The 107715-nt window shown below is 39.6% G+C and overlaps 1 protein-coding gene across 5 annotated transcripts; it reads left to right on the forward strand.

Moving 5' to 3' along the window:
• The first annotated feature begins 13625 nt into the window (after nt 1-13625).
• NFX1 (nuclear transcription factor, X-box binding 1) lies at nt 13626-85251 on the forward strand. Of its 5 annotated transcripts, none has more exons than XR_012623942.1 (24): nt 13626-13675; nt 21686-22735; nt 25244-25405; nt 31580-31657; nt 33861-33966; nt 40355-40426; nt 41644-41783; nt 42847-42946; nt 43081-43298; nt 44377-44474; nt 45839-45869; nt 46982-47064; nt 47956-48064; nt 53329-53448; nt 54117-54196; nt 54520-54750; nt 55028-55101; nt 58963-59064; nt 62095-62136; nt 62501-62599; nt 68739-68805; nt 72291-72325; nt 73627-73772; nt 79578-79677. XR_012623942.1 is itself a non-coding variant. In XM_074830499.1 (24 exons), exons 1-24 carry the CDS (start codon nt 13651-13653, stop codon nt 81313-81315), a joined length of 3411 nt encoding a protein of 1136 aa, XP_074686600.1. In that variant the 5' UTR covers nt 13626-13650; the 3' UTR covers nt 81316-85251. The 5 variants fall into 5 exon arrangements, 2 of the variants coding, with proteins under 2 accessions (XP_074686600.1, XP_074686609.1); XM_074830499.1 differs by lacking the exon at nt 72291-72325 and adding an exon at nt 81240-85251 and having other exon boundaries at nt 79578-79679; XR_012623943.1 differs by lacking the exons at nt 72291-72325; nt 73627-73772 and adding an exon at nt 81240-85251 and having other exon boundaries at nt 79578-79679.
• The last annotated feature ends 22464 nt before the right edge of the window (nt 85252-107715 follow it).

Consider the following 107715-nt stretch of genomic DNA (forward strand, 5'->3'; position numbering starts at 1 on the left):
TCTTTAGAAGTCTTGTCTGATTTAGGTGTCTTGTCTGACTTTGAAAACCTATTAATGTAATTACACACACATTTATCATGCAGTAAATCCTATTGAGGTCCATGAAAGTAACATTATATAACTGGGAGTACCATTTGGTTATTTTAACCAAATATACATACAACTGTCTATTACTTAAAAAATAATTTTTTAAAATCTAACTGCAAATAAAATTTTAGTCACAGGTAAAAACAAGTATTACTTGATTGACCTTGAGTAAGGTCAGCTATTCAAAATGTAAATAGTTTTCCCTTCTTGCAGATGCCTTGGTTTGACATTCCAGAACTTCAACCAGGATAACTCTGTTGCAGTCACCAATTAAGTATTCTTGTTGTCAGTTTTGACGCTTTGGGCATATGGCATTTGAAATCTCTTACTTTCTCACTGTACTAGCTTTTCCAAGTTATTACCACGGAGGAGTAGAAACTGTATTGTCCTTCTGCCTCCAAATTATCAGCAGCATGAAATGCTTATGTAAATTTTATCACTCAGCCAACACAAGGATCATCAATACAGTTACTAGACGTGTTTGGGTTTTTTTTTTTATTCCCATGACTAGTTCAGAATAGCCATGCCAGTTGCAATCTGTCAACAAGCAGTGGAAAAGTTACAGCTTAGCACAGTGATCAGACCTGATCAACAAGACAATCTGGGAAAATTTTCTTGAGTAGCATTAAGTGTTAAAATTTATTTTGGGCAGTGGGTAATGACATCCCTGCTCATGATTCATGCTTCAGTGACATATTACTGCTTCCAGGTCATCATACAGTACTGAATTTTATGACTAGAATCTTGATAAGGTGATGAAGACAATGTCATTGGGAGATATATTGGTGGTAGTTTATGACACCACCATGTATTCAGAATTTATATAGAAATTAGGAACATGGAAGCTGGAAGAAATCTCTCAAATCATTGAGTCAAGAATCTTGTGGTCACATGTAAGCCTTTACAGCAATTATCAGCTATTTAGATTTCTTATTCTGCCTATCTTTATTGGGAGCTGGTCCAGAATGTCACTCCCTGATTGTTAGAAGCCCATTTTTAATTTCCAGTTTAAATTTAATTATAGACAATTTATATATTTTTGTTCTTCTGCCAATTTTTCTGTTACCTTTAATAGTTCTCCTCACTTCTAGCTGTGTACCCCTATGCTGTATTTACAAAGAACAAAACCAAACTCTATATTGTCTTCTCTTGACCCTGTCCTGTATTGTTTTGGCCTCTGATATGCTAAACAATCTGAGCTGGTTTTGCTTTATCTCTTAGGAGAAATCTTCTATTCCCTGAATTGTGGATCACATTTTCTTAAACATAGGTGACTGGGATGTACATGAATTAAATTTCAGATGAGGAAGTTCCAGATGAGTTTTACATGTGCTTTGGATAACAGCAACTCAATTTCTTTAACTTTGCAGATAGCTCATCTCCTCTTGCAGCTGAAGATCCTGCTTGCCACCTTCTTCTGAGTTTCTGAACTTTGTGACTGGTTTGTAACTATTTGCATGTCCTGGATATTGAGCCATTACTTTTCACTGAGATGCTATCACTTCATTCTCTATAATATCCAAGTAGTTCTGTATGCTATTGCAGTTTCCCATGGACAATGCTTAGTGTCCTCAGAAGATTCTATTATCATTGACTTAATCTGATGTGAAATCCATTAACAAAAGGAAGAAATATTATTGGACTGATATATATTGGACTGATTGTTAAGGATTTATTTAAATGAAGTTCCTTGGCCTGATATCCCTCTCACCTGGTTTTGTTTTGTTTTTTTTTTTCCCTTTAATCTTACACCCCTACAGTTCTTGTACCAATATGAATATGAATTTTCCCTAGTATAACTAATAGTTTGCCTACATTAAACTCTTTCAAAGGTTTTACTGGCATCCAAATGTCTTATCTGATGTTGAACAAAAATATCAAATGAGCAATATTACTTCACGGAGGTGTGCCACTTCGACCTATCCCAGCTGTGGTGATATGCAGAGGTATTTTCTACGCAGAATTTCTATGCAGTCTTTTAGTGGAATTTCTTGTTTCAGCTGCTCTTGCCGATTTCAGATCCTTGTGGAGTTCCCCTATTGACAGTCTAATGTACAAGGTCTCTGAAGGACTTCACATCTCCAGAATGGAAACGCAGACAAATAGGATCCCACTCTTCTCACTAGAGACAACACTTCAGGATGGAAGTGCAATCTCCACTTCTTCTTGCTTCCTATTCCCAGTACCTTGGGATGCGATAATGATAAGGAAACAACTCATTTAAGACAGACTTGAAACAGCTCTTTTATTTAGACATCAGCAAGCTAGGATATTATAATTTTATTATTATAAATAATATTATAGCACCACAGAAAAAATTTAGCTTGCAAGGGACCTCTGAAGGTCTGTAATCCAACCTGCTCAAAATGGATTTAACTGCAGGCTAGATCAGGTTGCTCAAGGCCCTGTCCAGGAGATTTTTTAAAATCTCCAAGGATGTAGATCCTACCATCTCCCTGGACAACCTGCTTAACTGTTCTAAGAATGAAGAATATTTTTCTTCTCTCCAGTCAGAATTTCTGTTGTTTCAGTTTGATTCTGTTGCTTCTTGTTTAGCTGTGCATCTCAGAGAAGTGCTTGGCTCAGTTTTCTTGATAAATCCCCTTAGGTGGTTGAAGATAGCAATCAGATCTCTCATTTAGTTTTCTCTTCTCTTGGCTGAACAAACCCAGATTCTTCCTGTATATATTATGAGGCCCCTGGTAGCCCATTTCTCCAACATGTCAAGGTCAATCTGAATGTCAGGCCTGCCTTTGAGCATATCATGTGCTCCCTGCAATTTTGTGTCATGAGTAAACTTGCTCAGGGTCCTTCCATCCCCTTTTCCAGGTCACTGGTGAAGATGTTAAACAGTGTCAGCCTTAGTGTTGACCCTTAAGAAATGCTATATAATTAGGCTGCCAACCAGATGATCACTGTCAGTTAGTCATAGAGGAGTCCTTTACTTTGTCCATCTGGTATATCCAAACTTCTTTTCTTTCTTTCCCTCACTCTCTATACAGATAGGTACACACACATACACACACGCGCATTCTGCAGAATTATGAGTTTCTGTTACATAAATTGACAGCAAACGAATCTGAGACAGAATATGCTATTTTTTGCCCTTCTGAATGGCTCTATTTTCACCTGCTTTTTCAGGTTTTTCCTCTATTGTAAGACAAATCCAGCCACACCAGTTGAGCAGTACGCTCAGCATTGCAGGCTCATCTGCTGGGTTATCACTGCACAGTATTCACAATCCTGAGGATAAATACATAGGAGTTTTTTCAGATGGGTGTACTACAGGACACAAAATTTTTCTTTAGTCTCATGGACATTGTGTAGGAACCTTCGTGAGTCAACTCCTAGTTTGGGGTGAAAATGATGTGTCATATTCTTATCTCCCTTATCAGGCTTTCTCCTTTATCCTATTTCCTGAGTGCTCTGTGCACATTTCTTCAGTACTGCAATACCTCTTTTTTAGATCTTTTTTTTCTTTTCCTCTCTGATTTGTCAGATGTTGGAAAGCAGCTCTGTTGCCACAGGCTGCTCATCAATTCAGAGGTACAGTTTCTTCTGATTATGAAAATAACTCTGAGAGGGGCTCTGGTTCTTTGTTCTGTTACCATGACATCAAAGATTTTTTGTGTATCATTCCTGAAGTATCATTCTTACTGCCTCTTCTCAGTATTGGGAGAACATTCAGGTTGTAAATTAGCTGGCATGGTCTTCTGTATACTTTTACTGCGTAGAGTGAATTCTTTTACTTGTTTGCCTCTGATATTTGAATAAGTGGTAGAGGAAGGAAGAGCATACTGGTTACAAGGATCTATTTGAAATCCACCGTGTTTAAATTGTAAGATCTTTCTTTAAAAAAAAAGCTTAAATATATCATAATAAAATGGGTAACACAGCATTGGTAGAATCCTCTTCTATTATTTTCCTTGAAATTACATGAAGTAGAAAAGGTTGACTAGAAATCACAGGGATGTGACTACTCAGTGCTTACAGATCCACCGCATGTCAGCTGTACATGTGACAGATGCATGTGGAGTATGTGCCTTGTATTCTGGTTAGAAGTGTAGTTAACTGAGAAATATATGAATGGTAAGCCAAATATGTTGGATTTTGCATGGGCATTGGAGATGCTTTGTGTTTGTACTGGGCATCTCGGCGGCACATAATACTACTCATCGAGATTTTCCAGACAGAACTATGGATGCTTAAAAACTTTGTAACAAGATATAGTTTATGTTTATACAGCTAAATTCTTCCTCTTCCAAAATGGGGTGTCTGCTGCATGCAAATTAGGAGTTAGTTGCCAGGAATCCTTTAGCACAAAGGCCTTTGATCTTAATTGCCAGCATGTCCTTCTAGTATGCCATGCACATCTCCCTTTTCTTACTTCCTTATGAATGCCATTCTAAAACGATACTTACTCTATATCTGAAGACTGGTGATCTGTGCTTAGTTCCTGGTAATACAACATGCTGTCTGTGAGTGATGCATGTTCCTACATCATTTGCTGTTTTTGTTCATGCAAGACAGCTTTCACCACCTGCTTAGGCCTGGGTGGGACCTGCCTCTTTCTTCCACCTAGGACAGCAGAGCTGCTGCTTGCTGGAGGCTCTAAACAAAGATGCAAGATCTGTGGAGCCCTCTGTGGCTGGTCCAGTATCTCAACAATGTGTAAAAGGGAGAAGTTGCTGTAGGCCACCTCTTTTTGTCTGGGTAAAAGGGGTGTGTGGGCACTTCAGAACATGTCCTCCATAAGCTGTTCATCAGGAAAAGCAGCATTGGGACCTGGGACACCAGGACCAAAGGTAGGATCAGCTTGTGCTGTGCACCTCAGAAATCAGATGTGGGTACGAATTTCAACATGCGAAAAGTTGTTTCTGAAACTCCCTGCTGGAACACTGTCTTTTGTGAGCACATCACTCTGGAAAGAAAAGAAGTCACTGGAGCCTTCTTATGTCTGACTCTTACCAGTCTGTGGGAAGACTATTAGGTGTTGGCCAGCTCATGACAGACATGAACCATGTCTGGTCTGTGGTGGCCGTGTTGATAGGGCCGCACAGGCCTTTTGGCCTACCTAGACTGTAGCCAAAAATTAAATAAATAAAAAGCTCTGATTTTTCTCTCTCCATCTGCATCTATATGTTGGCAAGTTCTTCAAGTTTCCTCCAGCTCCCTTCCCTAGCTGCATTCTCCACAGACACATTCAGTGTCTTTTCTCCATTTCTGCCTCTCCAATACATGTGCAGGCAAACACTTCCTGCTGAGATTGCTGATGTCTTTCCTCTGCCAAGTCATACAGAGCACAGCTGGCTTTGGTGCTGAGTGGCTTATTGCTCCCAAGAGCTGGGCCTTCCTGAAGTGAGGCTGCAGGAGGTAGTGCTGCTCTGCAGTGTTTGAACAAAAAGAGGCACAGAGATCTTCCAGTGGAGCTGCTTGTCTATCTGTGGCTTCAGCTGTTCCATTTGCTAGAAGAGTTGACTGTTGAGAATTGAGAAATTCTGCTAGTGTAGAGCTGAGAGCACACAATGCCACTGCATGTCTGTATTGTGTCTCTGTTGCTCCTGAGGTAATGCCTGCTCTTGATCTTGCCCCTTCCCTTGTAAGAGCCTTTCCAGGAAATGGGTGAAGAGCCATCATCTTCACTCCTACCACCTTGATCAGGGCAACCTCTAGCCTCATCCTGACTTCTGTGGTTTCCCATCTCAAATGCCCCTATGGAGAAAGATTATTGGGAGAGACATGTTTCGTGGTGGTGTCTGGAGACACACAACACAGCAAAACATTGCCCATATTCTTCCTCCCTGTAGACACCAGTATTCCAAGCCTTCAACTTGCAACAGAGCTGGAGAAGGCCTGAGCTAGACTTGTTCCTTTGCAGACCATGTCCCAGGGGAACTGCCAAGAACCAGCCAAGACTTATCTTTTGTAGACCCTTTTGGATTTCTCCAGCTGAGTTATAAGCCGGGTAGAACCCTGTTGGATTTGCGTGAACAGATCTCCAACTTGAAGTAAGCATGAAGCAGCTGGTATGGCTGGATAACTTCACAGGAGGAAGCCCAAGTAAGCAGAAGTCCAACTCATGGGCTGCTAATTCAGGGTGCTATAAAGCAAAGATATGCCTGAAGGGCAAACCCTTTCCTGGTGCAAGGTCAATGTGGCAGACATGAGTAATGGGATAATAGTGTTTTCTGCCTCCTTCTTCTCACAGACATCCACAGGATCACTAAATTTATCTGGGAGCATAGAGGGGTGGGTAGTAGAGGCTGAGGTAGAAGGTACAGCCTTGGCATCTGGCAAGACAGAGCTGCAGTGGTGTAGGAGTACTGGGCTGAGGCTGTGCTGTGGTGCCTCACAAAGTGTAAAACCAGAAACATGGGAGTCTGGACCAACCTACATAGCATGCTGAAATGGGGAAGACAGCCTGGAGAAGATCCCACAGCAGACTTTTGCCTTCAGGATCCAGGTATTCTTTTCCTGCAGAGAAACACAAGAAACCAAATTGCCAGTTAATGAGAAGGTTGTGCTTCTGTAATGCAGTGGACTGGACATAAATTGCAGGGCTTCAGCAGCAAGTTGCAGAGGTGACATGTGCAGGGGGTCATGTATTGCCCTATGCCAGTCACAGCCAGTACCAGATAACTCTGATTTCAATGTAAACAACCCCACTAACCCCAAAACTTCAGAGGAGCACATGGTACCCCAGCTCACACATATTTAAGAGAGAGCAGCAGCCACTTAAGGGAGGAAAAGAGGAAAAGACACTGAGAAGAAGCAGAGGAGACAAAAGAAGAAATGGATGGAAACACATAGGAGACATTGTTGAGGACACAGCTGGAGATGCACTCCTGAAAAGAGGTGCTCTATACCTGTGGAGATGCACCCTGAAGGGGACTGTGGCCCACAGGTGAGCCATAGCAGAGGAAAGTGAGTAAGAAGCAAGGAGCAGCAGAAAGAAACCATTACACAAAGTACTCCAACCTCTTGCACTGCCCATCACCTCAACCAAAGGAATGAATTTGTGTAGGCAGTAATGTGTAGTGGGCATTAAGCACTCATTCTTCCCAGCCAGTTTTCCACAGTCAGTGTATAAATTGGACTGTCCAGTCAGCAACCACCTGACTTCCCTGCTGGAGCTGGCAATCACAGCCACAGCTGCACATCAGTGATCCCCAAAGACATCACTTCAAATCAGTGAATAAAGCTTCAGTCATTTCATTTCTTATAGAGGTGACTCAATCCATGGCCACCCTGAAAGCCAGGAGATTATGACTGCAGAGCAGCTGGTATCTATTGTCTTGGCTGTAAAGATTAGCCACGTGTGCCTAATAAATCCCTGAACGCTCACCTGCTCCCCACTGAAGGGAAATCTGGGGGCAGGAGTCACTCTGGGTACAGGGGATGTTAAAGAATCCTGCAGGACTGTGACCTATCTCTCCTTCCTGGTCAGGTTTGGGAGATTAGCTTGGAGCTGTAGGGAGCCATTGAGACTAACCCTGGCACAACCTGAGGGCCTGTCCCTGTAGTGCTCATCTCAGAGTTCAAGGAGGCTTGACCTCTCAGGCAGGAGTGGGGACTGCTTCACAGGGGAAGACAAAGCAGGACTGACCATAAAACAGGTAGGGGCAGTTATCTCACCGCTGCAGTCCTAAGGTACCCAGGGAGGGTTGGTGACAAGAACAGGCTTCATCAACAGTCCAGTGATCATCAGTTAAAGACAAGATGGTAAGTCAGATCTGTGGTCAATCTGAAATCCAGGAGATGGAACAAGCAACAGGAGACAGAAGTGGACACAAGTATACCTGTGGCATGTATGATGCAGCTCAGGCAAAGACTCAGGGACCCAGTTCTGGACTTAAATGGGACTCCTGGGCCCATGGCACAGCGCATGTGGGTGGAAGACCCAGGTGAGGCTGGTCAAGGCAAGTAAATATTGATGCACCCATGGTCTTAATTCTTGTGTATGGTGCTTTGGGATGGATACTAAGATTTTTCAAATCAGACTAGCCATTCTGTTACTAGTATCAGTACCTCACCATTAGGTTTTCTTTCAGCTTCTAACTTGTTTGGATCATTAGGGCACCCATACTTGTTAGGTCAAGTGCAGCTTAATCTTGACCTTTTACCTTCTTTCAGTGCTGCCTGGTCAGGACTGTAAATGACCTTTAATTTGACATCACCTGTCAAAGGTCTGTTTCCTCCCTCTGTGCTGCTCTAGATTTTGCAGACCTCTCTCAGATCCGTCCCCCACCTTTTTCAAAAGGTTTATCTAAGTCATTCTTTGTACAGAAGCCATTGCACGCTTATGATCCCTCCTTTTCCCTTGCCATTTTCTGAACCTATCTCTATTCCTTTGTACTCTTTTTCAGATGGAGGACCCAGATTTGTGTACAATATTTATCAATGTTTCACTGTCTTGATGTTTTCTCTCTTTTACTCTTTACTCCTTTCTTAGCAATGTTTAATAATTGATTTGCTTTTTTTCACATTACTGGGCACAGAGAGGACATTTTCATACATTTTCATACCTGTTATAACTGTTGCAACAGCTCAGAGCTCTTAATTTCAAATGTGAAGGTAGGACAATTTCTTCCCATGTGCACTACTTCACATTGAGCTTCCCTAAATTCCATCTGCCATTTTTTGCCCATACGCTCAGTATACTAAGCCTCTACTGCTTGCAGTTCTTCTCAGCCTGCCATTGCCTATACTTCCCTAAATAACATTGTACCATCAGCAGACTCTGACACTGCCGTTTCCAGATCCTTGAGAAACATGTTGCACAGATCAGGTTCCAGAACACATCCTTGTGCAACTCTATTGGTGACCTCCTTTTACTGTGGAAGCGGACTACGGACTCCTACTGTCTTATTTCCTGTCTTTCAACCAGTTATTTACCCCTGCAATTATTTATTTCTTGACAGTGTAACTTTTAAGAGCTTTTGATGAGTGACCTCTCCAAATACCTTCCAGAAATCTATGGTCAGTATTCCAGGGTCTACCTCCCTTAGCCACAATCCTGTTGATTCATAAATGTTTCACTAGGATTGTGAGGCAGTCCTTCCCTTTACAAAAGCCATCTTGACTCATCCCTATTACAGCATCTTTATGCATATGCTCACTAATTCTATCTTACAGTTTCCATTAAATTGCCTGCTACAGACATCAGGCCTGTACTTTTCTAGATTTCTTACAGCATCCTCTTAAAAAATTGATGTTACAGCTGACACATCCCTGTCTCCTGCTACCAAAGCAGTTTTATACTCGAGGTTGCACAGGCCAGTTTGTCATTCACCCTTGAATTCTCTTAGAATTGCTGGTTATATACCATCTGGTTCTGATGATTTGTTACTATTAATTTTGCCTATATGTTCCATAACCTGTATGTTCTATACTGACTCTTTCAAGACACAACCTCTGGTGAGTGTCCCGTGTGTCGTCCCCCCCCCCCCCCCCCCCATAAAGAAGAGATGACTTGGGAATCTCATCCAGCTCTGCTGTAATGAACACAGATGTAGAATTAATTTAGATTTTCTGTTATTTTCTCTGTATGCTCCTTTAAATTTCTTTTAATTTTCCTGGTGCTGCAGACTGCCTGGCAGGCTTCCAGAGCCTGAAGTGTTTGAAAAGGGATTTATTATTAGATTTTATGCCTTATGCAAGTTGTTCCTCAAACCCTTTTGGCCTGTCTCATGGTGTGGTTTACTTTTCATCTGTCACAAGTTTGGATTCTATTTTCAATTTCAGGCACAAATTTAGCTTTTGGAAGGATGCTTCTGAAAAGCTGTCCCCAGCAACAGGCTCCCTTGTCCCTGCTGCTTAACCATGGCAAGTTGCTTCTTCCCCTTATTTGCATTTGCTCTGAGCCTCCCGTATGGTATCCTTAAAGTCTCCATGTAACCCTCCAAGATGTAATTATTTTAGCTGCCCCTCCAATTTTAACAAGCTTCCTCAGTTTTAGGTAGTTTCCTTTTCTTTTTCTTTTCTTTTTTTTTTTTTTTTAAATGAAAGCACTTATCGGTGGACTTTTTTTTGGCTTGTCTATAAGGGCTTTATGTAAGGAAGGAAAGTTCAAAAGAGAGAGAACGTCACTATGCCCTGCAGTGGACTATGCCCACAGCACCTTGTAACACTTCCCTTGCCTTCTGGGGTAGTACACAGTACTGTATTAAACTTCTGCTTCTGTCTGCAGGGATTGTAACCCTAATGACATCTGGGAACACCTAGGAAACCTTCTTTAAAAATCAGGAACTCCAGGAAAACCTTTGAACAAAAGGGTATTGTGTCCATGCAGGAGACTCATGCTGAACATCTAGACTTGCAGTTGGTTGGCTGTAGTCCATTTCATCTTCCTCACCAGAATCTCAGTATCATGGCAACCTTGCTCTCTTCATGTCAAGGCATCTCCCAAGCAGTCACTGACACCACCGTGGGCTCACAGGTCCTTAAAAATGACTATACCATGATGACAGCTCAGGAGTGAATATGTTTGCATTAGCAGATTTATCTTCCTTGGCATGCTGGCACTGACAGTTATGGCTAGGGATTCCCTTCCTTCTGCTTCCCTACCTCATCTCCCCTCTCCCTTGAAGGCAAGGCTGTTTACCAGCATCCCTGCTGCATACAGGAGAGATCTGTGACTGTAAGGGCCCTGAGTACATCTCTCCCATGTCCCTTCCCACCACCCTGGGGGTTTGTTTGGATGAGCTCAGCACCAACTTTTCTAAGTAGCTGTCAGGCCTTGAGAAACCTCAGTGGGTGACTGCCCCTCATTCTTTCCCATGCTGCTTTAAAATTCACGCTCTTGTCCTTAGTGTCTGCCTGAACTACGTTGCAGCTATGCTTGTGCCTACCCTCTCTGATCCTTACCCACTGGCTTGACTTCTGGCTTGAGCTGTCTTGTCATTACAGGCTTGCCTGGCAACCTGGCCTGTTTCCTGAAATGTTGGTGAACTTGGTCTGCTCTTTTTGCTCAGGTATTTTGGAATTTGCTGACTCTCAGCTCCTAGCTCTACTTTCCATAGGGAACAGTCTGTCCCTGCTGCTTCCTGACAGTCATACTGGTCAGATGGAAAAAAGCAGCCACTGAGAAAAGAAATGAGTGATAGATGGCAAAACGATGGGGAGATAAATATCCAAGCATTACAAAGTAGAAACAAAAAATATGTTTTAAGGGAGGACATATGATATAGTGGTGAGATCCCTGCCTCTGTCCCTGCACTGAAAATGAGAAATAATGAAGAGAAGATAAAAAGACTATTTTGGCCAAACTAAAGAAGAGAATAAAATCACATGCCTGTATAGAAATGCTGGGCAATTAAGTTAGGCTATCAGGAGTGGATGGGATAGGCCCAGTGCAAATTTAAGACAAGAAAGGAAAAAAAAAGCAGAACTGTTTAGATGAGAGAAGAGGGGGAACAAAGGAAAAGCTGTATAGACCTAATCATTGGCATTTGTGTAGCAGCACATACAGGTGAAAATCCCTATAGTGCTTTCCATATGACAACTGCTTTTTTTGGTGATAGCAAAGAAGAGCGTGGATATTGAAGTGGTAGTTCTGTGGTATTCATGTAAAGCAGTGTTAAAAATTTGTAGTAGTTCTGTGTGAATGTTATGGTCACATCTCTACAGTAGTGACAGAGAAGTCTATGGGAACTGGACAGCAGCAGGAAAACCATGCATCACCTCTGAAAGAATGCCACTGCCACATACCTTTCTTTGCAACCTCAGATGGACACAATGTTCATGAACAGCAAAGCACTTGGAAGACACTCAAAATCCATGGGAAAACATGTAGCACCTTCACAAAACCGTTGCCATAATGGTTTGCAAGCTCCATTTGCAGCAGTGGCAGGAGTCTGGGGTGCATTTCAACAGCTAGTGTTTCTGCAACAAGCCTGCTGTTTCTTTGAGGGCTTTGGGGCCATCAGCTTTGCCCACAAGGAGGGGAAGAACTATGCAGCAGATGGAGCTTCTATCTAAGGATTTCACCAGGAGGGTGCAGAGGGCAGAGGCTGTGCGAAGCAGCGCTCCTGAGGCACCGTTCTTCAGAGCTGCAGTTGCTATGGAACTGCAAACTTACTCTGCAGTGTCTGAAAAGATAAGCAGCTCTGTAAGGACTCTGGAGCCACATTGCAGCAGTAAAAGCATAGAACTGTTCTGTAGATGTACTGTAACCATGGCACTGCAAACCTCTGCAGGGAGGTGTGAATCATACAACGGTTAAACACTGGTGCTAAAACCCGCAGTATGACAAAGCATGCAGGTCTACAGATTATTTGTGGCTGGATCATGGTAAGATTTGCCTGCAGCACCAGCTGTAGTATGGAAATCCTTGTGTGGGCTTTCCAACAGAAGCTTAAGTTCCAGCACTCATTTGGGATGACAAGTGTGTGGCTCTACAACCTCTCTTGAGCAGTGCATGCAGGGTGCAATAGATAGCCTGACGACACATCCCTATTTTCTACCCTGTGCCTAGAGAAAGCACCCGTTTCATGCACTGAGACAGAGCGATGAGCTGTCCTGTACCCACCCTCCTGCTCTCGGCCCGCTCAGCCAGGCTCTGAAGGGCAGCCCATGCAGTAAGCCTGTTTCAAGGGAAGGTCGCAGCAGGCAAGCTGATTGTCAAGCAAATGGCCAATTGACTGCCAGCCCTAGTGATGTCTCTCGGGAATTTTCTACTCTGCTCATTCTAAACCTGTAAATAGAACAATGACAGGGTAAGTCACTGATTTAGAAGTGTTGTGGTCAAATGAAAGAACCGGGAGATAAGGGTGTGAGTTACTCCAACGTTGTGTGAACAATGCACGTCTGGCTAACGCGAAAAAGATTGATAAGAGGGGCACATCCTGCCCCCGAGGGTGCCAAAAGATGGATGATAGTCTGAGAAGAACGAAGTCAGCAAAAATCGGCAGTAGCTGGAGAAAAGATAAAGACGGGGGGGGGAGACTGCGACCACTGACTCAATTTAAGACCAAGAAGACTTGCTCCCCCTCACCCTTTGAGCTTGCGCAGAATTGTTAAAAGACACTGTAAGTTTCAATCCAGAGGAGGCATGTTGTTAACCAGTGAGGGACAAAGTGGTAAGAAACTAACCAATGGTCACTACAGTAAATGTGCATTCGCGTAGTCGGAAGTGTATAAATACACTGAGGTTCTCAGGTGCGGCGTGCTGGCTTTGGGGAATTACACCCGCTCTGCGCAGGCACGGAATCAATAAAAACCCACCCTGTGCTCGGTGCGTATATCGGCGTGTTGCACACCGGGCCAACGGCCCCGCCCGTGGGCAGCACCGGTATTTATTGGTCGCTGTTAGTCCTCTCTCGCTCCTCTGCAGGATCCAAGTTCCCGATTTCCCGCCGCCGGCGCGGCGCCGCTGGCCCCGCGGCCCCGCCCCGCGCCCGCCTCGGCTCTCCCGCCGGCGCTCGGGGCTCCCGTGCGGCTGCGCGCGCAGGGCCGCGCTCCGCCGCGGGTGGCACGAGCTGTGCGCGTGCGCGGCGGGCAGGAAGCTGGACCCGGGGGCTGTGGCGGCGGCGGCGGCGGCGGGGGGGCGGGGGTTGCGCTGGCATGGCGGAGGCGCGGCCCGGCGCAGGTGAGTGCGGCGGCTGGCGGCTGTGTGCGGGGAGGGGGGAGCCGGGGAGGGGGTCGGGGGTGGGGTGGGGTGGGGTGGGCGCGGAGGGGAGGAGCCGCGGCCGCCTTGCCGCAGCGGTGCCGGCGGGCCGAGGGCCGTGCCGTGGCGGCGGGCGAGCGCTGGCGGGTCCGAGGGGCGCGGGCTGCGGCACCATCACCACCTGTTGCCGCCGCCCCGCCCCCGCCCGCCGCAACTTCGCGGCACCGGTGGCGCCCAAAATGGCTGGACTCGGCTTTGCCGCAGGGCCCGCGAGGGAAACTTTGCCTGAGGAGGTGGAGGAGCGCGCGAGCTTCTCGTGTGTGAGAAACGAACGGGAGCGCCCGAAAAAAATACAAAGAGTCGGTTGGTTTCTGGAGAACTTGCTGCTCCCTGCCCGCCCGTGCGACCCGGGAGCGGTCACAGCCCCATGGGCCGCTGGAAAACTGCGGCGTTTCGTGGGTTCCGGGAGCGGAGGTCTGGGGTGCGCAGGAGGTGGCTGCCTGGAGCCGGTGCCGCCTGCTCGGGGGGGATGAGGCAGGGGCTCACGGGGGGACAGCGGCGGGGGGACCCGGCCGGGAGCGGGACTGAATGCCGCAAGTGCAAGAAAAGATTTTTTTCGTTTGTTTCTTTTTCCCTCGTGACTTTTATTATGGTTCAGATTAACTTTCGTTTTACTGGGTGTGGCTGCTGAGGAGGAGGGGGAATAGCCTTTCGAGATCCATGCTCCAGCCTCGCATTTAATGACGGGCACTTAAACGACAGAAGAACGTTTATGTAATTGTGTCTTGAGCGTGTATGTAGAAATAACGCTGTTGCCCAGAGTCATTAAGGATATTTACTGTCTTCATCATGTCTCTTGATTTTTCTGGCGGTTTGGGTAGACTTCTCAGGCAATCAATGTCACTTCGGGGTCACTTGATGAGCTAACTCATTTCATTGTTTATAGAGTCGTTAGTTCTCCCAGGAAGAATTCTGGACTTTTGTGGCTGGGATAAATAAGAAAATAGGAATCTCTACTTTTGCAGCAGCCTGATGTTAATTCAGATTAAGGTTATCATTAGCCTGTATCCTAAATAGTGTCCTCTGTTTCTTCTCCTCTGTTCCTGGCAGCCTGGCTATCATGACAGAAAAGTTATTTGAGTTCATTTTTTTGATGAGATGAAAATGGGCCCACAGCTGCCTTGTGGGAGGGAGAATGGCCTGGGATGTGGTTCAGAGAGCAGAGACTGATAGTTTCAGTAAAGAGAAGCTGGTGCATGCGCATGTCTGCTTGCCTGTTTATCTTCCATGCTGTCAGGCTGCGAGTCAGCTCTGGTCCTGAAAACCTTTTGTACAGTGTATATATATTGGAATAAAGGGTCTTAAATAGGTATACCAAGCAAAAAATAGCTTTATTGAAAGCAGTAGATTAGTCTAGATGGTACACCGTTTCTACATTTGCTTTATAATACTTAAGCTAACACAGATATTGTTACATGGCATTAAGTTCTGCAGTTCATTCCTCGTTATGGTAATACATACTATGTTATCAAGAACCATCTTGTAGGGAAGTCTCAAATTGTGCTTGTGCAATATTAGGATGGGAACTGGCTTTTACCCTGGAACTTCGTGGACAGAGTGTATGATTTTAAGAGCTTAAATATGGAAGATATTTCTGCTCTCAGTGTAGGTATGGGGAAGCAGCTGAGGTCAAAGAATGACCGCTTGGTCATGACAGATGTGCAGCCTATCCAGGGTATTTTGCTGCTAGTGAATGATTATTGAGGCCCAGAGATACATGAGACAAAGGGGAAGAATATAAGACATGAGGCAATTGTAGAATGATTATTCACATTAATATGCCATTCTAGTTTCCAGCCCTGTGTGCCTAGAAGGGACAGTGAATGGATGTTTCTTTCCATCAGTTGCCATAATCGCTGTTGAATGTAGTTTTGGTTTTTTTCCTTCACAATGACAGTGTCATTATACATGGTACAACACATCATTAAACTGACGATATCAGGGAGTTGCTATAAAGCACTAAGTAGCCCACTGTAAGGGTGAACAGGAAAGTGAAAACTTACGTTTGTTCTCCTTAATGCAAAATCCATTCTGTAGAAGATACTTCTCTTAGGATGATGAAGCTACTTATGGCAAAGTTATATTTCTTTACCTACTTTTATATTTCTCCTATGCCATTTTGAAATGAGTTAGCTAAAGCTTCAAGTTCTGTTCAAAATATGGATGCACTGAGTTTGGACGGTAGCATAAAAAACCAAAAACATAGCACTGTGTGCCAATATACACAGTGGGCTAACTAGCTGGAAACCAGCTCTGCAGACAGGGACCTTGGGGTCCTTGGTGGACTGTAGGCAGACCATGAGTCAGCAATGCACCCTCTCTGCAAGGAAGGCCAACAGTATCCTAGACTACATTAGAAAGAGCGTTGCCAGTTTGCCAAGGGAGGTGCACCTTCCCCTCTGCTCAGCACTGGTGAGGCCACCCCTGGAGCATTGTGTCCGGTTCTGGGCTCCCCATACAAGGAAGACATGGACATACTGGAGTGAGACCAGCAAAGGGCCATAAAGATGATTAAGGCATTGAAGCATCCCTCATATGAGGGGAGGTTGAGAGAGCTGGAACTGTTCCGTCTGGAGAAGTCTCAGAGTGATCTTAGTGCTGTGTACAAATACCTGGCAGAAGGGAGTAAAGGATATGGAGCCAGATTTTTCTCACTGGTACTAAGTGAAAGGACAAGAGGCAAAAGGTACAAATTAAAACACATGAAATTCTATCTGAACACAAGAAGAAGCCTTTTTACTGTGAGGATGATCATACACTGGAACAGGTTGCTCAGAGAGGTTGTGGCCTCTCTGTCTTTAGAGATACTCAAAACCCAGTTGGACACAGTCGTGAGCAACTTGCTCTAGCTGACCCTGTTTGAGCAGGGTACTTGCAGTAGATGATCTCAAGATTCCAACATCAGCCATTCTGTGATAATGATGATTTTGCATGTTAATATTTCTCAGTTCTGGCAAGAGTTGCAGGAAGGGAGCATATCTTTTATTAGATGAGCTATTATAGTTGGAATAAGCAGTAAGTTTTGGACAGGCAGATTATTTTGGATACAAATGGGTTGCACTGCTTGAGTCTTTAAGCCTGAAACAATGTAACTCCCATTTAGGAAGAAATCCAACCTTTTGTAAATCTGTGTTGTGTCTGCAAATGACAGAATGCTATAGATGAATGTATAAAGTGATCAGAGAAGAAGAAAAGATCAAGCTTGTTCTGTGAGGAAGAGGTTTAAAGCTTCCAGTGGTATGGGAAAAGCCTCACATTTCTGTAAGACACCATTCCTGTTGTGTGTGGGGTTTTTTTTGTGGTACAGCGTAATACTGATACCATAAGACTTGCAGGGAGTGTCTTCCCTGTAACTTGTCCTTTGTGTCCAGCTGACTGGACCATTTCTTGTCTGGATGTATGTAGTGCTGACACAAATAGATTGTTGTGTATGCACTCTGTACTGTCATCGGTCTTTAGGTGAAAGAATAGATTATTTGAATTGCTTTAAACCTGAAGAGATCTGTCCTGAAATTACCTTTGTCTTCTACTGGGAGCTGATATATGAACGGCACATATAATCATAGAATATCCAGAGTTGGAAGGGGCTTACAAGGGTCATTGAGTCCAACTCCTGACTCCACAAAGGGCAACCTAAAAGTTAAACCAGGTACTTAAGAGCATTATCCAAACACTTCTTGAACACTGAAAGGCTTGGGGCCATGACTGCTTGCCTGAGAAACTTTTTGCAGTGCTTGACCATCCTGTCATTGAAGAACTTTTTCCTAATAATACCCAATCTGAACTTCCCCTGAAGCAGCTTTAAGCCATTCCTTCATGTCCTATCACTGGCCTTCAGGGAGAAGAGATCAGCACCTCCCTCTCTGCTCCCCCTCATAAGGAAGCTGTAGACAGCAGTGAGGTCACCCCTTGGTCTCTTGTCCAGGCTGAACAAAGCTCGTATTCTCAGCTGCTTCTCATAAGTCATGTCTTCTAGCCTTTTCACCATCCTTGTTGCCCTCCTTTGGACACATTCTAATATTTTTAGATCCTTCTTGTATTGTGGAGCCCAAAACTGCATACAGTACTCCACTATTTTTGGTTGAATTTATGGGTATCTCAATAAGAAGTGGTCTATTAAGAAATAAGTGCTTGTCCAGTCAGAAAGACTGGTACTAATCAGTGGTTTTTATTTAGTTCCACTTTTGTATTGATCTAAAGCTTCAGAAGGGAAGTCGGAGTTCTTCCTATCTGAGAGATAGAGTTGAATTAATTTAAGAATAAAGAAGTACTACCTCTGACACCTGTTGAGGCTACACTGTAGACTCTTGTACCTATTATAATTTTTTCTGTCTGGACTTTGTCAATATTTTTTTTTCTTTCTTATATTCTTAATTATCAACTTCATATAGTCTCTGCCTAATTGAAGCACATTGTTTAATGGCTCTTCAAAATCTAATTGGAATTTAGCTTGCTGATACTGTGCTAAGAAATGTCACTTAGGCAGGATGTCTTTAAGTGACACCTTCAAATATCATTACTGTTGTCTTCATAAAAGAAGTACCTAAGTTATTAACTTTGGCTGTACTGGTCCCCAAAATAAGCTCTGTTTTTGAAGCAGAACTTGTACTTATTAAAATGAGACATGTGCTTACTAATTTGCTTCATATTTTTAAAAGTGTCCTTACCAAATTATTTTTCTGAAGGATAGTTCACACAGACTCCCTAACTTTGCCAGGGCATTTTGGCTTTGTCCACAGTTAATGCTGAAGTGCTGTAATGTTATGGCAGAACAGGCATGAAACTGTATGAGTTTCATATGCTTCATTTTAATTCACATTCAAGCTCTTAAGGATATTAAAATTTGGAATGTAGAGGTTGTTTCTAAAGGTACTGTGATTTTCTTTATTTTATAGAAATATGAACTCTCTAGCTTTGGAGGTTCCCTTTTTCTTGGGATTTTTGTACAGGTAAACATGTCAGAGGAAATTTGAGCCACTGTTAGCTACTGATTATTAGACTTGTGTATGTATTTTGCTGCTTCTTATCTTGGCAGACAGAAATCAGTTTTAGTAGAATTCACCACTTCTTTGGAATTTTTTTATAATGTAAAAGCTGACAGTAAGAATAGGAATCCTACTCATGGGTGATATAAAAAGCCCTAATGAATTATTCATATTTTGGAGGTGCTTTTAAATATCTGAATCCTGGTTTCCCATCTGTTTCTTCAAACTTAATAGATTATTTGGAAAGTGCTTTCAGAAATACCACTTCCACAGTTACATTTCAAGTCCTGGTTATGCTTCTTGGAGAGCATGCTCAAAAGTCAATTTGGCTGCATTTTAGAAAACCAGCATTTTAAAGCCATGAACAGCATGTTATTTTATGTCAGTATAAGACAGTATGTTTTTCTGATCTACAAAACATACTCAAGCTTATTTACTGCAATCATTTGAACGCCTTCTGCAGCAATTCCGTTTATAATTCATACATGCATTTTACATACCGCATCTCATAACTGAAGAAACAATGGTCTTTAATAATAGAACATACTCTTTAGAGGCAAGCTGTGAGATTTTTGAAAAACATGTTTTTATTAACCATTAAGAAGTCATTTGATTTACCTTGTTATATCTATCCATCAGACTTTAAATTTTAGTGTATACAAAAGAAATCTTAAACCACCTAATGAAATGTGTTGTTTCAAATAAGGTTTATTTGTAATTACAGGATTACATCCTATCTTCAACTCAAAATATGTGAAACTATTTTAAGTAATCTATACTGAATGACTGCTGTTTACATTATAAAGGACTGCAATTTATGTTTGTAGTCCTCTTTATTAGTTATAGAAAAGAAATTGGCAAAACATTGGAAGAAAAAGTAAGTATGGTTGTAGAAAGTAAAAAAGGATAACTTTATCTTTTGAGTTCTTTACACAGAATACGCATGCTAAGAGGAGGAAAATAGAATGTTTCCAGGGAAGCTGCTTGCAGTCTAGATTCTTTCAGATGTATAAGCCTGATATTTTGTACCTACTAGGATCTGCAGTTCTAATGATAGAATAGAGTAGTTCAGCTGGAAGGGACCTACGATGGTCATTGAGTCCAGCTGCCTGACCATTTCAGGGCTGACCAAAAGTTAAAGCATGTTGTTAAGGGCAGTGTCCAAATGCCTCTTAAACACTGACAGGCATGGGCATTGACCACCTCTCCAGGAAGCCTGTTCCAGGGTTTGACCATCCTCTCAGTAAAGAAATGCTTCCTTAATGTCAAGGCTGAACCTCCCCTGACAGACACTACTTTGAGTCATTCCCATGTGTCCTGGCATTGGCTATTAGAGAGAAGAGATCAGCACCTCTCCACTTCCCCGCCCCCCCCAGTTAAGATTGATTCTCAACTCAATCCCCAGGTGTTTTGAAAGGCCTCTGGTGTTCTGATTCTGTTGTCTCAAATTCAGGTTAGTATTACAGCTTGAAAAAAAACCCAACCCCAAACACTTTGTATTTGCCATTTATATGTAGTGTAATAATAATATATAATAAAGCATATAATAATATATTATGTTATATTAGTAACATATACCATAATATTAATATCTTTTAATAGATTAAATATAAATAATATAATACAATACATAATACTGTACAATTATAACATATATATTGTCTTTACAAAGACAGAAAACCAAAGTGATGTCAGCTGAGTCTCTCTTTAAAATCAAGTATGGATTAGGTTATGTGGTTAAGAACATCCTTACATGTAATTTTAAATTCCTAACTTTTAGTAACCTTAAAGCTTCACTTCCACCAATTGTATAGTATGTCTTTTCTTTGGCCACCAAATCCCTCATAGTAGTTATGACCTTTCCTAGTGGTTTACAAAAAACTCTTTTGCTTGAAAGTAAATAAAATTCTCTGAAAAAAATATGTTAATGCTTTCAAGTGTTCTGGCTTGTTCTTCCCTTCAAAATGTTAATTTCCACAATCTGTACTGAAAAATGAAAAGAATAGGTGCTTGAGAGACCCTGATAGCATTAGCCTTTTGGAGAGTTTATGTTCATAGCCCAAGTGCTTTGTTCTTTCTTTGTATGGTCCTGAACCAGGAATAAACTGCATTTACCCTACTGTTAGAGGTAACTTACCAAACCTGTAAAATGGACACTAGCTCCATGAGATTTTAGAAGACTCTTCTCATTTTTGCACTATTGTGTAAGGCTTAACCAGTCTGCCACAGCCCATTAAACTGTCCCCAATACTCACCTGACAACTGCTGTTGCAGGCAGGCCCCACTGGCACGATGTGGTACAAAATTGAGCAACATGGGATTTGTAATGTGCACCTCTTTCTTTTATCTAGAGACCTAGAAATGACAGGATACCACTCAAGTAGAAGCATGCTTGATGTTGATGGCCTCATAACAGGAAAAATAACACTGCAAAGCTGCCCTGGGTAGTCCCTCTACCACTTACTGTGTCTATATGTAGAACAGTGTAATTGGTGTTCATGCAAGCATTTACTATTGCTACTTTTTGGCTAATGGATTTTAATTTATATTTGAAGTTCTGTGTAATATTAAGATCTCAGATGTAGACATTGTATTTAAAGGACCCCTTTTTCTTCAGTTTCGTATGTAAACATGCTAGGAAAAACTTCAGCCACATGTTAAACACTGATTATCACACTTGCATGTCTTGTATACATACAGTGCTGCTTCAAATGTTTTTCTTCATTCTAGACCATCACAGTCTTTCTCTAAAGGTGACAAGAGAAGGTAACTTCCACAAAGCACTGTATGATTTGACTCTGGTTTCTGGAAACTTGTTTTCAGTTGTTCTGTCAAGTGAGGGATTGATTGAACTTCTGGGCCTTTGCACGTATGGTAAATTTGCTGAAATGATATGTTTACTATTTAATAGCCTTTACATGTGTGTTTTTATTTTTTCACTTTTTAGGTTCATTGAATTTCAATCCTGACGCTGCTGATTCCATTCCAGGAGAAGGACAACCTACAGATATAAACTGGGTAAATAAAGATAGGAAAGACTCCAACAGTGTTCAGAACAGAAGTAAGTTACCATTTCCTAGTCTGTCCTCTGAAAGAGGTAGAGATTATGAAAGCTCTTCCACAAAGCATCATGGCTTTTGTAATCCAGACAGTCAGTATGGGAATTCTGAAGACTTCCATCAATATTTTAGTACCAGTAAAAGTTTGAAGAATCGCAACTTGCAAAGCCAGAGATGGCACAGGTCAAGAAATGATAGCGCACATGCTAGAAGTAAGATAAGGCAAACTACTGCTGATGCTGCTGCAGGTGCAGGAATTCCAGATCCTGCAGTAGTACCTGGGAGAAGAGCACCTCCTAGAGGGTACAATGACTTTGTCTCCTCAGAGAGTGACAGGGAGGTACCTAATGCAGATAGCAGAGGAGCAAAGCCAAAGAAAACACATCTAATGCATGCATCTGGAAGAGGTTTCAGGGAGAAGGGAAAGCAAGTACATGACCGGGAAAAGAGAGTGAGCTCTAAACAGAAAGTGGAGCTGTTTGAAAATGTTCCATCTTTGGATTTGACTCAGTCTGACTCTTCAGAATCATCTGTTGGAAAGGCATTCTGTGATGCACCTGTTGGTAGTGGGGATGAGCAGAAAGGCTACAATTTTGTAAACAAAAGATATCCCCGGAAGCCTGTGTGGAATAAACCCCCGGTAGAAAAGGAGTGTCAGAAAAGACATGATTCTCACCGCAGTAAAAATACAAGAGTAGGTAAGAAGTCTTCTCTTGCGTATGCTTCAAAAGATAAAAATGAGAGGAAGAAAGAACTCTCTGACCACAAGAATGAGGAAAACTTGACCAGTGAAATTAGGCATCAGTTGTCTGATTCTGTCAGATGTAATGGAAGAAAGTTCCTGCTAAAGGGGGATCAGGCACCTGCCCTTCATTTCAGCTGGACCCAATACTGGAAAAAGCAAAGTGATGTACCAAAAAACAAAGAAACTCATACAGGTAAGCTTCCTATACTGTCCTGTACTCCTATATTAAAGATATGTTCTCGAATAATTTAAGCTGCATTCACATTTGACTAGTTGAAGAGGCTTATTATTTCCCATTAGGTCAAGATCAGTCTCAGAGGGTACAATTAAATGTAAATGTGTGGTTTCCCAGTGGGGAGGTGTTCTGTAAGTTTACTAGGGAAGAACAGATTTTGTTTTAAGTTTTTTTTCTTATTTTTTAACTACAAATGATGGCCTGGCTAGGCACCGTGTTAAAACGTATGTTCAGGGAGGGGGGAGTAAAATTCTGAGCATTTTGAACAATGAGTCTTGAGGAACAATCCCAAAACAGATTTTTGCAGAATAAGTTTTCTCATGTTTTATGTAGAAATAGGAAAATGCCAGATTGAGGAACTTTATTCTGCTCCTAATGGGATTTTTTGCTCTTCTTTTTTCAACGGTAGTAGCAAAAAGTAATTAGAAATAGAGAAAGTCTCTGGATGCTATTTTTGCAAGTTGAGAATAGAAGCATGTGCCATTGAGAGTGTAAAGCAGACCCACAGGTTTTGACTGTCTGAGTGAATTTTGTGCCAACTCATATCATTAGGGACTTAAAACATTAAATGGAAATCAGCTGAATCTTTGCAGTGCTGTGGTACTGGTTTCCGTTCCTAGACAACCTAGGTAGCTTTTTCTTACTGTTTTAGATAAGTTTAAGTGTGTACGGAGAAAATAGTCTCATATTATTCATAGCACCCAGCAGAAGTAGTCCTATTTTCTTTCAGAGGCAATAAGGAGAGAGGTTGTCCTTTGATCCTTTTATTTTTTTCATTTTGTTTTTGGTTCCTTTCCAGTTGAACAAACACTAAAAATTATATTCAGTTGGTTTTTACAAAGCATCTCAACCTGATCTCCTGCTGCCCAGAATGAGAGATGAGTAGACTAGTTCCTGTTACCTTGACTGTGGTATTGAATCTTTTGAAGATTTTGCTTCTCAGTGTCTCAGCTCTTTCAGAGCTGAGAAAGTAGTAGCATAATTGGGAAGCATAAGATAGCTCCACTCAGAAACTTTGTTCCTTTATGAGGATCTCAAGGATCAAGATATTTTTTGATCTTTTCTAACTTAAATACATTAACTTTCATGCTCCTGGGTTCTACTTGAATAATAAAATTAAAAGATACCTTAGTCTTTCTACCAGCATTATTATTAAATGAAAAACATCATAGGCAGTAAGCCGGAAGAGAAATAGTAATCTTAAGGAACTTTCCCCTCCAAAATGACAGTCTTTCTTTGCATGGTTTAGTTGGGAGCTATTTTGGAAACAGTATCTGCCACTATTTTCAGGGGACCGAGTCTGTGCTTCTTAACTATCTATGGGACAGCTATCCTTTCTGAGTATGGTATAGTCTGAGTATAGTCTTCTGTAGAAAAGTAATATGGTTTAGGTGAGCATGCTTTCTTTGCAGCAGGTAATATTCATGGGGTACTGAAAGCAGAAGTGGCTGTTAATTCTAAATCTTGGGGTGCTTGATGCAGGAGGACTTGAAAGTGCTTATCTCCTATTAAGGAGGGCAAACTGCATTAACACTTACAAGTTTCCAGGTACCCGTGGGCTTGCTTTCAGTCATGTGTAGTACAAGCACATTTTGAATCGATAGTAATTTTTCTTTTGTTATTTTCATTTTTTTGTCCATTATGAGTTCTAATTTCCCTTGTATTGACACCATCTAAAAATGGTACGTTTTTACACTTGTAATTAAGATATTTTAAAATTCTAGACATAGATCAAATAACATTTTTGAGGTATATTCGGTAACCTTACCTCGATGGAAGAGTTAATCTGGCAAAATTGGAATTAGGTGGTACCTTTGTTATGGTTGCACATCTAACTATGTTTTCAGGCTGTTTTGTCTTCCTTATGGAGTTCTTGCTTTATTTTCAAAGTACTTTTTCCTGTTCTTTCTTATGGCTCAAAAGGCCCTGTACTTTGACTATTGTTTCCCAGTGATTCCACTCTTAAAGCAATCAGTTTGAGGATCTTATTGCCATAATCCAGGTACTTCACTGTTAATATTTGTTATGCGGTCTTCCAGGAATACTCAAGGCTGGGAATTACATTTAATTTTGGCTGAAACTTCTGTAGTTAAGAGCTTTAAGCTTTTTGATTTAAACTTTATGCGAAGATAAATTTCCCATATAAAGTGATGAGTAAAATCTCAAACTTCTGCCAAGCTTAAAATTACTAACCAATTTGTAATATCAGAATGATTGCTATTCATCAACAGGAATTATTGTTGCCAGTTTTATGGGAATCTCATACTCCCTCTTCCTGATCTGAAACTAGAGAAATGCATACCAAGTATCAAAGTGGAACCTTCCAGGAGTTCACTAATGCCTTGCTTATAGCCACACAGGAAAAATAAGTTCTGTTATAATTTAGATAAAACCTTGGAAATTCATTTGGATTCTGTTTCTCAGCTATGTGATGTTTCATGCACAAGTAATTTATTTTATTTGCAGGGTCGTTGATTGAACAGCTGACCACGGAGAAGTATGAGTGCATGGTATGCTGTGAGGTGGTCCGAATAGTAGCCCCAGTGTGGAGCTGTCAGAATTGTTACCATGTTTTCCACCTGAATTGCATTAAGAAGTGGGCACGATCACCAGCTTCACAAGCTGAAGGTTGGTATTCTCTTGCACACATTTTCTTTCTCAAATACACATAATAGCAAAGTTCATGTTTTTCTTATGTTGGAAAACTTCTTATAAATATTGCCTAAGGTAATCAGTAAGCTGTGAACAAAGCAAGTTTTAAATAAAAAATTTTTTTTCGGAGTTCTTTGGATGCTTTGTATAATCCTCCTAACTGTTTTGATTCTTTCTAGTATTCTAGCTCTAACTAATTTCCAGGTTTGGATACATAAGTGTAAGATCACTCAAATTGGTGCATCAAGATGCAAAGCTCTGTGGCTGTGTTTTTACACACCGAGAAATGTCTCATCTTCTCTCATTTGTGCTTGGCTGAGCAGTCAAACAGAAGCAGTACTCCAAGCATTAGTTGTCTGCTTTAGTCAAACCACTTCTTAGTTCTGTTCTCAGATAAAGTAATTCTGAAATCCATTACCGATACCATGCAGTGAAATGAAAGTCAGAGAAGACAGAAACCTTCTGCCTTTGTCATTAGCTTAAACTATTTCAGATTTTTTGTATGATACCACTTTTTGAAACTCATACCACTACATTCTGCCTTTTGAATGCTTTGGTGTAAGTTAAGGCTGAATTGCAGCGTCTCTGCTGTGTTCAGTTGTGTGATGTAGACACACTCTAAAGACTGTAATGTTAATCTTGAAGTAGGGTTAATTTTTTCTGTACTCACCTTGCTTAGCTTTTACCATTTTTCATGCGTCCTTCTGTCTATCTGGGTAGACTGAGGAAATGGAGTCTGTCAGCTACTTCTAGATGCTTGACAGAAGTTCTTACAGACTGTAAATCTCTTGCAGAAAGGATTGGTTGCAAGGGTCTTGGATTTCTGAAGATGAATACACAGGCTTCTGGGTAGGGCTGGTCATAGTTCATACTGACAGTAGAAAGAAGTTACACCACCACAAGATTTGAAACATAAAGGCATTGGAATGTTTGAGAAGGGAACAGATTTTTGGGTAAGACTGAGATCCCAAGCCAACCTCCTAGCTGTTTTTGTGTCACCTTCTTAGAAGCTGATTTGTCTCCGTAGAACAGCTTACTGCTTGATGAGAAGGGTGTCTGCTTGTGTAAGGGAGGTTTTGCTTATCTATCAAGACAGTGCCCTTAGATGCTTGAATCCTGACAGCATTTCACATAGCAGTATCTTTTGGCCCAGTCCTTTTCTTGTAAGAATTTGTAGACTACATGTGTTACTGTATCCTGTGTATGAGAGAACTTGAGCTAATCATTAATTGAAATTAAAGGTGGTGGCCTCAGTAGAACTGATTCCATAGCTCCAGTAAGGACACTGATGAATATATCTTGACCTGCAAGGCCCCGCTACCCTATCTTGATTACAACTTGTACTTCAGTGTATATTTGTTTTATGGTAAGTTGTTTCATGTAGATTCTACTTCCCAGGCTTTGTATAATGTTGAGGAATTCATTAGAACACTGGCAATGATTATTGTTTACCAGAGGAGAAATAGGACACTGTAATCTACCTAACACAATAATTTGTTGTTTTTCTGGAAGGGGAAAACCCCCTTTTTTCTGGACATGATCTACTTTAAATCTGCTTGATTCTGCAAATGTTATAATGAATTGCAGGAAATTTTCTAATCTCAGTACCCTAACTTTTCACTGCTACACTTCACTTCCAGCCTAGTGAGAATATTTTGTTAATAAGATCAGTTTTGAGTGTCCGTTCTTTTATGTTTTTGAAGCAACTGAATGTTTCAGTGAGAAGTTCCCTCCATTTGGGGCCTTAGAGCAGCTCTTATTTCTACAGCACATAGTAGGAGGCTGAAAGTATGCATGTGTACATAATTCCCCATGATTTTTTGTCATCGCAGCATTGTATCAGAGAAATCCTGAATACTTGGATGAAGTAGGTAACGTCCTTGGTGGGATATCTTCTCATGTAGTTCCATCTTCCAGATCAATAGTAATGGGTATCTGTTATGAGGGAAAAGCAGGTCTGGATCCCTCAGGGACAAGGCACAGCACTCAGCAAGTGAAAGCTTTGGCTTTCCACCATGGAGGGGGCCCTGGGACACCAGCACTACTCAAATGGGGACCCAACGCAAAGGATCCCTGCTTGGGAGTGAAGCTCAAAGGAATGTACCGTGCAGATGGATAATAAATCTTGCACCGATTAACATATCATATATATGCCATGTCCTGTTTTGCTCATTAGTGAACTTGATGTAATGCGGATGCCGTTGTCCAAATTTTGGAATCTGCAGATAGCCATCAGGTTGGCACCTGTGCAAAGGTGGGTGCAGATGAAGGTGGGAAGTGAGCTATCCTGGGTTACCATGTCAATGAGATAAAACGTGCTTGGGACTCCACGTACTCAGGTGGGAAGAAGTGAAGAACTATCCTGGGTTACTGTAAAAAAAGTCTTCTTGCACCCTTCTTCTGAAGGACTCCTTCAGATGTGTTTCACTGAAGATGTCTTCCCTCAGAAACTTCTTTACCTTCTATTGCCCTGACGGTCATCTGGAAAATGACTTCTAGTTTGGCCAAGCCAGGTGAAAGAATCTCCTGATTATCTGTGGGGAGTCATAGTGCATTGCTCTATTCTTGGTTTGCTTACATTAGAGTTGTGGTTGACATCCAGAGTTCAGTATTTTTACAGTGTAGGCTGTCAGCAGCACTCAGAGCTAGAGAATGGATTTTCATTGTGTATTAGAGATGTCCTGGTCAGGAGGAGGAGAAGCTCTGCCAAACATCACTTTGCCATCATGTAGAAAGATTATTTTCTGTAAGGAAGAACATAACTTTCTCCTTAAGAAACATTTTTACTAACATATTGAATTATGTCTTAGAGGAATATGACCTTTAGATATTGCACAGCTGAGGTCAGTCTGACAAGAATACCTGCATTGCCCACAAGATCTTTTACTTTGTTATGTCTATAAAGGGGAAATTGTTGTCTCTTGCTCCCTTCCTTCTTCTACATCTTTTAAAAACTGATACTTCAATGGTGTTTGACTTGCGCCCTTACATTGATGGAACTAAAGTTTAAGCATTTGCTCCCTTCTTTGCAGGGAAGGTAATTTTACTGGTATTTTCATTTTATTTGGAAGGATTGAAAATATTTTGAGTTATGACAACTGTCTCTCTCTATTCTGCTCCCTCTCTTGCCCCTGCCCTCCACTTGCAGGTGAGCTAGTGGTTTGTACCAATCCAATATTGGCCTCTAAGATGGCTTCTGAGTTTCAGTGGTCAGAGTATGAATCTACTTGCCTTTTTTTCTTTTCTCTTTTTTCCTTTTTTTTTCTTTTTTTCTTAGGCCATGGTGCTCAAGGGCTGAAGCCGTTCTGTGTGCCTTGGATATTACACAGATGTCACTTTTTTTTGTTGCTGGGACAAAAGCTTTTGATTATGTCTAGCTGAGAAGTCAAAGCAATAATTTGTTCTGATACAGATTATCTCATTGGAGAACTGTATAAAACCTTTTAGAAATGGTAACATCAAACTGCCAGTCTTGATTCTAGTATATTCTTCTACAGTTGAAGTGACTGAAGTATGTTTAGAGTTTTTTTTAATGTACCTAACATTATATATATGCTGATAATTCCTGTTGCACTGCTGCCTGTGGAAATGTAGCCTTTTAGCATTCGCTCTTTATTCCAGCAGATGTATTCGGATCTTTTCTTATGTAATCACCTATGACTCATCTAGGCAAGCATGTAAAGAGGAAAGTTGCTTATTTGAAGCTGCATGTAAAGATCCCTAGTCTGTATATATAATTCTCAGCTCTTCCTACTCAAGGTTCTTTTGAGCTCCTTGATCCTTTAGGATTCTGGAAACTGAGGAGAGATTGTTCACTGTGCCCTTATGACAACAGGTATGCAATAGAAAGGGGTAGGATTCTGGGGATGCTACCACAGATAAAGAATTTTGTGGCTGAAATTGCTACAAGTAGAGATGCTTGCAATATGAAAGTGTATGGAAGAAATTTTGGTAAATAATTACAAGTAAGGAATCTTTATCCTAAAAGGAGAAAGATGATAGAAAATACTAAACCAACCTCTAGTAAACAGGGCTGAGATGTATTGATTTTGTTTAGACAACTGTCCTTCTGGTGGCTTTGGTTGGAATTCTGGCTACTTTGCTCCTATTCATGAGAAGATTCATGAGAGTGGGATGTTCATTCTGTAGGGTCATCCTCATTCTCACTTTCTTCAGTGATCAGGATTTGTAAGGAGTGGTTACAGGACCACAAATGTGGATGTCAGGAGTCATCCTACTGTCATTCTATCCTACTAGTTGTATCTGAATCCAGGGAGAAAACTTTTATTTCTTGTATTTTTAAAGGAGAACAACCATGCATGTTCCTTGTGGGTGGACCCACATGAATGTAGTTATGTCTTAGAGGAGCAAAGGACAATCAAGGATTAAGAAGAACGAAATATATCTTGAAATGCTGTTTTGCTTGGTAAAAGGTTCCTGTTTTACAAGGACCTTCGCTATACTCTAGAGAAGCTGTTACTTGTAGAAGACTAGGCATCCTGCTCCAGGAGAGATATTGATAGGAGAGGCCTTCTGCTGGCCTCCTGAAGCTTTGATGATAGGCTTACCTTCACAGCTTTTGAAGAACATAACAATGAAAGAAATTTTGTTGTTAATGTAATAGTTAAGTATACTGTACAAAGTAATCCCATAGAGAATCCCTTAGGGTTTAGTATGCTAGTTTAGGGAGGAGCCACATAAGGTGCTGACAGCTTTGTCAGCAGATACCCCTTTCAGTCCCCTGCTGCCAGGTTTTACCTGTAGCCTTTAACGCTTCTCTCTGAGATGCTTCTTTCTCACATGCTTCAGTTTGTAGCAGTCAAATAAAAAAAAAAAAACAACCCTTGGTCAGAAAATGCAGGTTCGTCTTGAGTATGAATATGAGAGTATACTCCTTGTGCCAGTGTCCTACAGCCGCTCAGCCCGTAACTGTACAGTGCTCTGCAGCAGCCTTGGTGACGTAGTGATATGAGCCAGAATAACAAAGAGTATGAATATGCACTAAGTATTGAAAAGAATAGACATGCTTTAGATATGCCTTTCAAGAGTGTCAAAGCAGTCTGTAATCTGGATCATTTCCAGTTTGTGAAGATCATTAACAGTTGTGCATTATGGTGGTTAACATAAGAAGTCTGCAATCCAATTGATAGCGAACCTAGGCATGCCTGTCATTGCGGTGCCGTTGTCTTGTCACACATAGCGTTTCCTGTTTGCAATCCTTCCTGTGTTCGTAATGTGAAAATATCATAAATCTTGGTCATATTTCTTTGTTGTGAAGTACAGTTCTAAAATCACAGTTTTATTAATTCACCAGCACTGAGTTGGTTGGTTAAGAGAGACAGTAAGAGCTAATCAGTTTATATTTTTATATCTATTAAAAGAATATTTCTCTCTATCCTCCCTGCCCCCCCCTTTGTCTTCAGTAGTGTGCTCTCACTGGTATTCTTCATAGCCAGGTATGTGTTGAATTTGGGAAACATCTTAATGAATGTTGCTTTCCTTACACTGAAGTTCTTCCTTTACTGCTAACCAACACCCTCCTGGAACGCAGAAGCAAGAAAACTACTATTCAGTAAAATACCAACTTGAAGAATTATGTCCTAGTCAATAGCTAGGTATTGTCACCTTTAATTAAAAAGTAGATTATTCTGGTTTATATAACATTAATTTATTCTGGAGGTGAAGCAGTACTAAATTGGTCATCTACAAGACACGTAAAGTCTTAACATGAGAGCGCAGTGGAAAGGAAAATACAGTTAGTGATTAAGACTCTAGGTAATTATATTTTTCTTGCCAATTTCCCATACTCTTCACTTTGTCACATCTTTAGATATGGTGAAGACTGTGTGTAGTCTTGTAGAATGTCTTATAGCAGGATACATGATAATAGAAAAAGTGCAATTTTAAAATTTGTTCTTGCCTCTGTATAAAGCTGGAGCCTGGTCAAATAAAGTACCATTGCTGTATTTATCCTGATACTGTATAAAATGCATTTTTAGTAACCTGCTTTCTCACCACTTCTGAGTAAATTGAAAAACTTAGTTTAGTTGTAGCTGTGGTAAGAAATAAGCCGAGAGCAATTATTCAAGGTTTGCAAATTAGCTCTTTTATTTACTTCAAGTAATTTTTCTTTAATTTTTTTATTTACAGATGGTAATAGTGGTTGGAGATGTCCAGCTTGTCAGAATGCTTCTACGCAAGTTCCTAAAACTTACACTTGTTTTTGTGGTGGGTTTCTGCTTGCTTTTGCAAAGAAAAACAATTTGCTGCTTGTTTGCTTACATTCCTAAAATTTAACCTTGTTTAAAACTTTATTGACACTGGAAGGTAGCTGCACAGAGAAGCACACATGTTGCTTAAAACATTTAAAAAATGAAATATTAAATCATAAGTGATAAATATTTTCATATCACTATGTAAAAAATAGTGATTTTTATAGAATAATGTAGAATTGGGCTGCTATCCTACCATCTTTCCTTCTGTAGAAGGACTGAAATAACCTGCATGTGTTATGTCTGTCTTTGTGACAAGGTACACCAAAATAATACACAATTCAAGCATATAGCTATCTAAACCTTTAAATTAGTTCAGTAATTCTGTCATTTATGTTGCTCGGGGACACATACAGATTAAATAGGAAGTAAAATTCAGACTTTTCAGACCTTTATGTAGATACATGTTTAGTAAAAGGTAAATGAAGTGAGTACAACATTCATTAAGCCGTTAAATATATGACAAAAAGGGAGAAATATGTTACTTAATTGCATATGTGCAAATAAATTTTATTTGGGATTTACACTTTTGAAATTTGTGTTGCTTTTATGTAGCTTTCCCTTCCTTAAGTCAGAGTCACTGCAAAGTTTCACTTTGGTTTCTACAAAACGGAGTATTCTGGAATCGTACAGGAACTGGGAGTCAGTGAACTTGCCCTAATGAAACTAGATTTATGCTGTTGGTAACAATTTAAAATTCTCTTTGTCTAAATGTGTTAGTGAGTCAGTTAAGAACATTGCAGTGCAGGTAAGACAGAGTTTTTGCATGACAATGTGTGAAATCTTATGAGTACAGGGATAAAAATTCAGTTAGAATGAGTGTTTTGATTCCAAGTAAAAGTTACACTTCTAAGACATGTTGTCCATCTATTAAATAGGAAGGAAATTCTGCCTAGGCCTAAAGACTGTTTCATGGTTTTGGGAGATCTACAGTAGAAACCTCAAGTTGTCCACAGGGTTAATATTAACAGAGCACCACGCAGAAATATAAAACTTTGATCTTCTATAGATAATTTTAACACTAGTGATGGCGTTTGGACATCACCAGTTGCTTATGCAAAGCTATCTTCTGTTTGATGCAAAATACTAACTCTTTGTTGAGTGTAGTTAAGTGTGGTTTTGTCCACCATTCTGTGAGGAAATTCTTAGCTTATTTTTCTTCTGAATATTCTAATTTTCAGGATTTTACTAGGTATGCAACTAGTTTAGTTGAAACTCGGGTAAATAAATGGCATCTCTGATGTTTATTCATATTTTCCTAACTTTCTACTTGTAGAATATTCAAAGGAGTACTAAAAGAGTTAAAATTATATAACCGTGTCACCAAAAATATATTTTCGTGTTTTTAATTGTTGCAACTCAAATTTGTAACACTGGCTCAGTTTCTTCACTGTTAATTGCCCTCTTGCAGAGAGCCAAATTAGTTTTGCATGTGTTAACCATGGCAATTAACTTTAACCCTGATGATCTCTCATGCACTTAGAGCAATGAATTTGCTAACAGTATGTCAGATTAATTAAAACATGATTTCAGTGCTTATCTGAAATACAGAATACGTGAAGTTAATATACTGGATTTATCACTTCTTGTTCCAAGACTTCCTGCTGCATTCATCAAGATGTCAACCTTTAATGTTTAGATTTATGTAGAGTCTGCTTCTTTTTAGAGAAGTGACTTTTGTAATTTGCCCAGTCATTTAATTCTGCCCCTATTCCCCATCACCTTACCAGCTAGATTTTATTTTCTGGGAATGGTGTCTTTTTTTTCCCTTTTTTTCTTCTGTGTTGAGGCAGCAAGGGAGTTCCACCCTTTAATTTTCTTACCTACTATGCAGCCTGACCAACTAAAGGGGGCTTTTAATTTTCTTGTATTTTATCAGTTTAGTATAAAATACCAGCTACCTAAGTGCCTGCTGAGAGCATAGAAGGAAAGAATCTTTTGGAGCTTGATATTCCAGTGGCACTTACTTTTAAAGAAGTTGAGTATATATCAGCACTGAAAGCAGAGAAGAACATAAAACAAATTGTGTCATTGTGTTTTTCAAAGAAGACTACTGCCAGTATTGAAAATACAGCTTTTTCTTTTTGGTGTGATATTTTTCCCAAATTCTGTATTGTATTCAAGGCAATAAATATGTTTTTGTCTTTGACATGGTTTAGGTAAGGTACACAATCCTGAATGGAATAGAAATGAAATCCCACATAGCTGTGGGGAACTTTGTGGAAAGAAGAGACAGTGTTTGGACTGTCCACATCTTTGTAACATGTAAGTAAATATTTATCATGTGAATATTGAAATTGATCTAGAGAAAAATTCTGAAGACTGTATTTGGATATTTTTTTACTATAGGATATGCTTAAAGGTATATTTGGTTTATAGCTCAACTGAGACCTGGAAGAAACAGAGGCTATTTGTATGTCTAAAGTGAGTTCACATGAGCGAATGAACAGGACGTTAACAACAATAGCTGTGGCAACATTTCCATTGTATTATAGGAACTGAACCAGCTGCCTGACTTGGTTTCAAAAACTTTAATTGAAGTAGAGAAATAATAGTGATTAGAAGTGATTTTAAACATTTCTATTTTTTTACACTATTTCTAAGGTTTACTAAAACTTAGAACTTTACTCCAATCTTTTTATTTAATGTGTTCTGTTGCAAACCTATTTCAGCATCTTGTTGGATGAAAGAATTTTTCTTTACTCTTTAATACTACTTCCATGTGTGAAAATACTATATTTCTTTTCAGACTGTCATTTCAGTGCTATAGCTGTTTTCTTAATTCATCATCATACTAGATCCTCTTCACTGTGGTTTGCAGGGTAAAACTGAAACAGATCAGCTTTCAGACTACACCTGATGTAGCTGATATCCTGACTCAGCAGAACACTGATTCTCTTGGAGGCCCCAGTCAGAAATAAATAGACTCCTTAACTACTTTGAGAACTCCCCAACTGCAATTTGTTACCTGACAAACTTTCTTATAGTGCTTGGAAGAAACAGCTGGTTTTTTCCTGTTCTTTTCTGTCCCAGTCTACAGCAGAGGCTCAGTCTCTGGCTTTCTCTTCTGGGAAGTCCTCTGAACAGTGGTGGCAATATTGTGCCTTTTGCAAGCTGTAAATTCATAGTCCCTGGTAGTCTGATATGCATCAAGACTTGTGAAAATTTGGGACCTTTTAAAGACCTAATTTGCTACCAGATTAAGTTGTAGAAAATTTAAAAGTGTTATCATTCTGCTCATTCTACATGAGTAAAATCATGCTGAGATCATCCAATCCTGGAGGTAGGGGAACAGTAAGGATGCAGATCAAGATAATGGGTGGTTTTGGCACTCTCTGACTTGTGATAGTGATCTGGAAAGGAATGCACTTTCAGCATCAGTGTTACCCAGTTTTAGACTTTCTTCAGTGTATGTTGGACACTTCTTCCTTCTATATGGGAATCTTAAGTATTTATGAGGACATACTCTGCCTTCATCTGCTGTATCAAAAAGCAAGTAGAAACCTGGTTCCCTCCTGCTGTATCAGAAAGTGGTGGAGATAGAGATGTGGAACTTTATCATCTGACTGCATGTTTAGCAGTCTGTCTTACCAGCTCCTCCTCCCCACTGGACAACCTCAGCTGATCTAGAAGTCTGGATCATGATCTGTATCTGGGCAGTTTTTCCTCAAGAGACTACTCAAAGGTGTACTTGGTGCCATCAGGGCCAGGAGTCTGTTTCATGGTTCTTGTTGGAGTTTAGATGATCTCAGGACTCTTTTCTGCAAGCAGTTGTTTCTTTGGATTGTGGATCTGCTCTGTGCCTTTCTCCCCTGTTCCCACAGGTTCTCATGAGATAAGGTTTGAACCAGAAATGCTGTTCCGCTCACTGAGATCCTAAAAGCTTTTTTGTTTTTCCTTGTGTTCCCCTCACCCGTTCAGGAACAAATGTTTCATGTCATTGTCAAGACCTACCTCACAGTGTGATGGGACTTTTTATATCAGAATTATTTATGCAATGCCTAGCAACAGAATCTGAATTGCAGTATTGTCTGAGTTGTCTCAGACAGTGTATCTACAGTTTCAGTGTATCTACACTGCATCTATCTGATGTGATGCTACCAGGATCAAACAAACATGATCCCCTTTTCTCCTCATATGTGACATCAGAGGAACATGTTTCTCATTGCTTTGCATTAGGATGTAGGTGAAATTTGCATTAGGATGTAGGTGAAATTTGCAGAGTACAGGAGGTGTTGTAAGTTGTTGTAATAGTTGATGGCCTAAACTTCAGCCTCCCTCCTGCTGCCTGCCTTCTGTAGGCACAGTGTTAGCTATGTGCTAGGCTTGTGCGATTGATTGTCCCCTGTGGAATGAGCAGCTCAGAGGGCAATATGACTGTAATCTTTTGGTGGTGCCAGTCGTGCTATTCCAAGTGCTGCTTAGATGGTTACACAATTCTTAATGTAATATGAAGTAGCAAGTTGAAGTGGATCAAAGTGGATTAAGTTACTTGAGAATCTGTTTTCCCTTTAAAACTGAGTAAGCATCAGACTCTTGTTGCTGAGGAGAAAGAATTGGATTAAAAGTCATGGGAAAAGATTTGGATCCTTTAATACTTTGTAAAGTGATTCATTTTATTAAGGAAACATTGAAAATATAGGGATTTACACCCACTGTGTTGTCTGAGCAGGGAAATGAGACCTTCAATTAAATCAGAAGGTGGCAAATTCATAATGCATCACATGCATGCTGCTAGGCAGGGCATCTCCTTGCAAGAAAGTGATGCAAATAATAAGATTCAAAAGAGAACAGATCCTGTTACGGGTAATAAGAATGTCTAGAGCTCTCAGCATCATGTAGATGCTTTTAGAAAGGATATTAAACCTCATGCCCTGGTTGAGAGAGATAATGATGGCCAAGTTCAGGCAAGAAGTGTGTTGTATGTGTGGAGGTCTAATTGGTCATAGTTTTCTACTTCACAGTGTTAGACCATCTTTTTTGAGGCCTTTGTCTCTGAGCACTGTCTAAAATTATGTAATGAGTCATATGCATCCTACATATTTTCAGTTTGAATCAGAGCTATGTTTCCATAGGTTTTTGTGACCCTGGTGGTTATGTCTTTCAGATTGATGTCTTTTTTACACTTGTGTGCTGGTTTTGGCTGGGATAGAGTTAATTTTCTTCATAGTAGATAGTAGGGGGCTATGTTTTGGATTTGTGCTAGAAACAATGTTGATAATGCAGAGATGTGTTTGTTATTGCTGAGCAGTGTTTACACAGAGTCAAGGTCTTTTTGCTTCTCACCCCACTCCACCAGTGAGCGAGCTGAGGGTGCACAAGGAGTTGTGAGGGGACACAGCTGGGACAGCTGACCCCAGCTGACCAAAGGGATATCCCATACTGTATGGTACCATGTTCAGCATATAAAGCTGGGGGAAGCAGAAGGAAGGAGGGGACACATTTGGAGTGATGGCTTTTGTCTTCCCAAGTCACCATTACACGTGATAGGGGCCCTGCTTTCCTGGAGATGGCTGAGCACCTGCCTGCCGATGGGAAGCGGTGAATGAATTCCTTGTTTTGCTTTGCTTGTGTGCTTGCTTTTGCTTTACCTATTAAACTGTCTTTATTTCAACCTGTGATCTTTCTCAGTTTTGCTCTTCTGACTTTCTCCCCATCCCACCAGGGGGGAGTGAGTGAGCGGCTGTGTGGTGCTTAGGTGATGGCTGGGGTTAAACCACAACAACTTGTAAGGAATGTGTGAAATTGGTGTTCAAATTCAGAAAATTAGCTCATAGAGATACAGCAGTTCTTCAGCCTACTGTTGCCTGTAATCAGCTCATAGTTATGTGCTGATCTCCTTTATACCACCAGAACAAATGATTTTCTACTGAAGTGGTATTTTGGTTATTTGTTTATGTTTTGGGGGTTTGCTTTTTTTAAAATTTCCAACCTTGTATATGGATTTTTTTAATGGTTAGCTGATTCTCAACTCTGTTTCCTCAATCTGACTTATCTTTTTTTCTGATGTAGATGTCATTTTTCCATGGTGTGGAGTTTAGTTTGGATGCTTGTGTTAAGCGTGGCACTAGCTGGCCCATTTTGGTGAAAATGAGTGAGGGTAGTTTACACTGTTTGAATAATAAATCTTTAATATTTGCTCAGATTTACTGAAATGGGTTAGTAACCATTTATATAAACAGCTCTCTTGGCAGAGCTGAGGAACAGGCAAGCAGCTGTTGAAGGGGGAGTGCTTTGCAAGCCTTTTGCTTCACAAAGTGAGTTCTCTTCACATTTTTAGGTTGAATATACTGAAATTCATTTCTCTCCGTTAGGTTCTACATCAAAGAAAGATCTAGCTTAACCTTCAGGAAAATGTTCCTGATAATAAACTTCATGACAAACTTAAACTTCTTTTAAGACTCTGAAGTTCTCCTTGCCAGCTGGAACTATGCAAGGCCTTAAGAGCATTTGAAAAAGGTCTTACAAAGGCATTAAACAAAATTTTCTCTCTACTAGTTTAAACTTTAGTGTCTGGTCTTCTTTCATAGATCTTTGGTGCTGTAATCTTTTCCACAGCAGTTACTGGAAGTCCCTTTGGGCTGTCTTACAGCATCTATTTTCAGTGTCAGGCAAAAGGAAATTTAATTTTTCCTATGTCTAGATCGCAACTTTTCTTGTATGCCAGCTCTCTAGAGCAGCAGCAGTAAATTGTGAAATAAATCCTCCATGCTAATGATAGATAATGGTATTTCAGTAAAAATAAGACTCTGCATTCACTGAACTGAAGTTAATAACTGAAATCTACAAGGCTGACTTTTTGAGTGTGGTTTGTAACAGTATGAAGTCATTCGACTAAACTTTTTGCTTAGTCCCTCAAAACAGACTAGAACTCTAAGGTGTCACGCATCTTTATCATCTAAGGAGAGTTTTTCGCACTTTCTGTGTGTGTCTGTGTGCTGAATGAAATTTTAATTTCTATCTTAACTGTTGTGTGAAAGTGTGCCAAGACTGGGCTCATGGAAGTAATGTTACCATTGCTTGAATATGACAGTGTTGAGGAAGATAATATACCAGGGAGAAAACAGTGTGACAAGATTTCTGAAGATGATGTGTCTTCTCCCTTTTCCAAGTTATGACCTAAATCATAGTATCTTGAGTTTATATCTACTTTGAGTCTGATTCTTAAGTTTATAAACTGGTATCTAGCCTTTAGAATCCTACATGGGTCTGTGAGAATTGAAGTCAAGACAGTGAAATATATAGTGCTGTCCTTTTACAGGAAGTTTCCTGTTGCAGAATACATCAGTTAATTCTCATTGTCTGAAGTTCCACAATACAGTTTTAATTTAATGGTTTTGCTTTCTTTGTGTTTTCCTTTGTATCATGTTTTCCCTGCTCCATTCAGTTTTGCTCTTTTCTCTTTTCTCGTGCCTGCTCTGGTGCTTATTTAACATTTCATTATGCTGTAAAACTGACCTATCAAAGGAGGTTTGTGGTTTCTTTGGTTTGTTTTTTGGTTTGTTTTTGGTGGTGATTTTTTGTGTGGATTGGTTTATTGTGTAATGGCTTGGTTTTACTGTTAGAGCTGGCATAAGTTGGGTGATAGATTAGGCCGCCTTGTCAACTGGGAGGAGTGGTAGAGGAAGAAGGGAACCAGACCATAGTTGATGAACTGCTGACATGACTCAATTATATTGCATATGACTGTAGTAACTGGTGTGCTAATTAGTACTTGCATAGTGACTGTACTTGAGGGAATTTAGTAATTACCATATAATTGGGTAGTCTGTGTTTATGGGGTTTTTTGGTGGTTTCATTGTTTGTTTTTTTTTTCTTTTGCCTAGGGCATCTGGGCTGGTCAGTCCTGGCTGATAATAATTGTTCCATGTGAGAGTTGCTGTATTTGCAAAGGAAGGGAACTGGGACCTGGCTAAGGGAGAGTGCAGACAAGTTAGTTAAGTATAATGTCACAAACCTGGGCTTGTCTGTGCCCAGTAGAGGTCTTATATGCAGATAGGAACCATCTAGGGTTTCTTGAAGTAGGAGGTAACATCTAATAATCAAGTAAAGGACTGGCATTGATGAGACTTGCAGGAAATTGCCCTTGATGTTAAGAAAGAAAACTGAGGCAGACTTGCTGCATCTCCCATGCGTTATCTTACAGGAAGAGGAGCAATAACTCTTACTGGTGGTGTTAGAAATGCTGACTTCAAAGGTAAAGCCAACCAACTCAAAAGAAGAAATTCGTAGAGAAGTTTTTGTCTCTAATCTGTTTAAGATCGCTGAAGAAAGAAATGTATAAATGGTTTGGACATGTGATATTTGTTTTGAGTGTTATCTGTGATGAACACGGCTGAGTTGATACATGTCTGCTGGTGAAATGCAAAATATGAAATGTGTGAGTACCACTGTTACTGTTGATTGGACAGCAGCAGGAATGCTGAAGTTTTCCCTCAACATCAGTGACATTTGAGACTGATGCAACTGTAATAGTCTAATATTTTTTTCTAGTGTTAATAAAGCTTTCGTACCCTGCAGGGGGTGTAGGTGGCTTGTATAATGTTCTGATAATGCACTGCGGATTGGGTCATGGTGGATTGTTTCTCTGGGTGTATAGTAAAGCTAAAGTTAACTTTACAATTTTATTTGCTTTTTTTCACTTATGTTTAAGACTGTGCCATCCAGGACCTTGCCCTTCGTGCCCAGCCTTTGTGACAAAAACATGTGAATGTGGACAAACAAGGTGAGAATGTTTCTCTTATACAAACAAAAGTTTATATAAGAATAGTTTATTAAAGGTTTATATAATAAAATTTTTCTTTCTAATAGTTTATTAAAAGTTTACAGAACAAAATTTTGATTCTGAGCTGTAACTTTTCTGTGCTAAAATAATTTGGATAATTTTATACTTTAAAAAATGCAATTACATTTAATCTTTTAATAAAAAATAAAAATAATTAAAAGAGAGTTGTTAGTGTTAAAATCAATTTATGGTACACGTAGCCAAGTGGTCCAAGAAGTCTGAGTTGATTTGATTTTGAAATCCTATTCTAGTATTTATTTTATTTTGTAGAAGACAGAGAAATAAAGAAGCAGAAAGAAGTTCACACTTCTTCTGTCTGAACAGAATCTAATATTGAGTTACTCCATTTCAGAAATAATAATTTCAAAAATACCATGTACATTTCTGGGAAGCTGTACTGCTAGGAAGAGAGAAGTCTCTAGTATATTCCAGACTTGAAGGCTATCTTTCATGTTTGATGTATATAGTAGAAAAATGAATTGCTTGTAGATTACTGAATTTTATTTTGCATAATAAGTTCACCACCTTTTTTATTCTAGCTATTCCTTGCATTTCAAAGTTTAATAGATGCCACCAATTTTTTAATTTATTATTTTTTCCCAGGTATGAGCTACTTTTACCAAATTGCTGATTTTTGTAATACTGCATTTAATACTTAAAGCTTACTTCTAAATAGCATTTTTTCATATGTACTTTATTAGCATCCAAGTGACATGGTATGGCATCTCTGACTTAAAGATGTTTTAAAGTTGCCATTTCAAATGTACATTTACAGTCATTGTATAAGGCCAACCAAAATGGAAAAAATGGGAAATTTATTGTCCCTATTTTTTTTCTGTTAATAATTTAATTAAAACACCTAACTCTTTTCATAACCATAATATTAGGTTAAGGTTAGTGTCACCTTTTTTTTTTCCATTTTGTTGAAAGAAAATTCTGTAGACTCACTACTGTGACAAGTGTCCTACATTAGGGAGGTGAGGGAGAGGGGAAGCAGGGGGAAAAATTAGCAGCATTATTTCCTAAAAATTCTTTCATTAATAAGTTATGCTCCCTTTCAAAGTCTTTGGCATTTTACTGAAAAAGTATTTTCCTTTTTAATAAATGCTTTATAGATATTAAGGTAACTGACAGACTATGGTGTCATTTCTTTACAGTCATTCAGTTCGCTGTGGCCAATCAACAAAAATTCATTGTTCTAATGTATGTGGAAATACTTTAAACTGTGGTAAGCACAGCTGTACTCAAGTGTGCCATGCAGGAAAATGTTCACCTTGCCAGTTAACAGTACAGCAAGGTAAGTACTGAAATGCTTCATGTATATCCAGTCTATAATAATATGAAAACAAGTGTGTGAACAAAAAATAGTGCCAAGAGGCAAGTGCTTTATTTTTACTTAACAAAACCAAAATCTATTGCTAGAATATTTAAAAAATGGAAAATATGTCAACATTGCTATATATTTAAATAAAGAATATGAACGTGATTAGAAAGAATCCTGCCAAGATGATTAGGCTGTTGGCATATATGCCCTATTAAGACAGGCTGGTGGTACTGAACTTTGTTATCTTGAAGACTGAGTGGTGGCCTTTCAACAGGTAATGGGAGGTAATCAGGAAGACAGAGACAGGCTGTGCATGGGGGAGGATGAGAGACAATGGGTTGAAATGTTATAAGGAAAAACTCTTCTTGGAAATTTGGAGGTTTTCAAGACCCAACTGAATAAAACACTGAGTAACATGGTCCGATCTCATTGCTGACTCTGTTTTAATTAAGGGCTTGGACTAGCTGATCCAATGAGGGCCCTTCTGACCTGAATTGTCCTATGATCTTATTAATTTTTTACTGTAATTCTGAGACTTGATTAAACAGTACATGGAAGAAGAATACAAAGAGGTATAAGAAAGCACATTTCAACAAGCTACTCGTGGTTTCTGGTAAAATTTTCTAAACTTGGTCTTGAATGGAAATTAAATTGTCCAAGTATGTGTGCTAGTATACAAATACATTTTTGTTGGAACAGTTTATATATACAAATTTTCAAGATAATTTTCTCAACTTTTAAAGTAATAATTAACTTGTTATGTATACTGCTTTAATAAGTAAGCTTTTTGTGCATATAGTACTTCCCCTTTAATTTTTATCCCCTTATCAAAAAAACAAAACAGGAATTCCAGCTTCTGTAGGACTGAGAAACCTCTACTGCTGAATTAAAACTAAAGAACAACTTCATTATCCTTCTAAAAACTGACTGTAACAATTTTTCACGTTTTAACTTTTTATATTTGCTGGACTGCTGGAAGTGTTTTGTCACTGATGTTCTCTTGTGTTGTTTTCTGTGGAATACTGATTTCTTTCAGTGTGTTACTGTGGAAGCAACTTTAAAGAAGTATTGTGTGGGACAAAGGAAGAATTCTCTGATGGATTTGGAAATTTCTCATGTCAGAATATATGTGGCAAGTAAGGTCATTATAATTTAGGATTTTGAAAAGAAAAAAGATAATTTTATTCATACTCAGTGATCATGATACTCTTAGATAATTCTGTTTTTTCTTTGTTTTGGTTTTTATTTCTTTGGTTTTGTGTTTTTCCAGAAAATTAAATTGTGGGAGGCACAACTGTACCCAAGTATGCCATCCTCAGCCTTGCCAGCTCTGTCCACGACTTCCACAAGTAGTGTATCGCTGTCCCTGTGGTCAGACTCCTCTCAGCAAGTTACTGGAACTAGGATGTGTTGAACGTAAAATATGCACAGACCCTATCCCATCATGTGGAAAAACATGTGGCAAACCTCTTTCTTGTGGTAGCTATGGTAATTAGACCTTTCTCCATCAGAGTATCCAAATTATGTCATTGTTTTAAAAGGAAAAAAGTGAACTTTAACTGTTTCATTTCAAGAAATAAATATTTGATGAGTGGTATTGAGTTTTAACCAAACTGAGTGTAAAAGCCACTGCAGAGCCTGCAGTCTGACTGTTTATATTGATACTTAAAATCAGGAAATATATTTGTCTAGAAAGCACTAACACCAGCTAGCCTTTTAAATTTTGTTTACGTGCACCTTTCCTATATTGGTAAAGGAATAGAGCTGTAGGAATTTGCAGAGAGTAGTATGTACTGATGTCTCAGCCCACCTAGATCTTTGACTTGTGGAGACTCCTAGAGATAAATGACTGTTCAGATGCCTTCAGTAAATACTCATTTCCTGCTGCTGTAAAAGGGGCATGAAGTAAAAAGTAGTGTTGGAAAGTGGAGTAAGTTATGTGCAGAAGCAGTTTGACACTTCAGTGAGTGCATTAGGTAACTCAAGTGTATTCAGCTATGAGGTGGTGTGAAGCTCCAGTTTTACAGGCTACATCTTTAATCACGGTTTTTAGACTTTCGGGAGGAGAGAGACCAGTAGTGTCAAGATGAGGGCTTCTTACTAATGACTGATCCATTCTGTCAGTCCAAGGACAGGAAGTAGAAAAGGAATGAGTAACTTAGCTTTTACTTGAGCTTCCGTTAACCTAGTAAGTGAAATATGAAGGTGTGCACAGTAAGTCATTCTTTTGGGCTGAAAAGGAAGAAAAAATTACTTAAAATTCTTGGAACTTGGGTAAGATAGTATCACAGGATCTTTTTTTTCCATATGTTAACGTAAAAAGTATTTAAAATGTATGCATTCTTAATGTTAATTGTAGACCTGAAACTAGTCTATAGATTCAGGATTAAAAACTGAAAATAATGGCAAGATTTTATGCATATTTAACTCAAAATAGTTAATTTATTTGGACACCCAGCTGCACATAAGCTTAGTGTTTTTGACCAGTGATGCTCCTAATAAATATCAAGTTCCAGGTCATGGATTTTTTTATTAATTGTTAATCTTTGTATTTTCATTTTACTAGAGTTTGTTCATACCTGTGAAAGCCTTTGCCATGAGGGAGACTGTAGACCGTGTTCTCACACATCAAATATTTATTGTAGGTGTGGCTTCAAAAAAAAGGTGAGTGTATAAAGCTTGACCGTGGAAACAGGTCATCTTTGTTGTTTTTTAAAGCTGTGGAGAAAAAGAGCTGAAGAAGTTGAAAAGAAAGCTAATAAGTATAAGAGGTGCTGTGCTCCTTAGTTGCAAGAACTATTGTATACTAACTGATAGATGCTAACTGGATTATACTGGGAAGCGCTAACATAGGCTACTTACTGTGAAGGCAATTTTTTGAAGTATCTTTGCAGCGCTTACACAGAATTCTGTTTAAACTGGCTGGAAAGTCCTATATTAAAAAGAGTAATGTAAACGGAGAGGAAAAAAAGTAGTGTAATATAAAAAGCTAATTAAAAATTTATAGTAGTAGCTTGCAGATTTGTTGCAGAATTTTTGAGAGAATATGAAGTTTTTATTGGTCCCTGTTCTTTGTACATCTGTATAGTGACCCAGCAGATTCTCAGCAATTCTTATATAATTAATATATTTTTTAAACTATGCTACTTTCTGTATCATAGTTTTGAAATCTTTGTCTACTGTCATATGAGCCTTCTGACCTGTTATGTCATCTATAAGTAGAAATGGCTTCTGAATGTATATGTCTATAAGTACATAGAAATGATTGAGACTTTGCTTGAGGTTGAAACAGTTTTCTCCTGCAAGTTTGCTGACGGTAGTTATGGGGTAGAAGGCTTCAGATTGTTTCATTTTGAGGCCTGAAACAACGTAGTGAGGCTTTTTTAGTTTATGCAGCTTGTCAGATACCAGAAAGATGCTTCTTGGAAAAGTATGAGTGAACTGCAGTGATAACTTCAATCAGTCATGAAAAATGTGATGCTCAGAAATGACAACTCAGAATATAAAGTTGTGATGACTGAAGGTTTGAATGTAGCTGATCAACAGTGTTCTTTTCATCCATCACGTTTTATTTTCATGTTGAGGTCTTTAAGCTAAGTAAAGCTTCTTTGATCGTGAGATTTTACTTCAGTCTGTCTTTTTTAATCAAGTCACACTTGCATTTTTGGGACAGTTGGTCAAAGCACAAATTTAGGCGCTCTGTCAGTGTTCTGTGGGAGAGCTCTTTTGGTTTCCTCCATGCAAATTTCTGGTATCATAGGACAGACCTGTTTATGTCGCTTCACAGCACTATCTGCTGAATGAAGTGGGGAATACAAAACTACAATTTTTTTAATTGATATTGAATCTCTGAAGGAGAAAGTATTGTGTTAAAAGATTTGAGGATTTTTTCCAGCTTTTGTTTCACTTCTGTGTACAGAAGTGTTACACCCATGAAAAGTGAGAGTGCTGCTTCTTTCTGTATCATGTGACTAAGTGTTTTCTAGATAAGTAAGTTTTAACCTAATGGCTCCCTGTTTGTTTCCTAGGAAGTCCCATGTGCTCTCCTCAGAAATAAAGGTACAATGTTATGTTACATATATAATGTGAAATTGTTTTAAAAATTATACACAACTCATATTAATTTGGGGTTTGAGTGACGAAGCTGGCAAACATATGATCAGTATTGCTTCTTTTATCTGTACTTCTATGCCAAGTTGGTAATTTCTTGAGATGCTGCTACTTTTGGGAAGATGTTTGAAATAAACCTCTTTAATTTCTATTCATCTTTTACATAAGGAAATACTTCTCCAGCATTTCATCTTGAAGATTCCAGACAAGCAGTCTATTTCAATTTGAACAGTTTCTCATGTCACTTGCCATATTCAATAGGTTGCCCCCACCCCACCCCGGCATCCTGCATATCTTTAGGTCAACTCACACAGCTCACATGTGAAGTCATGCTTCTGCTCTGCTCTTGTCTGAGTTCCTGGGGAGGAAATACAAGCCTTAATTCTGCTTTTTCTGGTCTTTGCATCTGAGCTTGGCAGAGAGTTCCCATTTGACACTTCTTGGTATTCTGGATGTAGTATCTCAAAATTCATCTCAGTGAAATGTTTACTTGATGGACCCCTGTCATACTGAGTTACTTATTTTCAAGATGCATAAGGAAGTAATAGGCATATTTCCTAATTTGAGCTTTTTTCTATGAAGACTTTGCTCTTCAGAATCAAAGTGATTGCTTTTGTGACCTGTGTGTGGTGTTAAGGATGTTCTTTGTTAGCACTAGTTTTATGAGCATATTAGCAGTAGTTATATTTAGCTGACTTCTACTGCCTTACCTATTTGAGCAGTCTTAAATTGGATGTTTGTGGTACTCCAGTGTATCAGGATATCCTGCTTTCTGTGTTCTATTGTACAGTGTCTATGGTGTAAAGACTAATGTGAAATAAACTAGTTACATGTATCCTTTTGAACAAGAGTTATTTAAAGGAAGCCAAGTGTTCATATGGGCAATTAAGGTGGGAGAGCAACTAATTTAAGTTTGCTTACTAGAGACTTATTTTATATTAGTCTTTTCTAGACCATGCTCTGCAACAGCTTTAGCATAATATTGTGATCACAGTGTTTGTTCTCAGCATAAGCAAAGACATAAGTTAAGACTGGTTTTGGGTTTTTTTTGTTTTTCATAGCTGCTATTACATTCATGTGTGACAAGCGATGCAACAAGAAAAGATCATGTGGACGACACAAGTGTAATGAAGTTTGCTGTGTGGTAAGTTTACGTGTTGTTTTATAAAATTGTCCGTTGTGATGTGTGTTTGGTTTTGATTATGATGTTAAAAGATTTTTTTTGTTTTTCTATCTTTACATTTTTGGAGCACCTCTTCTCTGAAGACAGGCAGAGAGAGTTGGGGTTGTTCAGCCTGGTGGAGAGAAGGCTCTGGGAGGCCTTATTGCTGCAGCCTTTCAGTACCTAAAGGGGGCCTACAAGAAAGCTGGAGAGGGACTTTTTACAAGGGCGCGTAGTGATAGGACACTATGAGGGTAGTGAGGCACTGGAACAGGTTGCCCAGAGAGGTTGTGGCTGACCCCTCCCTGGCAGTGTTCAAGGCCAGGTTGGACGGGGCTTTGAGCAACCTGGTCTAGTGGAAGGTGTCCCTGCCCATGGCAGGGGGGTTGGAACTAGATGATCTTTAAGGTCCCTTCCAACCCAAACCATTCTGTGATTCTATGTCTCTATTTGCAGTATTGGTCGTGTTCAAAAAGTTTATGTGTGTGCATTTATTTTGCAGCATTTGTTCTATGGGTATCACTGTAAATGTAAAACCTAAGTGCAACTTAAGTGTAAAGCCTAAATGCAACTAGATCGGTGTAAAGGTGCTTTTCTTCAATGCAGTGATTCCAGGGAGAATAGGGAGGGGAAGGATATTACTTAATACAAGAAGCATAAGATATGATGTATTGATGTCTGCAACAGAGGTCTTAACAGAATCTGCTTTAAAAATTGTGTATCCATACAGTGATGGAAAAATTGTATAGATCAGGCCTAAGCTATTTTTTGCACTATACGGTTGTGTCAATTTAGTACATTATGACCTCACAGAGAAAAATAAGCCAATAGTGTTTATGGTTTATTCTGCTTTTCTTTTTTGCCTTCCCCTAGGACACAGAACATAAGTGTTCTTTGGTTTGTGGTCGTAAACTCAACTGTGGGCTTCATAGGTGTGAAGAACCCTGTCATCGGGGCACTTGTCAAACATGCTGGCAAACAAGTGAGTTATGTGCAAGAGTACGTTATTTCTTGTAGAAATTTATTCACTTAACTGGTCAGAGTTGGACAGAGAATGAGATCTGAATTGACCAGAACCTGAAGAATATGCAGTTCATTTTGATTGTATTTTTTTCATGAAAGAGAAAGTTATTTAATTTTAGATGAGTTTAGTAAGTGGTGGATTTTAAATTAAAATCGAATTACAGTGAAATATATTCAATGATGTATGTTGATCCAGCAATCACTTAAAAAATTTGAGGAATCATGCAAGGAAAAAAAGCAGTTTAGAAAGGTAATTTCTAAGTTAACAGAACTCTTGTTTAACAATGTAATAGCTGTTAAAGATGTTGAAGTATGTAGCAGAATTTGTTCAGCTGCTTAGAATTCACTTTCCCAACTTGGCACACTAGTGATTTTTCTCTGGACAGAACCATCTGAAGAAAAAGGAGATGTCAGTCATGTGTGTCTTAGGCTATCTGGTCATGTTCTGGATTGTGAAAATTAGTACTGAATTGCTAGAAGTAGATTGACAGCCAGCAGGTATTAATTTGCTTAGGATTGCTGAACTATCTAAAGATTTAAGCTGATGCAATAGCTTTAGACAGGTATGTACTCTATTAAAAGCTGTGCCAGCTGAGTATACTAGTTTTCTACTAGTGCTTTTTACCACTTGATGTAAGGGACCATATGTTGGTACCATTATAATATGTAGATAATACTAAATTTTCCGCTTTTGGCCTGAAGCAGACAGAAGAATGCTGCTATGTTTCCTTCTGCTAGCAGAACCTTTAGTTGATCTGGAACTTCTTTGTATGTGATAGCATTTTGATGGTTTTTTTTTTTTCAGTCTCATATTTTAGTATAGGTTTCCCCTTTCTTTATCGATGTAGCTTATCACAGAAATTATAAGTTATTTATTAAATGCAATTTTTGAAAGTTGGGCAGAAAAAGTGCTTAATGGATTTTCCAGTTTGTATCCATCCTTCCACTCAGTATTTTCTTAAGAAGTTTGAACATTTTCTTTAAATCCATCATCATTAATTCTTGCAGCTGTGAATTCTAGGTTTATTTTTGCATCTGCTGTAATCTACAGTAAAACTGTGAGGGGACGGTGTTTCTAGAATGGAATATAAATACTCACCTGTAGTTCCCCTTTGGCTTTCATCAAATACTGTCTTTTGTCTAGTAGTTCTACAGTTACTCCTGGAGAAAAGTGAGTCTCCTCTCTCAGAAACAGAGTACTGCTTTGGAACTGCTCACTGGAGTGTTGGAAAGAGGACAGTGAGATGTTGAAAGTGTGAACCAGACCTCATGACATCAGTGAAAAGGAGACAGACAGGTGTTGTATGTTGTAAGGATACTGTTTACAGCTGGAAGTGTCTTAGCTGCAGTAGTACATGTGTCTCTCCTATATCATATGCCCATGGACATAGTGAAAGAACTCTATTTTTATGGAAACATCCTGGAAAAGTGAAGGTACTAGAACCTTTAAAGCTCACTGTGGTTGAAATAGCGTTGTAGTCTGTCATAATAGCCTATGAATATGATGTGCATGCCGACTGTACTTCTCTTTAAAAAAATAAATGTTTCTGTGTCCAAACATTTCTCTTGACAAAGCAAAATAGTAATCTGAATGTCTCGGAGGTCCTGTTAGTAACTTATGGTGTAGCTGAGTCAAAATGCACAGATTTTTCTGAGCAGTTGTTTTTCTTCACTGGATTTCATGGGCTTGATCTCCAGTATCATTAAACTTCTCCACATTGCTGCAGTATTTCACTCTCAGACCCAAGATTCTGATGCCTGGAGAGACCTAAGGATTGCCTCCCCGGTAAATTGTTCCACTGTTGGATGTGATGCAATTGAAAGGCCAAGCTTCACTGCTAAAATTTTGCAGAGAGGCCCTTTTCTGAGCACAGGAAAAGCAGCTCAAGGAACCAGATACTTACGATCATTTGGCTTAAACCTTTGTGTCCCTGAAGTCTGCCGTTCTGTATCTGTCCAGAGGTAAATTATCTAAGCAGTATCTTCAAAGATTTCTTACCTGCTTTCCCTGGACACTGCTAGTTAAGATTTCAGAGGCATACGTTATGTGATTCTGACCCTGTAGTTGATTGGGAGTGCTTCTCAGCACTAAGATCATCATCCTTGGCTCTGATCCACCTGTCTAGCCACCACTTTGCAGTTGGGCTGCATCAGCCATGGTATCATGTGGCACAGTATGGCTGCAAGCCATGTGCCACTAATTAGATTGGATTTCTTCCCTCTGCCTCCATCTTCACTCTGCTTTTGCTGGGTGTGGTGAGGGCTGATGTCAAGATGCAATACTAGAGTGCATCTATATCTCTGGTTCTGGGTGCTTCCCAGGTACGTTACCTTTCCAATGCCATTTTCTCAAATACTGAGAGGTGAGGTCCCTTTCTATGCCAGGGTCTTTTTATACACTCCCAGTCTTACTTCAACACAGCAGTACATCTCTTGGCAAAAATAAATTATGTCAGCATTAGATAGATCTTTTCTTGTTTAAAGTTGTCAGATGTTGTATTTCTACTCTTTGGATCTGACCTCTCTGCACTCCTTCCCCATTATCCTGATTAGTGCTAGTTAAGGAACCTTCATTATAGTTAAGATTCTTCACCTATCACTTCTCATCAATAGCAAGCAGCTGGTGTAGCTGTGAAACATTCAGGTCTTCCAGGGACCTTGGTCTCTGGTCTTTAATCTTCATTGACCAAGGAAGACTTGTGACTTTGAAGCCTGGAGGGTTATAGGTTGTTTCAAGACCTTTAGTGAGGGACAACAAAAGCCCTACTCTTTTCCATGCTTGCTTTCCACAGAAAATCCATGGATGTTCTGAGAGTTCTCAGCTTTTTATACTTCCTTCTACTTCTTCCTTGTCACTCTTAATTTATTTTTCCCCAGCATTCTTACTTGCTGGAATTTATTGTAATTAAGTCTCCTTAGACAAAAATTACAATTCTTTCTACTAACTGCTGCTTTCTAAGATACATGGGCAAATGTCTAGGACCTGGCCTGAGATTTAAGTGACTGAACAGACCTTAAAAAACAACCAGACATGAGAAATTTCCGAACGTAAGAAAAAGTCCATTGAAAAGCTGACAGAAGTTTCGGATAGCGCCATGAGGAATGGATGGTTTTCACAGAAGTTAAGGGTGAGAGATGACTGAGCTTCACAGATAATTGGAGGAGGGAGGTATTGGGAGCCTCTTTGGGAGTGAAATATTGCAAGGCAGACAGAACTTGGGTAGTGTGTGATGCTGGGATGACCAAGCTAATGATACCAAAAATAGCAGATTTGGGTACAGATGTAGATAAACTGGAACCAATGGCAAGAAATTTATTTTGGTAGATTATTTGGGAGAAATTGAGGTGGATGCATGGGAAAATGGAGAGAAGGAGAGATAAAAGGCACCATTTGTACAAATGCAGCTGCTGGTCAGTGCAGTTCTCTGGTAGAGCCCTGTGCACCTGATGACAACTGTCTATCCTGTCCTAGTTAAGAATAAGACTTAATATCTGTCAGTGTAATATCATTCTTTATTCTTTGTGTAAGAGGTCTAAGCGCCAGCAACTGGAGACTTGGCTGCAGGTCATGGGAGCACATAATCTCTATGCCAACAACTGGAGAGACCAAACAGACTTGCTGTAGTATATGCCAGCAGCTGGAGAATGGGATCATAAGTTACAGGGGCCCCTTGGTCTGGGTGCCAGTACCTGGAGAGATCAAGGGGATGTGTGTGATTCTGTTGTTAATTTCAGTCCTGTGTGTGCCTGTGTATGTCTGGGTAATTTACTAAGGAACTTGTTTCAGAGCTGGTCTGACTGGCTAGTCAGAGGAGATCTGCCTCTGGAAATACCCAAGCTTTCATTCAGTGACTGGGTAACGGGTCTATCCAGGTATGGATATTAGACAGAGCCTATGCTAATATTTGAGATCCACGAATGTGGTGTGCATGTGAATCTAGAGTGTATGCATGTGTGTGTCACTAGTGATCTTCAATCCTGATGAGCTGGAGAGGAGGAAGAGGACTTGGCTATTGGTATTCCTGTTTACATGAATCTTGTTGTTCAGTTGTCCCTGTGTTAGTCTGTGTGTCTGGTCATATTATTGCCATGTATATATTGTGTGTCTTGTCTCTCTGGAATGTGTGTTCAGTCTTGCTACTGGCTGGACCTGCATATTGATCCAGCAGCCATCATATCCGTGGAAGTGGGACAGTAGGAACCTTTGAGGTTTTAGAGTTCAACAGATTTAGCTTTGGTAGACTAGGAAGGAGGAATCCTGTGATTCCCAGAGTCAGAGAGCTTGCTGAATTCAGCATCTCCCTTAACACACTCCTCTTCAGGTTAGAGTTGTTGATTTGTATTTTTATTGCCCCATTATTTTCTTACCTCTTCCATCATTGTCTCTTGTTCTCTCTGATCCACTATCTCTTTGTTTATAGAAAAATCATACTCTCTTTTAGTTCTAAGATCTCCTTCTATATGACTTGTCGTGTTGGTATTTTCTCTTAGTGTCCTGTTTGTCTAAGTATTTATCTGTTTGAACTGTAGTTTGCATTCTAATTGGTTTCCTTCCCAGTTTCTTTATGTTTGGAAAAACAGCAGTGAACAGTGTTAATTTTTGTGCATTGTTAAGTTTTAGTTGGGATGGTGTGTGTAAGTATTTCTTTGTTTATTTTTTCGCTGAGATTTGGAATCTTGTGATAAGAGTTTAAAATCTGTTTCCCAAATGTGGGGGGGAAAAAAAAATGTATACTGTCTGAGACAGAGAACTTCCAGAACATACAAAGTTGGCTTTGAAGTATTTGGACAGGTTAATAAGCTGCTTATGAGGATACATATAATACTAAATGCCATAAAGAAGTATACAGAAGAAATTGTATGAGGAAGTCTACAGACTGGTGGCCTTTTGGTAATTCTCTCTGGAATTTTCCCAGTACCATGTGCAGGGCTTGGCAAAAGGACAAAATCTAACTACTGGTCTGAAAAAGTGATGATAGGGGAAGTTTGGAACACAAGATTTGGATGATGTGCTTTCTGGAAGGGAATTCAAGAGATATCTTCTCATTTTTAAGTCAAGGATAGAACAGCAACAGCTTTCAACTTGTCATGAGCATTTCTCTTGCTCCAGTTCAAAATGTTGCTGTCAAAGAACCGCTGTCTAAAAGCAAGCATAATTATTAATGAGTGATCATAGTCATAATACATGTAGCTATTGGCATATATTTGACTTGTTTTTTTCAGGTTTTGACGAGTTAACTTGTTACTGTGGTGAATCTGTGATTTACCCCCCTGTCCCCTGTGGCACTCAGCCACCAGAATGTAAAAAGACATGCACCAGGCCACATGACTGTGATCATCCAGGTAAGTCAGACCATTCAGTTTTGGGTGTTCTGTTTCTTTTTTTTTTTTATCAAAATGTAAAAAAGTGTACATAAACTTGTTTGAAAATATATTTGCTTTTTTATTAGCTGTTTTTTCAGTAGATCTGAATATTTCCCAAAGTCTACACTTAAAAGCCAACCAATTAAAACTTGGCATGAATATTAGCAGTAGTACTTTTGACTGGCAAAAGCATTGGAGTTTTTTTCTGATCATTATTAATAGTCACAATACACGAAGTAATGTATTCTAAGGATTAAGTGCTCTATTGAAACTGTAGGATAATCTAGTGAACAGTTAGTTTCTACATTCCTTGGAATTACATTAACTGATCACGAAAAATATAGCACAGGTCAAACAGATGTGTTTTCTGACAAACTGTCTGATAGTATAACCCTGGTCAGAAGTTACAAAATTATCTGCTATTTAATTTAGAAAATATGGAAGAATATTCTAAAAATCTGCCCTCATAATTTTTTAAAGATTACTTTAAAGAACAGATTATCCTTGCACGAAGCATCATACTTCCCATAAATTGTGTAGTTCTAAAATGCAAACTCATGTTTAATGGTCTTTACTGTCTCCTTTAATGCATTTGATTGAGGTATGCTAATAAAACTGTGCTGGCTTTTATGTTTCTGTAACTGCAGTGTACCATTCATGTCACAGTGAGGAGAAATGTCCACCCTGTACCTATCTCACTCAGAAGTGGTGTATGGGCAAACATGAAGTAAGTCTGACACTTAATGTTTTTGAATACTAAATAAGTTCTAGGACTGTAGGTTTAGATTTTTGTGACCTCTTTGGAATGGAATGTTACTGGAGTTTGAGTTTATGTGATTAAAATAGAAAAATGTATCTTTCCTGCCATACACATTCAAACCAACTGCTGTATTGGACTATGATATAAGTAAAAACTCTATCTTTGTCCTAAGATGATATAGTAGTATTATTCTTGCATGGACAGTGCAGGTGTGAACAGTAAAAGTACTTCGAGATTTGCATTTATAATTTTTCATTTTTAGTTGTCATCTTTTTCCTCTTCTCTTCCAGCTGCGAAGTAATATTCCTTGTCATCTCACTGACATTTCCTGTGGACTTCGCTGCAATCAAATGTTAAAATGTGGAATGCACAAATGTAAAAGAATCTGTCATAAAGGAGAATGTCTTATAGATGAAGAGTGTAAACAGCCATGTACTATTCCAAGGCTATATTGTAATCATCCCTGTATGGCTCCATGTCATCCTTCTTCACCCTGTCCGACAACATCCTGCTGTGCAAAGGTTAGATACCCAAAGAAAATTCACTGTCAGTTGTATGGTTTAATTATCAGCCAGTAACTGTTGTGACAAGGAGACATGTTTGTACATTGATAGCATGACATTTTTTCTGTAAACTTATAATATTGATTTTTTTTAAAAAAAATATTCATCACTTTTAATTGGCTATTATTCCACTAAAATGGGACTTTTTAAAGGAAAAAATTTACCTGCCTCAACCCCTCCATGGCCATAAAAAGACGAAAGTTTTAAAAAGCTGCTCTCTTGTGTGATGAAACAGGTTGATCTTCAGTGTGAATGTGGAAGAAGAAAGGAGAGTATGATTTGCTCAGAAGCATCTAATACATATCAAAGGTTTGTACTGTAATGATTCTTTTAATTCGTTACTGGACTTAATTCTTTGCCATTTTATTAAATTTCAGGCTTGACTGAATATATTTAATTCACAAGCTTTTTCAGGTTTTTTTGTACTTTCACATGGTTTCTTTTTTTTATATTCCCCTGAACATTCCTCTTTTCATCGTTGTTAGTCTAACTGTGGTGCTGCGTCAAAGCTTGAATCTTCCGTCTATGGAACTCTGCTCTACCCACATAGAGCAATTAGATACAGAATAATTGGGCAGGTCCAGATTCAGGCTTCTGAATATAGGTGATTACATATAGCAATCCATGTGTGAGTTGCTAAGTTTCCTTTAATGTGTGGTGGAACCTAGTCAATGCAGATGATGGAAGCTAAAGAGTGATTTAAAGTAATTCTGAAATAGCTAAATTTAGGCAGGAGAGCTTTGGCATCTTAACTTTCAGTTCTTAATATGCAAACTGAGTTGTCATAGAATGGTTTGAATTGGAAGGGATCTTTAAAGATGATCTAGTTCCAACCCCCCTGCCATGGGCAGGGACACCTTCCACTAGACCAGGTTGCTCAAAGCCCCGTCCAACCTGGCCTTGAACACTGCCAGGGAGGGGGCAACCACAAATTCTCTGGGCAACCTGTTCCCGTGTCTCACCACCCTCACAGTGAAGAATTTCTTCTTTCTATCTAATCTAAATCTGCCCTCTTTCTGTTTAAAACAGTTACCCCTCATCCTGTCACCACACTCCCTGCTAAAGAGTCCCTCCCCATCTCTCCTGTAGGCCCCCTTTAAGTACTGGAAGGCTGCTATAAGGTCTCCCCAGAGCCTTCTCTTCTCCAGGCTGAACAACCCCAACTCTCTCAGCCTGTCCTCATAAGGGAGGTGCTCCAGGCCCCTGATCATCTTCGTGGCCTCCTCTGGACCCACTTAAGCAGGTCCATGTCTCTCTTACACTGGGGGCCCCAGAGCTGGACACAGTACTCCATGTAGGGTCTCACGAGAGCAGAGTAGAGGGGGACAGTCACCTCCCTCGACCTGTTGGTCACACTTCTCTTGATGCAGCCCAGCATATGGTTGGCTTTCTGGGCTGCGAGCACACATTGCTGGCTCATACTTAATGTTCATCCACCAATACCCTTAAGTCCTTCTCTTCAGGGCTGCTGTCAGTCCACCCATCCCCCAGCCTGTTTTTGTGCTTGGGATTGCCCTGACCCATGTTCAGGACCTTGCACTTGGCCTTGTTGAACTTCATGAGGTTCACATGGGCCCACCTCTCAGGCATGTCCAGGTTCCTCTGGATGGCCCATCCCTTCCCTCCAGTGTGTTGACTGCACCACACAGCTTGGTGTCGTCAGCAAACTTGCTGAGGGTGCACTCAATCCCACTGTCCATGTCACCAACAAAGATGTTAAACAGCACTGGGCCCAACACCAACCCCTGAGAAACACCACTTGTCACCGCTCTCCACTTGGACACTGAGCTGCTGACCCGTAACTCTTTGAGTGAGACCATCCAGCCAATTCCTTATCCACTGAGTGGTCCATCCATCACACCCACATCTCTCCAGTTTAGAGACAAGGGTGTTGTGCAGGATGGTGTCACATGCTTTGAGCAAGTCCACATAGATGACATCAGTTGCTTTTCCCTTATCCATCAAAGCTGTAACCCCATCATAGAACAGGGTCCTACCCAACTCCATTTACTGCAATAGATTTGTCTCCAAATCCTATTTCTAAACTTACTTCTCTTTCTTATGAGAGAAGGTGAGAAAGGGACAAGGAAAAGAAGAAAATTAGGGCTTTGGAACTTTTGACATGAAAATAGCAAAGGAGTAATAACGATTTAAAAAAAAAAGCTTACTCTGAGGTTGTGATTGAGAGGTAGTTAAGAAATTAATCTAGAGAGTTGATATGCAACCAGAGTTCTGCTCTGCATCCCAGTTGATAGGACAGCAGTCACAGATTCTTCCTGTCTTTCAAAGAAAGCTTCCTAAAGATTGCTTTATTTGGAAATGCTATTTGAGGGCCCAATACTAGCCCAGTTTAGGATATACTGCTTTGTTCCTGCTGAACAGTGTCCATATTCAAACTCTGACAGAAGATGGCTTAACATCTCTGTAAGAGGTGCTTAATAGTACCTAATGAAAACGAGAAGAATGTGCTAATCAGAAACAGTGAAGAACAATTGTAGTCTAGTTGAATGCAAGAGAGACTTGTGGGAGTGGTGATCATTTTTTCTTTTTTAGAGAAAAAGGGGGATGTTTTTGTTAACATCTAACTCAAATCAGAAGACTGACTCAACTTTGAAATACCAGTTTAAATTGCCACATGCTTGTCAAAAATGATAAGCTGGGAAGGTAACATAATTAAAAGTCCAAATTTTTTAAGGCTGTTATTTCTCCACTGCTGCTATAGCTCAAGCACTGCAAAAGTATTTATACAAGGAAAATGGTTCTTTGAAGTCAGTGAGAGTCCTTGAGTGCATAAGCTGAACACGTATGTATATATTTATCTAATCAGAGCCCAAGTCCAAGAGGAAGGGAAAGAAACAATCAGTTTAATGCAAGCATTTGTATCTGTTCAAATGTGTTCATATATGTTTACTAATTACTCTTGGCCCATGTGCTATTAATAAAAGCAGCTTTTAATGCCAGTGAAGTTTGTGTAACTCCAACTCTTCAGGTTGCTGAAAAATTAAAATATTCTGATTTTGTGGGGGTTAGGTTTGGCTTTTTTCCCCTCCATCTACACACTTGGGGAGGAAAAAGAAAACAGCAACCAAACAAAAAAAACATCAGAAAACCCTCCCCGAAAGCCAGAAAACCAAACACAACAAATTAACTCCTGTAGTACTACTGTGGAAAGGTCAGCAAGTTAATGGGGTGTTCAGGTTTTCTCAAAAACTTTACAGGAGTGATGAAACAGCCTTGAGCTTTGTCAGTGAATGAATACCCAAGGGAACAGGGAAGGGAGTGTGCTGCTATATGATAGACACATGATAGAAATGATGACGTCATATCATCTAATAGCCTATTACTTAGACTTTGTCACCACCTGATAAATATGAAGCTGATGGTGCCTCTCAGTGCTTTTTGTTTTTATGTAATATGATTATCCTCTGTCCTGGTAGATGACTAGTTCTCTCAATGTGATGCAAAACATAGAGGCAAGCATATCCTTTTATATGAATTTAACAGAAAAAATGATTCAGAGGATAGAATGTTCCATTTCCAGTATTTTTTTTGAGAATGATGTGGGATTTTCACTAAAAACTTGTATATTTAATTTATAGAAATTTTAGCAAGAAAATCAGACTGGGAAGGCTTGTTGTTGAAGGAAGTGGTGAAGAATCTTTATAAAGAAAATTGTAATAGTCTCAGTAGGCATTTTGCTCTTTCCTTAGGGCTTATATCATCCACATTTTCTAAGCAAATTTCTAAGTACTTTGTAAATTCACTTTACAGGCTTTAGTTGCACACAGTTAAGGAAGAATCACACAAAAGTTAAAAAGGCAATTAAAGCTATACAGTCAGCTGTAGTTTGAATATTAAGCAGGTGAGAAGAAAGAATATTCGCATTGCCTAGTTTAGACTTGCTTAGAATTGATGTTCTGAAAAATTCCCTGAAGTATGTCCATTTGTTAGTCTTGCTTCTAGTTGCTTGAGGGAGATGAGAGAGAGTAACCTTAATTTATGTAGCTAGATTAGATTCCTAAAACTAGGTGATGTGGAATTAGAGTCCCATTCCGTATTTTGAGGAGGAAACTGTCGTCTTCCACTTGGGGGTTTAAATCTGCAGCTTTATACACCTTTTCAAAGGTTTATGTGTTGCCTCAAATGAAATCTAATGCTCTTCTTTTTCAGAATAGCTGCTATATCTATAGCCACTAAGTTAACAGATCTACAGCTTGGGGATTCAGTGGAAATCAGTAGGCTTATTACGAAAAAAGAAATGAAGCAGGCCAGGTAAGGAGATACATGTAAAAACATACTGGAAACTCTTGTGTGTACCTTAAACATAGACGATGTGGAAAGTACATAATATTGTGAGCAAAATACCATTGTGAGCTAAAATAGGAAGACTTTAAGTAGCCTGTCTCTACTGTAACAATACTGGTAAAAGAGTATTGTGCAATTCCTTTAGTGGGTTATGGTTTTGCTTTCATGTAGAATGAGTCATCTATCATTGGCTGGTTTGTTGTTATAATTGTGTATGGAACAATATAATTGTGGTTTCAAAGTTTTTCTACCCAGCAAACTCCTTAGAGTTCCTCTGTTTTTTTTCAGATTTCTAGACAGTATAACTTTTTGCTGTTATCCTCTGTTTCAGCATCCGTCATTCCTTCCTGGATGATTAATAGGGCATATTTTCCCCTAATCATCATGTTAAAATTTATAATATTTTTCTATTACCCTTTTTAGATTTCTTACATTTGTATCTCAGCTTGATTGGCGCGTTTGTGTTCTCATACTGGCTGGCCCTGCAAATCTGCTTTTAAGTCACAAAAGCGCTTGTGGCTTAAGTTTGGAGATTTTTCTGTTCCTCCTGATGTTCCTCAGGATTGGAATAGCTTGTCTTTTTACTTTTAGTATCATTTCTTCAAAGAATTGCCAAGTTTCTCCAATATCTTTCTGTCAGAAACTTGGTTTCCTGAAGTCTTTGCCCTTGAAGTCCCTAATTTCTGGTTTTAGTTCATTTTCTTTTACCATCTCTCCACTCTCTTAATTGTGAATTTGATTATTTCAGAGTCAGTCTGTTACATGTGTTAAAATCTAACTTTCCTTTATATTGTGTATAGTCAAAGTAGTGAAATTTCCCATACAGTTGCTTCGTGACTTCCTGTATCAAAAGTTACTACCAGCATACTTCAAGAACTTTTGCTAGTCATTCTGTTCTGCTTATCTGTGTAATGTCTATGAAATTGTAGCATGTTATTACCAAGGCATTTTGGATAATGTACTACACTGAAATAATTTTGACTCCGAATGTATGGGCAAGTTGAACTAGCACCAGAAATGACGCATGAGAGCATCTGTTCCTTGCAGTCTCCAGCTTCATTCTAGTTGGGCCAATGTCATACTTCAGAAGATGGGGGAGAAAAGACAAGGTGAAACAGGGAGAGCTGTACTGATTCCTGCATGCAACTTCAAAGAGCGTGGTATTAGTACTGTATAAGCATGGTATAAGAAAGACACAAACAGGAAACAGTAATTGAGTCTTTTTTTAGCCTACCCTGTTTGTTTCAATTAATTGAATACTCAAAAATGTACAATATAAGCATTAATTTTTGTCTCCTAGAATTACTGTAGAATAATCTCTGCTTTACCCAGGTTAAGCCTCAACTACTTTATTCCTATTTCTATCATAATGCCAACCAGATACAAATATACTCAACAATATGAAGCCAACTTCAGTTTCTCAAAAAAAAGTCACTGTTTAAAGAAAACAACCATTTGGCAGTGCTAGAACTCAGTGGGGGAGGATGGAGGTGTGGGGTGGTAGAAGCAGGGGGAGTGGCTTTTTCAGCTACTGAAGCTGCAGGTCTGTCATAACAGATTATGCTTGCCAGGAGAGCAATTGAGATACCGTGTCTCTGTTGGTATCCCAGACTTTGCAGCATGTGATATAAGTTGTGTTGTAGTCACTGCTGCACACCTTTCTGTGTGGGCAGACTTATGCTGCCCTTTCCTTGAATAGTTGAAATTACCAGAGATGACTTTTTTTCATGCAAATCTTTCCTGATATGATATGTGAACTGTGGCAGGTAGCCTTCATTCAAGGACAGTCAAGGGAAGTATTCTTCCTTCCCTGCTCTCTTCATCTACCAAATACTGGACTGGGGGGTAAAAGAGATGGCGACACATAAAATATTTATTCTTAAATTTCTAATTTATTGTTCAACTCCACTCTTTTCAAAGTAACTTACAAATCTGCTTGCTCTATTTACAATGGCAGAATACTTCATGCAAATTGTTCAGAAATATTTTATGCAAATCAGATTTCCTTTCTTGGTTTTTCTCTCTAGTCCTATCTGTAGACATTTTATACTTTAGTTTGGTTAGCTTATTAGGGTTTGGGGGTTTTTCTGTGACAAATTTGATCAGTCCTAGAGTAGCTTCTCTAAATTGGCTACATTCCTCTTTTAGAGGAGGAGAAAATGATTCTTCCACAAATGATATTAAACAGTAACAGGGTGATCTTATAATGCAAGTATGTTAGCTTTCTTCTGCCTCCAAAAAAACCACCAGAAGTTCTGGATCCTATAGCTGTGTGTCTCCAAACATAATACAAGTCACTGAATGAACCCGTTTCCCTTGTAGAAATTATTTGTTTGAAATCAAGGAACTGTCATCAACAGAATGAACTCACTTATGCAGTCTAAGGGGCAGTAGTTTGTAACTGCAACTGTGAAATTCTAGAGAAATCTTGATCTTTCTCTGAGATTTTTATCTCTTAAAATAAAATATACAATATCTTTTAAAAATGAGGCAGAAAACTGAAATTCATAACTACTGGCACTAGGAGTCATGGCTCAGTTGAAATACTGATTTTTATGGTGCAACGTAATCTTCCATATGCATAGCTAACTTTCGTCTTTTTTTTCTGATGCATAGAAGTGACCTTGACACATCTTCCTTTGCTAATTTCACATCCTTCCTAGCATCCCTTCAATGCTGATATCAACTGCATATTTTTTTTCTTCAAATTATCTGATTTACCAGTATAAAAAAATCTAATTCAGAACTTGTTTTTCTCAACTTCTGTGTGGCTTTGGTAATTGCTGCTTCTGTTCAAGACCTGGAGAAGGTCTTGTGTCTCAAAGATCTTTGGTGGTTGTTTGTTTTTATCTGTATTATCTCACCTGATACAACAAACTATTCTCACACACTCTTCTTACTTTTTTAGGCTGTGATAATATGACACCAACAAAGCCACAGTTTGGAAAGTATGAGTAACAACAGCAATTCTAATTGTATTTTTCTTTCGTAATTCAGGTTGCAATGTGATGAAGAATGCTTAGCTCTTCAGAGGAACAGGTGGGTAATGAACTTGCTTTTTTTCAGAAGTCCAAGTTCAGAAAGTTAATGCTATGTGTTTAAAAAAAAAAAAATTCTTTCCTGCATGACCTAGAGAACCAAAAATGTGGAGATGATTCCTCTATTATAGGGATCTGTACTGAGTGATCTGAGATATTCCTACAATATTCTAGTGAAAAGTCCTAAGTGAGTAGTTTCAAATGTACAGACTGCATCTTTTGCAAGTTGTGCATGTGTATTAGTAACCCATATCTGTACTCCTCAATGACAACATGTTTGGGAGACTGGGGGGATTAGTGTGTTTATTTTTGCTCGGTTGTATTTTTGTTATGTTCTTTTTTTTCCCTCCTACCCTCAAATGTAGGCGTCTTGCTGAGGCTCTTGAAATAGATGATAATTCTGATCCTTTTAACATCCGTTCTTCTGGACCAAAGTACAGTGACCTTTTAAAAGAAGATGCGAGGTACGTGTTCTAATGATGACAGGCGTCATAGGTAAACAGTGTTGAGCGCAAGGTGGGAAATGCTGAATAGTTCTATTTACTCTTGTAAAAATGTCCATGTTTACTCCTCTCTCCAGCCTTGGTAGTAGGTGATAATTGAGGCAAAGGAAGTGATGTGCACTTTTCAAGACCTCCAAAATGAGAACCTGAAAAGTAAAAAGTGCCTGACGGTTTGCTTTGTTCTCTAACAGGACCAGATTTAGAATGGGACCATCACTTTCCATCATTTTTCTCACTACAAATCAGTACCTCTACTTCCCACATCTACACTGCTTTCATACACAACCAACTCCCATCTTGGTGCTCCTTGTAAACTTTTCAACACAAAGACAAAAGTGAATAGCTAAGTAATGAAACATGCTCTCATTTCTTTTTTTGCTTTACTGCCTTTATTTTAAAAATAAAGAAATGGAAGTAATAAAACACTTGATTGATGCAGAGCTAAGCCTGCCAGTGCTGACTGCAAAGAGGGCTGCTAGACTGAAACATCTGAAAATGAGGCAATAGAAAGTCAAGGTAATATGAAAAGCATCACACTAATAAATACTATGCAATCTGGAGTGACAGGGAGGGATCAGATACGTTTTTAAAAAGATGCTGAATGGTAAGTGACATCTAAGAAGTTTTTACTCTTGTGTGTGTGTCTAAGTTTTTAGAAGAGCTGAATCTGTTTTGCTCTTGCTTCACTAATGATATATAAATTTCATATTTTTGTGAGGATGTTTTCTACTTGAAAATCCTTTAATTTGCTGATGTTTTGAGACAAGTGAAAATTTCACATAAATAGCCACACAGAATTTAAATCACCTCTTGCTTTACTTCCAACTGGTTAGCCTACTGCAAGATAAGAGCTGAATGTTCTCATTGCGGAGGTACTGTTTTATTAGTATTTGCACTTAAGTTGTATTTTATAACGACTATTCTCTTAAGTGTATATAGAATATCTTTTTTTCTACCTCTTTCAGAAAACAAAGTGCACATTTTCACTTTTTTACTGTGTTGAAGATCTTGTGTTGTGTGTGTGTGTAGTCCCCTCTCTTTTTGGAACACAACCCAGTCTGGGTAGAGAATAGCTGACAGGAGGCAATAGTGCAGTGCTCATCTTTCATGAACAGAACTGACCAGGATCATGCACTGTGTTGCAGATGGTCTAACAGATACCTTGAAAAGTAGCCTTAATGCTTCCATGCTTCTCTATGGAAATATCTCACAGAATCACAGAATCATCAAGCTTGGAAAAGACCTTGAAGATCATCCAGTCCAACCATTAACCTAACACTGACAGTTCCCAACTACACCATATCCCTCAGCGCTTTGTCAACCCGACTCTTAAACACCTCCAGGGATGGGGAGTCCACCACTGCCCTGGGCAGCCCATTCCAACGTCTAACAACCCGTTCTGTAAAGAAATACTTCTTAATATCCTAATATTAGCCTAATATCCGGTATCTCAGTCATTCTGCAATTTTACTTAAATCTCCTTTGTAGCCACTTTATATTGGTAATTCACAATAAACTAATGCAGCCAGGCTATTCTTACTGATTCACAGCTTAAAGCAAAGGTTCTGTTAGTCCTCAAGTCAATGACTTTGCACATTGAATTACTGAATTTTATTTATCTAGTCTTCAAGATAAGTGAGCTTCTCCCTGTATTAACATATCTCTCTTCTACATGAGCAGCAATTTGTAAAGCTGTGGTTTTATGACCTTAATTCCTTGACTGCTCTTGATGATCTTTATCTCAGCAGCCTTGCAAAAGGTCTGAGTTTCCCTCATAGTGGCAGGACCTGCAAAGTGTATCCGTTAGAGTATTTTTTTCAGGTAACTCAGCATTCTGTGTAGGTTTTGACAGATGCATTGATTCTTGCTCGAGCAGGTCCCTCAAGTAATGCAAAAGTTCAGGGCTTGTGATTTTCTGCAGGGCATAAGTTATACATCTATGTATGTGATCTCAGAATGATGAGAAATATGACAGCCACCTTCCTGTGCATTCAGGGTCACTGCCTCAAAAAGGCAGCTGCTGCCAAAAACCATGAGTAGAATGCTGTGATATTAATTTGTTTAGGCAATCCATTGATCTGTGAAGGTGATACATTGTCAAAGGCTGAAAAAAATGCATGTCTACAAATGAGAAGACTTGAGAAAGCTGTGAGAACTCCTGATTTTGAGCTGTAATCTTTAATTACAGAACTCTAAAGCTCCAAGATGCAGTACAACTCCAGGTAACAGGAAGAAGATGAGTAAGTGGAAGTATGCCAGGATATATCTCCTTTGTAGGAGAGTGACAGGAGAAGGGAGCACCAGGAATAGCATGGTAATGCTGCTGCAGCCAGTCTTGCTGATGGGTTTTACAGAATCTGTCGGAACATAAGTCTTTACACCATACAGCTTTACATGAGGAGATATCCTGCTGCCAATGGGAATCAGTCTTCTAGCACGAGGATGACTGTACCAGCACAACTGAGTACAGATCGGGGGGTACAGATCCACTGTGTGGACACTTCAGCACTGATCTCTCTAAAATGCTTGAGAAATAGACACAGAGAAAAAGCAAATGCTCAAGTTGGCCTGCTGACATGAAGTTGGAGGGTAGACTGACACAGGTATCAATGCCCAGTTTGACAGGGATGATGCTAAGGCTGCTATTTGATGAATTAAGACTACTGGAGAAGGAGAGGAGGACATCTGGAATATCTGGCCACATGGAACTAAACAGAATAGAATTTCTTATTTTGTCACTGGCTGTGCAAGACCCCACAGCAGCTGTATGGACCAAGGAAATCTTGGATCAGATAGTTAAGTCTAGAGAGATAGAGGGAGATGGGTCCTTTGTAGACATCCTATTATCCAGTCTTCCCAAGAGTTAACCCTTCACATGTTGTTGTAAACAATGAAGGCAGAGCAAACACTCCTGTGTGTGATCTGACAATAGGAGCAGTGTACAGGTTTAGGGGTAAGAGACCTTTGTAGCTTTTTTAAACAAGAACTGAACCCTGAAGGAAGGAGCAGTGAGGGAAGCTTCTCAAACATGGCTGGCAAACTGCAAGCCTGGAATGTCAGCAACTTAGAGGAGAGTCTTGTACTGGAAAGCGTTACAAGAATAAGGAGGGTTTTGGCAAAGGCGGCAAAATCTGGGAAAAGGAAAAATTATACAGCACGCACTACAGTGAAAAAACAAGTAATGAGGAACACTCTTATGAAGTAGTGTGGTTGAGAGGAACTGAAATGGCAGTAGACCTGCTCTTGCTTACATGCAATGTGAGGAGGGGAAAAGCCTAATGTACACCATTTTTAGACACTGCACAGAAGAGACTTTCAAGTCCCACGTTATAGAATTTCAGTATACCCACTGTCAGATCGGATGTGTTTATTCTAAGAACCACTTCATTTTACTGTACCTTATTTTTCATTAAGTGTGTCTATTGCAGGTTAGAACACAGGAGCTCAGAGTGAGCAGTTAGCTGGTTGTCTGGCCATAACCAGTCATAAATAGCTTAATGGAAAGAATTGTGTGCAAATCATGATTTCTGCCCTAGTAAGCAGTAACAATATTCCTTTTAAAATAAAACAACAGACAACACACTTGACAAAACTGGGAAAACTTATTGTAAGAGCTCAGATAAGTAACCCAAAAGAATTAAAAATCCTTGAGAAAATACTCCAGTTGGGTAGTAGATACTCATCAGTATCCTGGGAAGTGGAGACACTCCATTTGATTTTGATAGGACAGTACGAATTGTACATTGGTTAATTTGTAAATATACAGGCAAATTCCAGCTCCACAAATGAAATTTTCCAAACAGGATATGAGCAAGCAGATGAGACATCAAAACAAGCAACCTGAAACTGCAAGACCAGAACTAGACACAAGTACAGGTGAGAAGTAAGCAGTAGCCAGTTCTTACTGTCCCTACTCACCCAGGTATCTGATCAGGATCATACAGAGATGACTGAACCTGCAGGACTTTTTTTTTGTCATCTTCTTGTGAAAAGATTTACAACAGGCTTCATTTTCTTCCTCATCTGAATGGGTAGTTTGTTACCCTTGGCCTTTCAAGACCTTTGCTTACAGTCATGCTTGCCAATGTTTCTTGGCAACTGCAAGCTTCTTTTTGCCCTTCAGTGAAGTGTGGGTTCATGCTTCTGTATAGCTACGAATAAAGAGTATACTTCTTTGCATGTTGACCTGACACTCCGCTCCTCTTATGTCATGGCAGTCTAATGATGTTTGCTACCACATTTGGAATGGAAAGACTGCACACTATTGAAAAGAGACTTTATTTTTTCTTTACTGTTTCATTAATGGGAAGTTTGATACTTTAAAGAAACTCTTGTGCTTTGTCAGCCTTGGTAGCAGAGGAGTAAACAGCCTGAAGTACTGTTCTTCACTCTGAAAATCTCGATACAGAAGATTATATCTTCCTGTTGGATTGCCTCAGCTGTACACTGATGCATCCAGAACTCTCTAGGCCAATCCAGATGTTTGTTGCAGGTACCTCTTCAAAGTAAACTTTCAGATTAAGGAATACTGAAGTTCACTATTTCCTTGAAGATTCCTCAACTCAAATTATGCTCCCTCAGAATCTTCTTGGTGATTCCAAAGAAAAAGCAATTGTTCTGTCTCTCCCACCATCTGCAGTGGCCTGCCCTGTGTTGTTCCTGTCTGAACAGTCTGTAGGTTGGGGCTCATTCAGATCATCAGGTGGCTCAGGGTTGTTTTTTCATTAAGTTCTTTTCTATGAAAGATTCTGGAGGTGCTAAGTGCACAGAAAACACTTGCCTCCCCTTTGAACACACATATGGGTAGTTACAATTCTGCCATTGTGTAGTATGTTACAAGCAAAAGGGAGTAAGGTCCTGCTTCTAGTCTTTAGGGAGCCATTGGAAATAGGGATGTTAAGTGTTGTCCATGAAATCAGTTTCTGTACTGTTCATGTACTCAATCCATCCTGTAGCCTAGGTGTCTGGATGCCCCTTTCTTTTTAATTTGGCAAGTCCAGGTCCTTTTTGCAATTCTCCCAATGCGATACTTTTCTCCACTGAACATCCAGGAGTTGTGATAATTACATACAGTGTCCATTCACTGTTACAAAATCTTGAAGGTTTTCCAGTGATAGGCTGAGTCCATCATACCAGTGATCAAGTGCTGTTGGTAGCCAAGCTACTTAATGTTGCCATTTCACGTGTTTGCTTGAGACCACTTGGTCTTTGATGATACATTCACTTCATCATCCAGAACCTTGGTAGGGCATCTACCATAGATGGTAGTGCCTGTCCTGCTTTGGTAGGCACTTCTTGACTGATGAAGTTCTGACATCATTCACGAAGTGGTGTTGTGTTGGGTTGGAATGGTGCCTACTTTTGAAGAAGTAAGGTTATTTTCTACTAACCAGCTTTGAGATATGAAATCTTCAGGTAACCTTTTTTCCTCATGGAGATGGTGCTCTAACAAATAACAACCTTACTTTTGGAGTTAGTTTACTTGCTTATTTAAGAACAGAGAACAAAGCTCACCCTTATGTGAAAGACTTCACCTACTGTGATTACACAAGGTAAAAAAAAAAAAAAAATCCTTAATATCTCATGTCAAGAACATTTTGTTTGCTTGCAAGTAGCCTTATGCTTCTTTTGTTCTTAATTTGTTATGCTAGTCAAGTTGAAGACCAAAGTCTGTGCACTTTTCCTCTGTCTTGGAAGTCTGCTCTGTTTACCCAATCCCCATTTTTGTGTCTAATCAGTTAATTGCCTTAATGACAAGTAATTTAAAAACACTGAAATAGCAACTTTAAAATCTACATTATCCATTTGAAAATGTAGAATTGTATTGTCAGATGGTAGAGTTATATCATAGAATTTTATGCTGGGTTCCAAGAGTTGAAGGGAAAAAAATTCACGATTTTTGTAATAGTGATGACATACTAAATTTTTTTAAATGTAAATAGTGTAATATATAAATCAAAATGTGCTCTCACTCCTGCTTCTGCTTCAGTCAATTGAGTTCTTTAATTTTGTTTGTGTTGAAAATAATGTTACAAAAGGTGAAGGTATTGTATCTTTGTGAGCTTTCTTGCCTCATTTACCTACAATGCTGTTCTTGCAGGAAGGATTTAAAATTTGTCAGTGACATTGAGAAGGAAATGAGGATGCTTGTGGAAGCTGTGAATAAGGTCAGTATTCAGATATTCTGTATGGCTTATTATAAGAAACAGTTTTATTTAGTTTGGGGGGAGTTTGTTGTTAAACTTTATTAATACTAATAGTTAGGAGTTGACACTAGATCAGTTTGGGCTCCAATAGGGGGCACAACTTAATTATAAATAGAACAAAATTTTTAGGAGACATAGTAGTTAAGGAACATTTTGGTGACAGCCAAGCTTTTTTTAAAAGATTCAACCAGTGCTATGCTTGAATGCATCAATGAATTATCATTCATTTTTGGATCTCCAGTAATAAAGTATTAATTGTCAAAGGTGGCGTTTAAAAGTTCAGAATTTGAGGACAAAAGCCTAGACTCTTCTGGTACCTGTAATGGAACTTGCTCACAAATTTGTGGATGTCTTCCTGTGTTTGTTAGTGTGTGAGATAGTCCTTCTCCTTCTATAAGGAGACTTGGATTCAGCCACAGTTGTTTGGCAGACTCCAGTATACTTAGGTTAATACCACAGACACAACCACAGGTTTTTCAGTGAAAGCAGAATTCTGCCTTCAGGCCTAGCAGGTTAGCATACTCCTGACTTGCTGCTGCACCACATCTGACCCAGTATATGTGGTTCAAAGGACAGTGTAAGCCATACTATTCTCAGTTGCCCTTAGCTCAAGAAAAAGTTAACCTTCTATAGAAAGCATTAATCTCCTTCCCTCTACCCTCTAAGGACAGTTCCATAACTTTATTCCTTCTTTTTTATGTATGATGTTTCTTAATATTTGTGTTTGTCAACCTGTCTGATGTTCTTGCCCATTGTTTTCCACATTGGAATGAAAGTCTAAAAGGGGGCCATCTGTCTAATTAATCTTCAGGCCTCTCCAACCTGACACTTGGTAGTAGATGCATAGAACAGTTGTTCTGCCCAGTGTTGTGTTGCCTGTGGTTCTCCAATTTTACATATACCTTCATATACTGCCTTTATTATACATACATATGTACACAAGTGCGTACATACATATGTATTTCTATATATATGACAACTGTGTATACCAATGTATATGCCTATACTAGTATCAAACCAAGATAGGTAATATATATTTTAAAAAAAAGAGCAACCAGAGGTCTTGAATTTGCAGTATACAATGGATTAGTGACATCAAATATGACAGAACAACAAAACCAGAGAGCGCGAAAGCATCTGCAGTGCTTTAGTTCTCAGCAGTAATCAACTATTTGTTAAATAATGATCCTGCGAAGCAGACAGATCATATGTATTGAAGAGCATCTACATTGCAGAAGAGAACGGAAGAATGAAAGCAAACCAGATGTGACAATCTGTTCCTTGTCTGACCTAAAGGGAGAATTACCCAGTGGTTACTTAAGCTTTTATCACGATCAGGATGAACCAGTTAAGCCCGTGTGACAATTCAATATCTCAAGGATCAGTTCCTCACCATCCTGCCCCTCAGGCTCTTGGGAATTGCTATTCCATAAGGTACAAGAAGTCCCCAGAAGTCAAATTATATTTCAAAAGGGAAGAGATTTCTTTCTGAACACCAAAGGTAAGTGACACAAGCCTTGAAGCTTGGTAGCTATATATTATAATGCAAATGCAGATAAGAAATCATTCTTATTTCATGAAGTCTTCAGTAGGCGAGCACAACAGTTACCTGAGGAGTTCTGTGACAATCTCAATAAAATTCTCTGTTTAGTTACATATTAACTTTCACAAGACTATCAAATTCTTTCTTGAGATGTTTAGATTCCTGATTACCAGTTTTCTGTTTAGACACCCATTCTGGATCTGCATTATTCACATTGCTTACAAGCTTCCTGTGCTTCTGCACATGAGCCCATTTGGTAACAGCAGATCAACTTGTGCCCTGCTACACAAGTCTGTAGTTGTTTCACAGAACTGTGGAATGTTTGAGGTTGGAAGGGTCCTCTGAAGGTCATCTTGTACAAACCCCCTGTTCAAGTAGGGCCATCTAGAATCAGCTGCCCAGCACCATGTCTAGACAGCTTTTGAGTATCTCCAAGGATGGAGAGACCACAACCTCCCGGGGCGATCTGTGACAGTGCTTGCTCACTCTCACAGTAAAAAGTGTTTCCTGATGTTTGGAGGGAACCTCCCGTGTTTCAGTTTGTGTCCATTGCCTCTGGCCCTGTCACTGGACATCATGGAAAAGAGCCTGGCTCCGTCCTCTTTGCACCCTCCCTTCAGGTATTTATACACATTGATGAGATCTCCCTGAGCCTTCTCTTCTCCAGGCTGAACAGTCCCAACTCTCTCAGCCTTTCCTCAAGGGAGAGATGTTCCAGCCCCTTAATCATCTTCGCGGTCCTTCACTGAACTCTCTCCAGTACATCCATGTCTCTGTTGTACTGGGGAGCCCAGAACTGGACACAGTACTCCAGGGGTGGCCTCACCAGTGCTGAGTGTAGAGGGGAAGGATCGCCTCCCTCAGCCTGCTGGCAGTACTTTGCCTAGTGCAGTCCAGGATAGCCGTAGCCTTTGCCACAAGCGTACATCAGTGGCTCGTGTCCAACTTGGTGTCCAGCAGGATCCCCAGAGCCTTTTCTGCCAAGCTGCTTTCCAGCTGGGTGGCCCCCACCATATACTGGTGTGTGGGATTGTTACTACCCAGGTGTGGGACTTTGCACTTCTCCTTGACAAACTTCCCGAGGTTTCTGTCAGCCATTTCTCCAGCCTGTCAATCTTGTGCTGGATGGCAACATGCCCCTCTGGCCCATCAGCCTCTCCTCCCAGCTTTGTGTCACTGGCAAACTGGCTGAAGCTACACTCTGCCCCATTGTGCAGATCACTAATGAAGATGTTGAACAGGACTGGAACCAGTATGCGGCCCCTCTCCTCTCCTCCCAGGGCCAACCAGCCTCCAACTAGACTTTGTGCTGCTCATCAGCACCCTCAGGGCCCGGCCGTGCAGCCAGCGTTCAATCCACCTCACTGTCTGCTCATCCAGCCCCTACAGCAGCAGCTTGAGGGGCTGCGAGGTTCTTATGGGAGACAGTGTGAGAGGACTTACTGAAGGCCTGGCAGACACCAGCCACTGCTCTCCCCTCATCTACCAGGCATGTCAGGTCACCATAGAAGTTTATCAAGCCGGTGAAGCATGATTTCCCCGTGGTGAAGCCATGCTGACTACTCCTGAGGAGTTTCTTGTCCTTCATGTGCCTGGAAGTGGGTTCCAGGATGAGCTGCTCTGTTACTTTTCCAGGAATCAAGATGAGGCTGACCAGCCTGTAGCTCCGTGTATCCTCCCTGCCTGTCTTGAAGATAGGAGTGACAGTGTGTGTGGGGGCCATGCTCTGACTTTCTTTTCCTGCAAAATAGTGGCATGTATAGTGTAAAAGGGAACATGTCCCCTGCACTGTGAAGTTAACCTGCTCTTTACTCAAATTCTTCTTGCATACATTTTATTTCTGGAAGTCTCAGAGGCTTTATTTTCTCCTTGTAAGAGTCATGTTTCTTCTTGCAACCCACAGGTATTTATGTTGTCTTTGGCATGTCTCTGTACCTGGTAAGTGTTACTAGTGTTGCTCATTTAGGCCTGTGTCCAAGCTGATCAAGTCAACTCCCCCTTTTTATGTAGCTGAAGACTGGATTAATGAGTTTGACATGGCATTATGCAAGGAGACTGTTTTTAGTTGTTCTGCCATGATCCATAAGTCGTCCTTATGCTTGAGTCTGTGTTGAGTTATTTATGATGACTCCTAAATTCTTTCTGACTAAAATTGTGGCTTATTTTCTTTGTTTCTAAATGTAGAACTCTACTTACTTGTATTAAAAGTATTTTGCATGCTAGTCTATCAAGCATTCAGATAGCTCTACGTATATCAGTACTGTGTCTTTCATACTGATTACTGTTACTTATGCTTACACATTTCACTGACTTTTTTTCTCTTTGTAGATACCAACTTCAGCTTAACTGAATAAATTAGTAACTAAAAGGATTTTGATATAAATTTTAGCATTAATAAGGTTTAGCTGTATCTATCATAATGTTACCAGAAAACCTGGCAGAGGAACTCTCTGTGACTTTGCCTCATGAAAATCTGTTCCTCCAGACTCATCATTATGTACTCGTCTAGCATAGCAAAGTTGTCAGTGTTGATATGTAAACAGACAAGACAGGAAACATTTACATCATCCAACTCTGTCTGCATATGGACAGAAATTCTGATGTTTTTCTGAGTATGGAACCATCACCACTTTTTTAAAGCAGGTGTTACTAGTCATCATAAATAGGTACAGAATCTGTCGGGTTTTCTTCATTCAAACGCTTGTCTATATGCCGGAAGTGTTGTAATAGGTGGGAGGCTTATTAATGTTTATTATTAAGTAAAAATTATATCCTGACAGCATGTGGTTACCCTGAAGACTTATGGAAATGATTAACCACAGTTTCTGGTCCAGTTACTATTCATAACTTAGCTGTTTTACAGTCTAAGAGGAGACAGATATTAACTCTCTATTTACAGGGTAACTACAGTGTAGCTCTGATGTATAGCTTGCTCTATTACATGTGGTCGTCTTTACATTAATTTAGGTGACTGACCTTCTGTAAATCCACATTGACTACCCCCAGGGACTTTCTCCTTCATGTACCTAAAAATTGCTTCTAAAAGGAATTGCTCTATGATTTTTTTCTCAGGCTTTGAAGTGTAGCTGATCAGCCCATAGCTCTTGGGTTGTGTTCTGTTGTCTTTGGTGGTTTTGGTTTTTTTTGAACACAGTTGCAACAATAACCTTTCTTCCCCCTGGCCCCCCTGAAAGAAAACTTCACCTTTTTTTTTCCTTAACCTTTTCTCTTGAATTCAGGGCAAGCATACAAAGAAGAGCCATTGCTACCCACCAATGAACAGAGATCACCGCAGAATCATCCATGAATTAGCTCAGGTTTATGGCATTGAAAGTGTGAGCTATGACAACGAACCAAAGCGTAATGTTGTTATCACTGCAGTGAAGTACGTAATTCATTATCGTTTTCAAATCTACTAACTATAGTTTTAATAATTGGATGTTTTTATCACTTACTCGAATGAGTTTGTTTATAATGCAATTTGTAACATGCAGTAACTTCCAGTAGAAGTTTTTAAAGGAGTTTTTAAACTGATTATTTCATAGGCTTCTATTTCCACTACCAAATAAATCTTTAGAGAAGAAAACCCAATTAGAAATAAAAAAGCTAATAAAAGATTTTGTAAGACTGTTTGCTGTTTATCTTAGCTGTAACTTTTTGTCTTTTTGCCATCAGTTAAATTTGATAGAGTTATCAAAAACAGTAAATGTCATAAAATTTTATGAAAACTAATTGCTGGGTTGAAAAGTCATACCTAAATTTGCACCTTCTTTGAAAAAATCTGATATTTGAACTTACTCATTCTCCATTTATCTGAAACTGTCACAGAGTATACTCCCTCTTTAGCTGAGGGACTATACTCTGAGCGGCATATTTAGTTTAGCACTGTCAAATTGTGGTTCTTTGACAACCAGTTGTTTTTAACAGTAGATATTGACTGTAATTATAAATAGTTAGATATGTTATATAGTTATAAATAGTTATATATGTCGTCACCTGTGCTACTAGAGTGCCATGAGCTGCTCCTGAGCCTGTTCATGGGTTGGTAACTTCGCTACAATCTTGGGTTTGTTTTTTTTTTTCCTGAGAGATACGGAATACTGCTTTGATACCCCTTTCTGTTTCCATGAAAGAATTTAAGATACTCTTTTTTGTTTCTAGTAAAGTAAGAAAAAAGATCATATTTGAAAAAGCTTATTTAAGAAAAATAACTAGAAAATAGATGAGGGGGTGAGAAATCAGTGAAGAGGATAAGGTGTCAGAGAAAGGAGCAGAAGAGATGACTATGCTTTAAAAACAAAGACATATCCTGCAACTTGAGAATGGTAGGCCTTTCTGTGGTTTTAAGAGAGATTGCATGCTTGTTCCTTCCCTTGTGTTGTTCAGAGAGCAGCATACTGTGCAGAACACACATGCTGCTATTTCACCTCTGCCACTCTTACAGACACCAAGTGGTCTACTAAGAATATTCTTCAGCTATGTAGCAATGTTTCTTATTTCAGTGTATTCATCCAAAGCTTCTTTCTATTGTCTTTTTATTTGCCACTTCTTCAAGACACAAAAAACATTAAAATCTCAGACAAGTGATAGCTCAAGTTCCAGGATGATATTTTTGAGTATTTCACAACAGCTTCTTCAAATCCAGGGGCTAGTAGTCAACAGGAAGTCCAAATGGTTTGATTAATTTTGTTTCATCCTATTCTCAGCATTCCCCACAGATTTCTATTGTGGGCTTCTCAGAGTATCGATAATTCAAAATGATCCTAGGCAAAGAGACCATTCTTTCTCTTCACACTCCCCCGTTGTGTCATTGAATGGGTAGCATCGCCATACAGGTTGGTCAGCAGAGTAAGAAAGTCTCCTTGGTGCTAGGAAAGCTTCCTCCAACAGGACTTCTTCCTGTTCTGGATATCTAGGAGCAAACACCACAAATCTGCTTTCCCCTCAGCCCCTGCCCCCATCATCATTCCACCACGTCGGTAAGAGTTGGTGATATTAGCTGCACTGGAATCACTAATGTATAGTGTTGCCAGGGTCTAACCACATAGAGAGCATTCCCAGTATTGACTGTCAGAGTTGATCTGAGTTACAGTTCTGGTGCCATTTGAAGTATAAGACTCCGAGTGAATCCTTGCAAGTGCCCTTCTCTGCTTCCCTGTTGGTGATTTTTACAGTCACCATTTTTTGAGCAGTTGCAATGCCAGATTCCTTCTGGTCCAAAGGTAATGTCCAGACTGGTATGATGAAAAGGGGAAGGCTTTCATCTCCAAGTTGACACATGTGCTTCACTGTACCTGTCAGTGGTTTCTTGAAGTCTTTTACTCATGTTAATTTCCTCCTATGAATAACTCTGGATGCCAGAGCCTGTTAAGGGGTGTCTGCTTGTTGTTACGTAGTCACTAGTGTTCAAGCAGCTTGTGTGGACTTGAGACATCCTGGAGCTGTTTTTGAGAACAGTCATCCCTGTAAGACCCGTCCTTTTCCTGTTCCCTCCAGGAAGAACAATAGGGTCAGTCTCTCCTCACGAACAAGGGCACTTTTCAGGAAGGTGACAGGGTCCCTGCATATTGTTCTTACTGAGAAAACCACATCCTGCCACAGTCTCATTGATGTGTTCTCTATTATTCTTCACCCAGGTTTTGTTTTTTTCCTTTCAGTGAGGTCAATCTGGAGACAGTTCAGGAGTGGTCAACTACCTGCAAACTACACAAGACCAGCAGGGACAAAGACCTAAAGAAATTAGACACCCTGTAACTACATTGAACACCTTTATCAGATCATGGCAATTGCATCACAGAAGGCAAAAACTATACATCCCAGTGGCAGGGTTGAAAGGAAATTCTATGTTCTGAGGAAACAGAATTATTCTTTGGCTTCTTTTCCTGGGCACGTTTCAGTACTTGATCTCCAGGTACAAGTTCATTTTACTTAAGTTAACTGTCTCTGCAGCCTTTCTGCTATCTGGAATAACTTTATTTCCAATTTGACAGAAGTTCTTATTACTTCCTGAAGGTACTCTGTTACTTTAAGGACTTTTATTCAACTTTTCACTCTCTAGGAATTTTCTCCTCTGCCATGAGGAAAAAGCTAACTTTCTCACCACCCCCTTTGCAATTACAAAGGCCTTTTCCAGTGACTGCATCTCAGCACCTCTAACATCTAAAGCAGTTTATGCACAAAAAATGCTACAGGTCACCAGCCAAGGTGGTTTTCACAACAGTCCTGCTCCAGATAAAAAAAAACTACATCTCTTTCTTACTATTTTTTACTTCAGTCCTGACATGGTTTGCCCTGAGAATAGTATGTGTTGCCTCTTGACAGCTTATGACATAGGATATGTGAAGTCTAGACAATCAGGAGATTGAGAGCCACTGGCTTCTTTATTTCACCCAGACTGTATCAGCTTTTGGAGACACTTCTCACAAAAACATGCTCTGTCTGAAAGCTGATGGATCATTATTGTAAGTGGGCAAAGAATTTTGTAGTAGTTCATACCAAAACAGATCAGTGCTGATCCATCCTGGAGTTATGAAAATTGAACTTTCAGTTTTTAAGGAGAAAATAAGTTTGGGTCTGAATTTCCACAGTTCAGTTTTATACAACAGCCCATCCTGTCAGCACTACCAGTGCATTATAGTCAGCAGATAGTTAGTTATATTCTCCTTGTCTTTCCCTGGAGTGCTGCTAAAAATTTGTCATCTCATCTTTGTTGCTTGGGGAAGGCAGTTGTCTTTTTTCCTTACTTTGAGAGTAAGTTAATAGAATGAAGAATGGCAACTTTAATATCAAAATGTCCAAAGTACTTGCAGAGCCTTTTGGTTCCATCTCCACAGCTGTAATAGAACTGATGATAGATAACCATGATTTACCTTAGCAGGAAGGGAGGATCTGCTTGTCTCCTTCTTTCTGTCAAGTAATTAGTCAAGGATTTTTTCCATTGTACACCTATTTAGTTGAATTAATTTGTTTGGTTTTCTTCCAGATGAGCTGAACGTGATTGGCTGTTTAATTTCTTTTTTTTTTTTTTTAAATACTCACAGAATTTTTGGGAGATTGGAGTCAGTCTAGTACCATCCTGTGTGTCACCAAGGTATACAGGAAGTGGTATACATCTTGTTTGAGTGTGAGTTGATAGATTGTCTCTAAAGCCTCTGTGGTTTCATGGCTGGACAGTCTGCTGTATAGGTCTTCTGTTTTGTTTTTTGGGGTGGTTTTTTTTTTTTGGAGGGACACTAAATCTTGTCAAAACTAAACCAGGGCTGGGCAAACTTGCTTCCACGATCTCCTCTAACTGCCCAAAAGGCTTTGATCCCTCCTCAGTTTTAAATGTTTCATATATTAACCTTCTACATGCTTGGAACATTTCACTTCAGAGCAGAGCTGCTGTATTTACTTTCTTGGAATGCGGTAACATTCTCTTTTCTAGTAGGATCTTTTAGCTAAATGTAGAAATAAGTGCATGTGTATTCTGGAATGTATAAAAACAAAACACTTGAAGAACTCTCATTTATTTTATTTTTTTATTACAGAACTGAGATTTAGCCTGATGTTTTAAAGACAAACACCTTACTTTACTTGGGGAAGGCCTTTCTAGCCTTTCTGGTTTTGGCCTATTTACCTCCAGTCAATCAGGTTTCCATGTTTTTGCACACCACAGTTCATAAAAGTGAAAGGAGACAACAAAATATTTTCCCATCTACCTTTGTCCTCTTTTAGTCTTTTCAGGTAGAGCTCTACAACTGAGAGGTAACTGAAATGATAGTGGGAGCGTTTGGCTTTATATGCCAGGTTTGGAGGAGTCTTATACACATTTTATACAGGAGGGGAGAATTAGCTGTTCTCAACTGATAGGACACTGATATACTTGCTGTTAAAATGTACATGTAAGCATAATATAGTCTTGAAAAAGTTATGATCAGTGGCAAGTAACTTTTTCTTCAAATAATGAACACTTTCAGTGTTGGGGAGGTGGGGACACTTTTTGAATTGGTGACCTATGTTTGCAAGATTTTGTAGCTCATTTGAACAGACTGTCAGTACTCAGTTTAAAACAATACTGAAATGGGGCCAGGGATCATCACTTCATATTTTAGTGGACTTCTGATTTACCTTGAGAATGTTGTGTCATTTTTCATCTGTGTTGCCACAATATCACAGGAATTATATTTTCAGAACTGATGGAAACAAGAAATGCTGGAAATAAGACATACTTAATCTTTTTTGAGCTCTGGAATAGAACTAGTGTTCATCTGTGTATTGATGTGAGATTTCAACTGCTTAGAGCTCTGAGAGGGGAGAGGGGAAAAAAATACGAATTACCAAGTAAGCGACAAAGCATCGAACTCAACACATGCGCGCTTGTGGAATTATAACAACACACAAGCTATTATTTTGCAGTATTTTTTTGCTATTTGAAATGTAATTTTGAAAGGAACAAGATAAACTTGAAAGTAGAAATTTAATGTGAGTAGTAAACACAGAATCTCATGGTCTAGAGGACTCTGCTCTAGGAATAGTTTATTTAAAAATTAATGAATAAAATAAACAAGAGGAAACATTATTTAGTGATTGACGTAGAATCATAGAATTATTTAGGTTGGAAAAGACCTTTAAGATCATTGAGTCCAACCATTAGCTTAACACTACCAAGTCCACCAGTAAGCTGTGTCCCTAAGTGCCACTTATACATGTCTTTTAAATACCTCCAGGATGGTGACTCAGCCACTTCCCTGACAGCCTGTTAAAATACCAGAAATGCAATACTTGCATTCTAGGGCAACGTATATCTGTTCTTTCACAGAACAGAGGTAAGATCAGAATCAACAACTTAATAGTTTAATTCGGCATCATGTGAAGACAGTTCACTGCATCTTCACAATGTGTTAACAGTTGATCATGTTGTGCACTTTACATGCAGAAATGAAGGAGTCTGGGCACCAACACTCAAATCTAGTAAACTGTTTCTGCATCTTTTATAGACAGTGATCAAGAGACATCTGGTTTTGGTAATGAAAATGGACTTTGCACACTATTGGTCTCCATGGTTGGAAAAAGAAATATTTGAATAGATGATTAAGTGTACAAGTATGAACTCTGACACCAGAACTGCTACTTACAAATGCAACTCTTTTGCCCTAACTTCTTAATGAATATAATTTCCTATTGAATTAAATAACTTTTATTTCTCTAGAGGGAAATCCATTTGTCCAAGCAATACCTTAACTTCTGTGCTGGATAAAGAAATGCAGAGCCGGCCTCCACCTCCTATTCCTCATTACAAACAAACAGATAAGTAAGGAATTTGTTTTTAAAACAATATTCTTCAATTTTGTGCTGAGTTATGTGAGGAGAGTGTTCCTGAGCCTCAACTTTATACTCCCTATTTCTTTGTTTTCCCAACCCACACGCAACTTTGGAGCTTGCAACCTGCACTAAGACTTTCTTTCCATAGAAGTGAACCTGAAATGAAGTGCTAAGAAAATGTAGGATTGACTGTGTGGCATAGGAGTAGTAATATAACAAATATTGTGGACTTTTTAAAAAAAAAAAATTTAGTAAAGATTAGATAGTTCAGAAGAGATGGCTGTTTTGGAGTTTTTGGGTTGTTTTTTATCTTTAACTGTTCTTTGTAAAAGGGTAATGTCTTACTGGCATAAAATGATTTATTTGGACAGTTAGTAAATGTATTTTTCTTATGTAGATATGACTACACAGCTGGCTATAGGTGAACTACTATTTTTGTCAGATATTGAAAGTTACTGAAGATGGGATACATAAGGCTTCTTGGTGAATAGTCTACTAGAACAGTCTTTACTTTGTATGACCTGCCAGCTTCATGTACCTGTAGTTATCTCATAGTTATGATTTTTTTTAACGGATGGCTTATTTTTTGTTGAGGTTTACCTTTCAGAACTTTTTTCCCTCAAGTTATTTCTAAATTAGCATTTGAAATTACATTCTGTGAAGCACCATTTACAGAAAGGGACAACTTGATTTTGCAGTAGCTATTGGGTGTTTAAGCTGCTGCTGGAGAACAAAGTAGACTGCTCTGAGAAAATTTAAATTGTTTCAGAACTAAGCATCTAGAGCAAAACACATGTCTAAAACGACTGCTTATGGTGTAACTCAATGTGAATTTTAAAAAGGTTGTTACTCTTTATTTCCACTTCTGTGGGATTCCTGTCTTCAGTGACCCTAATGAAAGGGGGTTATGTGGCAAAACTAAATAAAAAAGAAAAAGGCTTTAGCTATTTGTCTTTAATCACTAGAAGTTAAATTTCAGTTGCTTAATTCTACAAAGTTTTCTGAAAGATCTCATGCTGTCTTATGGAAAAAGTCTTTACAGTGTTTGTATTTGATATTACGATATATTTTTTGGTACTCTTGCTTTTAAAGGTGAGCAGATTTGATCATCAAGTCAGTTCAAGAATATTTATTTTGTTCTTTCTTTTGAAAAGGCATGTTGAACATTTAGTCTTCAGTACAGTTTAGTTTTTGTAGTAAATATTACCAGTAAATAGTATTTGCTGGTAATATTTGTTACCAAATTGTAATTTTAATAATACAACCCCAAAGCAAATTATATCAATTCAGCCACACATTGATGTACATTAATTTAATAAAGTATATGTTTTGTCCAAAAATTGGTTAACAAAGGCTTTCTGGAGCATTAAGGTACTTCTATTAAAACATAATATAGAAATGCATGCCGTTTACCAATGTGGTTACCAGTGCAGTTACCAATGCAGCGTGCATGTGTACACTGAGATGTTACAGGAGTTTGAGATTTCAGTTTACTTTGTATCTTGTTTTTCATGCAGGTGAGTAACATTTAATATTCTTATAATTTCAGGAGTAGTGGAAACAGTGGTTTATCCAAGCCAGTAAAGGAGGAGCCAGTAATTGACTACTTTGATGTCCAGGACTGAAGTTGGTGTAGAATTATGATATAGAAGCTTAGAGGTGAAGATACGAAGTTATCGTGTGAGGCGCTTTTTTGTTATCTGTCAAATGATCAGTTGTTCAGCATATTCATGATTTAACATCTGAAGTTAGATTGATTGTGATACTTCAAAAAGTTATGCATTTTTACAGTTCATGTAACTGCATAACACCTAACAGTAGTATAGCTTTTTAAACCTGGATTTGGTGCAATTTTTTATCTAATGTGCTGTCAGAATGATGTAGATTTCCATTGATGCCTTTAAAGTGAGAGAATTGGTTATGAAATATATTTTTGGAGGTAGTAGGAACAATGATAAATCTCAAAGATTTATTTTGACATATCTCACGCAACTTAAAATAGACCAGAAATAATCTGTGCTAAAAACACTAATGGGATTATTCTTGAAGTGTTTTTATATTTTTATTAATTCACTTTTGTGTTAATGTGGTAAATCTGGGTACGAGTTACTCTTCTACATGGAAGGAAGTAAAAAATTTAGTCTTTAAGTATAGATATATACATTTAAATGCCCGTTAATTGCACAGGCGTCCTTTGATTTGGGATAGGTGGGGAATTAAGACGTACTTTGCTTTATTTCAAATTTGATGTGTTAAAAAAAAAAAAATCACACACAAAAAAAACCACAAAACAAAAAACACACAAAAAAAACCCAAAACCAAAAAAACCACCCAAAAAATCAACACAAGAAATTTATTAGTATTTTATTCAAGACCTTGAATAAAATCACACTTTATATATTATTTTGGTGTTCTGTTTGGTTTAATTTGTATTTAGATATGTTAGCTTGATGGTCTTCTGGGGGTTTTTTTGCATGGTTTTATTTGGGGTTTATAATATTTTTCTGTACTGTGCAAGCTTAAAAAATGTGTGAAGTTTGGTTTAAGTATTTTATGAATTTGGAACAATATTTGTGAAATTTATAAGACCATCTGTCTAAACTCTTTGACAATGGAAGATCTTTGTTTTGTGGGAAATGCCATGAACAAAATGGGAGGGTGGTTTAAACTGTGAAAGACACCAAAGTGGTCTCATAGATGGTGAATTGTTTCCAGAGGATGAGTTAAGGTAGGTGAGTAGCTGTCTAGGAGAGGAGATCATAGGTCTGATTGGAAGAGGTGGCACAGCTCTGAATTTGAGTAATATTTGCTCACTTGAGAAGTTTTTTTGAATTAATAACTTTAGTAACTCTGATACTGAAGCACTCTGTGTTCCTTGTGGCTGGCTACTCGTAGCACTAGAGGACAGTCCCCTGTACAGCAGAGGCTGCTGCTAAAAGTGGCTTAGCATAATGAAGAAACAGATCTAGCAGAAAACTTGTCATCTGTTGTTGATTTATTTTTCAGCCAGCTCACTATGGTATGAGTTTTGTTGCTGAGAAAATGGAAGGCAGTTATCCATGCCTGATTCACTTATAGTTATCACATGATCCTGAGCCTTAACTGATGGATTCTGTGACTACATTTCATCTTGAACAGCTTGTGAAACATGAAAGAATGAGCAGCAAACTCACAGACCATATCTGTTCCCCAAAATGTTCTGAGAATTAAAATACCTACTGTTATTACCTATTTTCATAGGAGCTTATTATTTCACATTTTAAAAAAAGCAGTCTTAAATGTTTCTAAACCTTTGAAATGCATATGCTTCAGGTAAAACAGTTACCAGAAGGATTCTCAACCCTGAAGAGTGTTCAGGCTTTTAATTTGCATGTAGTTATTTAAATTGGTTTTACCTTTTTTGTCTAATATTTTGTGAACAGAAATGAAAAATAAATAAACATAGCTTATATTGCCCTTAATTTCTTAAGCAAATTAATGTTTGATTCTACAAGGTGTACTGCTTTGCTAAGTTCAGCTGAAGAAATAAGTTGCTTGGCATCTTTCCAGAAATGTATTTCTTAAGCTCTTCACAATGAAGGGATTGATCTATTCCAGTGCTTGCAGGCAAGTGCCAGCTCAATGTGGCCAAAAAAGGCTAATTCTGGTCTTGAAGCTCAGAGCTATGTTAATATAGCACTGTTTTCAAGTTAGTAACACTTGTTAGGGAGAATGTACATAGTTGTACTGCAAAGGTAGGTTCTGGACAGGAGCTGGCATGTGTCTCGTGAGCTGAGAGTATAAAGTTAGATGCATGTATGCTGGAGCACATGCAGTTGGTATAGCATAGGTAGACCTAACATTACAGAAAACCAAAGTGATTTAGGTGATAATAAATAGAATAAAGATGAAGCCTATTAACTTTTTTCACAGTTTCACATCAATATAAATAAAATGTCACACTTGCACCTCTGATTTGAAATCTAAAACTTAGAAGATTTTAATAACATTAGATTTAGCTCTGCTCTTTGGAATTTTTATCAGATTATGGCTTCAATGTAAAAATGTGAACCCTGGTGAGATGCACTTCAGCAGTCAAGTATTCTGCCACTGCTTTTAATAAGAAAACCCAGGTAATCTTCAGCCTCCCAAGATGAGACTAATAATTGTTACTGAATCTGTTCATACTGAGAAGTCGTAATTCTCATTGCTAAACCTCTTAACTACATTAATGTTAAAATCCTTTTATAGATCTGTATGTTACACATCTCTAAATAATGGCTGTTGGAGCATATCTGTAGTTAAGAAGCAAGTCACATGTACAGAAACACTCAATTTTTAAATGCATTTTAATAACTTGGTTAAAAACATGATACCATATATTTACGCAGGAAAGTAATGCCAAAACAAAAGTATCGGTGTTTTTCTTCCCCAAACACAGTTACATAGCCTTAAGAAGGAACTCGACAAAGTTTAACAGTGGTGCTCTCCTCTCTGTTCTGGTTTGCTTTTGCTGCAATGTATCTGTGACTTTCATACGGAATAGTACTAAAGGTTGTAGTTTTGATACCTGTGATAACTCATCTTCATATTGCACGTGTGCCTCATGGAAATATTTTTCAAATAGCTATTTTGTAAATCTGAGCTGGTCTTTTCATATTTTATCTAATAGAAAAAATGAGTGGATAAAAGAAATCTTTCGTCAGTGGCAAAAATCCTATTGACAGCACTGGAACCAAGACTTAAGCTTTGATATGCTAGTCATTTTCCACAGCCCTAAGAACAATACTGTTTCTTGTAAATTTATTTAAAAAAAGTACTCTGCAATAAGCATTTTTTTGAAATAAATCATGTGATGTTGGTTGGAATTCATGCAACTTCATGAAGTGCTTTTAAAATTGTGTATAAAATAGGCAGATACTCTGGCATTTGGGCTGTGCTATTACCTATCTATATCGTTTAACATGTCTAAAGTGCTCTGAATAGTCAGTGCTTGGGTTTAACCTAAAATTGTGTAAGATGCGTAAGTAGACTTCAATACCGCTGTTTCTGTGGCAATTTTGTACAGTATCTGCCACGTAATGAAATGAGCAAAGTAAAATAGTTCTAAACCACTTATTCTTAAGTTATTTGTTGAAAGCTTTATATTTGACTTGATTTTTTCAAGTTACTGGTATAAAATTACTTTCTTTATAAACCTGAAATAAATTTAACTTGAAAGTTCAGTGCTTTGGAATTGTGTGCAAGCTTTGTCTTGGTATTCCAAAGTTTGAAGACTGAAGCATCACAGAGAAACAGTAAAGATACGAATGGAAGTTTGGGGAGTCCTTTTCCTCAGATTCTGAAATAGGAGGTGTGTTTTCTTGGATTTGAAGTGATTTTCAATGAATGCTGTACGGAGAATGAAGCAAGTAAAGAGGGACTCTCCAAGAAACGGAGAGTAAGGATTATCTGCTACCTTCTTGGAATTCACAAGTACAGGAGAGATGAATATCTGCATAGAAATGTTCATTTTGGTTGTCTGAAAAACCCTTTACTATGTCAGCCTAAATGATACTTGGCAATAAAACGTATGATTTTAACTCATTGTCCCTTCATTGTTGTTTGCCCGCTGTTCAATTGTGATGGTGACTGTAAGGAAGAGTGGTATGGGGTGGGGACAGGGGGGAGGTGAGGACTAATGTCACTTAAAAGACCCTGCAGGCATTAGCTTTAACGAATACAGGATGACGAATGTTACGGGGTGGTGGTGAAAGCTTTGCCAGCACAGTTCAGTAGATGCAGGGAGACTTAAAAAGCAAACAGCCTGAAAATCAAAAGTTTGAAATTATTTGAACTGCTTCGTCCTGAAACTTTCATAATACCAAGTAATGCATCTCCAACAGCAAAAGCCACAGAAATTAAGAATAGCAGCAAAACATTAGTGGCCTGACCTGATATTTAAATGGAGTGCAAGATGGCTCAAAAATTCAGGAAGTGATCTGAGATTGAAGAGGTCTTAAAAGACAGCTGAAAACCTTTTGTCTTACTACCTCAACTGTTGGTAAGCTTGGACTTCCTTTTCAGGATATTTTGGAAGATGAAGATAGCAAGTTGCAGGTATATAACCATTGCAAAACAGATCTCAATTGGAAATCTCAGCCTGAAAAAATTACTGCAGGGCTGTCATCAACTACGTGACCAAGCATGTCATCGTTACCAGTGTGCTCAAATGGCAGCGGAAGAGACAAATCAATTTTGCTTTCTGATCATTTATCTTGTCCATGTTTGGAAATAGTCATTCAAGTCATGATATGGTCACAAGAATCCCCTACTAGGCTAAAAAAACCAAGCTTCAATAGATATTACTGGTCAAATAATCTTGGGTTTTGAGTATTTTAGGCTTTGTAGATGCTGAATTCCCAATAGAAGCCTTGCTACTTATATGCTGTTCTCATCCTTTAATAAGATCCTGAGTTCATAAGATGGTTGATGTGCAAATTTTTATGTCTATACACTTGTTACTTAACCATGAACCAGAATGCCAGAGATATTAGAAAGGGTATCTTTAGAAAGGCTGTATTTTGGTTGCTCCTGAGCTCTAGATGAGGTATCTTTAGTCTTTTGTCATCTCAGGATTTTTGGAGGAAGTCATGCAGCTGCTTGAACAGAGGGAAAGTGACCCCGTTGCTGCTATCCTGGGAGAAGACGGGTCCCAGAAGGATCCTGGGAATCCTTTGGTGTTAATAGGACCCTGTTGCAGGTTGGCAATGTGTGGATCCTTTCAGCTTCCAGCCAAAGGATAAGTGAGAGTGCCTTTATGTTCCCTGGGTGAAATTTGCTGAATATGCTTTGCTTCCTTCTAGAGTAGGGCTGTGGTATGGGTGAGGTGCCCTTCTATGGCCTAGACATGTCTTGTTCTGCCACCCCATGAGCTGCTGTTTCCAGCACTGTATATTTTTTTTGAAATCAGGATGTCCAATTTTACACTTCCATAGAAAATAAAAGTCTTTTTCACAATAGAAAATGCTTTTTGCCACTGAAATAATCTTTCTCAGAGCACAGACCAAGGCATAGCACCTTTCTGGTGTTGCAGGCAATCCTCTGTAAATTGGTCTAGGCTCCATCAGTGTATCACCTACTGTTGCCTGCTGTGGAGCTCTTTTTGAGAGGAAGGAGATGCAAAACATATCTGTTGCATGCTTTGCTTGCCACTCACAACTTTACTTTCTGGGAAATCATGTCCAAAAACTGTCTTCTGGTAAATGATTCAGCTTGCTACTGAATCTAATGTGTGCCAATTCCAGTATCCAGTCTTGTTACATCCATGTTTGTTCCCTTAAAGTGTAGAAAATTTATTCTAGTCAGAGGACTAGAGGGCTTCATTTGTAAGGAGCTGTAAGGAACTAAGGTAAAACTCATGATCACTGTAAAGAAAAACCTCAATTTTAATAGAACACATTTTATATAGTAGGTAGGAACCAAAGGGCTGCCTTTTTCAAAATTGTGTATGTAGGGTAAGCTTGCATGTTTTACTAGGGAGCATTTTTTAGAAATCCAAGTTCTAGAAAATAAGGCTGTGGTGAAAACTGAGTAGTGGGATGCACTGGATAGTTGTCTATCAAACAATACAGTCAGGAAGGTACATTCTGTCCATTCAAGGCATCTTTTTTTTTTTTTTTTTTAACAGGTAATTTAAGGAATTTCAGAATTTACTGCTTACCCAGTAAGCTAGATAGCTCTTAATAGATACTGATAAATGCTGTTTCAGGAAGCATTAATTAAAACCTTCAGTCAGTACAGTAACTGGGGTAAGTACTGATTTAGGTTGGTGTTTAAATTCAGTATGTTGGCATCAAATAAATAGGTGCCAAATTTTTTAATTAGGCGTGTGTGTGACTGCTTAGGAAGGACAGTTCAGTTGCTTCAATTGAAGACTTATACAATTCTAATTATATTCTATTGACGTAGGCAGCAATTGAGCAGGTATTGGATTGATGACACAAATATCAATGAAATATTAATGAATTTTTATTTAAGGTCTATTTCTGGTAACTTTATTAGGTACTTAAGGATTGCTACATCTTACCTGTTAGCTGACATCTAGGTACTTACTAAATAATGTAGGTAATGTATTTACTAAGAAATAGCTGATAAAGCCCCATATGAAATCAATTAAATTTTTATTCCATGGTTCTCCCATTTTTTTTCCAGTCCTGACTCAGAAATTATTTTAGTCTTCAGCCTAAATGTACACAAAGCCATGCACCTGGAATGGAATAACCCCATGCAACTGTACAGGCTATACCCCATTTTCTAGACAGCAGCTTTGTGTAAAAAGACCTTGGCGGGGGCAGGGCGTCCTGGTGGGCAGCAAGTTGAAGGTGAGTTAGCAGTGCACCCTTGTGGCAGTGGCAGCCAGCCACGTACTGTGCTGTGTTAGTAAGCGCGAAGACAGCAGGTTGAGGAAAGTGATTGATTACTCCCCTCTATTCAGCACTTGTGAGATGATTTCTGAGTTCCAGTTACAGGCTCCCCAGTATGGGAGAGACCTGACTGGACTGAGTCAAACAGAACCACCAAGATGGTCAGGAGGCAGGAGTTTGTGACATACATGGAGAGGTTGAAGGCACTGGATTTGTTAAGCCTCAAAGGAGAAGACTGAGAAGAGATCTTATTGCTCTCCACAACTACCTAATGGGAGGGTATAGGGAAGACAGAGCCAGAGTGCACTGTAGAAGGATGAGAGGAAACAGAAGTTGAAATGTGAGAAATTATGACGTGATACATTAAAAATAGTTTTTACTATGAGGGTCATAAGATACTGGATGAGTTTGCTCAGAAACATTACACAATCTTCTTCCCTGAAGACATTAAAAACTCAGCTAGATGAAGTCCTGAGCAACCTCCTCTAACTGGATATGGGTAATTGGACTAGATCACCTCCCTGAAGTCCCTTCTGACCAATATGATCCTACAATTCATGGTCAACTTAAGCTATGTTCTTAACTCAGTTTTGCCCTTGAACTTTAACAGTTCTTTTTCTACAATGTTACCTGTCAAAAGCGTTTACAGACATCAGTTAATCAAATTCTCTCCATCTCTTTGCTTTGCTGGGCAAAGACATCTTGGTTGTCCTGAGCCCCCCAAGTTTCCTTTTGAACAGGCTATTGATTCTCATTATCATCTTAGTCTGTTTTATTCATCTTTCTCAATGTTGCGTACAGTCTCCAGAAGTCGTGAGCAATTTTATTACTATGCTAACATGTGCTATATTTTGTCTTTATTGAAAAGACCATGTGTCCTGAGTTCAACTGAGTTAGTTTCCACAAGAAGCTGGGAGGGAGCACAGCCAGGACAGCTGACCTTAACTAGGGGATATTCGATACCATATGATGTCATGCTCTGTATGTAACTGGGGGAGCTGGTGGGGGGTGGGGGCAGTATCGCAGCTTGGGCTGGGCATTGGGTTCCAGGTGGTGAGCAATTGCATTGTGTATCACTTTTATTCATATATTATGCTTCTCTCCTTGTGTTGTCCTGTTAAACTGTCCTTATCTCAACCCATGAGTTCTTACCTTTGTCTTCTGATTCTCCTCCCCATGCCACTGCGGCGGGGGAGGAGTGAGCGAGCGTCTGTGTGGTGCTTAGTTGCTGGCTGGGCCTAAACCATGACACCATGATTGGTTAATTGATAAAAGAGGTAATTCTGCAGTCACATTGAAGTCATGGCTTCTGGTGGTTGTTTTGTTCCAAATTGTATAGTTTTTAATCTTTTGTTGTTGCTTCTTCTGATACAGCTTTTGTACTTTTCTCATATCTACCATTCAGTAGTTTTTATGCATTTATGGGTAGAATATCTTCTGATAGAACAGAATGGATTGAATAAAAAGAAAGAAAATATTCATGGTTTCCTAGGATACCATGAGATCTATATGCAATTTTGTAACTCATTTATGACAAGGCTGTGATCCTTCAGTTACTATATTGTTTGCAGATTCAAAGACAGTTATAGTTAAATTCAAATATTAGTTTTGAGGACAATAATGTTAAGAGAAGCATATTTTTAACAGATGTATTTTAAGTGATTTTAAAACATTCAGTGCTTTGTAACAGGCTTCTTTTGCATCAAAGAATGTTTAAAATGAAAATAACTTAGAAAGGCATTGGCTTTTTCTTGCCACCCTTGAAGAGAGAGCTCTTGTTATTCTGAGATTAATAAAACATTCTTTAAGTATTACCTGATATTTAATTCTTTAATGATGCTATTACATTTAAAGGCCAAACAGTTTCTATCATCAAAAACATATTAAAGCAAAGTCAGTTGATTCTGTGGAGTAGACATCTTACCAGCTATATCAAGAAGTTATAGAAAAGGTTTGTTTTCAGAATTAAAAGGATTTGTAACAAATACCTGAAAGAATCAGCTGAGTAGTGGCAGATGTGTTACTCTTCAAGTGAATATAAGCTGAAAACATTCACCCTGTAAAATATTTTTCAAAACATTATCCAGGTCTACAGGTTGATAATATTAATGTGAAACAAATCAATATCAATAAAAACTATTTTAGAATTATGTACATTTAGAGATAAGACTTCCCCTTTTCCCATCAAGGTCACAGCTGAATAGTGCAATTCTGGATTTACTCCATAGCCCTCTGGCTCCAGTCAGTTGCTGGTTCCTGTTTGGATGTTCAGTTCAAATTCAATCCTCCAGTCAAATCAGTAAAGACCTTTCCCTTTTCTAGTTACTAAACCCACAAATTGTCATTAGATGGGAGGTTTGGCTATTCTAGGTGCAGAGTGGGAGTGTGACCCCATATGGATCTGTTGCAGGAGGAGTTTTAGGAAAAGTAGATTGGGCAGGAGAGAGAAAAAGGGAATGGATTCAGATAATGGGATTTTCAAGTAAACTGGGGATTTTCATTCCAGAGTTCCTGGAAAATTGTATTATAGCTGTCAGTCCTTTGTCATAAGGGTGTCAAACAAATGGAGAACACTGGAAGGATATGGGGAAGATTTCTTTATGCCTGAAGATACGAAGGTAGCAAGGAAGATATACATTTACCACTAAAAACAAGACATAAGCCATATGCCTTGTACTGTTGAGCTTGGCTTCCCAAGGACAGGTCTAAAGGTGTACGACAGCGAGGAAACAGCAGTTTTGGCTGAGATATGGGAGGAAGAAAACAGGGGGGATGTTGTGGGGAGCAAATTGTCACTCCAGCAGCCCAGGTGTGGGGAGCCTTCTAGTATGCCTTAGGGTCATAAGGCACTCAGAGAAGGTAGTGACATGGAATGCATAAAATTTTGCTCAGGCATTTTCTGCTATAAGGGCAGAAAATCAGGCTCTGGAATAGGACATGAGAGGAAACAGTATCACAGTGATGGGAAAAGATAGCAGCAGAGGAATGGGACACATACACTCAACAGTATTCCTGAGCATACTGCAACCTGGACAGCAACCAGCAGTTGTTCAAAATTTGTTCAAAAACAAATGAAGCTGGCTCAGACATTTGGAAAGCATGGTCAGGCAATTCTGGTGGCACACTGAGGGACAAAATTGCTTGAAACAAGAATAGGAGATTTAGGCAAACATGAGATGATGACTACAGACTGTGATCAAAAGAGAAATAGGTGGGTTATGCCTGAAGTTCATGATTACACCAAAGCTCATGAGTGAAGAAGTTTTGCATGGTAGGCAGTGGGGGGAGATTGAGAAGATTAATTCCTCCAAGCTATTTACATGATGTTTGTTACGCGTTCAAAAGGCACCATCGGTTAAACCTTGCTTCCCTGACACACATGGGTTAGATCCTCAGCCAGAGTTGGGTCTGATTTAAAGGGTGGTCAAAGTCACAGAGGATTGGATGGGAATGCCAATACACTGATGACTCAGAAGGTTTGAGAAGTTCATTTCACAATGGGCACTGAGTTCTCCTGACAGATTAGCCCAGGAGATAGTGTACTACATGCTTGTCGAGTTAAGTACCAGAAGACTTCCTGGTTTTAAGGTGGACAGGGTGCCAGGTAATATAGCATGGAGTTACAACCTATCAAGGGATAGGAAAAAAAAAATCACTCTGTTCTATAACAATTTGCTACTTAGAGGGGAAGTTTTGTTGATCCTTAAGATCAATAAGTATTAAAGAGGGACCAGTGACTTCTGGTTGATTGCCACTTGTCCTTTAACTGTAGATATAAATTCTATTCTATTCTATTCTATTCTTGTGGAGCAGCCAGAGATGACAGAATGAATTCTGTTAGGCTCTGTGAGATACTGTTTCCTTGGCTCAGCATCTTCAGTGATATGTTTCTGTGGTTGTAAAACATGGCTTACAAAATGTACTAACTTAACATTTTGACTACTGGTACACCCCATGTGATTTTAATCTATTGAGATTCAAGTTCGAAGGCCAGGCACAATGGTTGCTCAACAGCTTGTGTGGTCTTCGGAGCAGATGAGCCCAATGCTAGATTGAACAAACTCAAAAGTCTGCTCATGTCCCACATTGTCATAACAACTTTCTATTTGTTGTGCAGCATAGTAGGATTGTGGCTGGACTTCTGACATTTAGAAGACAGCAGGTTCGTGCTAGCAGAAAAGAAGACAGCCGTATATTTTGAATACACAGGGAGCCCCAGGACAAATTCCTCACTCAACTGGAATGAGAGAAAAGAGGCAGTCGCACTCAACTACCAATCCTGCGAAATGCTTTAGTTTTGCTGCCAAGGGTAGTAACGCTAGGTGGAGTACATGCTGCTACACTGGTCTGGGCCTTCTCGGGGCTTGAAAAAGCACAGAAGGAGAACCGGATTGTACAGGAGTCCTTATGAGACGTTAGTGGGCACCCTGAACCCAAAAGGCTTCTTATAAAAGACCACATGAGCCGGGGCTGTGAACTGAATTTCAAGGTAAGTTTCGCTCAGAGAATGTGGGTTGTGGGGAAGCACCCTTTACCCACAGCTGGGTGGGACCTTACAACAACTTGTCAGACTAATAATAGTTGGGTTGGAAGCTTGTGTCTCCTTATCCTTAGGCTGATGTTGCAAACAAAAAGCAGAAGACTAAGCATGAAAGACTGTACTGTTAGACCATGATTACTGTGGAAGCAGCAAGACCCAGGCTTTGGGATGCAGCCTACCAAAGGGGAAGGGTACCAAAAAAACCAGTGGGAGTTTTGAGAGCTGAAGACCATGGTTATTACTGGGTGCAGAGGAGCAGCAGGCAAGGTGGAGGATGTAAAAGCGTTGGTGTTGCAGATAATTCTTGACCCAAAACAAAAACCACTGTTACAAAAAAGACTGCTTATTAGTAAAGTTGAACAATTTCTGCATTACTGTGAGCATCTTGCTGAGACTGTTTATGGCAGCCACAAATCCCACAGGTGCAAACTAGTTTTCTGAGTCTCTTGGGCAGTGGACATGTGTGCTGGTAGGGCAGACGAGGATCCCCTGGAAGGGACATCCTTGATACTGCACTCACCCTATAGAACAAGGGGCTGTGCCCACTGTGAACAAGTTCACAATAAGGAGGGGCCACTGGCAGCACACCCAAGTTCTGAGGGGGCATTTGAAAGTGCAGTGTTACCTCTACACCCAGATGTAACAGAGGAGGTAGAGCGGGAAGCATCCATGGATGATGTGCAGCAATGGTGATGGCACACCCAGGGGTTTGGAGCTAGGCAGTATCTAGAAGAACACAGATTTATTAATTTAGGCCAGGTATCACTACAGGAACTGTATGAAATGTTTGTTTTAACCACTTATGCCAACTGTTTGAACTTGGTGATTATGCTCAGCTCTATCTTGAAGCTGACAGCATGCACAACCCTTTATATCTCCCACTATTAATTTAAGCAGTGTGAATACAGAGGGAATTTTAGACTGCATCAGTACTCTCCTACAGAGTAAGTGAGAGCTGTGGTTTTGATCAGACTTTCCTCTTGGCTATCATTACTATAAAAGCAGTTGGTAGCATAGGACACAGAATCCTACAGTCTATCTGCCACTCTAAAATCATAGACAAAAAGTGGTACTATTTCATTGATCTAAATAATGGTAACAATAATCTCTGTTTTGCTGGGAGTCTCACAGGGCTTAGAGTGGTGAGGGATCTGACAGATGTACAATTGTTAAATGGTGCAGAAGAGCTGCCTCACAAACTGGGGTGGTCTGTGCACAGGAAGGTCATACTGAGTGAGATTGCCTTGCCTGAAGACCTGCTGCATGCTATACGTGCATCTTCCTATCTGAGGGGAAAAAAATTGGGGGGATTTTTAAGCCAGCTGATCACTGTAGATATGCCAAAGCCTCCTTCCTCCATTCACGTGATCAAACTTACCTCAGTGTTAAGGATGTCAGAAAGTTATTTAGGGCAAGAAACTTTGGTGCTGCATTTGTCATGGTGTAATCGTGGCCATAACTGTATATATTGCCAACTCTGCTTGTCACACAACTGTGCGGTTAACGTGGATGTGAGAGTAAGGTGCCCCAGCTTCACGATGATGTGTAGGTCTGGATATCTGCAGAAGCATAAGGCCTTGGCTACTGAAAAATAAATTGGTTATTTGGCTATGATTTTTTTTGTGAGAAAAAGTACAAAATTAGTGAATGAATTCCAAAAGAAGCCCCTTTGCCTTGGTGACAGAATGACAGTTTTCATCAGTTTTCTCAAAATATAAGGATAGTAGAGTTGCATAAGAGATGGCAGCTTAATCATAACACCTGCCTTTACTGGAAAGAAAGACGTTAGACTGGATGAAGAAAGATACTCAAGGATAGGAGAGACAAAGCAAGGTTGTCCAGGTGGTGATTGTATGGTCCCAGTCCTAACAGATTTAAAAAATATGGGTGCCCACTAGTAGCTTTAGGATTGTTTTATATGGTTATTTCATATGATAAGGATAATTTCATTAGGTGCCATGGATTCCAAAACATTCAGTTGATCCAAGTATTCTATAGCTTGTTTTTTCCTAATTCTGGCCAAAGTTACCATAGGTGTTTAATGTTGCTAGGCATTAGCAGACCCTTTCATTTCAAGTGAAAGATGAAGTATGCAAGTACTGAACACTTAATTTTCTGTACTGGCTGTTGGCTGGGCTTTCTTTTATTGCTAGCAGACTACTTTCTCGTTACTGCATAAGTCCTTTGCTAGCATTGTCCATTTTACACACTGGCCTTAATTGAATCCTGTTTCTAGGAGCAAGTTGGTGGACAGCATATATGACTATCTTGTGATTTTGTTCATTCAAATTTTATTCATTCATATTTCTGTTTATTCAGCCAATTTCGGTTATGTCGGCTTTGTTTGATTTATTTCCAGTTACATAGTCCTTACAACTAAATGATATTTTAAACAAAAAGTATACTAATTTTATGCTTGCTTTTCTTCAACCTTTCTCTATGGTCCTACTTCTTCTATTAACATTCATTGATTTATTATGTTGAAACATTTAATAAGGTACCCCCAATATGTCACTGATGAAATCAATGGTTTAATCTAACCTTGGCAACTTGGATGTATCAGTATGGTAGTATTATCTATCTTTTCCATGAGTGTCAGTTCTGAAAAGCTCTTCTGGGAATCCACATTTGCTAAGACTTTCAGACTAAAACCAAAAAGCTACAGAAAACTATACATTTTTCCTTTACGGCCAATTATTTTTAAGATATCACCAACAAGTAAAGACACAAAAATAATTTATTAGTTTCATTGTAGCACACTCTTAAGAATAGTGGAGAAGGTGTAGGGCACTCTAACCCATGTGCAGGAGATTATCAGCCAAAATAATAGTTGCTTTCTATTTAGCTACGTTAAAAAAAAAAAAAAAAAAAAAAAAGTAGTTGCTTTCTATTTAGCTACGTTAAAAAAAAAAACCAAAAAACAACAAAAGTGATAAAAACACAAGCATTCTAATTCTCGGTTGAGAACTAATGACCTGGAACTCTCCTGGTTGTATGTGCTGAGGGACCAGACAGTCCCTGTCCATGGCTTACTCAGTCTGACTTCAGAAAACCACTGACATGTGAACTGCCTAGCTAGGGAAAACAACGCCCTCCTGTTTATGCTGTAAAAGTTCAAAACTTAAAAAAGGTGAAAAACTTGAAAGTTCAAAATTAAGCATTATTTCCTTGGTGGAGGCCATCTTCTTGGCTGCAAACCAGGTGATATTTCATGAAGAGTTGCAAGGTTTTGCTCATGCCCCAGCCCTTTCATATAGTTTCCTGAACTTCCATTTAGAAAACAGTTCAAGGTGTAATGTCCTAAATAATGGTGCAACTCAAATCAGGACTTGCCTTTGCATTACAGCACAGGCATTTATTCCTGTAAGGCAAAACTGGCTGAGGTTGAGAGCTTATCTCTAAAGAAAAGCTGTGAGAACAGGTTGTTATAGAGATGTAGACAGCTTTTATAAAATCAGCTAGCATCTCTTAGTCAGTTAGCTTGCAGCATACAGTCACTAGATAAGTGTGATCAAAGTCCATATAGCAGGCGTGACCTAGCCTGTTTTCCTGGAATCCACTGTGGCTGTGTTTGTCACTGAATTACAGCTAAATTTGGGGGGGGGGGAATCTCTTCTAAAACCTGGCTCTTTTTTTCCATGCTCTTTGGTCACCAAAAGATGTCATTTCAGCACTAGTTGCCTCCCTGCTTCAAACCTGCGTGAAAAATTCCATTTGGTTCTTGGTTGGAAAGGTGCTGTTTAATCATGGTTTACTCCTCAGGTTATTCTGATAACCACTGTCCAACTGTATTCCACTGGATGATAGTATACAACAATATAGGGACACTGAGTCACAATAAAAAAAAAATGATCCACAGAGACTACACATTCTCAACTATTGTGAAAATTATGATTTTTTACATATCATGATATTTTTACAGATATGAATTTTTACATTTATTTAGTTGAACACAATTATACAAAGGGATTATACAAAGGGATATTTCAGCATGACAAGGCATATTATAATTTTAGTCAATAATCGAACTTGAACCTGTAATTGTAGCTATCGCAATAGGTTATAGAAAGGTCTAATTTAGATTAGCAGTTTTCTATCAGTTTGCAAGTTCATTAAGTTGGCTAGCTTTCCAGATACATAAAAGATATTTGCTCTCTTTATTGAGAAATAATTGGGCAGTTTGTTACTACAGTTCATAGAACTTCTGTTTCCATCTTTGTTTTACAACCCTCCAATAATAGAAAGAAAGATAGCAGCAGAGGAAAAACACTAGGGAACTCTGCCTCTGGTTGGAATACAAAAAGGTCAACCTAGCAGAATTTCCTTATAAGCAAACAGAGAGATATATTTACAGTTATGTTTGTGTGTGTTTTCAACTTGACTTTCACAGATGTTAGCAGAGAAGCATAGGAAAATAAAAGGAAGATAGATAAACTGTAACTTACATCTGGGGGGTATTAATTTCAGCATTTTGGAAGCAATTTTTTTTTTAATCCTCTAGTCATTATCATCTACAGAAGAAATAAAACAGAGAGATTTACTGTATCACTCCTAACAACACCTGTGAAGTTTCTATATAGGTGAAATATTCTCAGTTGATAGTGATGGACAAGTTACAAGAAAAAGTAATGTTCAACTAAGATGAATCCTTGCTATTATTTTTTTTTTTAAAAAAAGTCAATTGCCATAATTTATGGAGGGAGAAGGAAAATTTCCACCATCTTATTCTGACAAGTAGTCCAATCTTTTAAAGAGCCAATTATAAACAATAATGAACTACATTAAATGCCAAGGAACATGGCCGTAATACACCACAGGGGAGGAATTCAGGTGCCTGTGTCCAAGATGGCAATAGAAAAGACATACTTCCCTGCTAACATTAAGTGCCTTGCTTGATTCAATCCATACCTGATTTTCAATTTACAAAATTTCCTCAAGGCTGGTATTTGAGCACTTTCACACATGAAGAATCGGCCTGTTCACATAGATGCCCTGCAAATTGCAGACAAACACCAAATTTTGCCCATGTCCTCTGAGGAGCCTCATCCAGCAGACATACTGAAGAATATGATGCATAACAGTCTGTCCTGGTTTGAGTAGGTGGTGGGAATTTTGGTAGCAGGGGAGGGGGCTACAGCAGTGGCCCCCTGTGAGAAGCTTCTTGAAGCTCTCCCGGCTCCAAGTCGGACCCACCTTTGCACCAAGACCAGGCCAACTACCTGTGCCTCTGCAATAACATATGTAAGAAGGGGAACCTGGGAGGAGTTGGGGGAATTGTGAGGAGAAGTTGCAAGGAAAACATCAGTGCGAACAGTGAGGTCAGCGGAGGAAAGGAAGAGAAGGGGGGAGGTGCGCTGGAGCAGAGACAGCCCTGTATCCCAGGGTGAGATGGGAGGGCCACCGCCCCGCCACCCATGGAGGTCACCGGTGGAGCAGATACTGATCTGCAGCCTGTGGGGGCTCAGTCACCTTGGTCAGTGTGGGAAGAAGGCCCCGCTGTCATAGTTCAGAGATGGGAGGATTTGCAACACACGGGGTGACCCACACACTCGTGGGAATGACTCATGTCGGAGTTGGTTTGTGGAGGACTGTCTCCTGTGAGAGGGGAACTGTGGTGGAAGAGGGGAGGGATGCCCGAAGTTCCCTCTGCAGGAGGAAGCAGTGGTGGGACTGACCACACCCCCCATCCCCTGCGCCTCTGTGGGGGAAGGAGGTAGAGATATGGGGAGCAAAGCTGAGCCTGGGAAGAAGGGAGGGGTGGGGGAAGGTGTTTTCAAGATGTGGTAATGCTTCTCACCTGTCCCATTCTGTCTGTTAAGTGGTGTTGTTGTTGTTAGTGTCTGTATTAAACTTACATTCTTTTTTCTTCCGCTAATGAGTCTGTCATTGCAATGGATGGATCATCCTTCTCTGTCCTTATCTCAATTCCTGAGCCTTTGGCTTTGCTTTCTCCTTCCCAGTGCTGAGGGGAAATGGGGGGGTGAGCGGCTGCATGGTGCTCTGTTGCTCTCTGAGCTCAAACCATCAAGCCTTTTGTTTTATTTTCTCCTTCTCAGCACTGGGGGGGAAGGAGGCAGTGAGTGGCTGCATGGTGCTTGGGTGCCCTCTGAGCAAAAACCATGACACAGTCAAAAGTTAGTTAATCAAAAACAGAAGAAATGCCTAATTTTAGCATAATAACCTGTTATTTAGGGTACTCCTCCAGGTGGATTCCAAACATTTCTGGCCTGTGCTATTCCTATAGCCCAAAATAATATCCTCAATGAGTATGCGAGAAGCTACTCCCTACCCTTTCTACTAAAACCACAGTACTGTCCAACAGAGAACTTGCTCTTTCGAGGGCGTGCATATCAGGGAACCAGATGGTGCTGCTGCTCAGTGGTGAGGGGGTCTCACTGGGTAGAAGGGACTCCCAGCACTGAGTTGGGCATAGTTTCCCTTCAGAAGAAAAGCAGTGCAATTGGATTATATGGGGTTTTTCTTCTGCCAAGTACTCTACATCAGCAGAATAATAAAACACAGAGCAAAGTAGTATTAAAGCAAAGGTAATATGAACTTTTATTGTATTATCTTATTGTTTTTACCTGCCTTTCATTTGACAAGGTATTGCTCTTTAATGAACTCTTTACATTTTTCTAGTGTGCTTCTATGTTGTTCTTACTTATTGGGCGTTATGAAACTTGTTTCACAATTCATTTAAACCTTGGCAATGATTAACATGCAATGCTAATGTTGCAAGTCAGTATCGCTGTGTCTCCTAGCAGATGCCATTGGGAGGGCGGAGAGCTATTCACTTTGGCAGAGGATGAGTTCATGAGATACAATTGCTTTAAATACTTCCATGATGAGTGAATTTTCCTTCCCCCAGTGAAGTGGTTTAGCCCTGTCAAAGAGGAACAGGTGCATGTGAAAGGTATGCTAGTGCACTAAGCAAACATGTTGTGTTCCTACCTTCATCCTGCAGAGAGGCTTGCACTGCAGTGTTTTTAGTCAGTAAGAGTAGTTTATTTCACCACTTCTCTAACTAACAAAACTAGTTCCAGCTGGCACACACTGTGCAGTCAGAAAAATCTACTATGCGTATTCTAAGGGTGCATCTCTGCAGTTTTGACATTTCCATACCACAGTCTCTCAGCTCAAGGTATATGTGAAACACTAAATCAAATGGACAAGGAACAAAATCACCCTAGTGCTGTAATGACTTGAACTGCTGTTTTTTGAAAGAACAAGCCCTATGTGGATGGATCAATATTTAATGCAGAGGCCAAAGAAAACCAACTTTCCATTAGGAATTTTGGCATTGTCTCAAAAACACGCTCTCTGCAACTGCTTGCAAATATGTCAGTGGCATGCCAAACAAGCTAAAGGACACAAAACCACAGCTTTATACCTTTCATTTCTGAAATTAAGCAAAACCAAACAAACCCAACAAATTATACCTTTGCACATTAATGGCTGTAGGACCTTAAGTGTCCAAGGTGGCATCAATGTCCCAACCCGCTGAGCCATGCAAGCTGAGCATGAGTCAATGACTGTTAACAACTTCACAGAGTTGTATCAAAGAGATTAAAAATTTCAAGATGCATTGCATGAATTAGCTTCTCTTAAGAAGAAAAGCTACCTAGAGAATAAATAGAAGTACAAACAATAGTATGAGACACTGTTTATTCTGTGATATACTGTTAAAGAAAGGATGGGAAAGTTAATTCTGCAAGTGATATTGAACAATGCAACAAGGATGAACAGAAATTAGAGCTCTAAGACAGCAGTGCTGTTATACGGACCATAACACAGGCTTAGCCTTTTGCATAGTGGAAGATGGCTCTCAATCTGTTTTATCACCGGAAAAGATGGGATTCCTTTAGTGTTTCCTATACAGCATGGCAAACCACAGGAGCTAGGCCTCATGATGTCCTCACACCACACAGTAGAGAGAAGGAGAGGCAAAAGTAGAAGGGAGAGAGCAGTTGTAGAGGCTGAAGGCAACCGATAATATACCAAGCTTTCTAGTTCCCTTCCACTTTTCTGTAAAAAAGAAAGTTCTATTGTGCTTAGTTAATGTGGGCTAGTGGTTGCATTTGTATGGAATCAGAAAGAAGTAGTTTGCGAAGAACCTCTGGAGGTCATTTAGTGCAGCGTATTACACTAAGGGCAAACTTCAAAGGTAGATCAAGTTGCTCAGGGCCTCATCCAGACAAGCACCAAGGAACTGTCGGGACTGTCTACTTCCTTTGGGAGAGAAGCCAAGCATGGTAACAAGGCTAGCAGGGCATGAGCTTCACCAGCCAGGGCCTGGTTCCACAGTACCAAAGTGAGGCAAGTAGGCCAGGCTCTGGATCACCAAAACCCATGGTGAAGCATAGATGTGACGGAACTGGAGGCAAGTACATCTATGGCATAGATCAGACAGGGACAGAAGGTCCAGGCCTGAACTTAAATGGAGCCCCTTGGCCCGGGGGCAGAGTGTGCAGGTAAAGGTGTCTCAGGTGAGGCTGGTCAGTGCAATTAAGGCCTATTAGTGCACTGAGAGTCCTGACAGCAAGTTTTAGATATCACTAAGGATGGAGAAGGATGGAAGCAATAGCTGCCTTTGCTGGGTTTCTTCATAAATGAGGATACTAAGCTAGAATAAGATCACTCTCCAAATAGAAGGATTTCAGCTCTGCTGGTTGGAAACAATTAATCTGAAGTCTCAAAAGAAATTTGCCTAGTGTGTCCTTTTCAACAATCCTGCTGGACAATTCAGCAACAGGATAAAGTGGCCCAACTCAGTCTGAGGGTTTCTACAAAGCTCAGCCATGGAAGGCTTTTGCTTTATCAAGCCAATAAAACTCTTGAGTTTTGCTTTTATTAAAGAAGCCACAGGAGTTTACTGAAAGATAAAATTATGTCATGCAAAGCCTGCCCATGAGCCAACAGCATTGTTCTGCTAACAACTCAAGTAGAACCAAGATATGTATGTGCATTTAATTCAAAGAGACTTATTAGATGATTACGAAGCAAATCTCGGTCTTGTTAGAAACCTGTGTTGATATCAGCACATGCTCTGACATATCACTACTCAGTAAGCATCCTGGCATTGTAACCATATGTGACACCCCTAATTTCCCCAGCCTTCGGTCAGCTAAGATTCATATACTTTCTGAATGGAGGAATAGTTGTTGAATCCAGTTGTGTTCTGAGCCTTTTATAAGTAAAAATACTTGCCACTAGTTTTGCAAATACTGTTCAATAATTATATATACCCATTTTTTTGTGATGGTATCCTAACACGTTTCATACTGTTGTGGATACAGTTTCCTAAATCATTCTAAGAAAGGATCCTCCAGAATGTTCTCTATCAATGATTTTGTTATTTAGAAAGAATGAGGAATCAACCATGCTGCCAGATGCCACATTTCAGTAGCATTCCATCTTCATACTAGTATGTGCTCTTCTACCCTGGAAGACTGTAGCCAACTTCTTTCATAATGGAGAGGTCATACAGGATTTCTGGAGCTGCTGCTGGGTATTCCATACCCACAAAACAGTGTGATTACACCACTGTGGTCTTGTTCAGCCTGCCTAAAAAGGGCCAGTTTCACTACTTGCATTGACTATGTTGGCAATGACTAATTTCATCAGGTTTTCATGGGCTTCCATTTCCATGTGCTCTGAATGCGATAGACACACAGTCTCACACTTTGCTTCAGGTGTGGCCTAATGATCACCATAGATATGAAAAGCTACTGCAACATCTCTGCAGAAATGCCCTAGGCATGAACACTTGGGCAATGAAAACTCTCTGACTCTCACAAAATTAGAGTCCATCGTGATGTGCTAACCTGAATTGTGTTCTAGATGACAGTGATAACAGACTGTGAGGAATCAGGTGATGGCAGGTTGTGATGCCCTTGTCCTCTCATTGAGGAGGGACAAGTAGTCAACAAACTAAGTCTTAGAACAGTACCACTTGGCATGGTGCATGGGACTCTGGGAAACATTTGTTTGTACCCAGGAAATAAAAAGCACCGTGTAGTTGGCTTGCATTTTGGCCACAGTATGTGACAGAAATATTTGAAGAGTCAGGAAGGTCTGGCAAAGGCCAGACTGGGAAGGTGTCACACTCAACTGGGGCTACACTGTATCCTTTTTTGAGTTATTCCCAAGATAAATGTTCACTTCCTGCCATCCTGATCCTCAGATGTATTCATGGCTGCATTATAATGCCTTTATCTGTTTGATTCATATTACAATCATTTTCCTCCGTGAAGTGCTAAGGCTTGGACAATAAGCCCAAGCCAGAGTTGACCTATAGATGAATCCTGTACATTTTATAACTAATAATCATTGTACTAATAGGTATTATACTAAGTTATAGCAAACCACCTATTTTGATGTAAAAGGTGGAAATACTGAAGCCTGAGCAACAGGCCTTGAACTGAAACTGCTAACTCTGTATGTAGTCATTAGTGAAATATGCATAGAAGATGTAGTTTAAACAGCATAAAACATGTCTATCCTGAATGTATCCTTATATTTCTTTATGTGTGAGCAAGATAACAAGGCCACGGAAACAGTTGTCTGGCCTTGTGACCTTGCTCATAAATTAACTAGATAAGCAGGGAAACTCCCTTAGCTTCTCCCTTAAGCCCTGGCCAGGCTCTGGGGGGAACCTAACTGAGATGAAAACCAGATATTTCCGCTTAAAACAAAGGTGTCAGCTATTCTGGCTTACTGATTTTTAGGTATATAAGGCTGGGCCCACTCACAGCGACTTTGGAAGCCTCACCTACGGGTGGACGCACCGCGTAGGATTTCCCACTTGCAGGGAAAGTCTCTCCAAATCCTCGCTGTGACCGGGGCTCCCCAGCGACTGCGGATCTGGATGATGGTAACGTATGCAAGTGGTGATGGATCTTTCTTAATCACTATTCTCTCTCTCAGGCAGTAATGATTTGATGCATTACCCTGTATTTTCCTATTTGTTTAAGCGCGCTACTTTGTCTTTTCTTACTGTATGTTTTCTATATTATTCTGTTATATTATTTAGTTATTTCTAGTAAATACACGTGCTCTTTTCACTCTGGTGTCTGAGTTTAATTGATATCCCTGATCAGCAAAACACTCTGTTACTGGTTATTGCAACCACTGTCACCTACAGACTTTACTAGAAAATCTAAATGGCCAATGAAAAAAGTGTCAGAGCATATCCTAATCTTCCTTGCTCCCAATCTTATGTTTCTTATCTTTCTGCCTCTGCTAACACCTTGAGATCTGTCAGGAAGCAGTTTTGAAATATATGGAAGTTATATGGAGGTAATTCCATAGAAATTTCCAACCAAATTTCAGCTGGTACCAAATGAAATGCCATGGCTGTTTTCATGTGGGCTGTAACACTAGAACAACTTCAACTGTTCAACTTTAACAACTTTACCTGTTCAGGGTATCTTGTCTCCCAAAATTTATATATCATGTTCAACTTTCCTCAAAACAAAATTATCATTAAGCCAGTTAGCTCAACTTTTGTGAGTCATTCTTCTTCCTCTTTTTAGGTATTGATAAGGGCAATCATTCACTCTTTTGGAATTTTCCCAATTATTCAAGATTTCTAAAAATGTAACATTCCTGAGTCCAAGAACTCACTGGCTAGTGTATTTTCAGTTTCACGTACATAAACTGCATCAGTCCTGATGACTTGAAAATATGTAATTTTAGTAATATTTTTATTGTCTATCATCTAGACTATGATCTCGATGTATTAAGCATTTTTCTTTCCTTCTTTGCTATTTCTGATTTTACTTTCTTTTTTTCTGTGACAATAACTGTATCTTTTTTTAGTTTTAGCGATTTATTTCTAATACCTTAATATCATCAAAGACAATACAAGTTTTTAAGGTATTGGTGTCTTAGTGACATCATTAATTTCCTTAGGTAGATGTCTTGTTTTAAATCGTAACAGTCATTGTTAGCATTGATTTAATCATTTTTCTGTTCTCAGTATGTAAACTAGCTTAATTATAATTTCACATCTCTTCATGTGTTCTAGTTTTTGGGTTTGTTTTGGGGGGGGACGTGTGAGCACTCAGTAGAATATTCACCCCCCAAATCCATTTTAGTTACAAGAGGAATGCCTTCTAAAGGTCCATCTGGATATATGTGGTTGAATTGGTGGTGTGCCTGCTGCATTCCTCTCTCGCCAAACAGAAAGACGATGACGCTCCAGAGCTCTGTGTTTTCAATGTCACAAACTGAAAGCTTTTTTTTTTTTTTAGCAAAACACATAATGTTATGATTCCAGCATTGTGCTTTTTAGACACAGATCTATAGAATGTCTTGATCTTATTCTAATTTTGCTCTTTTTTCCTATTCCTAGAAGGAATATTCTTGTTGTTAAACCTGGCATGTATCACATTACTTGTATCTCATGCTATTTGAAGGGAAACAACAATAAATCAACTTAAGAAGTGAGTTACTTTTACCAGTCCCAGGTCCTCATTCTGCAAAAACTTTTAACAGTCTGTCCTGGTTTGAGTAGGTGGTGGGGATTTTGGTAGCAGGGGAGGGGGCTACAGCAGTGGCCCCCTGTGAGAAGCTTCTTGAAGCTCTCCCGGCTCCAAGTCGGACCCACCTTTGCACCAAGACCAGGCCAACTACCTGTGCCTCTGCAATAACATATGTAAGAAGGGGAACCTGGGAGGAGTTGGGGGAATTGTGAGGAGAAGTTGCAAGGAAAACATCAGTGCGAACAGTGAGGTCAGCGGAGGAAAGGAAGAGAAGGGGGGAGGTGCGCTGGAGCAGAGACAGCCCTGTATCCCAGGGTGAGATGGGAGGGCCACCGCCCCGCCACCCATGGAGGTCACCGGTGGAGCAGATACTGATCTGCAGCCTGTGGGGGCCCCACAATGACCAAGGTGACTGAGTCCCAAGAAGGCCAGGACTCTGTGGGAAGAAGGCCCCGCTGTTGTAGTTCGGAGATGGGAGGATTTGCAACACACGGGGTGACCCACACACTCGTGGGAATGACTCATGTCGGAGTTGGTTTGTGGAGGACTGTCTCCTGTGAGAGGGGAACTGTGGTGGAAGAGGGGAGGGATGCCCGAAGTTCCTTCTGCAGGAGGAAGCAGTGGTGGGACTGACCACACCCCCCATCCCCTGCGCCTCTGTGGGGGAAGGAGGTAGAGATATGGGGAGCAAAGCTGAGCCTGGGAAGAAGGGAGGGGTGGGGGAAGGTGTTTTCAAGATGTGGTAATGCTTCTCACTGTCCCCTTCTGTCTGTTAAGTGTTGTGGTTGTTAGTGTCTGTATTAAATTTATGTTCTTTTTTTCTTCCCCTAATGAGTCTGTTTTTTGCCTGGGCCTTAAAGGATGAAGCCATCCCTCTTTGTCCTTATCTCAAGTTTCTGGGTCTTTTGCTTTTCTCCTTCCCAGTGCTGAGGGGGAATGGGGGAGTGAACGGCTGCATGGTGCTCAGTTGCCCTCTGAGCTCAAAGCACAACAGAGGCTCACAAATCACAGGTCTCAGATTACAGGGTGTCCCTGTAATGAGGGACAATCCACAACCCCGTGTGAATTTACCATTCTTGCTGCACAGAACTGCACCTATTTTTCATCGGATGGCTCTCCATGGTTACGACAGAGGGAATAGAAAAGAGCTGGAAGTGCTGCCACTGTTTGTTCAAAAGTTGTTTGGTCCAAAGCTTCTCTTTGGCTTTTAGCTATTTTAGACAAAAAATTTGTATCAGGTTGAAGTAAAATTGAAGGCTGCAGTCCTAATTTCTCCCCAGTCAACTTTTTGTGCATGCAGTATTTCATCATATATGTTACCTTCAATAGACTTCTCAAGGCACCAGGTGGATGGCACTTAAAAAATGATCAGCTATTTCAAATTTTTTTCTCAATGCTCATATGTGATCCCATGCCTTCCACATTGCATGCTGTCCAGTCCTTGCTTTGAAGAGGGAATTGTTATTTTTTTGTATGTTTTAAATTATATTTACTATTCTAATTTATCCATGTATCTAATTCCTTAGTACAGTTAATTTTGATAATAGTCTGTACCATGACAAAATGAGCTTTAACATTAAAAGTGTCCCACAATATTGTTGCCTCTGCAGGTAACATCATTAATGTATTGGAAATCTGCTATCACTAGCAAAAACACCACTCCAGTCACTTTCTTAAGCTTGGAAAAAGGCAGGGGGAGGGTGAAGAGACACATACCCAACACAGAAACTCCTTTTTCATGCAGCCACTGTTCTTGTTACTGTAGTTACACCATGGTTTGAATGAGGGTGGAACTGGAAGCCCATACCAGGTATCAAACTGTTACCATGCCTCTCTCCCTTTCCTTTTCTTGCTGCCCTGTCACCTTCACATCTGACACTTCACTGCCACCTTTGATGGTCAGAATCACTTTCCTCACCCCCTTCTTTGAAGGCCGTTACGCTGTGGGACAGACACGTGTTAGGTAGACATCATCCATCCTACTGAGGTATGGGATCCACAAACCCACCAGAGTCCCCTTCCTAAAGGCGTAGATACAGACCTACATGAACAGAGTTCTTCTCTATTCTACGACTTTGCTGGAAAGGCAGGATAGCACGAGACTGCTACTTCTCTGCTCCACTGGAGTGGAGATACTACAACCTCCTCTGTGAAGGAAGTTTTAGGTAACCAAGAACTACAGCTCATCACTACTGCTACCTCATTAATACTTAATTTGATACACTGCCCATCCACTCAGTGATTGAATCTGCCTCACTTCAGGTCAGAGCTTACATGCTGCCTCTGCCCTTCATCACGGCGCCTTCAGCTGTCCCCTGCAATCCACGGCTGCTGCGTAGGAGAGCAGATTTCTGGGAACCATCTTCATCTCCTGGTTGTGCCAAGGCACACAGTAGCCCTTCTCCTCCACTTGTCCAAAAGGTGACCCACGAAGCTCCTGCTTGGGCCTTCTGGAAGCTGTCAGCCCTTTAGAGACCTGGGGGATCAGGGCTCTCACAGTCTGGCTCTGGTTTCCTTTGGAAGCCCGTTTCTGCCTGCCGGGATCCGCGGAGCAGCAGCCTGGCGCTCCTGGTGCTGCAAGGCTATCTGCAAGGCAAGGTTTGAGAAAGAGAAGCC

Source organism: Strix aluco, chromosome 1, assembly GCF_031877795.1.
Source record: "Strix aluco isolate bStrAlu1 chromosome 1, bStrAlu1.hap1, whole genome shotgun sequence".
In the NCBI taxonomy this organism is placed as follows: domain Eukaryota; kingdom Metazoa; phylum Chordata; class Aves; order Strigiformes; family Strigidae; genus Strix; species Strix aluco.

Bases quoted from the DNA above. Each gene is read 5' to 3' on its own strand.
- NFX1 (XM_074830499.1), top strand. From the start codon at position 13,651: ATGGCGGAGGCGCGGCCCGGCGCAG. The intron at 53,449-54,116 runs GTAAGTCAGACC...CTGTAACTGCAG, and splicing joins ACATGACTGTGATCATCCAG to TGTACCATTCATGTCACAGT. The intron at 68,806-73,626 runs GTCAGTATTCAG...TCTTGAATTCAG, and splicing joins TTGTGGAAGCTGTGAATAAG to GGCAAGCATACAAAGAAGAG.